The following is a 102,846-nucleotide window of genomic DNA, read 5'->3' on the forward strand; positions in this document are numbered from 1 at the left end:
AGGAAACACTAGCTAAAGAACATCTGATAACATGGAAGAAACTATAGGATCATAAAACAAAGGTAGATAAAGTCAAACAATATATATCTGTTTACTAAAGTCCCCTAAGATTCAAATCTTCTTTTCGAGAAAGATCTGGCCCAGAAAGTAGACTATAACAAAGTTAAAAGGACATCAAAATAGTTCATGTCAAAAACACTCCAGAAATAGTTGGTAAAACAAATAACGTAAAGTAAAAGCAATAACGTAGCCTGTCTGAATACAGAGGAAAAGTGTTTCAGTGTTGTGGAGACTTGAGCTGCCATCAACCTGTCACCTTGTGTTTAAGATGTAATCTTTGAACAAGAACAAAAACATCTTTAACTGTGCCCTCCGTCACCCTCATAAATATACTCCTATAATCAACAGCTACATTACAACCACAATCAGCCAACATTAATCAGAGAAGGTTTAATATATGATACAACCATAAAAAAAATCCACGCTTTATAACTAAAAACCACAACACAAACTTTTCCCTAAGCACACCCTACAATATGTGCTTTAACTTTCAGTCCATATGAAGTGATGGAGTAAACTTTGAATTGTGTTTTTTATGCTAACATTGTTTCATCTGATCAATAAAATCCCCCTTGCAGAAATTGGAAAGTATATTAGCTGTTTGACAGTTAAAAGAGAAAACGTTAAAACTGTTTTCTCAAAGATAAACTGAAATGTCTGAATGGATGTGTTGCACAGCGCAGCTGAACTCATTTCTAGCTCCTGTGAGGGACTTTAATTTTGTGTGGATAGTCCATCAAAAGCAAGTCTTTCATATTTTTCCCTGCACATGTGTAAGTAGTTTTAGCTAACAAAAATATTCCCTCCTGATGTCTTTGAACAGGTATGCGTCGAAGTCACTGTAAATCTTGTGAAAAATCTAAATAAACATACTTTCAGTTTGGTGTAATGTTGGGTAAATTGTCAGTCACATCCCCCCATGGCAGGTTTACTGGCATTAAATATAACTAGAGATTATCCATTTTAATTCTGATGCTCTGGTTTGCTTGTGTAGGTCATAAAAAGGGAATCAGCATACATTTTAGTCTGTTTCACAACCAGCTAAAAAATCAGCTAAAAGCTCACAGGAGCGCCACGATTATGAAAGGATATGATATGATAGGACGAGATAAGACACAACATGATATGATACACTTCATTGTCCCATTTAGGAAATGTGTCCTTGACTCAAAGTGCTGCCAAACAATCAGCTATTTCCACTCGAACCAAAAAATTAAAAATACAATAGAAAAACCACATTCACACAAAGACAAAAAGGCACATACCAATACAGAACAACACAAGATTCACAATGACTGATAAAATGACAAAGGTAAGGAAATATAAAAAGCATACAGAGACACCATGACGCTATTGTACAACCCACACAACCTTACGAAACATTGGATGTAAATATAGGTATTGAGGACAAAAGTATAATTCCAGACTTTGTCCAACAAGGAAGTTTTGTAATTCATCATCAATAACAATGTTGATGAAATAAGTCAAATAGAGGAGGAAAAGTTGAAAGATGCTTAAAAAAGGACGTTGAGAATAAACAACAGCTAGCAGATGTCTCTGTTTTTGTTACCTCGGAAACAAGGATTTAAAGCTTTAGTTAGCTGCCAGATTTGGTGTTAAATTTTTGTTATTGTTATTTTTTGTGTTATATTTTCATGCCTTTTTTCAGAGATGGTGTAAAAAAGACTTTGATCATATTATTTTTGATATATAATGTACTGATAATTAAAGGCATTGACTGTATTCCAGAACATTTGTATTAGATTGCTTTGAAGCTCATATGTAGCCCTTACACACTTGAAAAAATATGTACCTGCTTTGTTGTGCATCCAGTACTCCTGTCATCAAAGCTGCAGTGACTAGTAGATTAAAGTTGAATTAATTCACAGAAAACATATTTGCAACCCTTTGAATTATCACATGTTGTTATTTTTAAAACTGTACATTTATTAATTAGCTGTTTTTCAGTCTTCTTTTTAAAGTTACTTTTGACGCCTTCTAAAACTCTTGGGGCCCATTTTCTTTCATCATTTCATGACATTTCATAGACCAGGCAGTTTGTTAATGAATAAAGGAGCTAGTTCTGCATTAGAAAATAGTCCTACTTTCAAATGCATTAGCTTTTCTAAACTGTCACCCTGTCATACAAAATGAGCCCCTTCAGTTTTTAAGCAAATATTTTCTTTAATGTTCAAGCAGAGATGACATCTCGTCTAGTCTTGGTTGATTGCAGAAAATAACATAAAACAGTCAAAGTAGTTTTTGACAACAAAAGGAAAAACAGTGCACATCTATGTTGGAAAGAAGTAGGATGCTTTGGTATGAAATCCACATCATACGATGTTGAGTGAACATGCAAACGTTTTCTGTTGAACTCGGCTTATTCTTTTATTTCATCAAAAGTTTAATCTTTGGAAATGGTTTCCTCTTGCAGAGTTTTGTTCTCAAAGCGTCTCACTGGAAGGCCAAAACCCTTGGACCATGACACTATATTTATTACAACTATCAGCAATCTTCCATAAGAATTACAAAACCCATTTGTTATGGATGAATGGATCGGATCTAATAAAAAAAAACCAATTGTTGTATTTCTTGGACTGTAGGTTACTTTTTAAATTGTGTTTTGTATTGTGTGGTGTGCTCCATCAGAATGTAAATTAAATCTGAAGTGTTTGACCTCTTTTCATCTCACCTTGACTGTGCAAATGCCTTTAGCTCTTCCTTCAGTATTTCAGCTTGTTCAGCAAACAAATTTGAGGCAACAATAAGATGTAAGAGGGCAGACTCTTCAAGCCAAGGGGAGTGACATTATGTTTGAAAGTATGTGTGTTCTGTGTTGATTTCTAGAAAAAAAAGAGCTCCCTAAAACTTTTCATCCACTGTTAAAAGCTCGAGTCTTTTACTCCATTTCGATTTATGTATTTAACGATGAAAAGTACTCTTAAACTCTGAATGTGATAAAAGGGTTCTTTCTTGTCTGCATTTTTAGCTAGCTGATAACACGATCATAAACTGATGAGAAATGTATTCAGACTTGAATTAATCTTCAGAAAGTATGGAAGGTATGTCCTCATGTCAATGGCATTAAATGTACAATTCATTCAAAAAGAAAGAAAAATAAAGTAAGCATGTTTTACTTATAGGAAATTAATCAACAGATAAAGCAGGGTACAATTACAACACTAATCTTGAGTAAGGTAAATAATGATCATTGTTTTAAATTGACCCATGGAAACAATGTTATTGAGTTTCTATGTTTGTTGTAAGGTGAGTGATGAGTGCAGTAGCTATCACAGGTCATAAATCTGAGGGCGGAATGATATACAGAGTCCTACACTTTTGAAGTGGAGGCAAAGACACATCTGTAAATTAAGTCTCAATAGTCCAGAAAAAGACGAACGGGAAGATGGCTTTTTATTTTTGCTTTTTACTGAGCATAATGGAATTCCTTTTTTATATCTTAATGTGGTCTTAATTCATTGGGAAATAGATACCAAATACTGAGATATTTGCATGCAGAGACCCTGTCTATGTGACGACCATGTACCTAGTTGTGCATTGGCATTTAGGATCAATTTCAAATCCACGAGTGCACCTCGAAGGCTATAGGAATTCAGTGGCTTTCTGTGTAGTGTAAGAAAAGCAATATAAAACTATTCATCCACACAAAGATGAGCATTACAGTTTGGTTATATGGATACTATATTAATGATAGTGATCATAAAAAGGACAGGGCCCAATTCAGGACCCTTGTGGAACCCCTATTGATCAAGCAGCGATATCCACAATCGCAAAATGATTGTATCAATTTGACATACAGTCCCGAAACCAAACAAAGAAAATGTCATCAAAACCAAGATTAAGTTTCTTCTGAATGAGTATGGTATAATCAACGGTGTCAAGCTCTTAGGCTAAGTAAAAGAGGACCGCTCAGTGTTTCTGTTGATTAACAGCAACATCATTTAAAGCTACTATTATAGCACATAGTATAATACTATATTCAGCTCTTTAACCAGACTGGTGTGGACTTAATACATTATTAATTGAGAGGAATCATTTCAGTTGATTATTATCTAAAAACCCAGAGACAGGACTGGTTGGAAATTTGCTGATAGTTACCCGGATTGTTTCTATGGCCACCCTAACCTCCCCCTGCTTTCTTACTACCTATAGACTATAGAACCTCCTTAACAAAAGATGAGGTAAGAATTAAGGGGCAAATGAGCCAATAGCTTTTAATGAACAGCATTTACTAAGTACATAATGTCAAACTGATCAAAGTAATACTTAGGCTATGACACAGAAAATATTATAATACTTGCAAAAAACACAATAAACTCTCTCTTTAACAAAAGGGGAAAAAGTTTTCTTTCAAACAATGTCTGCATGTCATTTAACTGTAATTAGAAGACATTAGTATTTACAGCAGCTTCTGTGTGCTGCGCTCAGCTGCATAAACATCCAGAAGGCCACGCTTACAGGATGCAGCATGCCTCTGAGTATGCTGCATCCAGATGCCTCCACTGCTTCAGCGCTGATGTTCAACTCCATGAGGAGATAAAACATGTTTTCCAACTCTGAATCCTCTGAAGAAATCCCGCTATTATACTCACTCAGACTGCCAATGTCCAATACATAACAAAACAGACAACTTTCAATGTCTACCAGAAAACACAAGTTTCATCCATACAGATCCTTTACTTTCTTCTGAATATCAATTCTTAGCCTTGGTAAATACAAAGGCATACCTTCACACCTACATTTTCTGGATCATGTAAGCGGCCTTCAAATGTCTTAGCAAGAATTCAAATCAGGTTTCAGTCTTTCAAACTGTTCTGCACTCAGCCCTCGAGCTTTTACGTTTAAAAGGTCTTGAGCGCTTGGATGTACACAGAGTCAATATTGATGTAGGGGCTTACTGCTGCTGGCTGCGGCTGCCAGGCTCTGCTTCGCTCTGTAAGCAGTATTTACAGCGGATGGCACTCTATGCTCACTGTGCATGCCTACCTGCAAAAAACAAGTGAACTCTGGACCCTCAAACAGATGGGTTTTCTTCCCCCGCTGCCTTTTATGTTATTATCCTACCCACAATTGTTGTTCAGGGTCAAGGCAGAGGGTAAACTGGCTGTTTGTGTGCATAGTCAGCCTTTGGGGCTATGGCTGCCTTATGTCCTGCCTCAACTATTCAATTCACTCTTTGTATGAAAGAATTTTATGTCATCGGTGTTTCATGAATATCAAGGTAAATGTGCTTGTAAAAAAATTAACAATTACATGCACGTTTCTGGCTGACTCTACCAAATTCTTTTTGTTGAACATTTTCATTTGTCCAGCTTGTTGGACCATTAAATGAGACCACAAAGACAGGAGTATTGATGTCCCGCTTCATCTATCAAATCCCTTTGCTCTTGTAACTATGGACCAGAGACAGCCCGTTCCCATGGTGAGGATCAAAACAGGTAGTTGCAGGACGCTTCATTCAAAGCTGCATCTGAAGTTAAACAATAACACCAGGGTGTTTACTGCTTGTCCTGCAGTTATGCAGTATACCTATGTGTAACACGAAACTGGTGTGTTATCTCGTGTTGTGACGTCGAGTGTTTTGGACGGACTCTGGAAGGAGCTGATTCAAAAAGGTTTCAGGTCTGGACTCTATGCAGGTTCGCTGTAATTGTTTTCCTGCTGGGCTGTGTGCACTCACACATTTAGACCATACTGAGCCCTCAATGTGATAAAAGAATCTACTGAGGTGCCCAGATCAATAAAATTAAAAGATAAAATAAAGGGCAATGTGTCAGCCATGAGACCCTTGTTATCACAAGGTGTCAAGAGGAAAAACAATGTTCTCCTAAGTTAGGTAGTTAATAGAAGTATAAATGAACACTATGAACATTTCTTCAAATAACAGACGTTTTAAAAATGTGTGTTGTCCTCTGTACTAAATGTCAGTCCAATCAATCAATCAAAATACAAAAGGAGCAAATGTTTTTGTCCCAGCTATTGTCTATTGGGTAGAATCACTGTGTCAGTGCCACATGCTAATCATCGTGATCTTTATCTTTAGACTCTCTCTCTCTCTTTCTCTCTCTCTCTCTCTCTCTCTCTCTCTCTCTCTCTCGCTCTCTCTCAATTCAATTCAATGGGACTTTACTAGGCTGGAAAACACATCGCTTAATCTAAAGTCAAAATAAAACACAATATGAAATACAATTAAAGAAGAACAATATTAAACTGTACAGATTTATGTTGTAGGTGTAAAAAACAAGATAAAAATGTAATTTCTCTTGTAAAATATTCACAAATATTGCTCAAATATTTGAAGAGACCATATTTTCTCTCTCTTGTCTCTCTCCCTTTTCTGATGAGTCTGCCAGAGAATGCAGGACATCAGTATCCTGAGTGACTCTTTGAAGGCTCTCAAAGATAGACAATACTGTAATCTTGTGACGTGAGAGAATCAAGGCTTGCTCTTGTGTTTGTGAACAAGAAAATTCATATCTTTTTATCACCTTATGTATTTATTACAGACATTTAAGATGTAATGCTTACATCAATGCATATTCAAACATCTTTGGATGATTAAAAAAATCATCATCATAAAGCTTAAAACAAGCATTATTTGTGTCCGTTGTATAGAATTTACTGTATGTAATGAAGATAACCGATTATCATTTGATACTAAAACCAGAAGCCAAGTCATCCACCTGTTCTATCTTTCCCCATTCATTTCATAGAAGTCTTCAAACAAAGTGCTGTGATGAATATCAATCTTGCAGTAATTAGACATTATTATGAGGTGGTTGCATTTGGATCTTCATTGATGCAACGTGGAGTTGAAGGACTGAACCAAATTACACCTCATCTTACCAATAAAGACAGATTACTAAAGCTCTGCCTCAGGATAGACAAGAGAGTTGGATGGTTTGGATGCTCAAAAAACATCATCTAAAGTAAGGCCCCATGCAAGCCTGAACAAATTCAGCACACAAATTCCAAAAATGCATTCAAGCCCACACAAACTCCTCTTCCTTCTCTACCCCTGCAGTTACCCAACAATCACTGCCATCTCAATCCATCTGCCTGGATGTTGCCCTGAAGAATGGGTGTTGAGAGGGTAATAGGTGGGTACAGGAGTGATGCATGAAGCAATATGTCCATAAATATGCATGTTCTTTTGGTTTAGTGAAGAGGCCCTATGATGCACATTGCTCCCTACTCTCTCCTCGCAGTTCTTCCTGTCTCTCTGTCCTGTCCAATAAAGGCACAATTGCCTAAAACTAATCTTTAAAAAAATAAATAAAATCATTGCTATGCCATAAATACACATAAATACACCTCCATCTGCTGATGGAGATTGAAATTATATGCAGTAATAAAGCAGTCAGTCAGTGTTAGTTCATGCACAACGGAGCGAATGACCTTGTGTAATATGAAAGGGGCTTACCCTCAAGAAGAACTCACAAAGACACTGCAGTTCGTTGTTTGAACATTTTATCATCGCTAAGCTCGTTGTTTTGGTTTTACAACCCCCAAACCTTCAAGTTTTAGTCTTCAGGGGTTTATGGTTTTGCCCACTGAGAAACAACTACATTTACGTTTAGCATCATTTTTGAGTGAAATGTTAAGATTATGCAAAGATGCACTGGACAGGTAGAGTTGTCTCCTTGTTTAAAATTTTGTGGGCAATTAGACAGTCAGTTGTAAATCTTTTTTTTTGCCACTGTTAGAGAGAGCTTCTTTAACCTTGAAAAGCTGCAGGGAAATCAAGGTAGCTCCTTCTCTTGTTGATGCCAAATGGCAATTGATGTTCATGAAATTCCACAGGGAACTAAAAATTCCTGCGAAAAACCTTGACCGTTTTTTTAATCCAGAAGGATGAATGAAAAACACCAAAAGATGAGACAGTAATCAGCTGGTGAGGCACTGCTCAAAAACCCAGCTTGTTGTAGAATCCTTTAGGGAAAGTTTGATACATGTATTTCCTGCAGGAAGCAAATGAGAAAGCTCTAATATGATGATCCCCCTCTTCATCATGAAACCATTAATTCAAGCCTCTCATCCTCAGGTCGTTATGCAAAGGGCGGTTAAATGCAAAAAAGCCTCTGTTGTCGACCTCATCAAATGAAGGTTACGCAGCAAACATTTCCGCTCCTCTTCTTAAACTCACATAAAGCAGCCTGTTTCAAGCGGTGCTGATTGTGCACAAACAGATCTATTGATTGGGGTTAAAGGTAATCCCTGCAACCACATTTAACTCCTCTGCAGCTCTAATAAGAGAAAAAAACATGATTCATGATTTAATGTCATCTTGTTTACCTCTCATGGAGTTTGTATCAACTATTTGTAACTTTCAGTGCCATTTTACAGAGTCAAGCTACCCTTAACAATAGCAACACACCTACAAAAAAGGCTTTGTCACTCAAGCAACACCTGGCCATGATGGGTCTCTAAGCAACCAGCGTTACTGCACCAAAAGAGGGAGAGGAAACAGCAGCCCCTTAATTACTCAGTGGCTGGATCTGTTGGGGGGCGGGGGGGGGGGGGGGGGGGGGGGGGGGGGCTGTCATATCTGACAACCACTGTTTAATTTTATTTAAATAACCAAAGCTTTCTTCTTTATCTTGAGCTCTTATTGAAGCTTTAGTTGGTGCTTTTAGAAGAATGAAATATTTATTTTGGTTTTCAAAGCTGTGGAAATGTTCTGATTTATAAAATGCAGACTGTATTTGATCCCACAGACATTATTGGGAAATGTTCTATATTTTTTAAAACAAGTCTACTCTTCTTGCAGGAAAAGCAAATGTAACAAATTAATCAAATTAAACGGTTAAAGGCAGTTTTAGTTTGAATGCATAAAAAAAGCCTTTAAATGTTGCTGTTAAGATTCCGTCTCTTACTTCATGCCTCTTCAACATCTGAGAGACAGCGAGAAAAAGAGAAAGAGAGAGAGAGAGAGTGGGGGAGCGGACTCTGTATGTTTGCATTACAGAGGCAGATCTCAAAGGAGTTGCTAGGGAACATATAATGAAGCAGAGATGGAAATCTTAACATTTTTGGAGAAATGTGTGGAGGCATTGGAGCAAAATAACTTTAACTTTTCTACAGGCAATTAATGAGTTTATGGATATGAAAAAAATGATTTTAAAGGGTTAAATTATCAACCAGATGTTTCACTGCAAGGGTGCATGTAAACAGAAATGTGACAAAAATATATACATCTAAAAGAAGCGTTTAATTTATAAACAAAAAGTATTTTTATTCAGGGTCAGAACTGTTTTGCCGGCTTGATCCTGTCACATCTGTTGCCTGTATCTCTGATGTCACCGAATGAGCAGTGCGGGCTTCCAGTGCGCACCTTCGGGGACGCAGCGGTGGCACAGACAGACAATTCTTTGCTCGAAACCTTTTGTTTCTCTCCAAATTCCTGCATCCGTATTTCAACCTGTGACTAGGCATCTCTGAAGAAACTCCCCTTTTGTGTTGCTGTATTTGTGAACTTTTTGGAAGCAGAAAAACAAGTGAGGTGCTTTTAGGCTGAGGTGATGATGTCCTTGAGCGCGGGCTGTTGCGCTCTCATTTTTCACTAGAGCCTTATCTGCGTTAAAGGAGACATTTTACCGTTTATTTCTGCACTCAATCGTTTGATCTCAGCTGTTTTTTTTATCGATATCAGTGTCAACTCAGCTGCCAGTCCTTGTCCAGCAGCAGCAGCAGCAGTTCGGAGAAGCAGTTCGGCACCATGGACAGCTCCGTGGTGCACATCTACAAAGAGGACAAGTGTCCCTCAGGACAGCCAGAGGAGTGCATACCAAACTTCACCTGGCAACCCGGATTGTCGGACGTCTTCAACTATACTCCCAATGGCACCTGGGACGCCGAGCCAATGTCGCCCCTCATCCCCATCATCGTGGCGGTGTACTCGGTAGTGTTTGTGGTGGGCTTGGCGGGCAACTGTTTGGTGATGTATGTCATCATAAGGTGAGTTCACGCCCTTTAAATATGTTTTAAATCAAAGTCGGTATTTCGTTAAGTGGACAAACATGCATGTTTAAAGAGCAAAAAAAAATCACTGTTTTCATTTGTGAACATCTGAAGTTAATAGTGGAATTGCTCCATGAAAGTGTTTGTTCATCTGCTCTCGGGGATGTAATGAGTTTATGGTCACTTATGTACGGGTCCCTGCAGGACTATAAATAAGAATAGTCCGTGACGCTGAAGCATAAAAAACTAAGTGCAGTCGATATTCTATTCTTTACATGTTTTCGTGTGCCAGCCTGTCCAAGGTCCAGCAGTTGTTTTTCTCTGTAAACTGAGTCTTAAAGGCAGCACCAGCATGAGGTACTTTTATGAAAAGAATCCGTTATTCTAACCAGGTTTGCAGTGATTGTATTTCATCTCGTCGTGAGGTGCTGTCTAAAGCTTCATAATGTTTTTTTTTCCTTTTAAGTAAATAAACTCACAGGCTGTATAAAGATTAGTCTAATTCGATTTCTTTTTTTAAGCTTTGTATTAAGCTAGGGATCATGTAGAAAAGGTGGACATCAAGGTGCCTCCCTTTGGTTATTGTGTGTGCTTAAGTTAATCTATTTAGTAATGGAGCAGAACACCTTGGTAAACAATCATTATCTCAAAAAGTGATTCAATTAAACTTGCTCGCTCTCTGAAGGATTAAAACAAGTGGTGAAAAAAAATGATATCCATTTATTGTCTTCATGTCCGCCTCCACAACAGACACACCAAGATGAAAACAGCCACTAACATCTACATCTTCAATCTGGCCGTGGCTGACGCTCTGGTCACTACCACCATGCCCTTCCAGAGCACTGACTATCTGCTCAGCTCCTGGCCGTTCGGCGAGGTGGCATGCAAGGTTTTCATCTCCATCGATTACTACAACATGTTCACCAGTATCTTTACCCTGACCATGATGAGCGTGGACCGCTACGTGGCCGTGTGCCACCCAATCAAGGCCCTGGATTTCCGCACGCCGGTCAAGGCCAAGATCATCAATGTGATCATCTGGGTGCTGTCGTCTGCTGCTGGGGTTCCTGCAATGATACTGGGCAGCACAAAATCCAACAACGGTACCTTCTGCTGCAATAAATATACATTTCTGTGCACTGTGACTCCACTTGAGATTTTTAACAGAACTTACAACTTATATTTCCTTTTTTGATATGTCTCTATTATTGAGACTAAAGATCGTCTGTCTTAAATGCTATGTTAAATTTTTAAACTACCTCACCTTGTTTTAGCTCAATTGTTACAGTATGCTTCCTGAAATTCTTGAAAGAGAGAGTGCTTTAGTTTGAGGAGAGCCTACATAACAACTACTTGTCAGGATAATTTCTGTAATTTCTCCGTTTGCAAGATGAAGATTATTGATTGATTGAATTATTGGTTCACACAGGTTGAGAAAAGCGACTGAAATATTCCTCATTTTCAGGGACAGATAGATAGACAGATGATAGATGGCGTGTGTTCACAGCAGGCCTACATACAATAAGTTTGTGTCTCAAAGGTCTTCCCAACTGTTGGATGAAATTCCATTAAACAGGAGGATTTTCTATAATGGCTTAACTTTTTGGCACAGCTGTACTCCTTTGAGAACCAATCAGGATACTTAAATTTGACTTATTTCCGTGTAACTGTAAAAGCATTGCCATAGCTGTGAGTACATAAGCCACCAGCAGACATTACAATGTAGCATTACTCAATGCTAAAAGTGCATTTGTTAGCATGAAAGACTGTAGTTTTGTTGACTGACTGAATCCTTGGTGCTAACTCTGTTCAAACAGGGACTACAGAGTGTGCTCTACAGTTCCCTGAACCTTACATCTACTGGGACACCCTGATGAAGATCTGTGTCTTCATCTTTGCCTTCGTAGCACCTGTCATCATCATCACTGTCTGCTACACTCTGATGGTCATGCGGCTGAAGAGTGTGCGCCTGCTGTCTGGCTCACGAGAAAAGGACCGCAACCTGCGGCGGATCACACGCCTCGTGCTGGTGGTGGTTGCCGTCTTCGTTGTGTGCTGGACTCCCATCCACATCTTCATCTTGGTCAAGGCCCTGTCAGCCAACGTGCCGGAGACCACCACTGTCATGGCTGCCTACTTCTTTTGTGTGGCACTAGGTTACACCAACAGTAGCCTCAACCCCATCCTCTATGCTTTCCTAGACGAGAACTTCAAGAGGTGCTTCAGGGACTTCTGCTGCCCCGGAGTCAGGAGACATGGGGACTGTCAGGGGGTGAGTCGGGTGAGGAGCACCCTGCGAGACCACTCATGTCCCACAGAAGGTCGACGAGAGACAATGAGGCAGGCCAGGCCGGTATGACTAGCCATGGACGCGTCCTCTATGCCCTATCAGGGCTGGGAGGACTCCAACGATCTGGGCTTGACTCAAATCACCACGGCTATCTGAGGGTGGGGCCACAGAAAGGACTAGATTTTTAATGTATTCAGCATGTTGGTCAGAGAACAGGTAGACTGAAGAATAACGTGGTTATATTTAATGCTTTTCTAATTAAAACCAATCCCATTTTAAAACCAAAACCATCAAAGAATGTCACCTACACAGCAATGTCGCCTGTGTAGCCAAAACAGTATTAGATTATAAAGACATTGTTGATGAAAAATACATAAAAACATAAGTAAATTGTATGGTTGGAGTGGATGACATGATCCTTCAAAAGGAAGCGGTGTCTGACTGGATCAATCCCTTGACTTTAACCTGCTGCTCTTTAACATAGATGTCTTAATGTGTAACAATTCGTCACCAACACGAATCCCCTACAGATACTAAATGTACTTGTTACTTGTTGTTCAAGAAGTGACAGTACAGAAACAATGTGCTTGAAAAGTAACTTTAAAGTAATGGTGTAGAAAAACAATGGATTAATAACAGACTAACAACATATAGAATAACCCCTTTATCCGTATAAATAATTGTTGTTTGAGATATCCAAATATATTTTGGCAGAAGTCAAACACAATATTTCAAGTATGATTGAAAAGTGTTTAACCATCTGAAGGGTCTACACAGAACAGAAGAACAACCGCTACCACGCTTTGAAAGGCAGGCTGTAATCTACAACCTGACCACTAGATGGCGCTAAACCCCAAACACGAGACCTCGAGATTGAAGTTTAGCTCACAGGCCCATGAGACAGTGAATGTTCAAGAATATTATAATATGTATAAAATGTATAAACTGCTTGTTTAGTTAATGTGTAAAATACATTTAAAATGTTTTATTTTTATTTTGTTGTCCACACAAGTGGTAATAGGAGCCTTGTCAAGATGTGAAACTTTAGTCAACAGAGCAAAAGTATTTTATTATGTAGCTTAATCATATTTTGTTCACCTGACCTGCAACATGTCCTTAATGTAATTCACGCGTGTCTATTTTATAAAGCAGAATATACAGTAGTTGTCTCTGACTATTTGGGAAACAAGCAGCATTGTGTTTACATTGATTGTAGTTTTGGCGCTTGTTGTATTGTGACTTTGTGAATGGTCTTTGTTTTTGAAGACTCTCTCTCTTTGGTAGCACCGTTATGTAGAATATCTAATAATCTCTCAGGGTTCATCCTCTGAAGTTCAACAAAAGATCAAAGTGTTTTCTGCTTGACAAGGCCTCAAAGTTTAAACATCTTTCTATTGTCAAAAGCTGAGCTTTAAGAAACCATTATGACATCTGACACTGCTCCACATTTTTACACATTTCCAGCTGTGATGATTGTTATCTTTTGGGGCAGATGTAGGCATAGAGATGTACTAAGTACGGTCATAATGTCATGTTCCCACCTGGTCAAAATGCTGGCACCGGTGAAACAGGAAGGAGCGCTCCAAGAGTACAGCCAATGAGCCAGTGAGACACTTTATCTATACACAACAGGGCTTTTGGTGTTAGTTATGAGTGTAAATTATTGTTCAACATGTAATTTTTACTGTTTTATTTCTGTATTTGTTTATTCCCGTGCAAATTTCTCTTTGTTAAAAAAAAATATTTTTTGTGACCTTTTTGTAGTTGGTTATCAGAACTGCTGTAGCTCTTACAAGAGTCAACAAACCGGAATTACCAAAAATTAAAAACTAGATTTTCTTTCTGGCTCTAGAGCAAATCATTTATTTGCTTGTCTAGATGTGATAATGATGCAGTAGTCAATGCTGAAAAAGTCTTTTGTGCCTTGTTTTGTGTGCCTTATCTCTGGGCCTGTAGCTTTTTCTTTTTTTTCTCTAAAAGGTGACTGATGACTTTTGGGTCCCTTTAAAAGTAAATAGGGTCCCAGCTTACTGCTTAAATTGTAGCATTATTTTAAAGTAAAATGTATGTCTTACCAAGGAAATTCTATTTTATGCCAGTGTGTTTCAATTTCCTTATGCTGTTATTTAGTAATATGGTTGTAATAAAAGACAATTAATTTTCAGCAACATATTTATATAGTGTGCAGTTACATTGTATATGAATTTCATCCGTCGTATATTTAACTGTAGCTATGAGCTTTGAATGTCAAAACATGTTTCATGTATGTGCAACTAAGTCACAATAAAACTCTGAAATTAAAGATGGATGAATAGAGCTTTTTTTTTTCGTCTTCATGTTTTCAGGTGGGTTCCATTAAAAAATATATGGCATAACCTTCCAAAATTGATATTATAACCCGCCTCCTCAATGACTCATTTTCTTTCAATCAATTTTTTCCAGCTCAGACACAAAGTTAGTGTTTCCATGGTGAGTGCATGCATGGACTAAAAGCAGAGATCCAAGGCCTGTTGTATAAAGTATGAGACATTTAGTATTAGAGGCCTTGTCGAGAAATTTGGAAGGACTGCAAATGTAGTTGCTGCTGTGGCTCTCCAGCTTTTGATTCACCTTTTGTATTGCCGTAGTTAATACGATTTTTTAGGGGCACTGGTGGCACAGTGCTTGATGTCCCAATATGGAGGCTATTTGGTCCTCTAAGTGACCTGTGGCTACTTATCCACATGTCATACCCCACTCTCTTTCCCTGGTTATCAACTCAGCCCACTGTTCATCCTATCTCTCCAATAAAGGCACAAAAAGCCACACAAACAATATTTTTTTAAACAGGAGTGTGGAGTAGGACAGGTAAGCCTCTGAGGTTGAATTGGAAAAAAAAAGTATTATAGGTTTTCGACTATAAAACACCATGTTTTTTTTTTGGTTTTGAGGTTTGATGGATTTGTAAAATTGTATCTGGACAAAGAGGTGATCACGCAAAAGCTGTCCAGTTACATTAACTGACACCTGGGGAAAAAACAATGAATCAATTAGTCAAATTACAGTCAATTCATTTTTTTATGCAAAAGAAAAAAATGTCTAAAGTTAACATTTGTCAAAAGGTTTGACACATACAAATCCATCTGTGCAGCAGCTGACAGGCCAAATGATTTCCAGGGATATGGAACTTATAATAATCAGTCCTCTAGTGCAAAGATAAAGCCGTCAGCTATTATTATCACAATGCTTTAATGTCTTCCACCCTCTTTCCCTGTCTCTCAAGTCAAGTGCATTAGCAAGCTATTATCACATGTACCAGGTTCAGTAAAAGCCCCTTACGTTTAATTAGGTTCTAGTAGGCTTCTTTGTAAAAAGAATAATAATAATAATAAAAGAAAGAAAAAAAGAGAAGGTATGTCACTCATCACTTCATGCAGAACATAGGGGTGGAGGGTGTGCATGGATTATTGTTCTTTAAATAACAAACACATTTTCCTCAGAGTTCAAGGGGGACATTTGTTTACAGATCAGACACATTAAAACCACTGAGTTCAGTTTGAATCTCTCGAGCTGGTTTTAATTTCTGTCATAATGTCTTTGACACAAAGAACAATAGTTATGCAGAAATCGTAACAACTCGATCATCATGTATCTTCCTTTCTCTTATTGATGATTCAGAGTGAATGCTGAATTGATTGACAGGAGAAGAGAAACATTTATTGATAGGCAAATAACAAATAAGTTACATTTTTATACATAAACAGATTTGCAACAGTGTGGGTATCTTTCTGAAATAGAGCCACCACAAACACAAATTTATGTAATGAGATGATCAACTTAAAGCAGCTTAAGATTTGAATCTTTGATCCCGATACAGCCTTTGAGCTCGAAGGGATGACTGACTTTATTTGAGATTTAATTTTAATGATTGAATTTCTCATTTATCTGCCGATGAACCTCTGTACAAATTCAGAGCTTATAGAATGAACATGTGATTTTTTATATTCCTGTTCTGTAACGATGTGAACATTGAAAAGTCAACTAACAAAAGGTGTAAAAATAAAAACATGATAATCATCCACATGTGAGACTGGAAATGTTTCATTATTGACACTCGGCTGCGGCTGATCAAACCCATCTGCCCACAGCTGCATTACAACACTGGACTGACTAACATGGATACATATTAGTGGAGCTGAGATTGTGATAAGGTGTTAAATATTCAAGAAAAAAAGACAGAAATGCTGCTATGTGTTCCTGTGTGTGTGTCTGCATTTCATGCAAAAACATTGCATCTTTTACATTCTCCTACCTCAAATTCAAGCCAAAAACATACATACAGTGTTCTTCAAACTGACTTTACTTCCTGTTTAAAGTATTCAAGCTTTATTCAAAATAAGTTATGTGCTTCATCTTCAGTTGGGAGGCCTGTTAGAATCAAGTTGTAACTCTTGATTGAGTGTAACGCCTTCTTTTATCTTTTAAATAGGAAAGTAGTGATAATGTCTGATGATGCCTTTTAGCAGTATGACTGTCAAACCCTCAAGTGTCTCAAGGCCGGAGAATGTGATCATTCACTTATGTCACTGTTCTTCTGTTGAGTGAAACAGAAGATTTCTTTCCCCGTCACTTATTGGAATAAAGGGATAATCTGTTCTTCTGTCTCCATCTCTGGCTCATAATTTATAAGAGTGATAACCTCCTTGACTGGTTGAAATCTGAAAGGTAATAAGTGAGAGGAAGATAAATATCAGTTAAATATTTACCACAACTCTTTCCTGCACAGTAAACCTTTTCCCAAAAGTTTACAGTAAAATGACTTTTATTGATTTCAAGGCTTTTACAATGATGATTACACTTTGAATCGAGCGGAGAGCAATATGTCTGTCAGCTAACACTAACACATGTTGTGGTCTTCTTTCTGCTTCCAATACCCAGCTTTAGCAGTGAACTGTGTGTGTGTGTGTGTGTGTGTGTGTTGTCACAGCTAGCTAAGGAGGTCCGGCTGCAGGTTGACCCTTTGCAGGACATCCTCAGGCATGCACAGTACAGGATTCACCGGCTTTATCTGATCGTCTCCAAGAAGAGAGAGACCTGCTACTCCGAACAGCGTGTGGAAAGGATCCACCTGCAGAGAAGAAGGGAGCAGGGCAAAAAAAGACCAATTGTCACTGGGGATGTAATGGAGCGCTGCCACTACACAGAAGTTTCATATAAACATATTAGTGTTTTTCTGCACCCCTCTGAAGAGTTTTAATATGGGGACTTGAGGATTTCCTTAGGTCTTGCAGACAGCCCCTAGTAGTCGATGGAAGAACCACAGTTTTTTTGCACTTATGCATTGCCTTAATTTTTCAACAGAGAATGTTACTTTATTCTCTCACTCCTCATAAGCTCTGATGCTTTGAGTTTATGCCAAACTAGGACAAAGTATTCTTGAAAAACCATTTGCAGATTTGATTCTTTTTAGGTAGCTGCTCTAAATTATGAATTAATAAATACATAATTGACATAATGATCAAATCGACTCCAAACTTTCCTGCAGGGCTGTCTCAAACTGATACCTTAAACTGGATGATATGAGAAGAGAGACAGTTGGACAGGATCAGTGAGATGCTGTCAGAATTATATAAGATAAAAAAAAGAAACAAAAAACTAAACGGTTTCCTCTTTGATTTGCCGCTTGCTGTAATTATCTGTGTTTATCAGCTCACCATGTCTCCTGGTCTGTCAGCGAAACCTCCCGTCTCCTCGTCCTGGCAGGCCAGAATAAACATCCGCAGCTTGGCCTTGTCAATCCAGTGGATCCTACCGATGATTTTCAGCGACGCCAAAACCCACCACGAGTAGCAAACATCTGGAAGCTGAGTGAGACAGAAACAAACAGAGCCAGTCTATATAGTGACAAAGTCATGGATTTCACTGGATTATGGATTCGATGAACTTAATTTTAGTGAAAGCACAAACCTTCTCTGGTCGTCCGTTGAGGCCTCCAGATGGCAGCTGCCTCTCACAGAGCCACCAGCCCAGCAGGTCGGCGTTCACCTGGTGCAGCTGACCGGTGAGCGACAGAAAACCGGTGCAACAGTAAATCTGACAGAGAGAAGGCAGAAGAGCGTGGAGATTTCATTTGAGTCGAAGGATTTTTTTTTTACCTGTTATTTTTGATGTGGAACACTAAACACCGAAGTTCTTTAATTGAGTATTCAGTACAAAGGTCAAAATATTATTACTCTTGTTTGGAGTAAAAAGGGAAAACAAGAAAACGATAAGAATAATTACCACAGTGATTGTCATTTTACAAGAACATCAGTGAACTCACCTGACCTGCATGAGACTCTGAACCCGGTCTGCAGCCAAAACCTCCGTCAAAATTCATACAGGACAAGACAAACTCGACAGCTTTGTCAACATTTATTTGGTCCATCTTGCCCTTCGGAGGGAGAGAAGACAAAGTCATCATCAAATGATGGAGAGTAGATAATGGCTGACTGTACGAGTAGAGACAAAATAACACACATACCAGTAATGCAAGTGTAGCGACAGCACAGAAGGAAAATCTTGTATCTATTTCTCCTGTATGAACAAACACATGCTTTTATAACAAAACATTGTTGTCAGGTGAGTAGACACATGCTCACATGACTATTCAAAGTGAACTATTAAAATAATCATTGGAAAGGAAAATAAATTATATGTGAATATTTCTACCATGTAACATCCAACACAAACTCCAAATTCAAAAGTATTAACAAGTGCCTCCAGCAGTTTAAAAAAAAGTCTTTGCATGTAAGCCTAGATGTCTAAATGTCTTCTCACCAGATGTCACTGCATGTTTCAGACTGCAAAGTCCAAGTCTCTAATCGTACAGCTAAATTAATGTAAATGTATATAGTCAATCTTGCTCACCCCATTTGTCCCCTGCAAATGAACCGTCTTCCTGCTGTAGTCCTTGAATGTATTCCACCACTTTGTCCACATCGATCTCATCCACACTGTCATACAAGCACAGGATCTGTGGACGAGAATTTCAAAGCCCAGATCAGCCTAAATGTACGAGCCAAAGTGATCAAGCTCACCCAAAAAGGCCCTCGTTTAAAAGATCCACTATCAGTTTAATGACAACATGGTTGATTCATAAGGGCCCTTTGAGAGAATTAAACTTTGAAAATAAGGCTGCTCAATGATTCATTGTATCAATCACACAGGTGTTAAGAGAAAAACACAGGTGTTAAGAGACAGTCAAAACAGATTGGTTCAAATTTGGAAATAAATCCAACATTTATTCTGTATATATGTTTGACTTTCTAACTCATAAAACGTTAGCTAGATTTGAATACTGTATCGTGTACTTATTGTAATACTGTATAGTGTAATTAACATTTTAAATAAAATAGTATTTCATCAATCTTAAATCACAGAAAATCTTTCTAACTTTTCAACATTTCACAGCCTAAAAGATGAAAAGAAAGTCATGTTGACTTTTTAAGCATTAGACAGTCAACAGGACTTTCTTTTCATCTTTAGACTCTAATGGACTTTGTAAATGGACTTGAGTTTTCTATAGCACCTTATCAGACTACTCAAAAAGGTTTTTTTCACCACGCAGGAAGACGTTGATTGTGGTGTATAAAGGTGAATGTTACATTACACACCACAATCACACAATGATGGCCCAGGGTGGTACAAAAAGTGTCCAACAGCATTAACTAATGCCCCAGGAGGTCTAAGGAGTCACCTGAACGGCGCTGAGGGTGTAGAGCAAATGGGGGTCGTGTCCAATGCTGGCACTGACACCTCCGCACTCATGCTGACAAGATTTGATGAAGTCTATGATCTCCTGCCGGTTCATCCGGGGCAGCTGTGCCATCAGGTCCATAACCGTCAGACCCCAGTAGATGCCGCTCATCCTCAGGTACTCAGACAGCGTATACTCCTGAAAACACAAACGTTATTTGTCACCAGGGAGCAATTCAAGAGCACACAGAGCAGCAAATGAACAACAGTGCTGCTATACTAAAAGTTTAACCAAAGATAAAGTGTCAACAAGAAAAAAAAAGTGTCAAGATGTAAGTACAAAGTTAAAATAAAAATATATAAAGTTAAATACAAAAGAAGGTATAAGTGGACATTGATCGAACTAAAGGTGCAGTAAGTAGGAAATAAATGTCAATATATATATATATATATGTGGAGCTATGTGCAAGTAGGCAGATACTAAATAATAATAATAATGATAGTGGTCCATGGCACATAATAGAAAAACATACTAAATATGTTCTAAAGCTATATAAAAAAGATGAATACTGAAAGAATAAAGTGACCATAGTGCTATGATGGATAAGATATGAGAAGGGATATCAGACAGAATGAAGTGAAGTAGTGCATGAAGACCAATATAATCAGAATAAAAAGCATTAGGTGAACTCACTCACTCATCGAAGCGGTTAAATAGGACTTAGGTAAGGTCAAGCTTCTCCACACCATATTGATAAAACCAAAATAAATAAACTGACTATATGCATGGGAGCATAGTCATGTTCAAAGTAGATGTCAAAAAGAAGGAGGGAGGAGAACAGAGCAGGACAGAACAAAAGTAAACCAAATAACTGGACAGACATGTGCAGGGTTAGAAAACATTGTTTCTTTACTCACATAGTCGTCCTTTTTGGAGCCGTAGGCAGCGATGTAGTCTGCATGTTTGTCCAGCAGCAGTGAGCTCGGAGCGTCTGCTTTAATTATGACATCCTTCACTTGGGTACCCTGACATTAAACACAATTATTCAAGACATACAACTAATTCTGACTTTACTTGATGCATTTTGTTAAAATAAAAAATGTGCCTGTTTACATATTGATCCTGATACCTTGTTAACACATATTAAGAGGCTAACTGATGAACATAAAGGACGAGTTGTTGACAGATTGTGCTAACAGCGAGCTACATGCTAACATTGTTATAGCTCCTTTAACAGATTAGAATCAAAGTTCAAACGCATTTAAATACAGCAGAGACAGGTGGGCATCTGCAATCACTTCGGCTTCAATGATATCTTAAAATATATTGACTAAGTGTAAAATAAACAAGAATCCAGTTACCATCATGAGTACTTTTCCTTGATCAGGAAGCCTCTCTTCTTTTTTAAAGATTCCTCTGAGCGCACAGCGCCACCTGCTGCCTCGGGGTAGAAACAGACCAAACCGGCTACTGCACTTTCAGTCACATTTAAAAAATAAAATAAACGTACACTATGCTTGATTATGAACCTGAGATATTTCCAGTTTATTTGTTTTTGTGCTTCTTGAAACAGAGTTTGACTTTAAAATCGTTTTCCCCTTTACATCTTCTGACTCTATTCACAGAGACTTTTACAAACACAGCCTGTTTATATTTAGAAAAAGTGCTGAGGAGTCCAAATACAACAAAGAGGCTTTTCCAACAACTCTTAAATCAGAGAAGGTCAAATCTAATTTAAAAGTTTCTTTATATAAAACGTTTAGTTTAATAGGAAGAGACATTTCCCGAGGCCAACACAAACAGGTTAGAGACACATAGGGCTTTCATACACGTCAAGGTCAATCCAATGATTTACAGAAAGTTCAGCTTAAGGCAAGACAATAAAATTAGCCAACAGCATTTCAGCAGACAATTGGCCACAGACAAATTCTTTACACTATATCCTCATAATGCACAAAAACACTCCATTCTGGATTGAAATCATTTATTTTAGATGGTACACATTAAAGCATGACTTTTTCACAATGTTGTTAGACACTGTGGATCTGTTACTGCCACACATTACATCCAAAGTCCAACCAAGTGGTTAAGAGGTGGAGAGTTAATCTGACACCTCTCTCCATTGAATAGTGACAGGTACAGCGTTTGTTTTTAAAGCAGGTGTGGAAAGTCCTTAATGACAGCCAACAAAGTGTGATTAGCAGAATGTTGGAGGCATAGGACGATCTATATGTACAGAAAAACAATCTTTAAATATACTGCAGTCAAGACCAAAAACATCCTGAAACATCTTTAAATATCGACTTGCTTCATTACAAACAAATCTAATGTGAGATACAGTTTGATTTAACTTTGATAACTGGCAATCATTGTACCTGGCTGATTCTTAATAAATACACTATTTTGCATTGACACTATAGCCAGACTAATGCTAGCAGTCTGGCTATAGTGTCAATATAGCTCAGGAGACATGTCTGACTGCTATGTGCAACATGCAGCAGCTGGAAGCAAGCAGATCAAGGTCAACTAATTTAGTCAAAAAAAAACACAAAGCCCCAGTTAAGTTAAACAGGTTTTGAAGTTCTTTCAGTAGACTGCCGTCTACAAAAATCCAGGGCTGATTTATAAAAGGAAAAAAAAGGCAAGATGAAGTGATGTTAAGGCAAGCAATATTCTACAACTTTTCAACCAAGTTTAAATGAAAATTGTGTAGGAGTCAGAGGGATCTCCTCCCCTCACCCTTTATGTAGATGAGCGCAGTTACAACGATATGGCCCTACTCACACGTCGCTAAAATGAGCTCGTTCAAAGACAAACCCGCCCCCATTTTTTATGTTTAGTTGATTATAAACAGGTCTGTACGTTTGTACATTATACACCAATTTCAGTTAGGAGAGAATCTTACAACCTGTTCCTTTAAGTGCTTAGATTTCCAGGGTCGGCCCTCCGAGTACAAAAGTTACAACAAAGACAAGTCAGGTGAACAGAGTTCATTTCTTGTGTCTTCCGAAGTGTTCTCGGGAGATGATGAGTCTTTGGATTTGAGCTGTGCCCTCGTAGATCTACGAAGAGTAAATAAGAAAAATAATTATTTAAAACATGAATTTATTCCAAAAACCTTTCCAGAACAACAACCGAGTGACCAACATCTTCCCCCACCTGGTAGATCTTAGCATCTCTCATCAGTTTCTCTACTGGATAGTCGCTGTTGAAGCCGTTGCCTCCGAACACCTGAACAGCGTCAGTGGCCACCTGGTTGGCGATGTCCCCAGCGAATGCCTTAGCGATGGAGGCATAGTAGGTGTTTCTGCGGCCCTGATCCACTTCCCAGGCGGCCCTCTGGTATGCCATCCTGGCCAGCTCCACCTTCATGGCCATTTCAGCCAGGAGGAAGGACACGGCCTGATGCTGCGAAACAGAGGAACCTAATAAGTTGGGCCTTGTTTTTGTACTTTTAACACAGTACAGCTGTAGTGTCACCTGATAAGTCAATGCCACTATTCATTTATTTTAAAGCATAAGAATCTATAATTGTGCATTTCAGAGAACTAAAAGGAGGTAGATCAGTTTAGAAGGACCAGTTCAGGGAAAAATTCTGATAAGTTAGAACTCGCATTTTCTTGCAATGCATTGGTCAACAACAATGTGAGCCTCGCCCGTTGACACTAATGGGACTAGGGCTGACACTGTGCATGTTTTTCTGGTTGTAAATTTTTCCGCTCATGAGATGAATAAAGGATTATCTTAACGTCAGAGAGTTTGGATGGAAAGCAGGATGACTGCAAACGCAAAATAGGCATCAGTGAGAGATGTAAACGAACAAACGGTATTTGAGGTACAGCAAACCTCTGAATATAACCAAAAGAAAACGTGGCTTATAAGAAAACCTCAGCATTGTACAGGGCCTCTTTTCTTCCCCCCAGAGTTTGTGTGAACTGTGTCCTCTGTGGCACGAGTGCTCAGACACGCCACGTGGCCCATTTTTTAAACATACAAGTTATTAATCTCTGAGGGGGATATTTGAGTTTTACACGGTTATTTGAGAGACATGCTTCTCACACATGTGACATACATTAATGGAGAGATGTCAGTGCGATGGCTGCCCCCACTGGAAGTGTCCCCTGAGCTGGTGGGGAATCTGTGCCTTGCTCAAGGGCACCCCGACAGTACTCGGGAAGAGGTCTGGCACCTCTTCAGCAACCAGACCAACTTCCATGTTTTCATCCACATTGGGACTTTAACCGGTCACCCTACGAACGAAGCTACTGCCGCCCATTTTGAGAATATGAAGTTCACAGTAGGTGTCATCAGGTTTTGCAGTGAAATCTTACCTCAGCAATAACCTTTCCGAAGGTCTTTCTCTCCAGAGCATAGTTGGTAGCTTCATCAAGTGCCCTCTGTGCCAGGCCTGTCGCTCCTGCTGCCACCTGCATTACATTACTACATTAGTAAACACCAAACACTCATTTCATGTGAAACATACAGTCAAACATTGACAATTAAAATTGTTTTGCCACATTAATGAAATGGGACCATACTAATGTGATGCATATTTTCTGGTAATGTCTCTTTTTCTTGTGATTTAAAATATTGCCATCTGGATCTGAAGTACATTCTGATAAATTCATAATTCTTTTTCTGTACCCGTTTAGGACTAAACTTCTGTGTCACCGGTTTGAAGACTTACGGGTGGCCTCGTGCCGTCGAAGGCTCCCATCGCAATCTTGAAGCCGGCTCCCTCTGCGATCAGGACGTTCTCCTTTGGTATCCTCACATCCTCAAAGGTAATGCCTCTGGTATCGGAGCACTTCTGGCCCATGTTCAGCTCCTAAGAGAACAAACAATCACAAGGATGTGATGGCATTAGGCAGGTTTCTTTTGCCGAGTCATAAGTCTTCTTTGTAAGATTTGAAATTGATGGAAACCTGCAAATGCTAACAGATTTTAAAGATTAAAATTTCCATGGAGTTTAAAGATCCCATACTCCACCTGTCATGTTGTCAGTCTATGAAACCTATAGAATAGCTCTCGATTTGCAGCAGAAAAAAAACCCTCTTATATTGGCATCTGTAAAACCCCTTATTTCAAACCTCTGCCTATAAGGGTTTGTTACAGCTGCTGTCTTTCTAAGGCTCCCTGCCACATGTGCCCAGTGTCTTCTGACTGGACCGATCTCAGGGAGCAGAACGCTGCAGGGCTGCCAGGGGAGGGATGCTATCCAGTGCTGGAAGAAGAGAGCCTGTCGAAGCGTCAGTGGTTTACGTAGGACGAGCAGCGCACTGCAGACTATCCTGGGATAACTAACATGTTTACCTCATGTGCTGAAACTATCCAAACCACTTGATTTCAAGTGACCCTTTTCCTTTAAATGAGATTTATTTCTCTTTTGACAGTTACGAAGATGTTTATGTGGAGCATGGGCTCTACTTTGGTCTCCTCAGGCTGAGGGAATATTTTGATTTAAAATAAAAAAATAAGCAGCAATCAACCTTCAACTCACCTTCCTCCCGATTATTATTCCTGGGGTGTCTGCGTCCAAAATGAAGCCGGTAAAGGCTTTACTAGTAGGACACTTTGGATCCAGGTTAGTGCGGGCCAAGAGGAAGAACCTGAAAGTGTGAAAGACAGATTGTCAATCAGTGCAACAATCAGGTCAAATTAAGCTCTCTTAATAAAATAAATTGTACTACTAATAAAAATGCACAAACAATCTTCATGGAATGAAGTTTAAGGTTTATTTTGGGGCTTTTTATGCATTTAGTTAGAGTCAGAAATCAGGGAAAGAGGTCAGATTCAAACCTGGACGACCCACTTTGAGGATAATTGCCTCTGTACAGGAGTCATGCACACCAACCACTAGGCTACAGGTGGCCAATAAATGCCCATACTATTAGTATATTACATCTATAATACATAATTACTGTCCTGTTTCAGAACTGACAAGTGCTACAAGATGGGAGTACCTACAGGTGAGGTTTTAGAAAAAAAAAAAAAATAACTCTGTAACTTCAAGGTGAAGCTAGAAATAAAGGCCTGCCTCAGATAAACAGTCCGTCTCAAACAAAGACTGAGCCTACATGTCTCACATTGACTCATTTATTCCACTCTATTGTAAGGTTCAGTTTTTGGTCAATCTAAGGAGTCTTGATTTTCTGCTTCACTAATGAGGTGTTCATCCAACGCCACGGTGCAACAACCTGCAGCCTCCACACAATCAACACAAAAGTGCATATTAATAGTGAGTGCTTACCAGTTAGCTTTCCCTCCGTTAGTGATCCACATCTTCTGACCATTGACAACATACTCATCGCCCACTTTCACAGCTTTGGTCTTGAGGCCGGCCACGTCAGAGCCTGCGCCGGGCTCTGTGACACAGTACGCCTGCCCAAAGAAGAAAACAGAAGAGTGTTGTGATACAAGAGGGAGCATATTTGACTCGGGATGCTCCGTGTTGGTTTCCAGGAGTAAAGTAAATATACTGACCCATCAGGACCAACAACTGTTCACATTTTAGCAACCGGGTATGGCATGTAAAAAAATTAAACACTTACACACATAAGTGGCTCGTCCACCAGCCTTCCCAGGTATTTCCTCTTCTGTGCGTCGTTGCCAGCTAAGATGATGGGCATGGCCTGTGGGAGAAAACGACTGGTATCATTAACCCAGAGTTACTGATGTGCTCTTCGTGTATGTAGTACAGCCCAGTGATGTCAAAATAACACTATCCTTACAGGCTCACCAAAGAGCTGCATTTCTAATCTTACTCCTCGGTTTTGCATAAATGGAATAAAACGGGATTTAAAAGAAGTCACATCGTTCTTGAACATTGGGCCTTACCCCCAGAGAGTTTGCTTCGATAGCAGTCTGTACTCCTGTGCAGCCATAAGCCAACTCTTCAGTGATGAGGCAGTTGTCAAAGCTTGACAGGCCCATTCCACCTAAACAAAAGGACAAACATTGAAAATATATGCACATATTTAGAAGAAATTATTATTTCACATAAGATTTTCAGAGATTAATATGAAGCCTAGCGGTTGTTTTTCATCATCAACAAGCTTGTGTGACAAGAAGGTTCACATGTCCTACCACAAAGAGGGAACTCAGGAGAGAAAGTCTGAACATGGTGGGTAACTTAAAAAAATAAATAAAAAAAAGACCGAATTACACACCGTACTCTTGTGGAATGTGACCGTTCATCAGACCGAGCTCCCATGCCTTCGTGATCAAAGGGACAGGATACTACAAAAAGATAAGAGGAACGGTCATTCAAGTTCAAATTCTAAAGATGTCCAGAGGTGTTATGCTGACAGCTGTATGGAGTGGGGGGGGGGCAGTGAGGTTTTTCAAATTTACATTACGAGAGCGTCTCTTAAACAAGTTGATTGTACAAATATTAGTTGGGCGGCGGCGGGGGGGGGGGGGGGGGGGGGGGGGGGGGGGTTCCATAGTATGATAACTTTTCATAGCTTCTTTAGGACTAGACTGTTAAAGCCATCTTTATTTCACATGTACTGCAGATCTAATCTTTGGGTACTCTCACCTCTCCACTCCTGTCATAAGCAGCAGCAGCAGGAACTACTTCCTCACGTGCAAACTTCCTCGCTAGCTGCTGGAACTCCTTTTGCTGCTCCGAGAGCTCTGTAGTTTAAAAAAATATATATATAAATTAATAATCTACACTTTATATATAATAGCTTTTTTTAAACATTTAAAAATCCCATTGGAATAGTGTTTGTGTATTAAAAGAATTCTTTGGAGCGGTTATAATTTCTTCCAGCCAATCAAAGTGTGAAATGATCGTCTCCTAACTAGAGTTGGATGTAAAGGATGACGGACAGAATATACAGACCTTCCTCTGTTTTCAGCCCATGCTGAAATTTAGTCAAACTGAGTTTTTCATTTCTAAAGTAAATTTTATTTTTAATCTCAAATATCCCCAAAGGAAGGATTATTCCATAAATGCAGGTGTGGTTTCACCCTACAAAGATCAAAGCTAAAATGATGCACTTGTTTGACAGCACCTTTTGCCCCCCTTTATTTAATATCACACTTTCAATAGAATGGGATCTCTTACACCAAGTTCAGAACACAGGAACATTATTTTTATTTATTTCTTTGTACTGTATGGATCCCAAAGGGGAGATTAGCCGTTAACACTCTGGTGAACAACACACAGGCTCAATCTATTCCATACTAACCAAATGAGAAGCCTTGGGATGCTGCATGGCCGCCGTGAGGTGCTGCAACATTGGCTGCATGAGCACTGGAGCTCTGAAGACGGATCCCAGAGCGCACACTGGCTCTGAGCACCTGAGCAGGTGAGATGAGCATAAACATTCAGAACAGGCCTGAAGACAACATGGTTTACATCTTTTATCCCAAATTAAAAACTTGCAGTAGTTCTAATTGAAAGGCCTTTAAAGAATCCTTTATCTGTAACTATCTGGTTCTAAAGCAAAATATTTTGAGCTTAAAAAAAAAAAAAAAGGGGGAAGATGGTTTTGCTGCCACAGGTCTTATCAAGCTGAGATGAGATTTCATCCACCTGTCCTTGATTTGATTTTACAATAAACAAGAACAAACATCATGCCATTTTTAAATTTAAAAAAATGAACCAGTTTAACACAATTGGGAATGTTTTTCAGCAACACCTGTACAATGTAATGCAGTCAACACAGCAGCCCTGCCATAACATCCAAAGAATCATCAATAACACTTTTTTTTTTTTTTTTTTTTTTACTTTGCTCGATATCATCTTGTCTCAGCCAACATAAAGAATGACCTTATAGCACAAACAAACCTGAATCAAAATCAACATTTCAGGTTAAAGTTGGCGCTCTGATAAAACAGTTGTAATGAAATGGAGCAAAGTTTAGCTTTTCAAATGTTATTAATCTGCACAGATTCAGGTTAGGGGTCGCATTTGTAAAACGACTAAAACAAAGTGGTTAGCTTTTAGATAGACAGCAGATTAGCTCTGGGCACAGTTGAGGGGCAAACACAAGTTAAAACACAAGATTGTGCACGCTTAAATTCTGAACCATTTCAAGTTTTTAAAATGTGCTGGTGTGGATGTGTCAGCTAAGGTTAGCAGCTAATGTAGCTAGCAAAGCTTTCCCTTCTTGACCTACTCGAGGCAAACCCATCCAAATCCACTTAAACTACAGAGACATGCCGGTGAATGACACATTAATATCAATTAAATAAGCTTACCTTGTTGAACAACATTGTGTTTTAAAGGAGAGCGCAAGCAGACTTGACCACGACCTTTGTCCCAGATCTTTATATACGCCCTCCTCAGCCAATCACAACACGGGGATTTGATCACATGTCACGTCTCAGGATCCGGAAAATGACTTTTCCCCCAGTTTGTTACCCAATATGACCGGTACGTTTCATAATAGCGTTTTCACATACACAATTATAAACACTTAGATAAATAACACAGCATATACCAGGCGCACTAGTAGTGTACTAATAACAAAAACACATTATTTAATCACAGTTAACTGTATATGAACGTAGAAAAATACGGATAAATAAACGTAGAAATGCTCTATACTCTCTCTCTCTCTCTATATATATATATATATATATATATAGGTCCGAAAAGCACGTTGATAATAATACAGGCATGGATTGTACCACTGTATAATGAGTAGACCATGCAAACCAGGTTTGTTGTCAAATAATAAAATTACATCGAATGGAAGAATGAAAAAATGTCAGGTTACAGCTCATCACCTGCAGGTGTCATTACATACAGTTGCAAGAAAAAGTATGTGAACCCTTTGGAATAACTTTTCAGTTTCAATTTCAGCATGAATTGGTCATAAAAAATGTTCTGATCTTCATCTCACAAACTATTCTGTGGACAGATGAAACCAAAGTTGAGTTATTTGGAAGGAACACACAACACTATGTGGAGAAAAAAAAGGCACAGCACACCAACATCAAAACCTCATCCCAACTGTGAAGTATGGGACATCTCAAGAATATTGCTGAACTGAAACAGTTTTGTAAAGAGGAATGGTCCAAAATTCCTCCTGACCATTGTGCAGGTCTGATCTGCAACTACAGAAAACATTTGGAGGTTATTGCTGCCAAAGGAGGGTCAACCACTTGTTAAATCCAAGGGTTCACATACTTTTTCCACCCTGCACTGTGAATGTTTACATGGTGTGTCCAATAAAAACATTAAAACAGAATTGTTTGTGTGGTATTAGTTTAAGCAGACTGTTTTTCTATAGTTGTGACTTAAATCAAAGGGTTCACATACTTTTTTTTCATCTGGAGTAAATAGCTACTGGATATGTAGTATAATACCTGCAGGATGTTTTTTACTTTTCAGTATTTACATTTTCAAAAAAAAAAGCTAATATTCCTCTACAAGAGGTTTCTCAGAAGAAACTAAAATAAAAGTTAATGAAAAGGCAAGGCACAAAAACCCGTAGTGCTGCTTTTTATTTTACATTTGAGGTGTTTTTATCAGAAAATCATACACCAGATAAAACTGATTGAACATGTGTTTGAGGACATTGAAGTCATATTTGGTAATTGAAGGTGGTAGTCTTTCATCAGTTCCACATGACTTGACCACAAAGCACTGTGGTTCTTCAGTACTTGGATAAGATCTATTGCTTTTATTAAAAAAAAAAGTAAATTGCTCCATTAGGACAATAATCTGTAAATAGCTCCACAACTTCTTCACTTCAATAAAAGTTTTGTATACTAAATCCGTTTGTTAATTTCTTTAATGTGCATTTCAAAACCTTAGCTTCTGAATATAGCAGATCTTAATGTGCCAAACTGTTACGATTTGATCATACTGAATAAAACCTTTATCTTGAGGTGCGTGTTTCATTCACCATCAGTTTAACCCCAATGACAATGAGTATACGTTCATTTCAAACTACGAAAAAGTAAAGCAGACAGTTTGGGACGTTCGGGATTTTATTGACGTATCAAACAGCTGTACATCTATTTGCCTTTCTTGGCCTTGATCTTCCTCAAGTAGAACTCGAGCTCCTTTCCCTCCAGAACATAGCCGTCTGCTCTGCCACACTGGCCAGGTCTGGAGGCGATGCAAGCTGCGAGAGGAAGAGGACAAAAGTTAGTGAAAAATATGAATGGAACCTAAAACTGTAAATAACCACAGGAAACAGGCCAGTTTTTAGTACAGCTGTCATTTCCAGATGGATTATTTCTCAAGTCTTTAATACATGTGATGTTTGAGACATTTAATGTTCACTCATCGTTGCTCAGACACCCGTGTTTATCAAAAGAGGTGCCATGTCTTCAGACCTCTAGACATCAAGTCCAGAGACTGGGCCAGTTTATGTCTGGACAGTGTGAGAATTGGTAGATGTCAGTGTGGGTAACAATGTCTTTCTCAGAGTCACGATTATCGTCACTTTCATTCAGTAGCAGAACTGGACAAAGTTATCTTCATAGAAAGACGTACACCACACTTCACTATTGAGGAATGTCATGAAAATAAAAGGCTAGTTGACGCAAGTGAACTAACAAGTACCTAAAGGAAGAGCTGCTAGATTGGCTATTTGAATGTAGAAGAGCATAGAGCTTTTAGTGGTAATCTACAGATATATTTTTAGAGAAAATAAATGTTGGTCCCTTCCTTATTAACTTCTCATCTTTCCAGACAAAACATTTCGACCACATGTAGAAATGTCTAATATATTTAGAGTGACTTAAACTCTTAACGATCCCACAGGAATGCATCTCAAACCTCCTTAAAACGTGGCTATATTATCTCAAGCAAAACTGTCAATTGTAGCATAAGAAAACTTAACAGCGAGTCTGTGTTAAAAGAAATGAGCAGAATTTATAGTAAACTGAACTCCAAGTACATTCTAGTGAAATATTTACATGAGCTCAATCAACACAAAAATACAGAAGTTGAATAGGCTTAGTGGGTCGTTGTTGCAACATGGAATCCATACAAACAATGCTTTGATGCAGAAATACTTCTGGGTGATGTTTATTAGTTTCTCTGATATACACTTTAACAGCAAGTTTAAATTGTTCAAGGCTGAGGTTTTGAACTTCAATGCCGTATGTTTTAAATTAATACATCAGAACTTAATATTTTACTTTGCTGAGATTAAACTGATTTTTAAGTACTAGCCAACCAGTGGCCAAGTACCTCTACTTAAGGCTTTTGGAGAGCTGGGAACAATGTGGAGGAAAGGAGTCACAGGTCAGATTAGAACCCGGGGAGCCTTCTTTGAGGACTCTCCTCCCTGCAAGGGATACGACCTAACCTTTGAGCATGCAGGTACACAAAACTCAGCCGTTACACGTTTAGACTCACCTAGCAGTTTTCCCTGCTGGAACTGCTCCTCTAAGAGGGTGCTGATCTTGGCAGTCTTTTTACGCTCATCGTACTTCTTCTGAGTCCTCTTTGACCTCTTCTTGTTCAGGACTTCTTCCTCCTCAGGAGTCTACAGAGAGAAGAGGGGAAAATTAATCTTCAGAGATATTAAACTGTTAACTTCACATTTCAGCTGCTGGAACAACTTAAACTGGATTTCAAAGTAATAGTGCAGATGTCAGGGTGGGTAACAATGTCTTTCTCAGAGTCACGATTATCGTCACTTTCATTCAGTAGCAGAACTGGACAAAGTTATCTTCATTGAAAGATGTACACCACACTGCTCTAATTCGTCTCATTAAAATATTTTACCAATTAAAGTAAATAGGCTCAATTTAAGCCCTTTGGCAGAAACTACCCCAGGGCCAAGTATATACAGAGATTGCAAAATTATCTGGGTGTGCTTCGGCAATAGTTATCACAGATAAAAAAAAAAATATGAAATACGTACCAGCTTGGCTCCCTTCTTGCGTCCCAGAGGAGTGGCGTAGTGAGCCTCGTACCACTGCCTGTAAGGAAGGCTGTCTACGAGGACGATGCAGTTCTTCACCAGGGTCTTGGTTCTGACCAGCTCGTTGTTGGAGGCATTGTAGACCACATCGATGATCCTGGTCTTGCGTGTGCAGCCTGCGCACAGAACGAAAAGTGTCATTAGCAGAAGAAAATCTCACTTTATTCAACCAGTAAGGTTGTTTAAATGAATCTTAACGAGAATGCTGCAGGTCCACACAGGCAACAAGTGTCACCACTTAAATTCATGCACAAAAGGTAAAAGAAAAATCTTGATACACCGATCATTTAGCAAAGATTGAAACTAAAACTCACACTCAGAGCCCCATGAGAAGTTACCAACATCCAGCCTCAGAGCACGGTACTTCTTGTTCCCACCGCGGACCCTCACTGTGTGGATACGACGAGGTCCAATCTAATGAAAGGGATCTCAATTTAGTATGATATAATGCAAGCCAAAGGTTCAGGTTAATTATGAGTTAAGCAACTGAACTATTAACATTTCAGAAAGCGTGTCAGAGTAACTATGACAAGTCCTAACATTGGCAAGTCCCAAGCATTTGAACCAAAACGGCCCAAATAAAAAGACCAACCTAAGGTCAAGTTTTCATCACCCACGCCAAATCATGAACAGTCCAGTTACCAACGTTGTACTTACCTTTGTGTTTGCGGGAGGACGTCCGAGCTCATACTTCCTCTTCTTGTGGTAGGGCTTGCGTTTACCGCCGGTCTTGCGGCGTTTATGCCAGTTGTCCCTTGAGATACCTGAATGAATGGAGTACAATTAAAAGACTTAGATCGCCGGTAAACACACAGCTCATTAACATGAAAATAAATATTGATGCTTGAGTAATCAGTTCTCCAAGGTAGGTTGTCCGCAATGTAATTAGGATTCCGCTTAAAGAGTTTCATCATTTCACTCAAGCACAGATACATGTCTGCAAAGCCATGTGGTCTACAACTCAAAACACAATACTCACTAAAAATACACTTCTAGCGGCATTGTAGATTGGATAGTCAATCGTGTCACAACTAAATCCACAACATTTCTATATAACTTCATATGTTTGGGAATCTAACATCACAAACTGGGTGAGACAGTAAACCAACATTGGGCTAACTGGTTTTTGAGTTTAGTGTGCATGTTATCCCAAAGAGGCCCAAGCATGCACGAAGCAGCGTGCACCTCGACGAGGCAGAAATCTGTCACTATACCGTATTTAACACCTTCAGTATATTACACGCTGTGTACAGCTATCCAGACAATCTCAGCCTTTATCACAATATTTCCCTTCCGTTCTCCAGGACGTCAGCGTGTCATGACCACCGCCAACCTCACTGCTAATGCTAATGCCACCATCACCACATCATAGATTGGATCTCCTGTAAACTCGATTAACTTCTCCTCGTCTTCTACAGCATCACGCAACATTAGGGCGAAGCCACATGTCACTAAAAACTGGGAAATCCGCCGTTTTGAAGCACATTTTTCAGCATCCGTAATAAACTCCATGTCCAAGAAGAGCAGCCATCTTGGAGCACAACAGACATCCTTCACAAATTACTTTTTTAAAGATAAATAAACTGGCTCTTGACCGAAAAGTTAACCCTATATACAATCACAAAGCATTAATCTACAATTTGTCAAACCATTTTTGTATTATTTCTTCTTTAAAACGTCAGATGGACAAGGATTCTCCCTCCAACCCGAGCATGAAAACACGTACCCATTCTCAGGCGCCGGCTAGAAAGAGGGATCGCAAAGGATCATGGGGAGGTTTGAACCCACTTGGTCTCGCGAGAATTCACTCCGAAAGAAACGAGACTTTGTCCAAGTAAGACCCCCGAACCAGAGCCGTATATATGGCTCTGCCCCGAACCATTGTAAATTAATCTATTACTTTATATACCTTTATTCTTCTAAAATTGGCACTTGATGGTACATAACTTAAATACTTTTGCAAATCGAAATGTTTTAATGGACATCATCGCAACGGTAGAAAAACAACAATAATATTAAATCATTATTTGTATAGCGCCAATTCATAAGTGTTATTTCGAGACGCTTTACAAAAGAAAAAAACCCTGAACATCACTACTACAATTAACTTTGCTTATGCTTTAAGTGTTCACTTCGTTCCTATACTGTGTATACCAAAAATGGGAGAAAAAGAAGTAAATCGAATTTTAGCTTTATTTGATTTGATTGTATAGTCCTCCTGCGTTCTGTTCTTTCAATAATAGATATATATATATATATATATATATATATATATATATATATATATATATATATATTTTAATCATTGGGTTAAGCAAGTATGACCCACTTTTCCAAAGATCTCTTCTTTAGGTTTTTTGTTTTTGTTTTTTTTAAACAGAATATAACATGTAAACACAGAAACAGTCACACAGTCAATTGCAAGTGCATCTTTTTACAGTTCAGCCCAGTCTTTCATAATCAGTATCCATGTAGTGGGACAACTAAACTGGTATCTGAATTATAGTACAGCAGTAATCTAGTTTAAATGCACACCCATTACATACAGTAAACATATTGGTATAAGCTATTCATTCAAACTATATATTAAAACATAAGGCAAACATCACCAGAATAAAAACCTGTTATCATTTACATTTCAGGTTCAAAATCATTGAAAGGTAATTCAATGAACTTTATTATGAGCTGTTTTTGAAGAAGTATGCTGTTGGGTCATCTTTTTGATCATTTTATTTTTTATTATCCAGTTAAATAATGAATGTTAAACATTTCTCTTCATGTAAAAGCTTTAAATCTTGAGTCAGTCAATGCCACTGATACATTCAACACAGTCACTAATGTGAAGTTTCCTTTAAGGCACACAAGCCATATTTAATGAACAAACAACATCCTCTCCATGTTTCCATAATAGTTCTTTATTATATACAGCTAGGATTAATTGGCAGTTGTTTAGATATAGTGATAAACTTGGCAAGCTTTCTCCATTCAACAGTGATTTGCAAAGTGTGCAGGGTTTGTTTGGTGAAGCATTAGAGAGATCACTCTTCCCATGGACTCATGTCTGTGTCAATGGCTACACAGTTGTACGCAGCATAACGAAGCTTCTCCTCACAAACCTTTGCACTGCAGGGGAAACAAAACAAGAAGAAAATAAGGTCTTTGAGTTTAATTAATGCAGCATGTCATTGAGGAGACATTTCATTAAGAGAAGTATGCTTCATAGGAGTTCAAGATTTTATTCTTTGTAGGATAATAAAAACTGGAAGAAAAAAAGAAACTGGAGTTAAGCTTGTTTGGCTTTGACATAATGAAAACAAATCAGATGTGTATGGCTCTATATACAGTACATTTACAAACAACTATTTTTCACATGTATTCATTATTAACACACAGTAACAGATCCTGCATATATACTACAGTACAGTAGCGTACCTTGGGTAGTTAGGTAAATAAAGAGTGCTGGAACACGTGGAGGACTGTGGAAGTGCATCCGTCGTTTCAGAGCTAAATAAAAAGAAGACATTGAAAAGAAGTGGGTTGTGAGTTTTGTGAATGAGACATTTTGCTACATTTTGAAAGTACATTTTTGTGTAATCGTTTCCATTTTTAGGTACATTGCACTCACCCTTGTTTGTCAGGAAAGACGTATATAGGAGCGGGAAGACGACTTCTACCAGTTACAAACCTGAGAAACCTGCTGCGATCCTCTAAAAACAAAATTCAACATCTTTGTTAGTTACTTATTGCTCTCTATTAAAATCAGTATTAAATCGATTGGATAAGTTGTATTTAGTAGACTGACCATTGGTGAAGTTCGTCAGTGCCTCCCACAGGTATTGCACTCTCACATCACTTTGTTCCAGGTCCTCGTAGCGTGCTGCGTAGAAGACAAGAACAATAATAATACCATTTTTATGACAATCAAGCTTCTCTGAGAGTTTAACATCTCATCACTTAGCTTCTTAAAAGGCTAGCTTCTTCATATTGTGAAAATGGCAATCCTTGAGTGGGTCACTCACTGAGTCGTTTCAGGGCTTCCACAGTGATCTCAGGATCTCCACACACTTTCTTCTCCACCTCCTGCCAGGTCAGAAGATCAAGCACCGCCTGAGGGACCACCTTTAGCAGCCCCGCCTGCATAGCTGCAATCTGCAGCACAACATCAGATAATCAGACACCGTAATTACTGATACTGATACTGATTTTAACCTCTAAAATAAAACCAGCTGCAGTAAAGCAGCTGCAAGCAGCAAGCAGCAGAGCTCGTCTCACCTGCTGCTTGCTCTCTTCCAGCCGAGCTTTCTGCACCAGGCGGACAAACTCGCTGCGGTCCTCGTAGCGGACGGCCACATTACTGCCACCGGGGATGAGCTCCACCATCTGCCCATCGCTCAGCAGGGTGGTGTACACCAGCTCCTCGCCAAACCTGAAATCAAACGTCTCCTGATCCATGTTCTCCATGGCCTCCAGCAGGTTTACCTAAAGACACATCCAAAATGACATGAGAAAGTGACGGGGAAATGAAGGTTCAAGCAAAACTATTTTATGAATATTTATTCAGTGCATGAGATTAGGAGGTCAGTAAAATGCCAAGAGTAAAAAATAAACAAAAAATAACGATAACTGCAAGTCTTTTAAGAAAGAATGTTTAGGTTCCAATTGCCGTAGATGTTTGCAATTCAGTCTAAACAGTTTTCTCTGCAATTAGATGAAAAGCTGGATATAGTTAACTCTTGGTTTCATAATTTGAATATCCTCACCAGCACAGAATCTACAGCATGGAAATCTTTATTCCAGCTGACTGCCTCTCCCGTCAGCTGCTTCCACACCAGCCCAGGCAGAGCCAAAACCTGCACATCATTAAGCAGAAATTCAGGTTTCTAAATCCACTTATTCTGGCTCAATAGAAAAGGTTAACATGAATCAAAAGCAGCTTGGAAGCAAGCATTCCTCACCAAGAAGTCTTTCCCTCTGAGAGCAGCTCCCATGAGCTGACCAATCCACTCGTACTTGTGGAACTCTTTACAGGACGGGTTAGGGACGTAATAATCTCGGGCCTCTAAGGAGCCCTGTGAGACCCCGACATAAATCAGATAATGATAAACAGATGAGAAGGATGAAGTGAAGAGCAGTCTACTTCTGATTGTGTACAGGCCAACAGGTGTTTACCTGGTTGGACGTACGACTGAAAAATGGCAGAGGCATGGGACACTCAGCTGAGCTGGGGCAAAGCTCCTCAGACATGTCTGCCAGGCTGTCTCGAAATCCTCCTCCCTGGTCAATGATTCCCTCTGCAATGAACTTACATTCCCACCACTGGTCATACCGAGATGGCCACCTGAAGGAAAACCGAGATAAGAGATGGCAGATTTAAAGTTTAATATTCATCATAATCCCATCACAACACGAGAGAAACACTATCTAATATCGCACACCTGTAATCCAGAGTCTTCTCGAATTTGTCAGATGGCTTAAGACCTTCATAAACCTGAAAGGAGAAAAATGAAATTCATTAAGAAACAGTAACAGCATCCCAAAGGCCTTAGAGCCTGACGGATGGACAAACAGATGAAAAATGACTCCTGTCTGTTCAGAAAGTAACTTTAATGTCATATGGAGATTTATCAACCAGAACCAGAAAAAGAGCAACTCTTTATTTGACAATAATGTTTGTTGCGTTATTGGATAATAGACGTTATACTTGCGGATATCTTATCTTATACTTACGTGAAACACTAACATGATATCACAGAAATATTCTTATTAATACTCTGAATCTCAAGTAAAGTTTTTTTTATACCTGATTAAAGACGGCGTTCTTGCAGCTGGGGTCCAGAGACGGGTTGTCTCTGTGCTCCATGGCCAGACGTCGGTTGATGTAGAGTCGGGGCATAAAGTTGGGCTTACTGGTCTCAGAGTCCTTCAGGCACTGTGTGATGAGGGCTGAGCGGCGTTTGGACAGCAGTAGGAACTGCTTAATGCTCTACATGACACCAACAGAGATTTAAGAAAGAAAGAAAGACCAGTCAAATATTGTGCACTCCAGAGTACTGAAAATGTTTAATTTCCTTCTGCTGTATACTGAGCACTACATATGAACAGAAAGGAAATGATTCTGCTTTGACTTGAGGATTTTCAAAATTGTAGAATAACATTTTATGAAGCTTTAATTTAAACCAACAAACAACCATGTTTTAACAACATGAAATAATTTGCTTTGTTATCCTCTTTTGCGCTGTGCTTGAAACATATAGAAACATACTTAGAAATGTGTGATATATATACATAAACAAATTCATGTTGATTGTGTAGGTGATATTCAATACCACTATTATATCCCTGGACTCACTTTGATCTGGTTGAAGGTGCCCAGACTGTAGTCCCAGGCAGGTACCAAGTGAGGAAGCACACAGTCCAGGAGACAGATGAACCTGCAGGTGAACAGTACAGTTGATTTGTTTACGAAATAGTAATTGTTGGAATTTCACTGTTAATACAATAAAAGTTCATAAGGATATTTTTTAAACTTGAAAAAAACTTCATGGCATGTCCTCAGACTGTTAGAATGCAGATGAAACCCACCTCTGGATGACCAACGCTCTGCGGTACAGGACGTCAGGCGTGTTTCCCTGCAGACGAGGGTACCGCACCAAGTTGGTGGACTGGAAAACATCAGCGTTCAGACCCAGGTCTCGCTCGCAGGACGACTTGATCTTCAAACCTCGGATCCTGACATCTATTCCCTCATCTTTAAAGCCAGAAAACGAAGGGGGAAAAAAAGGTTTTAAATGTCACTTTAAAAGCTTTGGCAGCCAAAGAACGCCCGCAAAATGTACTTAAACTTTTAAAAACTCACAAGAAATATCAACTTTATAAAATATGGAAAAACATGCTAAAAAGCCTCACCCCTACATTCTTCAATCCGGACCTCAATCACAGACAGATGAGATGTCATATCCTCCAGCACACACACCTCTCCAATCAGGTTGCTGAAAGCAGAAAGAAATACAAACCTGTGTCATGTGAAATACTTCGATCTGTATTTGTTGACTTAATGCAATTAAGTGTTATATGACGTGAGAAGCAGATTTTAGTTGATAACAACCTGAATGGATATCTTGAATAAAAGGGAAATTAAAGGAAAATCATAGAAAGATGTCCTTATCCAATTAGATTGCCTTGAAGATCGGCTTCAAACATTAAACAGAGACTGAACTGTTGACAGCTTTAACACAACAGCAGATGTATGATTGCCAGTCTACAAACTGAAGCATAACTCTGAAACTCTGGGAGATTTTTTTTTATTTTTTTTTAAATGGAAAATGTTGATAAAAAGAAAAAAGAAGCCCACTCGTCGATGGTGACATCACTGAGCTTCTTCAGGTTGTCTCCCTCTCCTCCAAACACAGTCACCCTCTTGGGCATGTAGTTGTCGTCTGTGGAGTCCACGGTCAAAATCAGCTTACTACAGAGCAAAGAGAAGCACGAGAACAAGATATTTGAAATAACCAGATTGATGATTATTGATTTTTTTTTTTTTGATACAGTATGTAGAGATGAGTTATTCAGATCACAGAGATTATACATCATTGTCAGTATGTAAGTTATATATAAGAAAAAACCTCAAACAGGAGTTGAAACATGTTACTGATGCCTGAAATTCTGAATATATAAAAGGATGGGTTTCCAAACGATAACAAACAAACATAATAATATGTTGGGGTTTTTTTAATTCCCTTCGTCCCGCTGCAGCTCCTTACTTGACCACAGTGCCTCTCTTCATGTGCAGGCGGATCCAGTGCTGCCCCTGCATGCCGTCACTCTCCCAGTAAGTTTCAGTGTCGCCGTCAGTCAGACAGCTCGCCCCGCCACTGGGATCCTCCTATCAGCAAATATCAACATAATTCAATCACTGACAAATGGAATTAGATGAGTTTTAATTAAGTGTGTTAAGTGCTGAAAGCTGCATTTTTCCCAATAACAACACAAGTTTACTGACCACAGATTTGACTAGACTAGAAGAAGACTACAGAAACAAACATTTTTGATGATTTCCCACCATGATGAAAAGCTAAAACAAAGACCTACTACCAAACATGTGACTCACCGAACATGAAGAAACATCAATGCTGGTCACACATTGCTTGACACTCCCCAAGTTTTCATCCTCTTTCCCAATGTGGTCATAGAAGTAGTGCACCAGGTCCTCATCACATTCATAAGACCAGGTGGGAGGAACATACCTTGAAGATTTAAGGGGAAGAACTTTTTTTATTCAAATAATCTGCTGCTGTCTAAAACACAACCCCAAAGAGTCAACTGGCTCAAGTTGTTTGCGTTGAAACAAACATGCTCACCTCAGCTTCTGGACGGCGGCGTCATCGCACTCAGCCACTTTGGGTTTGGAGCCGATGTAAACGGCATTCTCCACGTTCACCACCTGCTCCCACCTGTTGCAGGGCTTGTGGTCGTATCCAAAGAGCTGCTGTTGCCTGCCGACTGTCTCTGGAGACTCTACTGGCACCAGCCTGTCGCCTCCCTCTGTGTGTTTACACACCAGGATCCAGCCCTCCGCCAACTCCAGACCCGGACGTTGCTCCTCCAGCTGATCCTGGACACAGATGTGCATCATTTTATCAACATGACTTTTTCTGACAACTGAACAAACAACAGTCGTGCAACACGGGGAGAGACGCTTACCTTATTGATTTTGACCCACAGGCCCTGACTGTTACAGTATTCCTCCCCTGTTGTCCGGATACAAGTCCCTTTCTTTGGTTCAATATTGTACTTGCATAATTTCTTGATGTGTGGAGTCTGGTGGGGGCTTTCAAATACAGAGACCAGCGTTTTCCCAACAGTGGAGCCTCCTGAAGTTGCTCCGGAGGATGCAGATGATGAGGATGATGAATCCTTGCAAATTTTATAGCACACCTCTTTAGAGACATAACAGAGGCACTCCGGCAACGACTCACTTCTCCTGAAACAGTCGATGCACCTGTTCAGGAAACGGATCCTGCCAAGCAGCAGGTGAGGATTGTCACCCAGAGACATGGTAATGGTGTCGATGATGATGACTGGGGTGAGTCAGCAGCTCGGCTAAAGGAGAGGGCCGTCAGATGACATTACACCGCTGGGTCTACCTTTTGTTTTCACGATGATGGTCCTGTCAAACAACCCAAACAATGCAGAATATTCTTCAGCGTCATATTGTTCAACACACATCAACAAGACCATTGAACGTTGTTCAAACTCAATTCCACAAGCTGCAGAACGATTTTAAAAGTTTAAACAATCTGCTTATTCAAGAACCAAAGTTCACAGATAGTGACTCTCTATAAACTCTCTATGTAGTGAGCTAAAGTTAGCATGCTAGCTAGGTGTAAACCACATGAACAGGTTACAAGCCACGTTAATTATATCACCAAGTTAGGGGAAGTGATGTTTTCTGTTATGTATAAGATAGAGGGAAATATACACGTAGTTGTTGTTGACGTACCGTTTCTGCCGACAATTATTTTAAACGTGAAATTCGCCTATCGGTGAAGATTTCTTTTTCCATTTTCTGACAACGCGGAAGTGATCAGAGACATTTTTGACCCTTCCGCACTTCCGTCGCATCTCCTTCAAAATAAAAGTTTTAAGAAAAGGGAAGGACACTTTGATTTGGGGAAGACTCGTTGCCAGTACAGCATAGACCAACCTTAGTCTTAGGGGGGGCATATGAAATGCATGGGGGGGGGGGGGGGGGGGCACAATTATTATCAGCCAGTACACATATTTTAATAAACCTATACTGTATTCGCGCAGCACGCAACCATCACGTTAAACATAACCAACAGCAATATGACCCGGTACACTAATACATGATTCTGTAGTCATTTACATTTAACTTAATATATCTGATAAAATGTATTCAATATAAATGCGTCATTGATTTTGTGGCAATTAGTTAAGTAACTTTCAAACAAAAATGTCTGATTATTTTGGTTGCATTACATATAATCTGTATGTTTATGTAATTCTAATTTAAGAGAATTTTTAATGAATCCAATTCAATAGAATGAGCCAGTTTTTAGTTGACAAGCACTTCACGTTATTTTGCGCCTTTTTTCTGTTTTTGAATTCAGCAGCTATCATCTGGTCACAAGACAAAGAAAATGCGAATAATTTAACTCAGCAATTTCATTTGGTTGAAAAGGAGAGTTTTTTATACTGTAATGTTAATGACAACTTGTGGGTATATGCTGTGCGTAATATTCACAGACTGTGATGCTACATTACAAAACAAAATTAGCAAACAAAGTAATCCAGAGAGACAGAGACACTGTTGAGGTAAACTATGCATGTTATGTTAATGTAGGCTATAGTGTGATGGTATTGCACCACGATATCAGAAAGATATCACGCGTATTTGCACAGAAAACAATAAGCTTTCTTTGAAAGTTGCAATGATAGCAATTGCTGTCAATTTTCAACACTAAAATACTGTTTTGATTTAAAACAGTTAAGAACTGTAGTTAGCAATGCATTGTAATGCTCACCCTGAAGCAAACTGACAAAGGCCATAAACAGTTTACTGATGTTTTAAATTACAGGACACTACAGTATTTTTACATTTAACTTTTTAAAAATTTTTTTATTATTTTGTCTTCTCTTTCACACAGACTTAGTAAACAGAAGACGGAGAGGATGGACTTTTCTAATAACGGGGGTTGGTTGACAATTGCATCTGTGATTATTGATGGTGTGCAAGACTCACAATAAACAAAAAATACTAAATTATTTTCTGGAATATTAAGTGTTTCATCAAACATTTTGATATTAAAACTCTTGTTTTGCCATTATCAGTTCTTCTTCTTTCTTGCTGGCCTGGGTCGAGCAGACTCTTGGGACTCTTGGGACTCTCAGACTCATGGGCCCAGACTCTCAAATTAGTTGAGAGCCTAGAAGCTTGGCCTTCACTCCTTGATCGGGAATGAATAATCAAACGTATTGGTGAGGCATTATGAACTGAGTTGACTGAATTGATTCACACGTGTATGATCTGTTTGACCCTCACATAAATTAATAATGGCAGAAAAAGGGATTGAAAAGTGGGAGGATGGAAAGCCCAGCATGGTGGTGTTGGCATTGCTTACCATATCATATATTATAATCATGGAAACAGGAGTTTGAAATGAAAGACAGAGAAAGGGCAATTTTGTTTTTGCTCTAAACTTTTAAAACTAAAAAGTAAAATTTTTGTCAATGTTTTACACTGTTAAAAAAACAATTAACACATTTTAAGCTATATATTTTTAAATTTAAAAGCAATTTTTGCACAGTTAAAAACACACAAGCTAAATGTCTTTAAATCTTTGTTTGTATTAAATATTTTGAAACCAATGGTTACACTGTTACAAAACAATTGAAATACCTTTTAAGCTATATATTTTAAAAAATGTAAAATAAATTTTTGCATAATTAAAATGTATTTGTGCAAATATTTTAAAAGCAATTCTTTTTAACTGTTAAAAACAACCTTTCAATCTAGTGTTTATTCAATGTTTTGTCAACTGTTGCAATCTCACAATGATTCAAGAGGTATGTTTATTTCAGACAATTTATTTTATTTGTTTCTTTTTTAACAGTTTAGATATTATGCCCAGTTGAAAAAGTGTGTGTTCTTGCTGTAGGCTACTTTCTTTTTTTACAAAGCGAGTTGACACAACACAATCTTTATTTCAATTCAGGAAAAGTAAAACTGCTGAGGTTGTTCTTTACTTCACCTGTTTATCTCCATTAGGGCTGCTTTATTCAACCTAAGAGAAGAAATACAATAACTTTACTGCAATTATTTGACAGCAAAGTTGCTTCCACTCCTATTCCCTCGCAGATATTTATAAAATGTATCATTGTTAAATATGATTGAATAAAAAGGAGAGATATAGCCTTGTTGTTTCTGCCTACCTTGTTTTTTTTTTTTTTTTAATAACTAAGCAGGCCTCTTTGGAAGATAAAACTTTTGCCGATTGAAAAAGTGAACTGAACTGTAAGTTTAACTAAGTAGAGACTTTAAAACCCCAGTTTTATTTGACAAATGCTTTTATTTGTATGGTCTCCATTATCATGTAACAGAATACGAACAAAAGAACACAAAATGTATCTTGATCATATTCACAGGTTTTCTTCCACTACAACTTTAATCAGTGGCTTTACTTGTTCTCTGTGTTCGTTGGCATTAATGTTATTATCAGGGGTAGCATCATCATCTTCCTCATTTGCATGCGATGAGACATCAATCAGAGATGGGAGGCTCCCAACTTGCAGGATTCCTTTGCCTCTCTGGGGAAGACCGTTGAGACCATCACCCAGAGAGCTATTAAGAGATAAAAACGGTTTCTTTCCAGAAATTTCTGAAGGATGGTGAATCTCAAGATCTTCTGCACTCATCCTGCAAATATAGTAAACAATTTAAAATCAAGTTACTGGACTGTTCTGTCGCAACAAAAGGCATAGAAACACTTATTTACGGTACCTCATGTCAAAGGTGGAACCTTTGAATGTGGGTTTGAGAATCTCTGCTGCTGTTGACAGAGTGTAAGGGATGGAGAAATGTCTCTGTGCCCAGTGCTTGTCTTTTATGAGTGGAGCCAGGTTCTGGTACATATCATCTACAGCCAGCATTGACACCTACAGGATTGATAAACAAAACTAAAAACTTAAAATCAAGAGGGGATTCAGTGGGGAAAAAAAGTGACTTCAGGGTGATTTCAACTGAAAACACATTAGTGCCATCAAAGGGGTCCTTTATCGCACCCTTTCGATTACCATGCTAGTTGAAAACAACTGGTCATCAAGCATGTCCACGCAGTGGTGGTAAAAAAATTAAGAGCAATAAAGTGTTCCCTTTGTAACTGCTTCCACAATATTGGAGAAACTATGGGTGTTGCATACTGGAGTTGCACACTTAGTGGAAAACACACTATGAAAATGCATCCAAGGTACACCTCTAATGGAGAAAACATGATAAAGGGATATCCTGAGTGCCTTGGAGAAAAAGTGAAACAGTGCCATATTGGGCTTCCTGAAAAGCAACAAAAGGTTCTCCACAATGAACTCGAGAGGTTAACTTCATGTTTTCAAAGGGAGCTCCTTTGAGTTTATAATACATAGACATTGAAATGATGACACATTGTGAATTTTAACCAGGGTTATGAACTGTTTCCCCATTATTGCAAATAAGTTTATGAATTGTTTCAAAACAAAGTCCTGATGCCCATTCTATGTTTGTTTCTCCTGCAGAAAGCCGGAGTCAGCTACAGTTTTAAAGGTGTTTATATTTTTTATGTGAAGCCTCGACTGAACAACCTGAATGTTTCTATCGATCAGCTGGTTGGTTTCAAAGTCATCATCGTCCTCGCCAAATGGATTGATGATCAGCTCCCCCACCTATAAACAGAAACATTAACATTATTCCTTCCTTAAAAAAATGCATAAAAAGAATATATTATATTTTACGAGTGACAGATAAATATGCCCTCTTACTTTGAGCCAGCCAGTGTAGAAGAAGAACTGCAGCAGGGTGAAAACTGGTACATACAGGTCCAGGTTGTGACCCTTGTATCCCTTCTCAGGATTCAGGAATTGTCGACCAATCACACAGAAGGCAAAAAAAGAATAAACTGCTATAGTAACTACCTGCACAGACAGAAAATACAAGGACGTGATCAAATTCTATATGTATTGAATTAACCTCTACTCTATTTTTTTGTGATGATAGTTTATTTTGTTTTAATTGTACCTGAGTGTAGACCAGAGGGATGCTTATCCAGTCGTAGTGGAACAAGAGGCTGCACTTGGCTCTGTAATTATTAAGCTCCTATACAATACACATGTATATAAATATATCACTGGTACAATATGCAAAAAAAAGTGTTAGACTGAGCATTCACATTTCTAATCTCAACATGATGTATGAAGTTATTGTAAAGTTTTGTTGTTTTAGCAAATGTTGGTAGGAAAAAGGACCGGCTCACATCCATTAGCAGTCTCAAAGCAATGTCGTCCCTCACCCGACTCTCCTCTCTGGCTTTGGCTGCCAGATTGGAGAACCAGGTCAGTGGAATCCAGTACTTGTTGAAATCTGAGTGAAGAGACTCAAACTTTTTCAGCTCGTCTGTTGTCATAAAGCCTGCACAGAAATGAGAGTCTCAGGTTTCACATTGATGATTTTATATTGACAATTGATAGATAGATATATAATGATTGATATCTTTTCAAAGGCTTTTTAATAATGACACTTTTGTTAATAGAACAATTTTTCTTTCGTCACATTAAGTTATGTAAAGCTGGAGTTTGTTACAGTTTATGTTCAATCAAAAAATCACTTATTATTATTATATCCAAGCAACAGTAAAACTGCAAATCAACTTGATTGTGTTACCAGTGGAATTAGAAGAATTAAAAAAGTAACATCCTAATATGGTGACACGTACTCAAAAACATACTTTGTTTATTCTCTAATTATATCGGGAAACATGGTATCAACAGATAATCTAACTGAGTCTATAAACGACATTTAAAACTGTCCTTATTTTAAAAAGCGAGTAGGAACGGCTCCCTCTTTCTGCTTGATAACTCAAATTTCTTCAACATTTCCTTCAGTCTCTTCACAAAATAACTTCAGAGACAATGCAATTAAAAGAGCCTCATTTAAGTGAGGATTTGTGTGAAGTAAAATACAAATTCTCAAGTACATATTATCAAGTGAAGAGTCTCTTTAATATGATTCATTGATACCAGAGTAAATGTGCTTTAGTCTTTCCCTGATGCTCTTACCAGCCTCCACTATGTGCTCCAAAGTTGGGAAACGCTTGTGAACTCTTGTGCTGATGGAGCGCAGAATAAGAACTGAGGATAAGTTAGCGTATCTCATGAGAGTTCTTCTGAGCATACGACCTCTCTCATCTGCCCCGTGGACATTCCCTGACACTACCATCATCAAGTTATCAGGCAGAGGGAAGCTGGTGTACTGACCCCACCAGCGGTTAAAGGCCAGCGTCACATAAAAACCTGGGAGAACCAAAAAGAAAAACTGTGATAATATATCTTCAGGTTAGATGTGTGTAAAACATAAACCAGTTCAATCCGACTCACCCAGTACAAACAGAACTGGGATAAAGTTGGTGTTGGTGAACTGATCACAGTAAAGGGTGACACGCTCAAACAGGTCCTGCTGCCTTGGTGTGAGGAATAACCTGTGAGGGAAATCAAACTTGTACTCCGTCGTAGTCTAGCAACCAGTAGAATCTGAAGATAAAAATGGATGTACCTGTATAACACGCTAAAAAACAGATACACTCCACAGAACACCAGCAGCTCTTTGTACAGCAGCTTGTAGATGCTTCCTTTCCATCTGAACAGAAGCTTAGAGAAACCTCCAAGTCTGGCATCAGCCACATCAAGACTGTAAGAAACCGTCATCTCTTGGTCTGTTCTGATCCAAGATAAATCCTGTAAATGTAGGGGATAAATGTTGTCATGTGAAGAATTTCCCTATATTGCATATAGATTTAAAGGGATACTTCACCCATTTGCATGAAGCTTTGTATCATTAGAAACATGGTAGTAGTGTTGAATGGTCATGAATCCAGCCCTCATTTTGCCCTGAGACGAGAAAAATGTGTTTTCCTTTGCCTGGAAGTTTTCTTCATGTGATGTAATATGACACTTTTTGCATCACATGAAGAAAACGTTCAAGCAAAGAAAAACATATATTTCTCGTCTCAGGGCAAAATGAGGGTTGGATTAACGACCATTCAACACTCCTACCATGTTTCTAATGATACACAGCTTCATGTAAATAGGTGAAGTATCCCTTTAAATACCACCATTGAATACAAATCAAAAGATGAGTCTCACCTATGAGGGCAGGTGTATCACCTGATCCTCTCTGCTGTCCTGAGAAAGAAACGCTCTTCCTCCGGTCCTCAATTTAAACCTCTGGGTTGTGCTGTCATAAATTAACACTTTGAATTTATAACCTGGGAACCTGGAGTCCATGAGACGTATACACCAATAGTTACTGAGCATGCAGTGACATAAGCTGTTAATAAATTGAGCAGTCATTTTTCCTAAAATGATAACAATGATAAACTTCAGTTGTCTTTTTATTTAACATCGCTTGTAATATTCAATGCTCACAGCATAGTCCCTAATATTTATTAATATTGTTGATTATAGAAAATAGTTCAACTCTTGAGTTGTCTGGTTAAAAAAAAAAAAAAAAAAGAACCCTGCTGGATGTGTATATGTTGGTAATATCATCCTTCTTCTTCTTCTTATGGTTGTCTGTAGATTTATAATTTGATTGATTTAAATTTGAAAATGTGTTAAATTGCTAAAACTGGGTAATTTGTAAATGTGGAACTAAGAAACTAACATTTGCCCATAGAAGGTTACAGAGCACACACAGATTGATTGCACAGAACAGGCTTTCCTCTGTAATTTACTGTTCTGTCTGTCAGCAGCCAACATCTTTGCGGTGTGACGCAGACACACCATCTGATAGGTCGATCCCTCCTGTCTTTCTGCCCTTTTCATTGGCTGCTAAACTCTGTCTGCTTGTTTGCTTTTCACATCGTTACAGCTGCCCATTGTAAATCAGAGTCTCTTTTCCAGTCGTGTTTAATCCTCTGACCGGATATTTATGGGGCCATCAATTCTCCATCACAGCCTGGACAAGTGATCAACTTTAACTTCCTTTTTCTTTGTTTGAATCATTACAACTCTCAGGATGAGACTCAGATCCTCCTGGACTTTCTATTTACTTTGGCAGTGCCATAAACACAATTTGCTTTTGGTGTGTACACAGCTCTAGAGTTATCAATCGATGAATTAATTCTTCACAATACAGTTTTCACAGTGTGATTTATGGGGATCATGGTAGTTTCCATTCCTGTCACTAGGTGGCACTCTTGTATACATTGGGTCTTAAACCACAGCCCTGAGGCCTCCCCTTTCTGTATTTAGCTTATAAACAATGACATTAAAATGATCTTTCATTGACACAAATAATAAAAACTTGATATACATATTACCTTGTCCAGTTTTGTAGTACTGCACACTTGAACTTTGTTTCTGTTGTTTATTTTACACGTTTGTATTTTTATTTTCATTCTGTAGCTCATTTTAGCTCTTTGGTACAATAGTGTGTTTTTAAATTCCTCATAAATATATGTTGTCCATTGTAAATCTAGTTAATCTGTGTTCTAGATTAGATTAACATCCCAGCCATTTCCTTGCCCTATAGCCACTGGTTGGGGCAAAGACCTCTGAGAACAGGACAGAGCGAGCAGGCTCAGAGCTGATCGTTTGAGTAACCCAATGCGGTAATTACAACTTCCCACGGTGAGTGAAATTGGAGCTCAAAAGAAAAGAGGGATTTCAGGTAGCTGGGGCTGGCATGGGTCAGTGTCGGGGCAGAAAGAGTTGAAGGGAGCTGTAAAAAAGCTGAGAAGATCTGGAGCATGTTGTTCATAAATGCAGAGAGCTATTGTCATTGTTTAAGTTGTGTTTGTCATCACAGCATCATTGAACACAATCCTGAGGCAGACATATTAATTAAACATATTTATTGCTGTTCATATTTAAAAAAAAAAAACAATGATATAATGCATCTGTCTGTATAAACATAGTGTTGAAATCAGTGCTTTGAGAGGTACAACACTTTTATATCCTTTTTGTCATCTTTTTTGTCAAGATGTCATCTCAAAACTCATGGAATCTTTCAATTTTGAACCATTAATGAAACCAGTTACTACTTTTTAAATTTAAATTGTTGTTGCCCGTTTCATACTATTTATTAACCTTTATTTAATGTAAAATTAGCTGACAATGGATGTAAAATTGACCTATGTGGAAGTAAACGGATAGCATTTATTATTCCCGTTTTAAAAAGCTTTGGCTTTGATGCTACAGAAAGAGAAATATTTGGTATCTAAAGATTTTGGAGGATGGTGTCCTTTTTCTTTTACCTTTTCGAAACCAAAACCACTAACCAAAGGTGAAACAGCACTAAATGTATTCTTTTGGCATTAGCATTTTCTACAAATTAGCTTATACAGCTGGAGCAGCATACTTTTTTTTAGCTGTATGTTATAGCTAGCGACCAATTAATATTTATTAAAAACAATCTGCTTCAATGTTGAAAAGCCAGCCTGAGAGTGTTTTCAGCAGTTTATTCTTTTTAATTTAACTAGCTAACTGAGCCTGCACATGAAATCTGACAGTGATTTAAATATACAAATATATGACTGAGTAGAAACAAGAAGTTTGCTTCAGTTGGCTCTGCTTTGCCATATAAAAAGATAAATGCTACTGAAAACTCATTTTAACAGTTTTTTTGCACCAATACACCAAGACTAATTCCTCGTATCTATAAATGTAATTTGTAATAAAAAATGATTCTGATTCTGTAAACTGCTCATGTGGTAAGCAAAACAAGGAATCTCAGATGTAACAACAACAATTAAGCATCGGAGCCAATATAATGTAGCTTGAGAGACACAAACTAATCAAACATGTTTTTATAATAAAATGTGAGTGCAGACATTGTAAAAAATACCAACATTTTTTCATTTCGTTTGTATTGTGACCTCTGGGATTTTTTTTGTATAGGAACCTTACCAGGTAAATCAATAAAGCTTTGATGGAAAATATGTGAAACTCTTCAGACCTCAGTTATTTAAACTCACAGGAAGGTCCCCACCCTCACAGCTGCACCCTCTCTCACTGAACACAAACAAATTAGCATTCTTAGCCAGCGAGAGGGAGACGTTAAGGCTGTTTTCATTGTCCTAGACAATGATCAAGTGTCTGCAACTTGCACCTCCTTTGACCTTTAATGTATTGTCTACTGAACAAGCAGAGATTTTTTTTTTGTCATTAACCAGCATTAAATCTGACTACCCTGGTATTTTCAAACCAAAATGCACAAATGTGATGTAGTGCATTAACAAGCATTTGTCCTTAACCCTTGTTTAACATGACAGAATTTTAGACTTCTCATCTTGGCTTCACATTTCATGTTTCATTAAATGCACATGGTAATGGGGTTAGTCACTGTTTCAGCACTTACATTTCTGGATGTGCAGCATAAGGCGAAGGAGTTTGATCCAGGACATCCTGTTTTAGCACAATAAGTAACAAGTCAAACTGGATGTCATTTAACAATTGCACTTGGGTGAGGTAAACGAGCACATACAAAAGCTTGGTTGACCTAAAACAGGTAGTCATTAAAACATGTGTGGTTTGTGGTTATGAATGTGAAAACATTCATAACCACAAATTTGCTTTTAGTGCAGCATACAGTATATATAAAAAGTCCTTGTTGCATTTGTCTTTAAAACAGCTTTTCCAGAGAGAAAAAAGAAGGACCTCCCTTTCGAGCCGTCACTGCGCTCCTCAGGTCCCACAGGAAAAGCTCTCTATTAAATCACTTCCTCTTACATTGTGATACTCCAGTGGTTGGACCATGCTATCCCTGTATCAGTAGATAACACACACACACACACACACACACACACACACACACACACACACACAAAAACACACCACAAACTCACACTTAAACACACACTGTCTCCCTTTTGTTCCATTTAAGGGAATAACTAGATATTTGGGGAAACATGCTTTTAAGGTTCTTGCTGAGAATAAGATAACAAAACAAGATAAGTACACAGCTTTTGTGAGTTAAGTATAAAGTTGGAGCCAAGAGATGGTAAACTTAGCCTAGCATATGCAGTAGTGCAGGGATAAAATTCAAGTCTGGTCATATTGACAGTTGAATATCTGCCTTATACAGTAAAATATCAAATTTTGTAGTTTACATGGTTTAAAAAAGTGGACTTGCTTAGAAGTTTAGTAAATCTCAAAGTTTTGCAATGTAATTTTTCTTGCTTTAGCTAGCTGCTGCAGTGGTGCTAACCCATAAGAAAAAAGAAGTCCAATAGAGGCCAACATCCTCGATAGTTATTTAGTTGTGGTGGATTAAAACAAACAAAATTGGTGGATATGTTCTTAGAGAATTCTCGTAAAAAACAAAACAAACAAACAAATTCCCTTTTGATGGCGTCATGAGAGACTGACGTTCTCATACTCCCCGTGATCTGAGTCCTCCAGTTCAATACCTGGTACCAGGCTGTAGTATTCAGTTGACTGAGTCATGTAAGCCTTTTCCCTGTCTGCTGAGTCTTTCATCACCTCCGTCACACTGACTGTGTCCAGCTCTGTCTTACTGACCCCATCAAGCTCCGGTGGACCCTGCTTCCCCTCTGTTGAGGAACATGAGTGTTCTTTGTGAAGAGAATCCACTGAGCCTAGTTTAATCACCACCTCTTCGTAAATGTCCCTGGTGCTTCCTAAGAGGGTGGATGCCGGGCGTAGCAGCAGCTGGTTCTTCAGGATCCCCTCATTGCTGCAGAGTCCATCTTTACTCTGCTCTATGGCCGCAGGTTGCTGCTTTTTTCGATGCTTTTGGCCGTTGCTACTTGAACTGGAAGCTCTCTTTTTGGAGTTGCTCATAGGTGTGTCTTTTTTCTTCCTTTTCCTCCCACAGCACCAGCAAAGAATCAGAGCGGAGAGGATGAGAAGAGGGAGCACGATGAAGAGCGCAGTGAGACCAGCTGGCCGGCACACGTCGGCTAGTTTTACAGACAACGCAGTCATGCCAGCAACATGTCTCGGAGACACGCAGGTCAAGTTCCCCACTAGATCGTCAAACTTAGTGGTCCTGTTAACCTTCCTGCCCTCCTCCAGGCCTTCAAGTAATTGACAGGAGCAGTCCCAGGGGTTACCATCCACAAAGAGTGTTTGCAGGCTGGGCTTCTGCAGCACAGAGCCTGGGAGGAGGTGGAGCTGGTTTCCTTGCAGATACAGCTTCTGGAGATTCTCTGAGTTCTGAAGAAAACCTTCAGGAAGTTGTCTAATGAAGTTCCCACTTAGATCCAGCTTGGTCAGGTGTGGCTGATTGGCAAGGAACTCCCTTGGTAAGTCTTTTAGTTTATTATGACCTAAGTATACCTTCTGCAAAGAAGAGTTATCCATGCCAGTTGTATTAATCAAACTGATATTACAGGAGGAGAGATCCAGTATCTGTATGTTTGTATCATTTGTAAACACAGTCCAGTGCACATGGCTGAAAGTGGAGCCAGAGAGGTTCAAGCAACAGACGTCGGCGGGAACCTCAGAGGGAAACTGGGACAAAACAGTGGCTGCTGGACACACACATCCACCCACAAGTCCCATCCTCAGCAGTAACATGGAAATCAGAAGGAGGATCCAGTGGCTAACCATCTCTGAAACAGAAAAACACAAATATAAAGCTTCATCATATTAATACAGCGGTGTCTTACTTCTTCCTCAAGAACCTAACCCACCTGTTAACCGAGCGTTTCTCTCACATATGTCAATGTGCTCGTAAACCTAACAACTTCTCAGAGGACTCCGGTTGCTGTGAGGATTGTGGGAGTTGGCATGGTAACAGGTCAGTAGGGATCAGGAGTTCAGTGTTTGGCTGTTGGAGAGGAAACAGATGCTACTAGGACTTTCACGTAAAGGCAGCGCTGTTAATAGACAGATGGGAGGTATAAACAAACACTATCCAAAGATAAAGATAAGGCCTTTTTCACAAGGAGGTTGCCTACGTTTTATTCTCCTAATAGATGTCATATAAAAACATCAATATATTGGGAAAAAAAAAAAAAAAAAAACCTTCTAAGTGTCGATACACTTCCAGGCAGAAAAGTTGTTGGCAAAGTTGTTGTCCTACATCATGCTTATTTCTCCACTGACTTCACATAATGCCTTCCAAAATGATTGTATTTTTTGTATCTCCTAAAGACATGGTATTGTAGCTCCAGTACTAGTATTGCATTTGAGTCAAATTGTCCTGTTGTAAACTTACTGCAAATATAATGGAAACATGTCAACCTTTGTTAAGATATAGTTTTGCATCTTCTTATATCGAGTACATATTAAAATCCTGGAGGGCAACATCAGAACTTCATCCAATATTTTTTTAACCTATGATGTGCAAATCTTGTAACTCAGAATAAAACTCTGATACAAACTCATGTTTGGTAAGAAGAATCTCAACATGTGAGAACCACGCAAGAAAGTAAGGATATACTGTCCTTGTTTTTTTCTATTTTTAAAACTACATTAACTGATTGAGTCTGTAAACTTGTCAGAGTTTGATATGTCAAACAAAGAAAATCTGAATTTAACAAAGATTAGAAAAACACATTTCAATCATTCATTTTTTACAATTATTCATGCCCAGGTTGATTATGATTGTGAAGGGTTTATCAGATAACAGGCTTAGCCAAATTAGCTTTAAAATATAATAAAATTCTATTATGTCTACATGTACACGTAACATTCAGTATCCTTATGTTTTTATGCTTTGTGCCAGATTTAGCAACCAAGATACTTAAACACGATACAACACAACAAACATCAGCAACCATAAACACAGATGTAGAGGATTTTAGAATAAATGATCCTGACAAGGTTAAGCAAGGTCCATAAAACTAATGTGCAGCTTTGAAATTTCCCTGTCATTTTATATAGTAGAAATTACCCTTCTATGACTCTGTAGCTGGGAGTTCGTGACATGACAAAATTTGGTAAACCCTGCTCTTGTATGACTTAAAAGAAGTAATTGCTGGTCCATTCCTAAAACGCCTCTGTACTTTGTGTTGCTGCTTGAAAATTAAAGCATGTGTGGTCGAAAAAACGAGGGATGTCTTTCAACAATAACAAAGTCTGACATGTAAAACAGGCAGGAAAAGGGAAAGGGAGCGTATTTGGCTCTGAAGTCAGACTTCCTCACCCACCACAATAGAGCTCAAAGCTGCTCTTACAGGAGGGGCAATGTGCTTACTTCTCAACAACCACAGTTCATCACCAGTGGAGGGTAAAAACTGGACCAATGATACGAGCTGGAGCTCAAATGTTATAGTCCAAAAGTCCAAATAAAACCTGCCTTCACCCTCTCATTAAAACAGGGCACTTTCTAACAATAGCTAGCAGCTCTGTATCACTTACTTCTAATCTGTGCATGCTAACTAGACAAAAGGATGAAGCTAGCATGGTTTATTTATTTGTTATTGTCATTGTCGAGTGAGTTGTTAAAGGTGACAGTTTGAGGTATTTCCTGAGGGATGAAAGAGACAGTTTCAGTTTTAGTATTTCGGTATTAGCAAAAGGTAACCAAGGGTAACCATCTCTTAAACCAGCAATTACTTTTTATTTTTCTTGTCAAAAGGGGGCAACAGAGAAAAGTTACAGAGACAAAATTGACATCTTGTCAACTTTTTTGTTGATATCACGCATAATAACTCCAACAAGATTGTATTGTATTGTATTTTTTAATGCCTTTAACCACTGCCTCAAGGTGGGTGTCAGACAAGATAAAGCATGCTGAAGAAAACACACAGGAAATGCTCACAATTAGACCATATATGACCATTAGAAAAGCTGGATAAAATTATTAATTTACTATTTTTCTCATGTACTTGGAAAGAACAAGAACAACAAGATGTAATATCTTGCGTTCCAGTTTAAAAAAAGTGATCCCATATCCAATGGTATGAATTAACGCTTTGTAATGCTCTCCGTTTATTTTTACCACGCAGCCCTTTAACTCTGAAATTATTTGCATGCTGCAGTACTAACACTTTTGTTCTAAGTGATCGTTATCAACAGGACATCCATTTAAAGCTCCATCAATCTGAAGAGGAAAAGGGAAATTGCAGGGCTTGTATGGTCGCATGCGGGTTATAATTTGCTTACATTTGGATGCAGTACTCCAAATTCTTCACACCTTTGTAGGAGCAAAGTTTGGGTGAGGTTAGTCTTTTGTGTAAGCTGCTTATTCCATGCAGTCACCAGTTAAGATAACATGACTCCTGAGAAGGCAAATTCTCATCTCAGACTGATAAGAGAAGCCGACTAAAGGTTAAGGATGACTGATTGTTATATAGGTTAAAGAATCTCAAATACAAGGAGCTTTGCACTCTTAATATTGACACAGAAGTTGATCTTTGGATCTTTAACTTACTAAACACAACAGAAACTGGCAGACTTTTACAGGGAATGAAATATATGATTGAAGGCCCTTTGTCCAAACAGGAGGATTTTTCCAGGACCATCTCCTCTCGGGATGTGAGTGGCCATTCGAGAAGAGAGAGGTTTAAATCTGGGGATGGTGGATGATCTCACTCGCTAACAATGTGAGCAGCTACATCCTCTCTGGCAGCAGAGCTTCCTCTGAAATAATGCTCTCCATTCTCCCTATCATAAAATATTCCTACATTAAACAGAGACTGCAGCTGAAGTTACATAGAGGGGCAATCTAACAGGGACAAGTCTAAGTGCAAAAGAATGAAAAGGTTTTTAAGATTTAAAGGCAGATTCTCTTACATTTTATACTTTGAATTGTACAGTATATTGTATATTTCAGGTGTGGAGCTACAGTATATCTTAAAGAGAAAATAGGTAAATCATCTTCAAAAAACTTACTTCTACAGTTGGCTGATTCTCTGAGAATGTGAGGGTCTATTTTGTCATTGATTGTCAAAGACTGATTCTTTTCTATAGAAAAAAGCTGATTCAAGGTAGAAAAAAAATAAAAATAAGACTCAGTTGGCTATTGTTGGCTGTCGAGACATTACTTTACAAATGTATTGGACACAAATCCATAAATTCCATAATAGTACTTTTGGGTAGAATATGTGAGGTCTCTGGCTCATGACCTTAAAATAAAGTGTCTGGCTAAAGATCAGCAAAACACCATAATAGAGTCACTTCACTTCAGCATAACTGCACACCATAATAAAGTTATCAAATTATTTCAATGTGCCCAAACTTCGATGACACCTGTAAATAAAATGAATCTGCCCAGATTTAAATAATCTCCAAAAATAGGCTTTCTTACCTCCGTGTTTCATGTCAGCTGCAGTCATGTGTGTCTACTAGAAGCACTAGAGACCTGTTGAGGATCCAAACATCAGCAGCAGCAGTTCTTCCTCTCCTCTCTGCATCCCACTAAGTGTCAAACCTCTCCTCCTCCTCTTCTTGCGGGTCAGAGGGTGTGTCTACATCCGCGCGGAATGTGGAAAAACTACCGCTGCCTGTAACTGTGTGTGTGTGTGTGTGTGTGTGTGTGTGTGTGTGTGTCTGTGTCTGTCTCTGCGTGTGTGTGTCTGTCTGTGTGTGTGTGTGTGTGTGTGTGTGTAAGTAGGTGTGTGTGTGTGTGTAGGTTTATTTTCATACAGCGTGTTGAGTTCTACGTTTCAGACTGATCCTCACTAACATGAATGCAATGCTGCAGCGCCATCTGGTGGCTGATTCATGAACCTGCGTACTTTATAATGCCATAGTGCCACAGTGACGTTGTGATGTGGTTTATCAAGTTCATGCTCCTGCTTGGCTTACTTTTAGTTAAAAAAACAAAAAAACGAAACATGTTTTCAAATTCTGAATTTTCCAAGTTAACTAGATCTTACAGTATAAGCTACTATTATAATTTAAGAAAATTATGTTGCTTCTTGAGTTATTAAAACATGTAAAAGGTTGAAGCCCCTGAAGTCCCAAAAAGTAGAACAAAAAACGTATGCACAAATTAAATTAGGAGAGCAAGACGCAAAATATATTTTGTGTATCGTACTTTTTTTCTCTACTTTTTGGGACTTCAGGGGCTCCGTTAAAATTTGATTCATTTCAATGAGCTAATGAGGTGTTTTCAGAAATACTACGCTACATAGCCTAAATGAAAGTCCATCCATCCCCAAAACGCAAAGCACCTATTGCTTTTTATGGCATATTGCAATGATATTGCTTGGCAAACTACCCGTCACAGCAGCAACTGTGATTAGGAAGTTGTTATGATCCTGGTATGCTTTACTCAGTATGGCCTAAGTAAGCCTATAAGGTAGAAGAAGGCAAAAAAATGTAATTGTGAGGCTGAGATGACTCGTCTATTGTTCTTGCACAACTATTTTTTTTATTTGATACATTTTTATAGTTTTTGTTCCTAGACTTTATCTGTTTACTAAGATAGAAGATACGATGTTGAGCAGTATTATCCATAGATTTAGAATCATTTTTTATAACGCATGAAAATATGGGAACATGACCTATTTCCACTTTCTGGGGAAGTTTTCCTTCTGGGGAATAAATAAAGGCCTTTGTCAACCTATTCCTATATAATGACTTTAACTGTACCCAGAAAGTAGGCCCTGAAAACAAGCTAGACAAACACATTTTTTATTCAGGTATAAAAAAGACAGGTATACTTTCATAGAGTCTATATACACTGTTAAAAAAACAATTACAAGAAATCTCTGGATTGCTACAAAAATCAGTGTAAACATTTCCTGGTTGGTCATTCTCTTAAAGTCTTTGTGACAAGACAGAAAAGAGTGCACCGAATGTATTGTAAACAATGCACACACCCCTCTCACTGAATATAACACTGATAAAAAAACAACAAAAAAAACTATACAAAAACACTGACAGACGACATCGAAAAATGTAAAGGCAAAGTGATAAAAACAAAAAACAAAAGACAGTATTAAAAAAGAAGAGATTATGCTACTGTCACTGTTTGATTACACATACTGAAACTTATTGGTTGGCAGAAAAAGTACATACATGTTTTAGTGCAGCAGTCTTATGTGTCAGTTTACTTGTCACAAGAGTACTACAGCAGCACACACTGTGTACCCAAGTGTACTGAACCATTTAATATACAGTCCTTCAGACACTTGGTGGCAGCATTGCTCCAGTTTACTTGACATTCCTCCTTCCTGCAGCTGCACTGGACCAAAGAAGTCATGAACAAGCCGCTGGTGATTTTTCAATGGCACTTTGGTTAGAAGGTCAGCTTTCTGTTGATAAATACACAACTCTGACAAAACAAACGTATTTCTGCTTTAGACAATTAAATTGATGCCACCTAGGAGTCTTTATGATGCAGATTAAGGCACACCAGTTTAAGCATCCTCAAACTGGTTATTGAATTTCTTTTTGCATGTATAATGTGCTACGTTTCAACTACAAGGCACAAAATCATGAGGCACATCAGTGAAGTCATGTGTTTTTTTTGTAACAATACGTTTTCCTTGATAACTTTGACTTCTTTCTGCGATACTCTAATCATTATAACATCATGATTCAAAACGCTTCCTCTGTTGCACCTGAAAACTACGTTGCTTGTCAAAAAACAAAGTTACAGAAGATTGAAAGAAAATGAACATAATTTATGTTGACCAAAAATGTCTTTTAAAAAAAAAAAATCATATGTAGGAAATACCATATATTAGTGAGATTTTTAATCTAAAAGGGACTTGAGGCTTAGAGTTGATCTCACTGGAGAAAGTGAAAAAGCTTCTTGACTTTTCAATGGATCAAATATTTTTAAAAAAGGTGATCGTTCATTCTATCCAGATCATTAATGCTGGTCAGTTCTGAATGAATCACTGCTGCACTTATGCTGACCAGATGTCTTCTATCCATGTTCACAATGGATACACCAATTATACACCTTGTTCTGCTCTGCTAGAACTCCCTATTTCATTTTATTTTTATTAAATTTTGACAACTTCAGCGCTGGATAAAAAGTACAGTGTGATTGTCTGTAGCCACAATGTACATATGCAGCCTTTTGGCCTTTTAAGTAAGTCTAATGCAGTTCTTTGGTTTTTCAGGAGTCCAGGTAGATGGAGTAGATCTGGTTGAGGCAGCGGTCGACGCCTCCTGTCTGAAAGAGGAAGCTGTCGTCTGAGCAGGGAGACATGAAGTAACCGCCCCCTGCCTGGCCCTGCAGGTCCTGCAACAAATCAAACCCTGAAGACAGGAAACACAGACTTTATATATATATATCTATATATATAAAACACTCAATACCTCAGGCAGTTCAGTTGAAGAGTCAAGAGTCATATCCACATTGTTACATCCAATATTACACTTTTTCACTGTTTTAATTTCCTTAGTTAAGTTTAAGTCGTAATCTTTGATTTACTAGAAGGTCTTGGCTGTTTTTCAAAATAAAAGCTGGGTTGAATTTAAACAGAAGATAAAGTACTCTTAGCTTAAGACAATACGAACATTAAAAATAAAAGCTTAACATTTTTATTGTGAAATACATGTAAAAAAATAAAAACAATATCACAACAAAAAATGTGATTAACCGTTGAAATTTTGAGATTAATCGTTTTCAATATTTAAAATCCTTTGAGAGCTCTATTCCACAGAACTGTTCTTTTCATGTAAAGATTACGCAACACAAGACCAGTTTTACCTCAAGAGGATATTAACATTCATCCTGGAATCAGCTGCTTAAGTTTGACTCTTTTTTTTAATCAATTTTTTTAAAGTATTGTAAAGAAAATCATTTAGAAAGGGTTCTGCTTTAAACGAAATCTGCTTGACATAGAACAGATATCCTCCTGAGATGGCATTGGACTGTAGGTATACTTTGTTAGCAAGCTAAAGCTTATAAAACTCTGTGGGAGACATTTATAAATCAAGCTGCCTAAACTTAATATCTGGAAGAAAAATGCTGGGTTTTTTTTTTTTTTTTTAAGTCTGATATCAAGGATTGATATTTTCAAAATAATTTCTAAGTAAAATGAATGAATTTATTTGCCATTGTTGTAAGCATCATCGTAAATCTGGATTGTAGCATACAGGACAACAGCAAGCAATTGTGGAGGGAAAGGCAAATCCATTGTAATGATCTCTTAAAAGGTTGAAGCATGAAGGTCTTTAATGTGAGTTATTGATGTCTTACCTACAGAGTGAACAGAGGAGGACGAGTTTGTGAAGTAGCCGGTGGGTTCAAAGCCTCCCTCACTGGCTGGTTGAACCGCCTTTCCCTCTCCATACGGACATCCTTGGAGAACCAGAGTGAACAATACATTTCAAGGACAAAACTAAAGTAGGAGGTAAATGCCATGGTTGTAATCATAAACATACTGGTGTTGTCTGTAACTTGCTGCTGGGAGAGTACTTGTTGGTGGCCGTAGATTTTGTCATAGATTTTGTCGTAGCCCTGCAGCTGGATGTTTGCTTGGTCTGACGTGGAGCTCACCGGGCTGACATCTGACATGAACAATGGTGCTGATCTGTTCCTGTTGACAACATACAGTTAATTATTCAGTAGCTCCAAAACTCACCCCAAATTGCTCCAAATGCTCATTTTAAGCGCCAGCCTGTGCCATCAGTGTGTGAATGTGGTGTGAATGGATGAATGTTACATTTACAGTAGTGTATAGTCAGAAGACTAAAAAGCATGTAGAAGAAGAAGAGGAAGATGAAGACATTTGTTGATGATGCTACATACACATTCCTCAGGAATACACATACAGATGAACTGACAGGATCCTTTGGACATGTGCTAACGGATGACAGTGAGGGGCTTTACACAAAGGTTTGCCTGAGCAGTTAGGGGTTAAGTCCCTTGCTCAAGAGCATCTCGACTGTCCTCAGGAAGTGAACTTGCACCTATCTAGCTACCAGACCAATTTTGATACTTTTAGACCGTCCTGGGACTTGATGCGGCAACCATTCGTTTCCCAGCCCAAGTCCCCATGAAATGAGCTACTGTCGACTGCACATTTACATTTTTACTTTTAAAGGCTAAACAGACATTAAGATTGAACAGGAGAAGATGGTCTGTTGGCATGCTTGGCTAACTAGCTTATTAAGTTACCACTTAGTAATTACTTTTTCGTGTGTAAATTTTCTTACCAGCTTAGTAAGAAAGTTTAGTTTGAATTCAACATTATTATTATTATATTTTGGTTTAATGAGTGACTTTCAAAATAAAGCAGTTTAGTATAGCATATAGCATATTATAAGAATGGTATATTGTTTCCTTGCATCATTAGAGCGGCTGCTCTTATTTTCTTTATGTATTATTAATCTTTGAAGGTGTTTTACAAATAATGATTGATGGATTGATTTGTTGAAATGATTTGCCATTTGTTGCATTGCTGATTTATGTTGCATTCGTTTTTGGATTTGTTAAATTTTTTGGAAACACAAGGACTAGGAGGACTACTCTTTACTACTACAGAGTAGTCCTACTACTCCTAGTGTTTACTACGGTGTTTGGCCAGACTGCTGTAATTTGATTCTGCCTGTGCTTTGTCTTTCACATTTTTAACCATCTTTCTATAAGTTATTATTGTCATTCATTAAAGGTTTGTGAAAGACAATAAAAGTTGAGAGAGGATTCATATGTGACAAGTTGGATTCTTATAATAATACCTGTTTTTATAACTTGCATTCAATCGAGTAATACTTTTTCAACCTACAGTAATTAATCGAGCTGTCACTGAAGTATTTTGCAGTCATTCATGCTGATAACTGTCTGACATTGTTGCAGCAGCTGTGTTATCACACACAAACTACTTAAACCCGTGCACAAACAGAGCAGTTTAAACATGGAAGTGTTTCTGTCTCATGGGGGTAATGTAGGCGGGCTTTATGTGGAGCTGTATCCATCGTTACGCTGAAAGAATGTGCTGACTGTGCACAAACAGACTGACTCAATGTGGAAACGAATGAGTCAGTGGAGCCAAGTCTACAGAAAGAAAGAAAGGCAGCTGAATATCTCTCCAAGGATATGCAGCTGAAATCCCCTCAATACGGTATTTAACCCCCCTCGTCCTCCATCAAAGAGCTCGCTCTCAACATTTCATGTGCCCTGAGAACTCTCCTGGATGATGTACCATAGCATATTGGTCCCCAGAGAGCCAAATGGCCTTGGTTTCTGCTGGACGGGTTTTACTGGGCTTCATAAACAAGCCAAGCCTTGTCACAGATACTGATGGCTGCCGGCCCAAGCGCCTTCTATATTTGCATCTGACAGCTATAAAAAAAGGAAATGTTTGGAGATTTCTTTACATATCTATCATTTATCATCCCCAGGTTTCTTTATTACCCATTTCCCATGTCAAATGCTATTATATTTAATTTAACAGTCTCTGCTTTCAGCGGAGAAATACAATAAAAGCCAAAATTAATCAAAAGGACTTTTTTGAAACCCAAACTGATATAACTTACAGATGGCCGTGGCTTCCCAAGGTAATAAAACCCAGGCTTTGTATAAGATTATGTAAACATGGTAGGCTTTGATATAGTACGACTGTTGAAATGAATGCACCGCAATGACTGTGAGCCCCAAGAATTCTGCAGTTCTCTGGATTCCCCCTCATTGGCCCCAGAACCATCAGAGCTGACCTTAACTATAAACAATTGCGTCTGTTCCACGGCTTACATTCTTACGACAGTGCAACAACATAGCTGAGATGTTTGAGTAGATCTGTCGTTCTGTGGGCCGGTATGCCCAAAAGTTCCCTGATGCATGAGCTTAACAGAGGGCCCGCGCCTGAGGGAGAGGCTGTCAGCACCACCTCAGGAAACTGCTCCTCTGATCATATTTTATCGGCATAAACCCTCCAACGCTCACTGATTTTTCTCGTACTTTACACTGGCTTACCACAGCCAGCTGCCCTTCGAGTATCTGGAATGAAAAGAATCCTGCATGCAGAATTGGAGCTCTCTTATTTATATGCATATTATAGATCATGGAACCTTGCTTTAAATCCATGGCAGCTTTTTAATAGCAGCACACTCTGGCTGGATCAGAGGAGGGGATGAGTGGGTTTTCCAAAGGTGCCTGCTTGTGCACACTAAAATGATCTGCTTTCAGTTTTGGCAGAGGAAAGACGCCAGAGTACTTCTGTGATAAAGATCACAGAGGATCATGTTAAATGTATGTAACACATATGGAGATTTAATGTGATCTAAGCACTACTAATCAACTACTTAAAGAAACTTAAGGGCACTTATTGCATGTTAGGGATACAGTAAAAACACAAATGTGTGGACATGTCAAACATTTGAGTTAAACTGGCTCTTGGGATCCAATGTCACTGGGAGCTTCTGAAAAGTAAACTTTATTTCTTCTCTTTCCTTCAAATTGAATAAAAGTGTTTCTGTGTGAGAGCCATCACTGTGTCTGAGAGACAGACCGCTCCAAAAGCCAATCCATCTTCCCAACACCCCTCTACCGCAAAATACACAAACACAGCACATCACAAATATTCGCTGATGGACATGCCTGAGCGCGGGCCTCTGAATCCCTCAAGTATTAAATAATTAAAAGACGTTGAAATGGCTAGTCTCTGCCAGGGTAAACACGCCTGGCTATGAGGTCAGAGCCTGATGCCGGCTCTGCTGTGGAGCAAAGATAATTGACTTTCACGTGTTTAACGTCTCACTAAGTCGTTTGGGGGAAAAACAAGAGCTTGTCTGGTATTGGCTTTGGCCGGCTGTCTGTACTGCGGGCACCCATGGGATTCTATGACATCCTCAGTCACTATATAGAGGCGTCAATGGATGGATTGTGCAGAACTTTATGGAAGCTCAGGTTGAAAACTCAGAGAGGAGATGGAAGCTTTGAAATACTGCTTAAAGACAGATACAACGGAATTAAAAGTGACTCGTTATTTACTTAAATAAGAACCTTATATTGGTTTGTTTTATATTTTTATGATCTTCAAAATGTCAAAATACTCCAGATGCAACAATCCTTGCGATAATACATTTACTTAATTTAAAAAACTTTATTAATGAGGGAATTCACAACTTTTCACACACACGCACAAACATGATGTGCACTACTTACGATACGTCAGAGAGAGTAAACCTGGAGGAAGGGAAATCCTTCATTTACAAAAGGCAGATTTCCATCAATCATTACTAGTTTTTGTTATTCATGAACAGTGTACAGCAAAACTTATTCAAAGTTAACTTACTGGAAATGTTGTCCACTGCATGAAGGCCATAAGATGAGGCTAAAAGCTTTACAAATCAGGTGAAATCTGCTTTTCCAGTCCGACCCTGTGCTGAGAATAAACCTTCAAACTTAAACCTTTAGGTTTGAGGTTGAACCCATCTTAGCTCCTCCAATAACATCTCTGCCAAATTCCAAAGCTCATTTCAAAATAAATCGTGGAAACACTGGACAATGCTGTGTGAAAGTATGTGCAGTATACACTATGTGAAGATTCTATATCATGTATTAAACCACAGAAATGTTATGTTGGCCCTTATCAGCTCTCTTTACTGGGCAGACGGCCTTTGTTGTTTCTTTTGTGCCAATAAAATCTATTTTACGGGCAGTTCTTTGGTGACCAATGATTTGAGGCAATATTATCCAAAAGACTGCAGGCCTAGAGGCTTTCAGCTGTATCTTTTTAGTCTCACATCTACTTTTACACTGGGCTAGACAACATTTGTCTCAGTTTACAGAACACTAAGTTCTGTGGCCTCCAAGTCCCCAATCAGCACAACCACAAAGCCAAAACTCCATCACTGGTGATAATGCCTCTGGTCTATTCCAGCAAGCATAAGCTGCCCGTTTTTGTGCGTGTGCTTTCCAGACAAAAGGGGCAAAACAAAAGTTCTAGCAGTTTAAAAAACGCTAATAATACAAAATCCATTAAATGAAGAACGATTTTGAGGGAATTACCAATAGATCAGTTTTCACATGCCAAGAGGAGCAGAAATCTGTGGTCAGTTCTTGCTATTTCTGTCTTTCGTAGAAAACTTCTCGGGATGAAAACTGCCAAATACAAACAAATTCTCATTCAGGTCCATTGTATTTTGTTGGCAGGAAAAGCCCAAGCAGCAGATAACTCCAAACTCTGCCAAACACACAAGTGGTAAGTGGGAAAATATGTTTTTGTACTGGATGAAATGACCATTTAAGTTTTCCTGTGGGCATATTGCTGAGTAAAATACCCTGAGTTCCAAGAAATAAAGGCAAAGCCATTTTTAAATGATTGTTGAAAAGCGTTATCCTTTTTTTTTTTATTGTGACCTTACTCAATGAAACAAGAGCAACTCCCTGAAGCAGAGTGAAAAGGGGAAAAAACTGTACCAACATGGCACTTAACAACTCAAAGTCAGTTGTTTAAATCTGTTTGAAGGAGTGAACATGTTCAACTGGAGGATTGCTCAAGACGCCCATGTGTTTATAGTAATGTTTCATGGGTAAATAAAAAGCCTAATTGACTTTTTGGATGCAAAACATTTAACTTCATTTATCTGCTTACATTACATCGTACACTCACCCCTCTCTGATGCTCCCCGGGCTTGTTAGTGAAGACATCGGACTGTTGGCGTCAAAGTTTCCCTCTAGGCCTTGATACCTGGAGCATGTGTCTGCTGACGGAGGGAGAAACTCCGCATTTCCCCTGTTGTGGACGATGCTGCTGTTCGAGTACACACCTGATAGAGAGGAAAACGTTTATAAAAGTTTAACTTCATTAAAACACATCTTTTGAGTATCCAACATCACAATAGGTCTTCTTAGTGAAGGTTTAACAAGCTTCAGTGAAGTAGATTTAAACAGCAGTCAAGATAAGAACAAAGACCAACACATTTAACAACTTTCTTTAAATGTATTTGAAATACAATATCTGCTGCTTTGCTCAATTTGTTCCAAAAAGTTGTACTATAAATGCCTGAATACTTTGGTAGATTGTTCCTGCATCGATAGCCTGTCTTAATTTAATTAAGCTATGACTTCAACTTCGACAATTTTTAAGTAAATCACTTTATCTTTTAGCCAAAAACACATCTCAATAATATAACATTGTCATTACAATTTCTCAGACAATAAACCACAAAATGATAGGCAAAAAAACAGCAAAACTAGAGGGTAAATCTAAAAGTCTGAATAAACATCTAAAATGTTATGAATTATTTGTTGATTAAACTGCTAGATTAATAGTTATCTTTTCAACCTTTCAAATTCAAACTTTTTATAAATATATGGCCTAACACAAAGCTACAGTTTGTGACTTGTCTGTCATTTAGTTAGTTATTAGCCACGAGTGATAGCTAGCTAGGGCTAACTACAAACCTTTAAATCTGACCTCAGTCACAGCTTGTTTTATAACAAGAGATGAACTATTACCAATCTTGTTCCATGTACTTTTCCACTGATCCATCAATAAATTGGGCTAATACACACGTCATAGCACAACAGTAAACATAAGCACTTACTTTAATTTATCTTTAGCTATGTAGCGACCTATGCTAGCAGGAAACTAGACAGCTATTTAACAAATGTCTATAGTATTTTGAAAATTCCAGTGTTTTAAACATACTAAGCATAAGGGGCAAAAAATAAGTGCCTAGCCTACATCTGTAAGAGTGGTTGAAAAATAAATATATGGAAATTGTATCTTTATGTATCTTGAAAAAGAAGCTAATGGATGTTGACACCACGTTGACACCTACAGGAGGTTCAGTATTTGATAATGACATATTCTTTAGTTTGTGTTCATAAAGCTGAAACAAAAATATCTGCTTTAAATTAAAAGGACTTTCAACATGTGGCTTAGACTTCAGGTTTCGGGGCAGCTGACGACAATAGTATGTATCACCATAATGCATCATAAATACATAAATGTACATACACAAGTTTATATACTTGGCATTCGGAAATTTGTCTTCAGGCTAAAATGTTTGGCCATTTTTGATAAGGAGAAAGTTCTCTTGAGACATTTTTAAAATGAAACACTGACATACTTGTTTCACCCTGAATAAACATAGTGCAGTGTGCCGTTTGAGGTTTTTCCCTCAAAGTCTTCTGGGTAAAACTGCAAGTAGTCTGAAGTAATAGATGTGGACAGCTCTCCTGGACACTCTCCACTCTCTTTTGCCAACTGAGCCTCAGTGTACCTGACAGCTTCTTGATCTCAGTTCAGCCATTGAAGGGGAAAGAAAAAGAGTTTGGCTGGAAAACGGGTTTGGAGAAGTTGAAGGACGAAGGGGGAGAGGGCCAACATGCCCGCAGTCAGTGCCCGGTAATTGGACAAGGTAAACACTGGCATGATGAGCTATCATCGAAGGAATGGGAAGGGAGGGGGAGGAAAAGGAGCAAATGAGGCCATGGGTGCAAATGAAAGGGACAGTTTAACAGCCCAGGTGTTTCGGCAATTTTTTTTGTTTTGTGCAACTAAAGGCAAATTTCCTTTGCTTTTGCTACTGTTTCATCCAAGCATACCTGTGAAGTCATCTAGACTGGGTAAAGGTGAGCTGCTTCCTTGGTGAGAAGAGGCGGAGCTGTGGAGATGTTGCCTCGCCAGACAATCACTCAAAATGTCGGATTCTAGCAATGTGTGCACCTGAACCTGTAAAACACACATATTAAACATGTTCACATAGATGACTACAATATTTTGTGGTACATTTGGTGTCATGTTTTCACGTTGGAGAGCATGAGAAGATGCCTACCCATGTGTAAGGATGAGAATGATTATGTGAAATCTTCAGCTTAGTTGTCTAACAATTGGGTTTTTGCTCTTGGGCAATACAACTCCCATGGAGCCAAACACTGAAAGGATTCACTTGTCTTTTGAGGACATACAGTAGATCAATTGAAACCAGTGAGTTTTCTGCAGGCACTTTTCTACTGTTAATCTTTTCAGAGAATTGAAGCTTGAACCAGATGCCTGGTTCTTGTTTCGTATTGTGATCCAGCTTCTCAAAGTACAAAATCCAGAAATCTTGTAAGGCATTTGTATTCCAAAATGTTCGAACAAAGTTAAGGCAAGACAATTTACTTTATTATCCAGCATTAACAGAGCTTCCCTGAGGACTATCCAAAACAGTTTATGGACAGCTCTTGGGCCCAGAGGAATCCAAGGAAGGACACCCAGGAACCACAAAAGACGTATGAATAATCAGAGAAAAATTTTCGCCTGAACCAGTGTTTATGAAGATGCAAACTTCAATAGCTGGGATACATCAGGCTTCAGACATGTATAACCGTGAGGAGTTTATGATGTGCATGTTTAATATTTCAAAGTCCTTCTTAGCCCCACAGGGTTTACTGCAGCGCAGGGCGTGTTAGCCATGTCACAACTTACAAGCACACGTGGTTCCGTTTAAAACAAACAAGCCATGGGAATACACACAAAGCCCTGTGTCACTCATGGTCCATAGAAAACAAACAAGGCCCAGATAACACTGAACAATAGGCTCCCTATTCTGACTTCCAGGGAGTGTGTGTAATACAGTGTTTTGTTGTATTTCATCCTACTGAATCATAAACATGCTCACTCTCTCCTCCTGTGGTTATTCATGTCTTTCTCTCGAAAATTATACAAGCAGAAACGGAGTACTAAAAAAGAACCAGAGACCTATCAGATAACCCTTTCTTTGGAAAATGCAACAACTATTCACTTTGTTCTTTCTTAGAAGTATAGATGAAGAAATCTCATTTTTTTCTGTTTCATTTTTTTGTGTAGAATTTTTTTATGACATGACAGTTGATAGAGTAAGAAATCAGGGAGAGAGGGAGTGGTGACCGACACGTGGGAAAGGAGCCACAACTCAGATTCAAACTCAGGCAGTCCGCCCGGAGGACCACGCCTCTGCACACGGGTCACACGAACAAATCTCTCTTTGAACTTCATGTTCTATGTATGCATGCATGTACAGTATGTACGTACGTCCTTATCTGGAGAACCATTCATCCAACCTATTATAAACCTGTCAGGTGAAGTTCTGAAAATACCAATAAAGAGAAGTGAGTAATTTTTGTTCACATTGGTCATATTGTATCAAAATAATGTTCTTTTTGGCTTAGCCACGATTAGTATCTACTCTTTAACTAGGTTTAACCATTGGATGAAAATTGAAGTGAATTGTGTAATGGATACCCTTTCCATACAGAATCAATTTCAACAGGATCATTCTGTCCCTGCCCAATAAAATGCCCCAAAAAGTAAAAGTAATAAAAAGAGAAGAAAATCCAGGCTTAGAGACACAGGGAGGTTTTAGAGATGTTTGTTTCTAATGCTGCAGATCAGAGTAGTAATCATATTCTGCCCTCAGCTAAATTCCAAACAAGTAAAAACATCTGCTAGTTTTACCTTGACCTCTCGCTCTTGAAGGCCTTTGGCGGAGTGAGCTTTGACGTGCTTTCGTAACGAGCTGGGATCAGTGTAGCGTTTGGTGCATCCTGGGATCTGACAGGCATACGGCTTCTGTGAATGAACAGCAATGAGAGGAGATCAGAGAAGTGAGAAAGTTTGAGCAAGATGTGACACACGACGTGAAAAACATGAACCTCTCACTCTGTGTTCACTCCATGGATAATATTATCAAGGTAATTTATATACCATTTAAAAACACATTGCAAAGTGTACAGTGAGCATTCCTTTAATGCTAAAAAGACCTTTAAAAAGTACAAAAACAAAAGTAAAACCATGTATAAACATCTGCTGATACATGATACATCTATACACAACCGCAAAATAACAATTCTGTCCTGCGTTTCTTCTTTTCAAGGTTATTTCTGAAGATGAAGCCTTTATTGGTAGAGCAGTAGAGTCTTGAAATTGGGCTGACAGAGCAGGGAATTATATGTGGGAAAAGAGGCACAGGTTGGAGTCGAACCCATCTCATCTGTTTACATGGAGGAGGCGGGCTTAATGACCTGTACTGCAGCCAGTCAGCGGGGGGAACTGACTTTGCTTTTTTTGGAGCTATAATGTTGTCCATCTCTTTATACAGTCCATGCTCTATACCTACTCTATATACACACAAGTTAAGGTCAAAACATTCACTCCACAATACTTTGTTTATTCAGTCACACTGGATGTGATGTCAAAGACAAAATATACGTATACAAAGCTAAGCACCACTTTGGTTGAGTCACATCCAGAGTGTCTGCATGTGTGATGCTGAGCACAGTAGTGCTGTGTATTATACACCCAAACATTTAGGATAAATGCTGCAAATATAGTTTACTTAGCGTGACATCTGCGCTAACAGAGAAAGGAAGCACATGTACATTGTGTCAACATTTTACATAATCTACTCCTGAGACTAGAGTAAAGTATATTTACCTGTCATCTGCAGGCTTATAGAAAGAAACCGAGAGAGAGAGAGGGACCGCTCAGTGCACAGTTGTTGTCCAGTTCAGCATAAATACATTTATTTGAAACAAAAACATGCAGTCAACTTTTAAATGAAAATGAAATGACAAAATACCTCTGTTTCTATGGATTTTCTTTCATGTTTAGTGTGATTTTATTTGAAAAGGAAAGAAATTATGAAAAACCTATAAGAACATGCTTGTCCTTGCGGTCTTATATGCACTGTGAATTGACTCAATATAATTAAAGATGTACATTTGAATGATTAAAAACGAAAAATTCAAATGAGAAAAGAGAAAGGGGTGAATCCAGGGATCAGCTGTAGAACGGAAGTAAAACTATGCTACGCTGTTTGTTGTCTATAATAATTCAAATGTGAGAAAAGAATGGCATGTTTGCAAAAGTAAAGTAAAGTAAATTTGACATCTTGTCTGTGACACATAGAAGTGATTTTTAATTTTTTGTTGTATGCTCATTTGTAATTTTTGTAAGTATTTACAGACACGTATGCATTTCAAATTTCAGCTTCTTTATCAAAGATGTGTCATCAAAGAGCGTAACCTTCTGCAGGGTTGTACGTCACATGCAAAAGTTGGGCAATGTCTTGTTGTCATGAAATATTCCCTGAAAGGTGAGCTGCATGCTCTAAAGGGAAAAGTCAGAAAGAACCTTTCAACTCGGCGATTCCTGTGTACACATCTCAGAGCTGTTGCATGCATAGCAGTACTGTCAGCTGCAAAAAATTAAGACATAAATTAATGATTAATGACACATCAGTCGACATGTTCTGTGTGTATGCCAAAATTATACAAATATTGAAAGTGATAAATGGACAGGGATTAAACAAAGCCTTCCTGTTTAATGTTGCAATTCAAGATGTTACGAGTGTGAAGTTCCAACTCACAAACGCGACAAAGCAGCTAAAGAACAGAAGATTTAAATCTGCCGTTTTCATTAGTCACACATACATTTAGTATGGGCTGATTTGTTTTCAACATTTGTTGCTTTTTTTGATTAGAACGCATGTAATGTAAAGGTAAATAGCCAGCAGGAAATGGTGTGCAGCAAGTGTGCAAACTAATTAAAAGGCTACAAACTTGCCACGTTTTGAAGTACTGTGAGTTGCAAATTGTAGTTTAGACATTCCAGCATTAGAATTCCTTTGGGGAACAAATCCTTCATAACAATATTATTCCTAACATTAGTAACACAATACAAGTTATTTAGTCAAACCTAAACAGCGTGATCAGACACTCGTCTTTTCCTGGCTGGATGTTATGCTATATTCAGCAATTATTTACATTCACTTCTCCTCTGGGCCTCAGTGATGCCGCCAAAAGTGTCCGATTCTTGATTTGTGACGCAACTGCAAAGCCGCTACTAGCCAGTATGAAACCACAAAAAGGAGAAAATAACTCTCTCCTCTCGTTGTAATAACACTGGAGTGCATCTTAAAGCGTCATCTCACCCGTGTAATGAGAGATCTGATTTGCTGGATTAGCGTTAAGTCCCTCATAGCTTGTCAGCAGGAGTAAAAATAACTGTGGTTTTTGTAGAATAAATCCGCAGCAGGTATGCAGTTTCACAATCCTACAATAAGCTCAGACTGTAGATCAGGGAACTTGCAGAAAGAGGGGGGAAGAGTGGAGCAATGGCACTTTAAATTAAAGTGATTTGATGTGTGTTGAGTGCATTGCGTATTCCGACTCATGACAAAGCAAATAGATTTATTATCGAGGTATACGTTTTTAAAGCCTGCAGGAGAATGTGGTTTTCTACCCTAACAGGCAAAACGTTTCTGGGCTTCATCGATGTGCTCAAATGATAGCTGTTTATCATTTAGACATAGAGGTGATGCTGTAAATGTTCCTAATGCCTTCATTTAGTCAGGGCCCTTGATAGGAAAAACCACCTACTCCCTTTGGCATGGCCCTACTTTCACATTTAAAGACCCACTCTGCAATTTTAAAAAGAATCAAACTAAACTAAACGGGATTAAACTATACTGTGTTTCAAATCTCCATCCTTGTAAATATCTGATGACCCAAAATAGACCAGATAAACAACTGTTTGACCTAACACAGTGAGGAGCATTCTCAAATGTCTTTCTTTACAACTTAGCAACCTGGACTTTAACAAAATTAGAAACGTGTTTGAATATCAGTGATTGAGGACAAAAGGCAGGGTCTCCTCTTTGTCCAAAATGTGTAATAGTGTGTCCACTGTAACTCAACAAGGCAGCACACAGAAGTGTTAACATTTCAACATGATTTTAAGTATAAATTAAGGTACTTTTCTGCCGTTTCTGATGCTTTTAGAGTTTGAAAAACATGTGTTGAAAATATTGAGATATTTAAATGCAGCTGTTTCAATGTGAACTTTGAAAAAACAAAACGTATATGGAGCGATTATTTGAAGCAAAGTACATCAACAATACTCATCAAAATCATTGTGTTTTGTACATAAATCATTATTCCTCAAAGTAAATATTTTTGAAGTTCTTATTAAAAAGTAAAATAAGAAGAGGCAACTTTTAAATGTGATGAAAAATTAAGCTCAATAAAATGAAAACACAGCTTTGTAATTTGATTTTAAAGATTTTGGGAATCAAAAAAGATGATTGTATGACTGTGTGGTTTGGTCTGATTGTGATTCTTTCCCCTGATAATACAGTCGTTGCTGTCTATCAATATGATCTCTTACCTGGCGCTTTGAATTGTGAGAACAGTCTCATGTATACTGAAACTTTTTTTCAGAATCTGCACAACATCTGGGTATCTTTGGTATACTGTGGATCTTGCATTTGTTCCCACACTATAAGCTGCATTCTGGCCAAATCACTGTACTTCTAGTGTAGGAGGTGGTTCTGAAAACAGCCCTTGAGTATATCTAAGCTCCCCACACCTGGTCTTAATCAAGGTCAATCAGCTAGAAACACACCTGACTCTGCTCTGTGTTGATTCCTCAGTGAGAAACAGAGAGAGTGACCTCACGCATGTCCACATCAGTTTCATCATCTAAGATTACTACATTTTAAATTCTGCTGCTGGTTCAGCAAGAGCAAAAGCATACTGGCTTGAGTCTCAGTTTAATTCATTTAGGCATGCATGCTATATATACAACAATTTGATTTTGACAATAATTCATTTGTGCATTTGGAATAAACCACAGCTTCAAATGTATTCAGTGAAATTCACCGTTGTGTTATAATGATACACTCCACACTAAGTCAGCATATATGTAATATGGAATACGACGTGGTGTAGTGTGGATGGCTGTGTGTGACTGTGTGTTCACTGACCGTGTCCAGATGTGTGCGCTGGTGTTTGGCTCGGTCACTGGAGTTACTGAAGGCTTTTAGGCAGCCGGGGTGCTGGCAGATGTACGGCTTCTCTCCTGTGTGGCTCCTCAGGTGGATCTTCAGGTTCTCCAGACGTGAGAATGCTTTGGAGCAGCCCTCAAACTGATCGTGAAAATATATAATAACAACAACATAAGGAAGATGGATATGTATGTTGAGTTTGAATATAAACCTGAGTGTGCTATTTTCTATCATCTTTCATGTCGATTTTCAACACGTTGTTAGTGTAGGACTGTTGTCACGGTCTATAATTTAAGTGTGTGTGTGAAGGGGAGACCTAAGAATTATTAACTCAGTAGTTGCTGTTAGCTCTATGAAGTGTTTTAGGGGTTTTCAGCTCATTATTTTGTTTTTCTAACCCATCACTTTTCTTTTCTGGTCACTGGTGAACATAGTGGAGCATTTAGAAGCTAAGTATACAGATGTTTCAGATTCTTCAGCAGATGGTAAAGATCAATGCAGAGTTAAAAGTGAGTACTACTCAAAATGAATGATCCTGTTGTTCCACAACTCCTGGAGAGTAAATAAGCATCTGGTTGCTTACACGCTCACCATTTCTACTTAAATGGTGATGATGCGTCAGTGTCGTGTTTGCAGCTTCTATCTGCTGTCCCCAAGTGAACCTAAAAAAAAAGTGGCTTTCTAAAGGAAGGTCTGTCAAGACATGTCTTGGTGTACTTTGAGTAACTACAATATTCAGCCTATCTACCAATCAATCAATCTTTATAGTGCCAATTCACAACAATTGTTATCTTAAAATGCTTTACAAAAAGCAGGTAAACGACCTTACTCTTTGTTATCTAAGACTACAACAGAGCAGGTAAAAAGACCATGATCATTGTTATGTTTACAAAAAGAGCTTACTTATTGCTATATTACAAAGACCTGGTTTAATCCATCATGAGCACTTTCGCAAAGCAGCAAAAGTTACTTTGGTCAGAAAAAACGTCCTTTTAAGAGGCAGAAATCTTTGGCCGTATCCCAGGCTCATGACAAAACAGCCTTGACAGGCCTAGGCTGCTCTGAGCCTACTAATGTTTACTTTAGAAAGCAGTAAATGCTTGTTGTAAGCTAAAATGAAGTGGAGAAGCGTGATTAGTAGGAGGTCCCTTGGGTGAGTTTAACAGAGAAGTGTACCACTACACTGTTGATGGATTGCCATCTTTCATGCATAGTCTGTGTGAATTAAGAGACTAAAAAACAATTGAACTGGTAAGAATATACAGCATTTCCTTTCTTTTTTTTTTAAGATTTATTTTTGGTCTTTTTATGCTTTTATTTTCGAGATAGGACAGAGTTAGATAGAGTTAGACACTGGGGGAGAGAGAAAGTGGAGAACGCCATGGATGCACAGGTAAGATTCAGACCCTGGACGACCGCTCTCAAGGACTTAACCCCTAAAATCTGTCATTTCATTGGACCTTTAACATAATGTCAGAGCTATCATATGTGTGAGTATAAAGAAACATCTCTATATGACTTTTAATAACTGAAAGAAATATAACCAGCAGTACATTTATCTTCTATTACAAATCACATTAAAATCCTCTCCTAATCTTTTATGCGTTGGCCTGTATCTAACACATAATAAAACCACATTTCACTTTACTGCTGTACATCTCTGTTCCAGCAGAGCTCACTGCTTTAGAGGTAATTCAACAAATTTAAATCATATTAAATCATAAACTCAGCTCATAGCTGATTTCCATATAGAAAACTGGAGCAAAACCACACACGCACATGCACACACACACGCACACACACACGCACACACACACACACACACACACACGCACGCACACACACACACACACCAGCTGTGGTAGGTTCTGTTTAAAGTGTTTTGGTTGGACTTGAGCCAGACAAGAAGCAAATATCAGAGTAGGAAATACGGCGCAGGCTGTACACCAAAGCTTGACAGAAACTCTACCCTTTTCTTTTTAAGATTTAATTTTGGGCATTTCATGCCTTCATTAGAGAGGCAGGTCAGTAGATAGAGTCAGAAATCAGGGCATGGGGTGCACAAACTAACTTCTAGGCCACCTCACCCTGAAACGTTGTCTAATTTGATCTCAGATTTCACAGACTTTCTGTCAAGTGTTTTTATGTTTAAATTGAAATATTTTCCAAGATTTGATTTCAGTCCTGCTGGAGCCCTGAAGAGATGATCACAAGAAAATATATTCACTATTTTTACACTATAGTATTTTGAGGCTAAAAGTAAAAATTAGCAGATTTATCTACCAGTGATTTAGAAGGAAATAATTCTCATCTTCAAAAACAGTGTCCTTAAGACCCAAGATGAAGGCATGGCGTTTTTTTAAAGGATAACATGATGTTTAAATAACATTAATGCCCTGTATTTAAATTTGAAAGCAGTGAGGATTTGTTTCTAAAACGGATGTTTTGCAAATCTTCAAATGAGAAACATGAGAACAATGTGTTTGATCCAAACTAATCCAGAGGAAAATATGGAAACATTTCAGGCTTTTATTAGGATGTGCTAATGAGTCAGTAAATGTCAGTCACCTCATTTAGTTTACAAAGTTCATACATAAAAAAAACACATTACATCATTCTCACTAATTAAGCCAAGATTTAAAATCGCCCTAAATAAGTACAAAATAAACAACTAAAAATTAAAAGCAGTGACTGAGAAATCCAGCCCTCAAACTATTCTAAATACACATCTCTGAATGTTGGCACGCACAGATTATAGATTAAGTCTCTACATGTTGTAGGAAACAAAAAAAAAACAAACAAACAGGTTTAACAACATCTTTAAATGAACTCAGTAGTGAGGACAACAGTTTGAGTTGTTTCAAAGGAAGAAAGACTTAATTCCCCTCTAATCTGTCTTTTCGTATTACCCCATGGCTACTGTAGTTAAAATATTATTCAACAATCAAACAAATGTAACCCTACCCTCACCAATAAATAAGGCTCCTAAATAGAAACAGATTGAGAAAAGTCTCTGACAGAGGAAGCCTTTGAGAGCAGCTTAATTTCAGCTCTGTTTCACTTTATGTTCTTTGTTTCCTCACCAAGACATCTTACAGTACAGCGTCTGTATTAATCCAGGAGAGTCATGTTTCCTTTAGAGATTATAAAGGATTAAAGTTTATTATGCACTTCAAATGTATCAGTAAAATCACTTGTCATGTTTCCAATTCTAATCTTTTGATTTTTCATTGGTTGATGGTCCAGTTATCGAGAAGATTTAGATTGTGCTTGGTGCCTGATTGTTTCTGCTCCCCTCCACAGGGACTGGGAAATTAGCTTTTTATCAAATGTGGTGCATGCAAGACCTCTTCTACTTTTGAGCTCAAATGGATTATTTTATTACACTAAAATCAATCAAATCAGATTAGTGCATTACTTATGGCATCCTCTACAAGTCCCATGAATATGTCAACACCAACAATGGCAAGTGACATCAACTCCTGCAATTACTGCACTATACAGTAATAAATCACAACATGATAGAAAAGATTAGTATGGGTTGGGTTGAGATAAGTTGGGATGTGATGAGTTGGGATGATTTGGGATGGGATGGGATGGGTTGTGATTGGTTGGGATGTGATGGGTTGGCTTGGGAGGGGAGGGGAGGGGAGGGGATGGGTTGTAATGGTTTGAGATGGGTTGTAATGGTTTGAGATGGGTTGTAATGGTTTGAGATGGGTTGTAATGGTTTGAGATGGGTTGGGATGGTTTGAGATGGGTTGTAATGGTTTGAGATGGGTTGTAATGGTTTGAGATGGGTTGGGATGGTTTAGGATGGGTTGGGATGGTTTGGGATGGGATGGGTTGTGATTGGTTGGGATAAGTTGAGGTGGCTTACTACATTAACAAGTTCTCATCATAAATGCAGTATTAATTCATCCCATTGAACACATTAGAAAGCTATGCTATCAGGAGCAACTTGGATTGACCATGGACACGACGACATGAGAATTGTAAGAGCTGGGATTGGACCGCCAACCTCCAGTTGAGAGACAATCAACTCGAACACAGATCCACAGCCATCCTAATAATGTGTTTCTTGTCATAAAGGCCATCAGAAGGAGTCATACTGAAGTTAGATGAACAAGGTTAAATCTGTCACGAGCCCTTTAATGTTTGGCACCATTAATTTGAATCACATGGGTCAGGACCATGTTATAGTGCCATATATGTGTCGCTCTAAAGAGCAGTCACAAACAACCTGAAAATAATCCCAAGTGAAAGGGCTCTTTACCTCTGTTTGCTAAAAAAACAGTGCCCACATGTTAAAGCTAATTACAGAATCGTTTTACAAACATGAAATTTGTGGAACCCTTTCAAAAATGTATAGTTTCAGGAGCAATTGACTTGAAAGACAGGCATAGTGGAGTAAATACCAAAAGAAAAATAAGACCCTGTTGGTTCTGGTCCTTTAATGGGATTTGTTGACAGATAGGAAAATATACAACATCCAAAGATTTATCCTTTAATTCTATCTAAATGTCATTTCAGCATCATAAATTATGAATGATTGCTCTACCACTGGGATTTCAAAATGCTTTGGGAACATGTGTTTACAACCTGAACAACACCTGTCTGATCTGAGGCTCGACATTACGAGCTGGTAAATACAGCTGAATTCATTAACAAACACTGACTGCATTCATGAGAAATACATTTTCCATTGCAGCACCAGAATGACTTAATTTACATGTTTTGGACTGAGCACATTATAAAAAATGAAATAACGTGACTCACATGGTTCAAGTGTGTCTAATGATGATGTTTTTTCAAAGATGTCGATTTAATTTTATTACCGTAAATTCCGTACTATTGAGCGCACCTGGATATAAGCCGCACCGGCTAAAAATAAGTAAATAAATGTATTTGTACATATATAAGCCGCACTTGATTATAAGCCGCAGGTGTCCACGCTATAACAAGAGCTATTTACACAGACGTAGGCTACCGGTAACATCCGCAAATACTGTAGCGTCCGTACGGACGTTAAAGGACGACGAGAGCGTTCAAATAATAACTTTTAATAACCCGATCACTGTCGGCCGTGACCACGCCGTTTACAGCGGAGAACAAAACCATAACTTGCTGTAACAATCCAACTCTCTCCCCCAGCGTTCTCTCATACAGCCACTCAACACGTTCTCGCTGGTGCATTCACTGACTCTCCACATAATCGGAATTATGAACACATTATCAACTACTGACTTTACAACATGAACCGTTACAATACGAAGCCTAGCCGACGGTGTCTGTAACACGGCTGATGAAAAAGATGACCGTAATATATTTCACAAGAAAAAGTCCATCCATTCACTGCCTCAGAATGACTTCATTACTCACTTCCTCAGTCTCTGTTGTTTCTGTCAGTGTCATCTTAACGTGCAGCAGCTCTGTTAGCTTCTTTGACAGCCAGGTCGATCGCCTTTAACTTGAAAGCTACATCATATGTATTTCTCCGTGTGTTTTCCATGATGAGGGTGCGTGCATGAAGCGCAAAATGACTGATATTAAGATCCGACGTGACGAAGTCAAATGTTTTTGCGGCAGAAGCTCATTGTCCCCCATAAAAAATCCATGCATTAGCCGCACCGGAGTAGAAGCCGCAGTGCTCGAAGTGTGAGAAAAAAGTAGCGGCTTATAGTCCGGAATTTACGGTAATCTGTTTGGAAGCAACTCTCCACAGTCATATATTTACAAGCTGGCAGCAGATTAGGTCATTTTAATGAACTAATTCACTTAAATAGGAAACGTGTCCTTGAGTGCAAATTTCTGAATTATTAATCGGAGTCTTGAGTTGCTGACAGCAGCTGAGTCGCTTGGGAATTACACTGAGACAGTTAGTCACTGTCAAGGTTGAGGATTTGGAAACAAAGTCACCAGATGAACGGGCTCAAACAGAAGAAGACGTGTTTGTAAAAATCCGACTTTATTTTTTAAGACTAAATGTTTCTTCTTTTGTTGTATTCTCTTATTTTATGTGCATGTTTAAATTTCGTTTGTACAAGCTGTTGGTTTTGAATAATGACATTTATCACACACACAAACACAACCACAAAAACTACACCTCGTGTTTTCCACTCAATATTCTGTTATTTTTAGGAGTTCAGCACACAAACAGCAGCAAGCAGCTGTACATTAAACATTTAAATGACAGTAAAAGACAGTAAGTATTGTCATAAGATTAACTGTAAAAAGACAGAAGGGGACATTAAATAAAAGGAAACACACAGAGATAGCAAGTACTGCTTTCTCCACAGGGGACATCAACATTTTAAAGTTTCATTAAATTGTTTAGGTGGTACTTAAAGTAACGTCATACTTTTTAGCTCCAAACACCCATTGACTGAATTACATAGCTTACTTCTGTCCGTTTTGTACAGTAACCCTGTAGGCTTGTGAAGGGTGAATACTGTGTTGACAACCATCTACTTTATTAGTTGTTCCTAAGGCAAGGCTGGTAACCAAGGGCGACCAGACTTTTGCCATCAGAGGCCCTTAGATGTGGAACTCCCTGCCTGAGGACATTAGGCTTACAACCTTATTACCTGTTTTTAAATCTTTGCTTTAAACATGTTTTATATGGGAAGGACTTTTAAAAGGATTCATGGGCAATTTTTGTACTTTTATTTTTTTATTTTTTATGCATTCTGTAAAGCACTTATAACCTTGTGTAGATATGAGCTTTATAAATAAAGTTGTTAACATTATTGTTACTGTTATTATAATTACAGTATAGGTAATACACCTATTTTTGACAATTACTTCATACAATCTCATTTTTAGAAAACCTGATATACCCCTTCAAGCTCTTAAGCAAACAAATGAACAGTTTGTTTTTGTTGGATTTTAAAGATAGGAAGTAGCTGTTACAAAATTATTTAACACCCCTGCTCTTGCTTGTACCATGGTGACCATAGGTGAAAAAACTTTGAAAGTAGCTCTAAGTGTCTCCAAGTGTGAATTTATTTGTGTTAAATTAGCAAAAAATAATGTTTATTTAGCAATAAGTTAAATGCCATTATCAGAATAAGCACACAGCCATCTGCAGGTTTTCTGCAAGTGCTCACGGCTACAGACACATATTCCATTCATTGAACACAGCCACTTCCCTCTGGTATGCATGAGTAAGGGAAACCTGTCAAGACGAAAGGAAACCGTTTGATCATCTCTCTGTCTAACAGGCTCTTGATCATCGGCTGCTCAGTCTGAGAAAGCAACAGCGACTGTAAGCAGGTTTGTTGCCTTCCAGACCTAGTCAGAGGTCTATTGGGCCTTGAACCTTGAGAGACTACTTAACTGAAAAAGTGCAAAGTAGATTAAAAAGTACAAACTGAAAAGATCAAATTAAATACAACAATTAAAAGCATTTGTTTTGCTATACTTGTTGAATTTCTATTTACTTTCTAACAGCAAGAAATTGATCAAATTCTTGGGGGAAATGTTATCTCTCACTCTCTCAGTACTGCTTTAATTCCATACAGTCTTTTCACTTGGACTGAATTTAATGACTGTATGGCTAACCTGCCTGTCTAATGATGTACCGGCTGACTTGCACACTCTGCATTTGCAAGCTAAAGCTCGCAGACTAGTTGCTTAAGTGTAGCTTCAAAATGTAATGTTACTTATTTAGGGTTGACAATGATGTGCTGTGCCCCTTCTTTGGTTCTGCTCTAATAAAATGTTATTTTTGATTGATGAGACAAAGGTAGAGAAACTCACCATGCATTTGTTGGGTTTTTCTCCAGAGTGGACCCTCATGTGGATGAGCAGCTTGTATCGCGCGTTGAAGGGTTTGTGTCGTCGCACACAGCCAGCCCAAAAGCAGGAGAACTCTTCCCCTTTTCGCTGGTCGATGTGCACCTTCTCGATGTGCCTCACCAGCTCCTCCTGGCTGTTGTAATTAGCACTACAGTCGATCCAGTGACACATCTGCTCCTGTTGGTCCACAGAGGGTTCCTGTCTTACAGGTCTGTTGTGTCCTGGGTAATGAAGCTGCGTGCTGTCCTGACTGTCAAGACTTTGGAGGGAATGGCCTGCTTGGAACGGCTCCCCCTGCTGATGATTAATTTGAAATGGTTCCCTCTTACATGGTGAGAAATCATCTGCAGGCTCTTGTTTGATGGTATGATACTCGTCCTGTAACTTTTGTTGTTGATGAGGAGTCTTGTTGCCCCTGGGTGCATCAGAAAGAGGCAAAGATGATGGGAAAAATAAAGAGGAAGAGGAGGTGGAAGATGGTAGAGAGGATGGTGGAGAGCCAAAAGGAGGAGATGTGGCACAGCTTGTGAGCATGTAGGACAGAGGGAGGGACGGCCGGGGGTAACAGCTGAGTCTCTGGCTGTCGTCTTTAGGTTCTCTATTTGCTGTGGTAGCTAAGTCCTCCATAGTCTTATCTATGTGGGCTCCTGCTGTCTTACAGCTGAGCAGGGAGGTGAGGTCCCGGCCCAGCGAGGACAGGGACATGGAAGTCCTGGGGAGATAACACACCCCCACACCACCTGAGTGTATCGAGGGCTGGCAGAAGCCACCAGAAGACAGCGGCGCCTGAAGCTCCTCAGCATCCTCAAAAACACTTCCAAAACCAGGAAGGGTCAGCTGGACATCTGGAGGCCCAAGGTCAGGGGGCCACATCCTGGGCCCTGCTTGCTAGCAACCAACAAGAGATTATTTTAGCAGAATTCTTGATGTAATAGTTTCATGGATCCATTGGATGTAGCACCCTTAACAGCATCTTTCAGTTCGCAAATGTAATCAAATGGGATATGTTTTCAGCAGCTGGCATCTTCTCTTTTGTGTCCCGGGGATTTGTAGTCGTCTGTCATTTGTTCCAAAGCGAGTCAGTCATCGCTCATGCACTGTGGGAGACAGAAACCAAACCCAAATGAGTCATCTAAAAACAAAAAAAATGATAATACAAAACACTTTCTGCTAAAGATCACAAAACAGCTTTTTTAACCAGAGGCTGATATCATTGTAAATTAACAGATAAAAGCGCTAGTTTGAACTACTTTATACGACTGCTCAACATTCAACTTTTAACTTTTAATGTTTAACTTAGTGTGACTCCCTCTCCTAAGGGTTACAAGAAACATATGGGTTTCTTAATATGATTATTATAAGAGGCTTAAAAACACAATTTAGTGCTTGTACCAGTCTGCATCCACCCCCCACATCACCCTATTAGCATCCCCCCTCTCGTCAAAATCTGGTGCCGGAAGTACCCATGATGCAATTCAACCCCCCATAGATCATTCAGAGATGTAGGTGTGTTGTGGTCGAAGCAGCTAACATAGCATTAAGAGCTTTAAGCACAAATGCAGCGAGTTACAGAGTTCTGGTAAGCTCATCTCTTTATCTCTCCACACTTCTCAGACTTTGTGTTTTTCAAGCTTGTATCTGACAGAGCATGACTCAGGTGACATCATCTCACGCAACTGATCAGACTTAAAACAGCTTCCCATTGAGCCACAGCAGCATTTACATAACGTTGTTCATATTAGTAAAACTACTCCTCTAGACGTCTTTACACACTTGAATGTAAAAAGTACTGGGAGTGGAGCAGCAGAGTAAACATACCAAACAATGTATCTCACCACTGTCGTGAACTGGTTCAATCTGAACTCTCTCTGGATGGATTTACGGCTATTTTGTGAAACTCGAGTATGACTCAGCTGCTGTGAAAATTTGCCATGCTGTGTGAAGAGTTGAAACACACGACTCCAAATGTGTCACACTCAGTTAAATGTTTTCTCTTATTTCCATTCATCTTCAACACTGTGTTCAATCATCAAGAACAAACGAAGCAAGATGACCAGCAGAGAAGGTCCCAGATGAAGTCAAACCAAAACAAACAGTGTGTCCGACCCCCTTGTCAGCAGGCTTCAATCACACAACTTTTGTGTGCGACGCCGCTGCATTTGTTTATTTGGTTTCCTTAGAGCTGCTGTAACGTTTCTGCAGGAATTACGGCCACCCCTGCAGCAAACAGCCAGGCGTTGTGTGGCAACTGATTGCCTGGAACCTGGTCCATGTGCCTATTCACAGAGAAAGAGTAGTGTAGCACATCTCTCCAGTGGCCCTGTGATGCAGGAGAGGGTGGCTGGAAAGTGGCCGATAAAATATGAACTACTCCTGTCAAACACACACACACACACACACAACAAACACACACACACAACAAACACACACACAGTAGCTGTACTGTGAAAAAAGTCCTTGACTTTTTATATCCTTTGTCCTCTGCCCTACGTCAGATATTAATTTACAACAGGATTCTCGTCACGTGTCATTAGACACAGGAAAGGTTCAATGAGATTTTATGTGGATTGTTTTTTTTTTATGAGACATGGCTATGACGAGAAGTAAGTTCGCTTCTGTAGTTATATTAGCTGATGAAGGCGTCACTAAGTGTAGGTTCATGCCCGTTGTTTCCTGGTATAGTCTGGTTTATAGTTTTACGATTCTTCCCGTAAATTGCTGGAGTTCCCCCCCTCACCCCCACCAAAGTCATGTAGCAGAGCATTCATGGGAACTGTGGTTGAATCTTAATTAGAGAGGTTGGGATGTGTTTCTGTGTTGACAAGTTCACCAGTAATAAGGATACTTGTGTAGCAGAAGTGGTTTGGTATAGTTGAAATATGATAATTGCAGCTTAGTACCTGTAGGATGAGAGAGCTGAAACCTTTATCAGAGTTTTGAGACTGTGAGGCCACAGTTGCAAACTAAATATGAAGTTCACAGGAATAAAAAACAAACCAACAACTTCTGATAAATAATCCACAACTGGTTCATTTTTAGCATCACTGCATGGCTCATAAACATCCAGCTGAGTGAAACCCAGCAGCAAATATAGCAAAAAAGAGGGATGTTTTTTCAGCACAGTCTTCTCACAAACCACCCTGGTCATCTTCCAGAAAGAAGAGTCAGACAGTAAAACTAAGAAAAGTGTCCCACAAAGCCTCAACTGAGCATGCAAACTGTATAAAATAGCAGGCGCATCTCATGTGGTGTCTTTTAAAGATTCACTTGCTGAGGCTAGCTAAACACAGCTGTGGCATTTCAGGACAAGCAAATGTGTACTTGTCTCAACAATAAGCACTCTGCTTCTTGAATTACAAAACTTTTTTTCTGTGCTTTTTGGTTCAGCTGAAAAGTGAGAGAAAATAAAGAACCTCACTGAAACAGAACATGCGAACACAGACAACCTTCAGTTTTCCAGTCCAACCTTCCTGAATAATCCTGGATGGTGTTACAGAGGCGTCAGGGAGGATCAGTAGTAACAGGAGGGCTCAAGCAGACATCGCACTGAATCACAGCTGAACTTCATCACAGGCTAACGTTTGAATCTCTTACATGTCTCGATATAAAATTAAACATTATACAGGAATATAATGCCCTTTTTATCTTTTACCTATGATGTGTGCACACTAGTGCTGTCAAGAAAATGTCAATATACAGTAAAAAAAAAAGTGTAAAAACTTAAAGTGAAAGTCCTGCATTCAAAGACTGGTGTATATAATTCAAGAGTTCAGTGCATTGTGCAATCATACCCCGAAAATCAAATGTTTATTTTTGAGTTACTATGTGAAAAAATGTTTTGTGTCTTTTGTGTTGTGTCAGTATCGTACCAATAGATTCACACAAACAATCGATCAAAAGTAAAGTAATCCTCAAAGTGAAGAACACATGATCATTTATCAGTCTGGTGTTCAAAGCTTCTGCTGCTGGCCCAACAACAACAACAACAACAACAACAACAAGCTTCAGCCTTTGGATTTAGAAATCTGATCTTTATTCTAAAGTCAGAAAAAAGCCTGACAGTTTTAACCTTAAATAAAAGGTATGAGAAATAACACACCAAGATTTCATATCAGATTAGACCTTGTAGGTCGCTCTCTTTTCTGTGTAAACATTATGAAGGTAAATCTGTCTTTGTATGAATGCATGTACAACTGGTTTTCAGCATGAAGTAGACTTGCAGTAAGAGACCAATCAGATACATGGATATAGGACCTTGTGTCTCCAGGTGCATCTAAAAACTGAAATACAGCGCTTTTTTATTACATTTTTACATAATCAGATCATATGAGGTTTTATGAGTTTGGAAATGAGAACAAGCACTGTAAAGCTGAGTTTTTAGATTTTTAAATACATGGGGAACATTTTTGAGGGGTAGGAATACCCTCAGGTGCAATATATTTGAGGTTAGTACAATATGTTTGCAACAGAACAAAATCTCATAAATGTGGGCCTGGCTGTCCATGAAAGAATACATGTAGAATAGCTCATTAGATTCACAAATGTGTCACTTTGGTTTTTCAGAGTGACATGAGAGCCTTGTATCCTGGTGACAGGGAAAGTTGGCTGCTCGGGGAAAGTTTACACTTCACTTCATAATTTGTGCCTCAGGGCCTCCACTGTTGAAAAAATAGGTTAATCCTGTGAAACCAATTTTGAGAACTGTGACTAAGCCAACAAATCACATTTTACTCTCCTCTGTGGTCATTAACCTTTTTTTTTTTTTTCATCCAAGGGAAACTGAATTAGGAGCACTTCCTTTTCTTCTTTGTCGCCTCTTTGACATTAAAACAGACACACATGTAGATTCAAACATTTTATAAAGTTTGACAAGTTCAGACAGCTTCCAGCATTTAAAAATTGCACTACAATCTGTATCGGTCTTGAGAACGGTAACATGTTGGCTCAGACCTCACTTGTAGGATTAAATGACAATCCTGGCATTTAAATGTATCAGCCCACAACATATACAGTAGTAACTGTCATCATATTGTTATAGAGCCCCTTTAAACCTCCTCCACTACTGAAGCAACAGCTTACATTGAATTAAGCTGTTATTGTCTTAGTATGACATCACACAACAAGTTCAACAATTAAGATCTTTAATTCTGGTTTTGGACATTTTGCACAAAACCTTTTCTGTGTCAGCTTTTAGGAAATCAGCGCACACTTTATCGTTTCACAGCTTACATATCACACATTCATCCTTGTTAAATATTTCAGGGAGGACAGATCCACAGCAGAGCTTTTAAAGTCTTTCCACAGCGAGGATCAAACACTTTGCTGAGTTACTGTTTGAATACATATCTGCCTGCTGTGGGACTAACAGCTGGATTTTCTGTTCACACTCTGGGAGTTCAATCGAGGCCGGACTCTTCAAGGGCACGTAGAAGAGTTTGTCCATTTGAAAACATCTCTTTGTACTTTGCGATGATGGATGTGCACAACAACTCTACAAAATCTCCTGTTTTCGTTCAGCCTTTCGACCACTGTAAAAATATCAACGTGAGCGGTCAAACAGCTTGAGCTGAGAAACTTCAACAATAGGATCATGTGTTGGAGCCTTCTGAAACTCGTATTTATACTGAGTGAAGAGGCCAAACCTGAAGCTGCTGACCCGACACTTAAAGCTATACACACTTTTTACACTCAAAAAACTACATAGACGACAAAGGAGATTAATGTGAATAAAGTAAAAAAGGCTGAAGAAAGTTTCAAGCTGTAATCAGAAGGAGACAAAATAAATGAAATGATACTGCAAAAATTAAAGATATAAATTAATAGTTGCTATCCTGACCTCGATACAACCAATGAGAAGGCAACAGCTGAAACAGACGATGATGACCTATATGAGATATGATCATTTTATTCTTAAGTTAGGATAAGATGGATTGTGAGATTGACAGACTGGTTGGTGCACCATCTGCAGTAATGCAGACGTTGTGCCAGCCTGTCGGGGTGAAGAGGAAGCTGAGCCAAAAGGCAAAGCTTTTGATTAACCAGTAAAAACGTCCAACCTCCATCCCTCTCCTATGGCCATGAGTTTGGATAGTGACTGAAAGTATAAGATCACAGATGGAAGTGTCTGAAATAAGTGTCCTCTGACGGATGTCTGGACTCAGCTTTAGAGATGGTGAGAGGAGGTCAGACATGTGGAGGGAGCACGGAGGAGAGTTGCCGCTCGCATCAAGAGAATCCAGTTGAGATGGTTCAGGTATCTGAGAAGGAGGCCTCCTCGTGCACTTCTTTTAGAGATCTTCTAGGCATGTCCGACGGTGAGGAGACCTCTGGGGAGATGCAGAGCTAAATGGAGGGATTTCATTCATCCCATCTGGCCTGCGAAAGCCTTGGAATCTCCCAGGGGGAGCAACATAATGTTGATTGTTATGTTGTTTTGTCTTTATGTTTTTCTAACTCAGATCTAAATTAAAAAAAAAGGATTTAGAATGTTTTAGAGTGCATGGGGGAAAGATACCAAAATATGCATAGTGTCCTTCTGTTGATGTGAAGCGGACGCTCCCAGTTCGGGAAAGTTTAATGACTCTAGCGTAGGAGTCTGTTACTTCTCCCCATTCCTCGATTACTCTGCTGATATGATGTAAACAGCTCTACGCAGTTCTCCACTGAGCTGTCAATTATGGCTTTTTATGACATCAAATCACTAATCAAAACTAAGTTAGAGGAGTGAACACCTAAACATAAACAAGCATAATAAGACGTCACTTTAAGGACAGAAACAATGTTTAAGAAAGATCAACCTGTCTGTTAACATATTGGAGGCAGAACTTATCAAAGCCAATCATTTGGGGGAGCTCCAGAAGTGTTGCCTTCACCTTTGGGGAGCTGTCATGTCTTCCTTTTTTTAAAGTCTTTGTTTCAAATGTGATTGATGATTTATGTCCAGTGTTTAGAATCATGTCACCAGCCTGATTGTCAGTGTCTCTGCCTCGGAGGGTCTTTCAGCTGAGATGAGTCGGCCAATCTTTATATGCGGTCAATGTTTGCAGTCATTGAAGTCATCTAATTGTTTTCTATCTGCTCTATCCATTTCACTTCCAAATCCGTAATACTGCAGGCTACTTTGTTGTGCTTTTAGCCAGAAAAAAAAAAAAATCTTTGGCACTGTTCAAATTTTCGGAGTCAATTTGGGTCGCAGTGAACTCAGTGGGAGCAGGTGAATAACACAGTCTCATGTTGCTCAAAATAAGAGCTGTTATTGGATCCGAATTCATGCATGTAATGTTAGAAAGAGGCTTCATTTACTGTTAACTTTAGATACAATGATCCTCCAGAGGTTCTTCCTCTCTGGTGAGATCATTCGTGCTGCAAACAGTGCAGCGAGTAATCTGTAACTGGACCACTGAGCGAACAGCAGAGTTCTCTCTACATTGGGCTCTTGACTTTGTTCTTCTTCTCTGGTACATTTCAGGGGGTAACGTTGTCTTTTTATGCTATTGCATCAACCCTTTAAAGTAGGGCTGCACGCTATAGGAAAACCACCCCGATATATTTTCTTTCTAGGATTTGAAACACAGAAATTACAGAAAATTAAACCAGAAATGTAAATAGAAAAAACACACTATGTACTTTTCTACATTTCAATGATAAAATAAAGTGCAGTAAATTAACCAATATACAAAGTACGCATATTAGCTATAACTCTGTTTCTGTGCCTGTCTGCTGCAATGTTACAATACCTGTGTTGGCAACAATTCCCTTCTGTTCAAATAAATCCAGTGCCCCCTGTATGCAGGCTCGACCTCATCACAGTGGAAGTGGGTTTGAATCCAACCTCGGCCCTTTGCTGCTTGTCATGCCCCACTCTCTCCTCCCTACATTTCCTCTCTCTTCAGCTATGCAATAAAGGCAAACAATTGTCAAAACTACACAACTTAAATAACTTAAAAGAAAAACAATGTGACCCTGTGCATTTACTGCTCGTTACTTCATCTCCTTCAGCTGAGAGCATGCAGCCTCTAAGAGCACAGCTACAGCTGTCTTGCATGGCTGTGGTGGTTGAGACTTTGGCCACTGATGTGGTCATTGTGGTAAATTCTTAGATGCTATTGACATGGCTACAGTCAATGTATTCTGACTACTGTTTACTGCGCCTATTCAAATCAGCCATGAGAGCATTGCTATGCTACAAAGCCACTGAATCCCACACAGCTTCTATCAGATTAAGTGTGAAGAAATGTGACCACATTGCTTGTGTTGTTGCATCATTACACTGCTTTATCTTAGAATACAATATACTGTTTTTTTTGTACCTGCAAATTTTTTAATTTAATTTTCTCTTTTTTTTTTCACTGCCTCTCTGAAGCCCTGTGTAACTTGTGAAAAAAAACCCTATAGCTAAACTTTATTATTTCATTATTATAGTCTCATGTACAGCAGGTGTAAATTCAATTAATCATTATTGCTCAAACACAATGGACAGCAAGTAAAGTAAGGCTATATCAAAAGGGCTCCTTCCATCTGTAACACTATCTCCTTACCAGCATCTCTGAAACTCACATGATTACTTCATGTTGTGTTCTCTACATATTAATTTTTCATGGGCTGTGGGTTTGTGTGACCATTTCTTGAACAACAGTATCTCCCATGAATCTCTGCTGGTTGATAACTCTTTATCATGCAACTTTAACAAAGATTTTACAACTTGATGACCACTAAGGTGCCTGTAGACAGATTTAAGACCTTTTGAGAAAGTCAGGCTGGATTTTTCCCATTTGTCTCTGGTTTTAATGAAAAGCTAAGTCAACTAGCTTTGTGTTCAGTGCACAATGCGTATAGCCTGAATGATCTCCTGTAACCTTTTGCGTGAATGTTTAATTCCAAACCTTTCACCTTATTTGGGCTTTATAACCGTACAAGTGTTTGTACACTGATGAATCTACTCAAGCAAAGGGTTTAAAAAGAAAGTCCCTTTTCACACTTTGAAATTTTTTTTAAATTCTTTTCTGACTTTTTTTTAAAGCTTAATTACGTTTCGAGATTGTCCATCATTAGGATAAATGATGCAATCCTTTCAAATGTTTGTTATCTTACAGTTCTGAAGGAGGAACATTGTGATGACCTTGATTTAACGTTTTAAGGGCTGATTTGTATAATGGAGGAGTTCTAAGAAAATCTCAGGGTTGACTGAGTCTGTGATTCTGTATAGGGACCCAAAGGGAGATCTCCCTGTACAGTATAAACAGCATCGCCCTTACCCACTAAGTGTTTCCTGCATGCGTTCACAGATCAGCACACCCAAATGTCTCACAGAAATATGAAGGTGGTGGCAGGAAAAGATCCAGATAAAGTCAGGGTGAAAAATGTTGCCATTTGCCCTCACACATGCAGCTCACCCAGATAATTGTGGGAAGTTTTCAGGAGTTTTATGCATGTATAAAAAGGGCTCGTGATCACCAGAAATGGGACTCCTTTTCAGTTATTTTTCTGGTTATTGTTAAAATAAGCCACCTCATTGTCCTGTCTCTACATCGGCTAGAGTGTGGTCACTAACACATATTACATTTCATTTAGAGACAAATACGTTTTTGTTTAATTACTTCTAAATTCTGTCCAAAAACAGGGCGTGGATCCCTTCCTCTCACTCCATCATGATTACCTACCTATCCCTCCATCCTCTCCTCTTGGCAGACCCAAATATTTACAAGCAGGTGTGGATCTGTGAGAAACTTTGACTAAGCGCAGATGGCAGGAAATTCCAGTGAAATGACAGTTGCTCGGCCCAAACCACAAGACAGTATGAGCAGAGCCCATGAAGCCGATACAGCAGGCTTCTATGGACCCGTCTTGGACTTTTTGGCCCGCTAGCTAGTGTCTTGTAACAGGAGCAGCTTCACAAGACGTCTGTTAAATCTCTTCAGCGATGGATTGAGTCTGGAGTGGAGGGTACTGACGAGTTCCAAAGTGTCTTTCCAAACAGATTTTGGGTGGTATATCTGGTCAGTGAAACCTTGTTCAAACTGATTGTGTTTCACATCTAATGGCTTTTTTTTTTAATATAGCCTTATGTTTTGTGAAACATTAGTATTCCTGCCAAATATGATTAAGCAACATCAAGGTATTTTTCAGCTCTTCATGCAGCCCTATTTCTGATGTCGTGGAAAGTTACTCTCTAAACAACTTGCAGAGAAAACGGTGTTAATGAGGGCAATTAAGGATCTGAAAACCCAGCGAGGTCCAACACCAACGAAAATGAATTTCGAGATTCATTTATTTTCCTGCATATATTCCCTGCACTGTTGATGCTGAGAAGTGCTTTAACTGACACATCACATCTTCAGAAAACAAGACAGCATCAAGGGCCAGCGCCCCTCTGCAAGGTAGTCTTATTACATCTAGATCTGAAACACAAGGCTTCAGGTTAACTTCAAGACATTCAAGGCCTCTTAAAAAAAAAAGGGAAATATAGACTTCCAAGCGAGAAATGAGAGGAGAAAATCAAACAGAGGGATTACATCTGCATTGAAAATTACAAGTCTTTATTTAGATTAGTTAAATATGGATCTGTATTGTAGTTTGTTACCTAACGTTATCGTGTTACCTTGCTTATTAAAGGGGCAGTACTAGATTCAGGTTAGGAGACATCCACACAGAGTGAACCAGCAGCAGTCTTTTATTACAGTCTTTTATTATTAGTCTGCTCATGTTACTGAAAATGTCAGATGAGATAAAGTCATAAAAACTCTTGTAAAACTGAGCTATAATAGTTTACACTAATAGGAGAGTCTTTCAAATAAGAAGCTGACTGTTGTAAAAACACAGCTAGTTTACCTTGAACTGGGCTAGCACAGGGACAGGCTGAAATCATACATCCTCCGGAACTGACTGTGCTTTATAGGAATGAGGGTAGCGTGTTTTGAGATGCCCACAATGTTAAAAGTGAACTCGGTAGGTGAGTAAAATGTTGATGCAGCATGCACCAGCACATGCACGTGTGAGTGCAAAAGTAATCTGAAAAGATCATTATTATAGAGGAGAATACCAAGAAAGCTCGGACTGTTACAATTGTTCCTCCACAACCTCGATTTTCTGCCAAAACATCCTTCTTTGTAACCCTATCTTCAATATTTCTGTACTCAAACTTTAAAATTGAAAGGAGCCATTTGTGTGCCTCCTTCGTTGTATTCTGTGAGGCGTTATTAATCTTGTTAATTCAGTTGCTATATTTGTTATTCTTTTGTGTGACTTTAAGGTGGCTCCCAGTAATAATATTTAAACATCACAGCAACAACTCTCTCGACATTAAATTGAGCCCTCTTTTAAGTGTCCAACTCTAATTCATGCAAAAAAAGCAACATCTGCTGCTACCGTGACCTCATGCCCAGTAGGGCATACACTAAAAAAACCTTAACGTTCAGGACTGTTTCACTTTGTTACTTTTTTATTTAACCAAAATGAATGTTGAAAGACTTTGTATTGCTGTTGTACTAATTTAATCAGTCTTTTCTTTTCCTTTGTTGCTGCTGCAACTCCAACCTCCCCCTGAAGACCTCATGGGAAATAAACTAATTAACTCTATTGAATTACTCTTTTTTTGTGTTTTATATCTTCAAAAAACTTCAGAAGAACAAAAAAAAAAAAAAACAACACTAGCATAATGGTTTTACTTTAAAATAAGGGGAAACAAACTAGCTACATATTTTGCAATTACACGACTCACAGCTCTCTTTTAATAATACGAGCCTGAACGATGAATCGGTCAGCCGATATCGACATAACTAATTTAATCGTGGATTTGCGTGGCTATCACTAGATTTATTCAGGGAAACCAATCAAATAGCATTTTATTTAAGTATTATTGTATTACACTAGTAGTTCTCTTTCACCAGCAGAGGGCGCTATATGCATTACAACAAGCATCATCACAGTGTTGAGCGCTGATGCCCGTAAATAGGCAACTATTTTCTAGTTGGCTGACCATTTTGTCTTTGTTATAAATCTTTTCCACAAGTGCTTGATAACCGTAATTAAGGGATCAACACAATGATTGTTTATATCTATCTCTCCAGATTGAAGATTAATCTTAGAAAGCTGTCGGCCGATATATTGGAATCTGATTTTCTTCTTCCCCTAACAACGATCTCAGTATAGTTCTTCTGCTTCCATTTAAAGGCACAGATTTTATGGTCTCTGTTTAATAAAGTTACAATATATGTAGCCATAGACTGTATAAACACAAGAACAACAAGTTGTTTCAGTTACATCACCCATCAGTTTCTGAAGAGGTGTAATGAAGGCTAATGATGACGAGCTATTCAGCCAATCAAGAGGCAGGCAAGAGAGACTTGAGGCAGGTTGATTAAATATCTTGGTTGCTGAAATAGCTTGTTAAACTTGCATAATCCAAATGATCAAAATGTGAGAAAACCCACAATTTCAGATCAGTAATGGGATTTGGCTCTTATGAAGTTTAACGTTTTGGCAAACAGCTAACATACTAACCTGTCAGCCGCCCCCCTTGATATGCCTAATTATAAACTATCCTTAACATAGTTCAAACGGAAGACAAAAAAAAAAACACTGCCCAGTTTTGACCCATAAAGAAATGAGCTAGATATCAGAGCTCTTCTTTTCACCAACAACATTGTTCCTGGTATTCAAACATGATTATGTTGGACCATTATGGGGATTCATTGGCTTTTGGGGCCAGTCTCAAGTGGACACTTGAGGAATTTTCACACTTCAACAACGGCTTCATTTACTAACAATGACGGTTGCAGTTTGATAAGATTGTAATCAAAGTATTTGTCCCGATTAAACATTGTCGGGAACATTGGGAATATCAATACACAACCCAAAAGAACTTAGACCACATATCGATATGTTTCATAGAGCTTTTAATGCAGAAACATTATTTATATCTTTATCTAAATAACCAATAGCAGCTGGGTAAAATGCTTCTGAACATTTTGCAGTGCTTTTGCTTTTCATTCAAACATTTGGCTGCATTTAGATTGCTTTTAAATGCTGGACAAGAGCTTTTTATGTTATGATTATATTCTAGTACTGTTTTATTTTTTAAGAATGTAAATGATTATCCTCCCAAAAAATAAACAAATCATTCCGACTGATGAACCCTTAGCCTGCAGCTAAAATACAAAATCAAATCAAAACTAAAGGCCTACATACATACACGAAATCGTTTTAATACATTTGTTTTCTTTCAAGTATTGTGAATAAACCCCCAAACAGCAATCTGGAATTTATAAGCACAAACTACCCCTCAATGTAATAATTGGAGCTTTTCTAAAACCACTTATTGACTGGACAAAAAAGAAACGCTCTCAGAGCTAAGATGATTTTCCAAGTTAATATGATTTAAAAAGACACTGGCCTACAGTTAATACACACCAGAAACTATGTTGAAACAGTTACCTCTGATACATGCAGCGGGTCAGATTACCCAGCTGTGTCACCCTTGGGTGTTGCAAAAGAGCACGCACCTCTAGCCAGGAATAATATTTCTGAACCAAACCGAAATGAGCTCTGCTCGTAGGGCAATCACAGTTAATGTCCGTGAAAGGTATGTGGGGACCGGGCAGATGTTTAATAAAACAAAAAATCAACAAAAAAAACAAGTGACGAAATATTTCATCAGCATGCTGAACACAGGCAGGGTTGTCATAAAAGTGCAGGTCTAACTAGCATGAGATCGGATGTGACAAATTCAGACTGCGGGCTGTTTCTACAAAGACATGATTACAAATATTTATGTAGAAGAAAGCAAATTTGTTTTTTTGCCTCACACTAATACGTCCCATATGATCAGACTTTCTGAGTGACTTTGAACCTTTAATTGAACATTAGCTCATCTTGTTGTACGTAATGTAAACAGGAGTATTAAAGGGGTATTACTTACTAAGCTATGACTTTGAATGTCATCTATTCTTGGCCACAAGAGGGATGAGCAATAACAAGATGTGTCTATCCAAATACTGCTTAATTTGTTTAAAGCAATTTCCTCAAGTTTCCATCAGCATCTTTAATGCCAAGAAAGGTGCAACGAAAGCTAAATAGGGACACATTCGCTTGAATTCAGACAATGACCCACCTGCTTACAAGTTGACCCACTTTAGAAACATAAGATATTTTTCTGTTTACTGCCATTTGGGCCTTTCTAGTTGTGGTAGTTTGCTCAGTTTTCACTCCATCCGTATTTTTACAACACAACAGCGTAATATTGGTGTTGCAATGTGAAGCAGGAGATGCATGACACAAACAGCAGGGGCTTGACATGAACACACACACACACACACACAGCACTGGTCAAGGCATAACAGGCCATACAATCCCAACTTGAGCTGGACAGGTAAAAGGGCTACTGTTAGGAAGCTTTGCTCTGCGCACAGAGCTCTGAACATGGCAGATGTTATAAACTATGCAAAGAAGACAAAAAGAGCAGCAATGACTCTAATTAAATCAAAATGTCACAAGATATTTTTAGAATTCTTGCAGTGCACAAAACAAGCATTCAAGATAAACTGTAGGTAGAATGCAGTTTTGGAGGGCAAAGCCAGGCTCGTCTTTCCCTTATTTAGAAATATAGCGCCCCCTGTGGACAAATCACTTTTTTCTTAGCTGAATGTACTGTATAATTTGTAAGTACATCGTGTTTGTCAACAAAGCCATGTCATCCTGTCATCCTTTCGTTTTTACAGTCACATGTATTACTCGTCCACAATCTTTTCCATGGTAAATATACAAATATTTTTCTTTCAGCATTAATCCCTTCCTCTTACATCTACTCGCTTTATACATTAAATATAGCTATATAGAAACAGTCCCTGACTCTAAATGATGAAAGTCGTGTTTGTTTTTTCAGGCTATGAAGAGACATTAGTAATAATATCAGGGCTGAATAATAATCATAACTGAACAAAAGTGCCTCATGAGCTACCAGTGTACTGAAATAAAGCAGCAACATCTCCACTTTTTGACCTCGGTTGAAGTGTTCCTCTACTGAAAAAGCCTTTAATAGTAAAGACTCAAGCTTTTTTCGTATCATTTTAATCGGCTATCTTCAAGGTCATTTTAATGAAAAGTCCACTAACTCACTTGTTTGGGGTCTGACCTCAACACACAGCCAACCCTCTTTCTGTCTTACCAACATGGGGAAGTTGTCAGTCTGTAAAGACGAGCTGCATCAAAATCTCAACGTCTATCCTTTTCCTAGCTATATGTATCATCATCTTCCCAAATGATGCATACATCTGCTTGTCAAAACGGATTTAATCCCCAAATGAAAACCAAGTGATCTGTAAACTGTGTTTTGGGGTTCCAAATTGTACTTGTAGTCAAGCATTTTGAAACAGTTGTTTACATTTTTATAAAACCCACTAAAACTGAAATGCTTTTGTTATTTTCTTCCCCTGGTGCAAATTCAAGGCGAATGTACACTGCCAGGCCAAACAAATGGTTCTGATGCGAAACAAATCTTGGCTTGCTTTTTTTGTCCATCTGAGCACTTGAGCAAACAATCCGAGCATCTGGTGAAATAATTGCTGACTCACTGGTGTTGATCAACAACCTGATCTGCCTCCCGAAGGCATATTAATGTCATTTTGAGCTTTAGGAGACAGTACAAATCTTTTTATTACCTCACATTTTGAAGATGCAATGAGGTAAATGATAACGTTAACTGTGATTCAGCACTTTCTGCACACACCTCTGAGCAAAGGGATCACAGGCAGAGTCCTGTGAATATAAACCATGATTCCCAGCTCAGGCTCCGTGCCAGTGATACTATGAGACTAATGATTAAAACAAGCCTTCTCATCTGTTTGACTTCCAGAAAGCCAGATTTCCACCCCCTGCGCAGTATTTTTCATTCCAGCAACATTACATAAATCAGTGCACAGCAGAGGAGTGGAAAGGAAGAATCCCCTAAGTAATGAGAGGGGGGAAAATATCACAAGGAACCATTTGGGTAAAAGTTTACTACAGTGTGGAGGATATCTAGGCTATTAATTGCTTTCCTCAGATACTTATTGCACAATCAAAACAAGTTCCTGTGTAATCCATGATATAGACATACAATTAGACCTGATTATACCATTAAGCACAAGTGGCCAACCATGTTAAAATATTTTCCTCTAGCTAAGGAGAATTTCCCCCATTAATCATATAGTACTGACAGCTCAGTGGTTGTAAAGCATTTCTGCACATCCTGAATCCACCAACAATGCTTTATCATTTATGCCTCAACTGAATTAACTTTTAGGTTGATGGGCAGATGTTGACATCTGCACTTATATATATATATATATATATATATATATATATATATTTCTCAATTTTTCACCATTCTCAGTGTCAATAGAAAAATGATGTAGTTCTAGCTGAGTAAGCAAACTTGTAAATGCTCTCAGAAAACATACTCTCCAACTAAACGTTGCCTATTTTTACAAACTGAAACAGAGCACAGCTTTCTTCGAAGTCTGCATGTCAACACGATTTTACATTTCAAACACATTCAAAGTGCAGTCACGTAATATGAAGTGTGATATTCTTACTTTCTTTTGCGTCCAGTCATGCTTCCCTCTGCTCGTCGGTATAGGTGTGTGCCTCGCGCTGGTTGCACGCGGATTGTGCTTCCCCCTCTGTCACAGCAGCTCTCTCTAGCTCCGCGAGCTCACTCTGCAGCTGCTTTGCTTTGCTGCGCACGCGCACGCGCACGAACACTCGATCAGAAACGTTTGGTTATACTCTTAATAAACAAAAGATGTGGTGTAGATAATTAAATTAACTCAATGTATGTATTTTTACTAGCCAGCGGTTTGTTTTGAGGTATGCAAACCACGATATTTCACGCTGTTTATATTTCCTGTCATAGTGTTGCTACACTTAAACCTACTTTTTGATAAAACTATCTGTACCTTTACAAGGATATTGTCTCACTTTTTCCCAACAATAATTTTTCATGTAAGTCTCCTTTTATTAGAAGATAAAACATTTTGATTTTTTTGTCTTTAAAAAAAAGAAAAAAGATATTCTTTTATTAACATGTATTTTTCATCAGGTTGGCCCTGTTGAGATGCATAACTTGTTTACCCTATAAGAACCCTAAGGTCAAGACAGTCAGCAGCAAAAATACATAACATACAGACAGAGACACAAAGGGAGACAAAGTACAATTTACAAAACACTAAAATTTACATTAAAACTGAATCATGAATCAAATCTTGGATTCAGTAACTCAAGCGAAAAGCATCAACATCCTGTATACCTACCTCCAAGGCTTTCATTTTTGATCTAAAGACATATAAGGACACCAGCTCCTTGAGTTTCAAGTCAATCTGCAACAAATTCCAGGCTGAGGGTGCAGATATCCCAAAATCCATTTTCCCAATTTCTGTCGGAGCATTTGGGACAGATAGCAAGACGTCCTGAAAGTGGAAATAATACTATGTACAGCACTTTTCTGTATGAATAAAAAACATACTGTAGTGAGGGAGCTTAAAAAGAATTGCCTTATATATAAAGGTGTACAGTGTATGAGCTTACAGGGTGCGAAAAACCTTTATAACTTTAATAAAGGTGTTGTTAAGAAACAAAATATTATTCAAAATTATATATTCCTGAACCATTTATCATTAACAGTGTAACACTTTTTATTTGTAAATAAAACACTTACTTTTTCTCTGCATTTGGCCCTAGCCTTGAACTTTTGTGCAGTTTATATTCTTAAATTTAAGGACTTCTATCTCTTGATTTATGACCTCTAAATTTAACAACTACTAATTTCATGGCTTTTTGCAAAGAGGAAAACATAAAAGTCCTTTTACTCGCGACTACTCAACAGGGTTTGTTATTACAACATAAAAACCCCAAATATTTATAATTTCTGACTTGTAACTGCTCAGCATTAGTACATGATTCATTAAAGATGTTTCAAGACATGAAATACTTTTGGAAAGGATTTGTTTTGACTTTTTTCAAATGAAATTCAAATTTAACAAATATGAAATTCTTATTCTTATAAATTCTTAAATTACTTTTTTCTTCCCCCTCATAAAACCCCAGGATCTCAGTATGCTCATGTCGTTTATTGTAAGATTTTACAATAAAGAGAAAGCTAGATGAAAGATTACTCCTACTTCGCTCGTGTTTAGTTTGTTTGAGGTTTTCAGGTCTCTACATTATGAAAGTAATGTCATTGATTATTCTTTGCTTCAAAACTTGGTGAAAAGAGTGTGAGACAGCTATTTGATAGCTTGAAATGCTTGTTTGTTAGAGGTTCTGCAACAACAACTCTTCTCATAACATTTCAATCTCTTGTTATCAGGGTCAATCATGTAAACACGAGGAATTTGACTGAATTTTGACTCTCCATGTCTTCACACACAGATTAAATGAACATGTGATATAAAAGAATGATGGCTAAAAATAAACAGGGAAATAAAAGAATGATATGAATGTTAAGATGTACATACCCACTGGGTTAAAAATGCTAAATACAACCAACCAACAGGTGTATATTTCAAAGAAAAATAAAACGAGTGACAACCTGACAGCACCCCATTGGTGAAGCCAAACTTTTTGGAGCTCCCCCTACTGACTGGTGACAGAATAGCTCATACAGTCCCTCATCCATTTTGACAGCTGGGACATGGGTCAAACTATGAAAACAAAATCTCAAATACTCATTTGTTAAATGTGGTTTCTGTGTGATGTTTGTCCATATGATTCATGTCCAATTGTTGCTTTAGTCTTCATTTGAAAGATAATTAAAAAGAATCCAGAACCTGTGGGAGTGTATGCATATAATAAGCAGAGTAGAGGAGAAGCAATGGGAAGACACCAATACAAGAATCCATTCTGTTGTAAATTGTACTAACCTGAGAAATCTTAAACATCTTAATGGTGAATCAAGTGTGTTTCTTTGTCAGATGTCTGCTGTGACCTATCAGGCTGGTGTCACCAGTGGAATATATTAGGACCAATCACAAGAGTATTTTGGCTACATTTTTGGACAGGGGCAGGAAATGGAGACAGTGTCCATCTTAATATACAGTCAAAGTTATATATAATGTATTTAAGAAAGTTAAAACCCTTATTTCACAAAGTATCCAAAAAAATAAAAATATATATACATATATATGTGTGTGAGTGTGATGTTGATTCATGTTGAATAGTTCCATGACTATTCAAACTGGATTCCCATTAGAGGCATTCAATCTTGAGTTTTCTACCCCTTATACCTTTATTGTGTTTAGAGTAAATGTATATATAATATGTTGTTTTATACTGATTAGCAGTGGTGTAATGGTGCCTAAGGGTGGGTGTACACTACCTGAAAGTTGTTACTTTTTCCAACAGCACCAAGTGGCCCACAAATTAATTTGCTTAAGTTCTAAGTATGTTTGGGTTGATTATATTGATTAGGTTCTATTTGGTCATGCAGTTTATTTCACTTTGAGGTACTTTATAGTCTGCATCACTTTATAGTGGTCATATTACTTGTGTAAATCTGAACTGGAAGAAAGTGTGTCCTTTAAAGTGTCCTTCATCAAGAACCTCAAATTGATCCAAACATCAGCAGAAACACTGCAGGCATCTGCCAACATGATATAATATAGTTTTTCAGAACTGCATCTCTCTGCTGTTTTATTAACATAACAGCTGACAGTGCCCGTAAATAACCTCCTCATCACACTCCGACAATATCACACTCCTTCTGTCCTTGTTTGTAC

General features: G+C 38.5%; 8 protein-coding genes across 11 annotated transcripts; 1 reads left to right on the forward strand and 7 right to left on the reverse strand.

Moving 5' to 3' along the window:
- The first annotated feature begins 9,088 nt into the window (after positions 1-9,088).
- oprk1 (opioid receptor, kappa 1) lies at positions 9,089-14,603 on the forward strand. Its single transcript, XM_079348760.1, has 4 exons — positions 9,089-9,578; positions 9,766-10,038; positions 10,792-11,144; positions 11,859-14,603. The coding sequence occupies exons 2-4, from the start codon at positions 9,800-9,802 to the stop codon at positions 12,398-12,400; spliced, it is 1,134 nt and encodes a 377-aa protein (XP_079204886.1). The 5' UTR covers positions 9,089-9,578; positions 9,766-9,799; the 3' UTR covers positions 12,401-14,603.
- Positions 14,604-16,005: 1,402 nt separating this feature from the next.
- Positions 16,006-21,514, reverse strand: rabggtb (Rab geranylgeranyltransferase subunit beta). The gene is made up of 9 exons (XM_079348503.1): positions 21,410-21,514; positions 20,966-21,073; positions 20,049-20,246; positions 19,220-19,325; positions 18,834-18,886; positions 18,633-18,743; positions 18,278-18,403; positions 18,025-18,174; positions 16,006-17,438 (listed from the first exon to the last, which is right to left on the reverse strand). Exons 1-9 carry the CDS (start codon positions 21,413-21,415, stop codon positions 17,298-17,300), a joined length of 999 nt encoding a protein of 332 aa, XP_079204629.1. The 5' UTR covers positions 21,416-21,514; the 3' UTR covers positions 16,006-17,297.
- Positions 21,515-22,959: 1,445 nt separating this feature from the next.
- Positions 22,960-29,375, reverse strand: acadm (acyl-CoA dehydrogenase medium chain). Its single transcript, XM_079348500.1, has 12 exons — positions 29,262-29,375; positions 28,247-28,358; positions 27,589-27,686; positions 27,218-27,287; positions 26,886-26,986; positions 26,600-26,680; positions 26,299-26,429; positions 25,549-25,657; positions 24,736-24,876; positions 24,380-24,475; positions 23,208-23,456; positions 22,960-23,110 (listed from the first exon to the last, which is right to left on the reverse strand). Exons 1-12 carry the CDS (start codon positions 29,274-29,276, stop codon positions 23,039-23,041), a joined length of 1,275 nt encoding a protein of 424 aa, XP_079204626.1. The 5' UTR covers positions 29,277-29,375; the 3' UTR covers positions 22,960-23,038.
- Positions 29,376-30,983: 1,608 nt separating this feature from the next.
- On the reverse strand, positions 30,984-34,785 carry rps8a (ribosomal protein S8a). The gene is made up of 6 exons (XM_079348521.1): positions 34,680-34,785; positions 33,611-33,717; positions 33,268-33,367; positions 32,894-33,069; positions 32,383-32,512; positions 30,984-31,138 (listed from the first exon to the last, which is right to left on the reverse strand). The coding sequence occupies exons 1-6, from the start codon at positions 34,681-34,683 to the stop codon at positions 31,029-31,031; spliced, it is 627 nt and encodes a 208-aa protein (XP_079204647.1). The 5' UTR covers positions 34,684-34,785; the 3' UTR covers positions 30,984-31,028.
- A 1,063-nt stretch (positions 34,786-35,848) lies between these two features.
- hectd3 (HECT domain containing 3) lies at positions 35,849-42,619 on the reverse strand. Its single transcript, XM_079349475.1, has 20 exons — positions 42,453-42,619; positions 41,654-42,119; positions 41,311-41,564; positions 41,061-41,196; positions 40,714-40,835; positions 40,305-40,418; positions 39,860-39,942; positions 39,536-39,701; positions 39,303-39,384; positions 38,754-38,936; positions 38,389-38,441; positions 38,123-38,291; positions 37,909-38,022; positions 37,714-37,803; positions 37,226-37,432; positions 36,973-37,102; positions 36,756-36,830; positions 36,579-36,660; positions 36,386-36,457; positions 35,849-36,076 (listed from the first exon to the last, which is right to left on the reverse strand). The coding sequence occupies exons 2-20, from the start codon at positions 42,005-42,007 to the stop codon at positions 35,992-35,994; spliced, it is 2,571 nt and encodes an 856-aa protein (XP_079205601.1). The 5' UTR covers positions 42,008-42,119; positions 42,453-42,619; the 3' UTR covers positions 35,849-35,991.
- A 2,487-nt stretch (positions 42,620-45,106) lies between these two features.
- On the reverse strand, positions 45,107-48,891 carry best4 (bestrophin 4). The gene is made up of 10 exons (XM_079348566.1): positions 48,860-48,891; positions 48,270-48,451; positions 48,095-48,195; positions 47,777-48,010; positions 46,975-47,129; positions 46,740-46,817; positions 46,484-46,636; positions 46,307-46,387; positions 45,474-45,628; positions 45,107-45,389 (listed from the first exon to the last, which is right to left on the reverse strand). Exons 2-10 carry the CDS (start codon positions 48,419-48,421, stop codon positions 45,113-45,115), a joined length of 1,386 nt encoding a protein of 461 aa, XP_079204692.1. The 5' UTR covers positions 48,422-48,451; positions 48,860-48,891; the 3' UTR covers positions 45,107-45,112.
- A 1,674-nt stretch (positions 48,892-50,565) lies between these two features.
- LOC306826953 (uncharacterized protein) lies at positions 50,566-58,067 on the reverse strand. Of its 2 annotated transcripts, XM_079348540.1 has the most exons (3): positions 57,939-58,067; positions 54,376-54,512; positions 50,566-54,294 (listed from the first exon to the last, which is right to left on the reverse strand). In XM_079348540.1, exon 3 carries the CDS (start codon positions 54,290-54,292, stop codon positions 53,072-53,074), a length of 1,221 nt encoding a protein of 406 aa, XP_079204666.1. In that variant the 5' UTR covers positions 54,293-54,294; positions 54,376-54,512; positions 57,939-58,067; the 3' UTR covers positions 50,566-53,071. The 2 variants fall into 2 exon arrangements, with proteins under 2 accessions (XP_079204666.1, XP_079204665.1); XM_079348539.1 differs by lacking the exon at positions 54,376-54,512.
- A 1,186-nt stretch (positions 58,068-59,253) lies between these two features.
- glis1a (GLIS family zinc finger 1a) lies at positions 59,254-99,776 on the reverse strand. 3 transcript variants are annotated; one of them, XM_079349477.1, is made up of 9 exons: positions 99,667-99,776; positions 83,060-84,195; positions 75,278-75,439; positions 70,969-71,082; positions 69,096-69,222; positions 67,153-67,309; positions 61,982-62,136; positions 61,801-61,898; positions 59,254-60,850 (listed from the first exon to the last, which is right to left on the reverse strand). In XM_079349477.1, exons 2-9 carry the CDS (start codon positions 83,969-83,971, stop codon positions 60,677-60,679), a joined length of 1,899 nt encoding a protein of 632 aa, XP_079205603.1. In that variant the 5' UTR covers positions 83,972-84,195; positions 99,667-99,776; the 3' UTR covers positions 59,254-60,676. The 3 variants fall into 3 exon arrangements, with proteins under 3 accessions (XP_079205603.1, XP_079205602.1, XP_079205604.1); XM_079349476.1 differs by having other exon boundaries at positions 59,254-60,833; positions 61,797-61,898; positions 99,667-99,775; XM_079349478.1 differs by having other exon boundaries at positions 61,797-61,898; positions 99,667-99,774.
- Positions 99,777-102,846: the final 3,070 nt, after the last annotated feature.

Source organism: Symphodus melops, assembly GCF_947650265.1.
Source record: "Symphodus melops genome assembly, chromosome: 7".
NCBI lineage: Eukaryota > Metazoa > Chordata > Actinopteri > Labriformes > Labridae > Symphodus > Symphodus melops.

Bases quoted from the DNA above. Each gene is read 5' to 3' on its own strand.
- oprk1 (XM_079348760.1), top strand. From the start codon at position 9,800: ATGGACAGCTCCGTGGTGCACATCTACAAAGAGGACAAGTGTCCCTCA. The intron at 10,039-10,791 runs GTGAGTTCACGC...CCTCCACAACAG, and splicing joins GTGATGTATGTCATCATAAG to ACACACCAAGATGAAAACAG. The intron at 11,145-11,858 runs GTACCTTCTGCT...CTGTTCAAACAG, and splicing joins CAGCACAAAATCCAACAACG to GGACTACAGAGTGTGCTCTA.
- rabggtb (XM_079348503.1), bottom strand. The intron at 20,247-20,965 runs GTGAGTAAAGAA...TTGTGTTTTCAG, and splicing joins GCTCCAAAAAGGACGACTAT to GAGTATACGCTGTCTGAGTA. The intron at 17,439-18,024 runs GTGAGCTGATAA...TCTTCTCTGCAG, and splicing joins CTGACAGACCAGGAGACATG to GTGGATCCTTTCCACACGCT.
- acadm (XM_079348500.1), bottom strand. The intron at 24,476-24,735 runs GTAAGTCTTCAA...AATGTAATGCAG, and splicing joins TCGACGGCACGAGGCCACCC to GTGGCAGCAGGAGCGACAGG. The intron at 23,111-23,207 runs GTGGGGGAAGAT...TACTCTTCGTAG, and splicing joins GAGATGCTAAGATCTACCAG to ATCTACGAGGGCACAGCTCA.
- rps8a (XM_079348521.1), bottom strand. The intron at 33,368-33,610 runs GTAAGTACAACG...CCCTTTCATTAG, and splicing joins GTCCTCCCGCAAACACAAAG to ATTGGACCTCGTCGTATCCA. The intron at 31,139-32,382 runs GTGAGTCTAAAC...TTCCTCTCGCAG, and splicing joins CCAGCAGGGAAAACTGCTAG to CTTGCATCGCCTCCAGACCT.
- hectd3 (XM_079349475.1), bottom strand. From the start codon at position 42,007: ATGTCTCTGGGTGACAATCCTCACCTGCTGCTTGGCAGGATCCGTTTC. The intron at 37,433-37,713 runs GTGAGGATATTC...ATGTGTCTTTAG, and splicing joins ATGCTGTAGATTCTGTGCTG to GTAAACCTGCTGGAGGCCAT. The intron at 37,103-37,225 runs GTGAGACGAGCT...GTTGTGCTGCAG, and splicing joins TGGAAGAGAGCAAGCAGCAG to ATTGCAGCTATGCAGGCGGG.
- best4 (XM_079348566.1), bottom strand. From the start codon at position 48,421: ATGACGGTTTCTTACAGTCTTGATGTGGCTGATGCCAGACTTGGAGGT. The intron at 47,130-47,776 runs GTAAGAGCATCA...ATTTCTGTGCAG, and splicing joins GGAGCACATAGTGGAGGCTG to GCTTTATGACAACAGACGAG. The intron at 45,629-46,306 runs GTTGTTCAGTCG...TCAATCCTGTAG, and splicing joins TGATCGATAGAAACATTCAG to GTGTCAATGCTGGCTGTAGA.
- LOC306826953 (XM_079348539.1), bottom strand. From the start codon at position 57,966: ATGACTGCAGCTGACATGAAACACGGAG. The intron at 54,295-57,938 runs GTAAGAAAGCCT...TTTCTGTTTCAG, and splicing joins AGCTGACATGAAACACGGAG to AGATGGTTAGCCACTGGATC.
- glis1a (XM_079349476.1), bottom strand. From the start codon at position 83,971: ATGTGGCCCCCTGACCTTGGGCCTCCAGATGTCCAGCTGACCCTTCCT. The intron at 75,440-83,059 runs GTGAGTTTCTCT...TTTCACGATCAG, and splicing joins AAAAACCCAACAAATGCATG to TTTGAGGGCTGCTCCAAAGC. The intron at 67,310-69,095 runs GTATGCTTGGAT...CCTCTCTATCAG, and splicing joins CAGTCTAGATGACTTCACAG to GTGTGTACTCGAACAGCAGC.